Source organism: Peromyscus californicus, unplaced genomic scaffold (genome assembly GCF_007827085.1).
Source record: "Peromyscus californicus insignis strain IS unplaced genomic scaffold, ASM782708v3 Scaffold_4__1_contigs__length_199733344, whole genome shotgun sequence".
Lineage (NCBI taxonomy): Eukaryota > Metazoa > Chordata > Mammalia > Rodentia > Cricetidae > Peromyscus > Peromyscus californicus.
In genome coordinates, this window is record NW_026294562.1 from 25533783 (window position 1) to 25677961 (window position 144179).

Here is a 144179-nt window from a genome sequence, read left to right on the forward strand (position 1 = left end):
GCAAGTGCTCTACCACCGAGTGACAGGACTAAGCACATTAGCAGAGCACACTTGTGCAGACTGCTCTATGGTATGCTGGCACACCACTCTGGGGGCTCCCTGCCATCTGTGTTATGGGAATCACAACTGTGAGTGCCCAAGTGGAGAAGACATGTAATAGTAATAACTACTCCAGGCCACAACCCAGTAAGCCAAGAAACACAGGGTGTCTATGAGGACTTAGGAGACAGTGAAAGGCAGTACTCTAGGTCTACAAGTTCTGGTGACCAGGGGTCACTGCACGCTGTCACTGTAGTCTTCTAACTGGACAGGACAGGAGGTAAAGGCACAGTCAAGAGAACTAATTGTTAAGAGCTTTGGGAAATTTATTTGCATGTTTTCTTGCCTCAACCTGCAAACAATTGGATCACATCATACGTGGGCATGCACTCAGAAAACAGCAAGCAAACACTTCAATATCATCTTAAATGAAGCAGGAAGATAAAGCAGCTTAAATAGACTTCCAAGTGAGACTTCGGGATACCTGTACCATCACTCTCTTCTTATGGAACGCTGAGGACTGATTACATACAGATCATTAGCATATGGAAATATAAAATACACTACTTTTTTTTCTTTTAGAGAAAAAAATATGACTAGCTTGGAAACGTATCAAGAATGTTTTTATGACATAGAAAACAAAAATATATTCTCTTTATAATTAAGTTAAGCAGACTGATTTTCATGAATGAATTTTTAGGACGACCAACATCATATTAGATGGTATAAATGTCCAAACACATCTTACTTTTATCATAAAGCCTCTGAGTAAGTATGGCCACAACATTCAACATTTTACATTTATGCTGACACTATCAGACTCAAAACTACACTGTTTTCCTGTAATTATGATTACTGTAATCTCAATGAATTTCTCAAGGACCACTCAACACATTTATACTACTCCAGTAATTACCATGCTACCCAGAAAACAAGTCAACAGTTTATTAAGAATTAAGTGAGGGCATGGAATGTGATACAAGTAAGACACTCAGATGGGCAGAAGAGCACTACACACACAAAAATTAAATTTCACTTCAAAAAAAAAATCACAAGGCAAAAGAAAAAGCAATTCAATCATTATAAAGTAAGGTATTCCATGCAAAGCACTAGCCACACCCCAGACTCCCAGCTCCCAATAAACACTGCCATGCTAGCGCATTAACCTCAGTGGAAAACAACACAAGTAAGCCATGGCTTAGAGGAGGCGTCACAGCTCAGAACTAGACCACGATTTTACAGGAGAAACAATTCCAGATCCACGCATAGGGCAATAGAGGCCAAACGCTGAGAAGTGTGTAATTATAAACCCCGTTAATTCATTTCATTACCATTTAACTATAAAACTCAGAAGCTTACAGAACCTGAAAATTTTACAAAATTTGGCATATTCCTTTTATGTTCCAAGAAATGATTTTAGGATCACATTTATAATTAATAGAGGGCTGTATAAAAGCACTTCCAGGTCAGGATTTGACCTCTTAAATCTTGACCACAATTTACATCATAGGAACAACTCCAGAAATACATTTCTCTTAACTCATAGGACAATAAATTTGACTTTCGAGCAACTATATGTACAAGTTTCTCTAAAGGACCAGTTAATTAAGAGACAAATAAATGCAAAACCAAGATAAGGTATTACGGAGAGCGAGGAAGATGTCCTCATTTACAAAGACTTAGGTGGGTAAAGTCTCTCCTTGGTTTCTGAGTGTACTGCAGGAAGGTAGGCCTCTGTGTAGGACGATGAGCACAGGTTTACATCAGAGAACAGTCTGGAGTGGCCGGCCTTTCATGGAAAGCAGTTTCTTCCACAGCTGCCACACGGAACAGAAGCCTGTGACAGCGTACTTCCAACTGGGCAGAACGCCTTGACAGGAGCAGGACGCACTGGGCTTGCTCATTCTAGAGGCTACCCACAGACGGATACAGCCACATTTATGGTTCTGGGTTGTGTTTACTCATGAGAAATAGACTTAGCTATAAATATAACCACAAGATCAAGAAAAACTTAAAACAAAAAGTCCCCACTCCCACTTGCTACTCCTTTTTAGACTGAAGGTAATCAGAACTGAGAAGTTGTCCAGGCTTGCCTCTCCCAAGTCTGGAACTTCACTTCTACTCACATTCCATGATCAGAACACTAAGCATTCAGAAGCCAGGGAATGAGCCTCTTGAAAACTTGGGGGAGCTTGCTCTCATGCCCAGAACATCAGAGAGCTCTCTGAAGCAAGAACCAGAGTTTGAGGCCATCGAAGAAGCTTCCTTAGCCACCATCCCCACCACTTCACACCAGAGCTCTCTGGAATGTGTGCCTTGCAGATACAAAGGCATCACAAATTAAATTTCCAGAGAATTCATAAAATTCTTAAAGAGAAAATATTTCCTGTGAGAGAGAGAGATGCTTCCATCAGCAAATTAAACTTGCTATCAGGGTTTCCCCACTAGGTCTACACCAGCAACCGAGCAGCCTCTGGAATCAAACGTAGCAATCACTCAGGCGATGACAGATGAAACACAGATGAGCAACACATAGGAAAATACTCTGTAAACCGTGGCAGCTCTAGAACACTTTATAGTACAAAGCAATGTAAATAAATATCGGGCTAGTACAAAAGCTCTTATTTACATTTTACAAATGAAACTGTATTCAGTGTAAATGCTGTGTTTTAAAGAACACAGTACTGATTAGTAAAATGAGTTCTGTTGAGGGCATTACCATTTTTGTTAGAATCGATACACAACGTATAAAAGATTCAAGTTAACTGTTTATAATTTAGTACAGATAAACCCAGTTGAACCTGGAATGGCATCTGTTAAAGTGCTGAAAAACAGGAAATACTTAGAAACACTGTACATTATTAAAGCTTTATCAAGTCAGAATGTTAAGCTTCTTTCACATTTTTATCATTTTTTGCCACAGGCCTGTAGTCAGGATGAGTTTTTTTTCCAGCCAAGAAGTGAAACTGAGGAGGCCACCAGCTGCTTCAGGACGGTAGGTGTGGTGGCACTGGTCAGCCGTCAACCATACCTTCAGGCCTTACAATCTGGTAAGTTATTAAATATTCAGGATAAGCCTGGAAAAGAAAGATTCGTTCAAGTGTTGGTGTGTTTTATTTTATTGCATGTTAAGGTGTCCTTGTATAAGCATTCCAAACCTTGAGGAGTTCTGCAGAGCAGAACTACTGGGGATATTTCTCTAACTATTCCCACCGCGACCCTAATTCTTTCTTCTCATCGGCAGGCAGGTCTAGGGTGAGTATTAACTACATGTTTGTCTGTTAACCCTGACTTAGAATGCTGCTGCTCTAGAGCAGCTTTTCATTAGGTCTTTGTCATTGTTGGCAGGAAGGAATTAAACACCATTGCTGCATTTTACAGGGGAAAAAATAGGGAAAAAGATCCAGTAATGAGCGACAAATTCTAAATAGGTTAGATAGATTTATCAATGGTTCTTTTCTGATTTTGAAAACCTATGCCAAACATTTTATTTGTAAATTTCCAAGCCTGAAATTATTCCCCACCACCCAAATCCAGTTATGGCAACATGCCCTGTCCATGTAAGAGCCACATCCTGTTGAAGACAAACCAATAAAAGGGAGGTAGGTACCTGTTCTCCTCTGTAAATCACGTACTCAGCTAAGGCCAGGCCGTTGACACTGGGTCGGCCAGTGACTGAGTGATGGCCAGGGGGAGAGTGTGCCATTTTCATCGCACTGAACTGCAGGAAAGACTTTCCTAAGGTCACCCGGCAAAAGAGCAGCTGCCTAAAACATGAAAAGGAAATTTCACCCTGAAAACAAACTGAACACACAAACCCAGAACAGTGAAGTTTTATGTTAACAACTACTTCCAGACAATCAATAAGTATTGTGTTCCAACAACAGCTTAGGGGAAGTCAGAGAACATTGCTTATTACTAATAATCACAACCATAAAAGACAAGTCAAACTTAAGCATTCACTGTACAGAATTTCAAATTCTGTAGCCCCCCCCAAACACTACAGATTTGTGACCCAAAACAGAAATGGTGGTAATTCATACCCAGAAGGAACTTCCTAATTAAGACACAAGTCTAAACTTAGGGGGCAGTAAGAAAATACAAGCTGGGCCTAGTGAATACTAGCATTCAGGAGGCCGAGGCAGGAGGTTTGAGGCCAGCCTGTGCTACACAGTGAGTTCCAAGACAGCCTGGGATAGCGTGAGACTTGTCTCACCACACAAGCACGCACGCAAGTGTGTGCATGAGAGAGGGAGAGAAGGAGGGAAGGAGAGAGGGAGGGAAGGAATGAGAGAAGGAGGGAGGGAGAGGGTACGAGACAGAGACAGAGAGGAAGAGCAGGAGAGTGGGGTAAGGAGGAAGAGAGGGAGGCAGACAAGAAACAGACAGACAGAAACCAGGAAAGTGAGACTTCCTGTGTGTGGGTACGGGGGGAGAGGAGGCATTAATTCTTATTTTTTGGTTTTTTTCAAGACAGTAGCCTTGTCTGTCCTACGCACTCTGTAGAACAGGCTAGCCTTGAACTCACAGAGATCTGCCTGTCTCTGTCTCCCAGGGCAGGGACTAAATGTGGTGCCAAGACCGAAGTTCTGTTCTAGCATACTTCGGGATCACCTAGGAACTTGGTGGAAAACCCAGCACTATAGTCTCATCCCAGCCCTACGAAATACCAGCAATGCAAGAGGCGGGGCCTAGAAGTCTGCATGCTTGTTTGGTGTTTCTCGGGACTTTTATATTATATATGGGTATTTATCTCATGTATGTGTGTGAGCCTGCTCAAGGTGGCCAGAAGAGGGTGTCAGATCTCCAGGAATTGGGAGTTACAGATGTTGTGAGCTACCACGTGGGCAAAAGGAACTAAAACCTTGGTCTTCTGCAAGAGCAGGTGTTCTCTTTCCTACTGTGCCTTTTTCTTTAGACTCAGCAGTCTGCATTTGAACAAACCCTCCAGGCAATTCTGACATATCCCAAGGCTTGAAAAGTACTGCTGAGGCCTGAAAAATCCGGGCCCTAACTAGAATGAGTCTTAGTAACTAATGTTACCTGACCTCTCAACTGAAAAATGCGGGCCCTAACTGGAGTAAGTCTTAGTAACTAATGTTACCTGACCTCTCAACTGAAAAATGCGGGCCCTAACTGGAATGAGTCTTAGTAACTAATGTTACCTGACCTCTAAACTGGCCTACAAAGATTTAATAAATTAGGGCCAAGCTACCTGAATGATTAAAAGAACTGAGAACAGGCAATTAACTAAAAGGGAAGTACAGAGTAGTCATGTGATAATTACTTTCTAAGAGAATTAAAGCATTTTAATTACCTCTCTTACGGATGTAATGTTAGAAAGTGAGGATTAGGATATAATAATGAAAAAGAAATTACTACAGGGATTACCGTAAAACGATGGTAACTAGACAACTAGCTGCATTGTGTGTTTATGTGTGCGTATGGTGATAGGCACTAAACCCAAAACCTCATGCCTATCAGGCAAGAGGTAGCAATACCTTGTTATATTCCCAGACCCCAGTAACAGGATTTCTGGGATCTACAGGCCTGTAATATTCAAAGGCTTAAATAATTTCTCTTTGGTGCTCAATGTTACCTTCTATTCAGCAGTTGTGGATTTGTTTGTTTGTTTGTTTCCCCCTTCTTCTTTTACTCACACAGATTCACTTGCCTCTGTCTCCAGTTTTGGTATTAAAGGCATGTCCCACCATGTCTGGCTATTTTTTCCTGCTTGAGATAGGTTTAGCTGTTTGCCTAGGTAACCTTGAACTCCTACACTTCCCATCTCATCTGTCAACATAGCTGGGCAGTAGGTGTGCACTACCTTGCTGGTTCTCCTCAGTGTTCTTCATGAAGTACCAAGTATTCAAATGAGAAATTGAATTAAACAGGTTAAGTGCTTAGAATCATGCTGGCCCATTCAGATCCTTCAGTAAATATTAGCTATTATTTTAACTTATGAGGAGACAAAGTTTAATCTGGATCCCTCACGTTGTCAGATATGCCTTACCCTCCAAGTTTTTCAAATATGTAATCAGTTCTCATCTAATTATAAACAAAACAAGTAATAAGAAACAATCTCTCACCTGTGGCAAATGTAACAAGATCTGTCTTTGTGAATTGGACATCCAGTGCCACCTCCAATTCCATACACATACTGATTGCTTTTGGAAGAGTTTTCAGCAAAATAAATTCCAGCTCCAAACATGCCACCTATGTATGCATGCCTTTCATCAAAGCCCTTATGGATAATTGCGTTCACAAAAGGAGACCCTAAAATATAAACAAATGGGCAACAACAACTTAGAAACGAAACAAAAGCTTCTGGGAAGTTGACTTTCCTGAGGAACGAGGATTAAACCCAGGGCTTTGTGCATGCCTGTCAAGCACTGAGCCACACACCCAGCCCTGAATGTCAAACTCTTTGTTTTTGAGACAGTGTGTCTGTACACAGTCCTGGCTGTCTTGGAACTCACTATGCAGACCAGACTAGCCTTGAACTCAGAGATTCACCTGCTTTTGATTCTAAGTGCTAGGTTAAAGGTGCTTGTCACCACACCTGGCCCCCGAATGTTAATTCTTGAACATGAGCCACTACTGGAATACAGTGTCAGCTGGCTTGCCACTTTTTAAGTTTTGTTGTCTAAGACAAAGTTTCTCTGTGTAACAGCTCTGGTTGTCCTGGGACTCACTCTATAGACCAAGCTCGTCTTGAACTCACAGAGGTCCACCAACCTCTGCCTCCTGCGTACTGGGATTAAAGATGCGCTGCCACCCCCACCAACCTGGTGCCATTTTTAAATTTTTAAAAAACACTTTATTTTTAATTATGTGTATGTCTGTATGTGTATGTGCACATAAGTGCAGGTGTGTGCAGAGGTCAGAGGTGGTGTCTTCTCTGAAGCTGGAGTTACAGGTGGTGTGAGCCACTCAGTGAGTGGGTGCTGGGAACCTAACTCCATTCTTCTGCAACAGCAGTATGTGCTCTTTACTGCTAAGTCACCTCTCCAGACCCTGGCTTGCTAGTTTTAGAGTTAAGAATTCCTAACATTGATAATAATTCTAATAATTCCGATAGGTGGTGGTTCAGATGCCAAAGGACAGACTCATCAGAAAACAAAACAAACAAACAAACAAAGATTATTTGAATATCAATGTAAAACATCAGATTCCAGAGTCAAACGAGTGTCACAGTTCATTTCAAACAGCAAGGCTAATTGCAATCAGGTCTGCAACCATGACTGTTCTCTGTGCATTTTTACTAGCTAGTCAGAAGTCCCCAAGCAGCCTGTCAGCTCTTAGTCTGTTCCTTGTGCCTCTTCTGTTCTTCCACTTCTCTTTCATCACCTGCTTAGAAGATTCCACTGTTCCTCCTTCATTATAACACCGAGTTAATAAGTAAGGATTGTGCCTGTGCCATGAGATTATTGTGATGACTTTTTTATGACTTTAGAATGAGCATAACATCTAAATACTGTATAAGAATCTGTTCAGTTATAACTATTCTAATAGGGGATTGTCAAACTTAACACTTTTATCAATCTTCGCCTATGGGTAAGATGCCCAAAGGCTTTGATAAACAATGTGAAAATCTGTATTTAGCTCCGCTATAAACTTGAAAAGACAAACACCTGCCAACTCAGGAAATAAACACTGTATTTTAAACGTGACAAATAATGGTGCTTTCAGTTCCACAAGCATTGGCAGTAACCTTTACAGGCCCAAAGACAATGGATATTTTAGCACAGAAGGAAGTTAAATATGGTTCTGACATTAAACACAGGACAAGAGCGCCAGGTATGCTGGCACATCCTTTAATCCCAGTACTTCAGAGGTAGGGGCAAAGGCAGGTGGATTTCTCTGAGTTTTAGGCTAGCCTGGGCTGGTAGTGAGAACTTATCTCAAAACAAAACAAAACAAAAACAGATAGGATGCATTCATTCTGCAAAATGATTTTCATGTCTTTATCCAATCAACTAGATGGAGTGACCTAAACAACAAACCCCCGTAAAGAAAAAAAAGGAGTGAGTAGTCAGCATTCTTTTTTCTTTTTGAGAAAGGGCTTCTCTGTGTTAACAGTCCTGGCTGTGCTGGATTTGTAGACCAGGCTGGCCTTGAACTCTCTGAGATCCACATGCTTCTGACTCCCAAGTGCTAGGATTAAAGGTGTGCGCCACCACTGACAGGCCAGCATTCTTATTTCTGCTTTTTCCTATCACAGGAATTCACTAAAAATACATTCATTCATTCCTTCATTCATTCACTGTGTGCAGGTATCTGCCTGCACAAGTGTGCCGCTACACCCACTTCAGAACTTACTTCTCTCCATCAGATTTTGGGGACTGAAATCCAGTCATAAGGCTTATGTGACAAGGCTTTTACCTAATGAGCCATCTTGCTGGCCCTGAATGGGGTAATCTTAATTTATAAACATGTTCATTATAAGGTACATCATCACAAAAAAAACTGAAAATATGGACAAAAATGTAAAAGTCAGAGAAACACTATCTTTATTAAGAAGACATAAGTTGCTGGGCGGTGGTGACCCATTGACTTTAATCCCAGCCTGGTCTACAGAGTGAATTCTAGAACAGCCAAGGCTACACAGAGAAACCCTGACTCCAAAAAAAAAAAAAAAAAAAAAAAAAAAAAAAAAAAGAGACACCAACAACAAGGAGGACAATGATGGTGTGCGGTCTCACAGGGAGGACAGGGTGAGAACTTACCGTGAAACAACATCCTTTCATTTGCATGGTTGTGGTTTTCTTCAGAAACTTCTTTTCTCCGGTGTGTGTATCTTTCCCACAATTTCTTGTTACAAACCTTTTGAATCTTTAAAAACCAGGGAAATTAAATAATTCTTTTTATTTTACCAAAAACCACCACATAAATGAAAGAGAATTCCTAAAGTTGTCCTAAGACCTCCATATGTTTGTGGTTGTACACATGCAGAGTGTGTCTGTGTAAGCTTACACGCATGTAACAATTTTTTTTTTTCAAGGAGAAAAAGACTACACGTCACCAGGAAGGGGCCAAGAATACTTGAAAGCTGCACGAAATACTTCAATTTTAAAATTACTTAAAACAGGAAGTATTACTTAAATAAAAATCCTCACTAAGTCATTACTGAAATACCTCAGACATGCTAAATTTTGTAGAGAAGAAGAGCACAGTACCCTGCTCTTCTGACTTTATCAGACTCAAAATTCCATAAGCATGATTTGACACAGCCACCCACCCTCTTTCCTGTCACTCCTTCCCCTCCAGTTCCTATTGGACTATGTTTATGAGCACTAAGTGCTACAGCCCTGTGGTTCCTAAGAGTACACAGCAGAGCTGCAGTTTTAGTACTGGCTCAAAAACAAAAAAAATCAAAATACTGGTAACAGATGTAATCAAGGACCCTTATTTATGTATAAAATGGAACAAAAATAAAGCTATTTTAGCACACATACACACACACACACACACACACACACACACACACACACACGTAAATATTGTACTGAAATACCTTTAAAGAGGAGGAACTAGCATCAATCAGCTTCTCTCCTATTTCATGCTTCACAAACCTTTGTACTCCCCTTGCCTGAATGATCTGATTGTAGCAGATACAATCAAGCAAACTAAGTAAGCGTTAGTGTTGACTAACCTAAAGGATGCACCTACTTCAGGGCATACTAACACTGTTCAATCAGTTTATTTTTATTTATTCACTTTGTTTTCAAGAACAGAGTTTCTCTGTGTACTCCTGGCTGTCATGGAACTTGCTCTGTAGATCAGGCTGGCCTTAAACTCAGAGATCCACCTGACTCCCAAGTGCTGGCATTAAAAAGCGTACACCACCATGTCTAACCTAAAAATAAATGAATCGTAAAAAAAAATAAAAAAGCTGTGCACGGTGGCCCACACCTCTCATCTTAGCACCAGCACGAGGGAGGCGAGGGCAGGAGATTGGGATTCCAGACTAGCCTGGGTAGGAAGTGCGACCCTGTCTGAAAAGACAAAATGTGACAGAGCTTTGGAGAATTTTTAGTTTTGGAGGACAGTGTTCCCCTTCAATAGTCGCTGAAGGCATGTCAAAGAGCCCTGTGCTGGACAGATCATCACGTTCTTCTGGAAACTTTATTTTCACTCATTGTTACCTTGAGAATGTTGTATCTGTTGAAGATGCCTCCAGCATGACCTCCATCTCTGTGCTCTCGGACAGTACTCTGCATCTGACGGAAAAATCATTTAAAATATATATATTAGTTTTTGTCATTTCTGACTTGGGGAACATGGGTTTGATTCATCTGATTCCAATTTTTGAGAATTCAAGACAGGTTTTAGTATTTTTCTTGAAAGGACATAAGTTCTATAAACTCATGAGTACTATCTTTTTTTCTTCTTTTGAGACTGGGTTTCTCTGTGTAGCTTTGACTGTCCTGGACCTTGCTCTATAGACCAGACTGGCCTTGACTCAGAGATCCAGTTGCCTCTGCCTTTTGAGAGCTGGGATTACCATGAGTACTATCTTCTAGAGAGGACTATTAAGCACCCTGAAAACATATTCATTGGTGAAAAGTCACATAATGTAAACTAGGATAAAAGAGAATGCAAAATGTTAAACATAAAAGAAAAACAATGGTTTATTTGTGTTGATATCAGCCTAATAAAGCACAATATATATATTTTCTTGGGAGTATGAGCTTTAGAACTAAAATTCACTCAATTTTGTATCTGTGCTTAATTCAAACAGATGAGGCACGTGGACATCATGAGTGTAGAGGACTCTTCAGTTGGGTGTAATGGCACACACCTTTAATCCCAGCACTGGAGAGTCAGAGGTAGGTGGATCTCTGAGCTCGGAAGGCCAGCCTGATCTAGAGACTGAATTCCAGCACAGCCAGAGCTACATATTGAGACCTTGTCTCAAAAACAAACAAACAAAAACCCCACAAAGGAAGAGGGGTAACTCTTCCAAGATTTCAGTGGACTCAAGAATTCTTTGAAAAGAAAGCCATAATAAAAATTTCTCAGATAAATACTATCTGCATGTCAAGTACTGTCTGAGATTCTTCACTTTGTAATTGTCTTCATAAAGGGAGTGAACACTAGCATTATTTTCAAATGACAGAGACCTTCTTTCCAACAGAATTCTGGTTCCACATTAACTGAAGTAGTAATCCAAGTACCTAAAATTAAGGTTAATTAAGAAATTCAGGGCTGGAGAGATAGCTCAATGGTTAAGAGCAATAGCTGTTTTTCCAGAGGCCCTGAGTTCAATTCCCAGTAACCACATGGTGGCTCACAACCATCTGTAATGAGATCTGGTGCCCTCTTCTGGCCTGCATGCATACATGCAGACAGAACACTGTATACATAATAAATAAATAAATCTTAAAAAAGGGGGGGGGGGGCTGGAGAGATGGCTCAGAGGTTAAAAGCACTGACTATTCTTCCAGAGGTCCTGAGTTCAAGTCCCAGCAACCACATGGTGGCTCACAACCATCTGTAATGAGATCTGGTGCCCTCTTCTGGCCTGCAGGGATACATGCAGGCAGAACACTGTATGCATTAAGATCAATTTGGGTAACAGAAGACTCTGGCTTCAAAGTAAAATAAATAAATTAAAAAAAAAAAAAAAAAAAGGGGGGGGGGGCCTGGAGAAATTGCTCAGTGGTTAGGAGCACTGACTGTTCTTTCCAGAGGACCCAGGTTCAATTCTCAGTACCTACATGGCAGCTCAAAATTATCTTCAATTCTAGGGGACCCAACACCCTCACACAGACGTACATGCAGGCAAAACACCAATGCAACATAAAAATAAAAATAAATTTTAAAAAAAGGAGGGGGGAGAAATGCATTATAAACACTTCCAAATTTTCCAGGTGGTGAAAAGAGGTGGAAGGCACATCCGAACAGATCTGGAAACGTCAAGGAACCAGCGACCGAGTCAACAATGTGAGCGCTTAGATCCATACTACCCATCTTCTTAAGCGTGATGAACATACCTCTTCCTCCACAGACTGAAATTCTTTATCATCAGGAGACAGATCAATGAGAATTGTTCCACTACCAGAGTTGTTTAGAGTTAAATATGGATTAAGACCTACGAAATGAAACTCAGAAGTAAAACATTGCCAATAAAACAGCACCAACCCAAACCAATCACGATTGATCTGACACTATCAATTCCCCAAATCCTAACTTCACAATAATTTAGATTTATAGAAATGCAGACAGGTACACAGTTCACCCAACTTTCCCCAGGCTTATATAGTTCTTTATGTAAACATACTACAATTGTCAGAACTTACTACCTAACACAGGCTTCATTTGGACTGCACTAGTTTTTCCTACCAATGTCCTCTTTCTCTTAACAGGATCAAAACCATGATAGCTAGCACATTATATTCCGACTACTAGTGCGTGAGTGTGTGGGGTGCATGTGCCTATGTACACGAAGGACAGAAGCCAGTATCACATCTCTCAGAGCTGAGTTAGAGGCAACTGCTCAGCTTGTTATTGCTATGTGGGTTCTGAGATCTCAACTCTGGTTCTCATAATCGGGCAGCAAGTACTCTTAACCACTAAGCCATTTCTGTAGCTTTCTCTCTGCACACTAATTTTTTAAGACATTTTATTTTGTATGTTTGTCTGCATGTATGTATGTGCACCATATGAATGCCTTCAGAGGCCAGAAGAGGACCCCTGGAGCTGGAATTAGAGAGAGCTGCATGTGAGTCTTCTGCAAAATCAGTACACCACTCTTTCCTGCCGAGTCCTCTCTCCAGCCTCTCAAGTAACTACTGTTTAACCTGACAGATCATAGTGGTTTTAGGGGCTATTGATGAAAACCCCCTTTCCCTTTTCTTTTATTGCTAATGAGGTCATAAACATGCTTTCTTCTTCAAATTACTTCCTTTAGTAACTATTCAGTCTTTTATTCTAATAAAGTTATCCTTTCACGTTCTGTAACTATGAGTAAGAATTATGGAGACTCGAACAGCCTCAGGCAATTAAAAACCATCCTATAAGTTCATAAAATTTGCTACCTGACTACTAATAAAAATGAATAATAGATTCTTTACTTCTATAATTAATTTGTCATGCTTTCTATTTTTATTTAGAAAATGTGTATGTGTCTGAGTGTTTTTCCTTCATGTATGTCTGTGCATCATGTCATGCTTGGTGTCTGCAAAGGAAGAGAGTGTTTGGTCTCTTGAACTGGATGGAGTTACATATACAGACAGTTGTGAGCCTCTACGCAGTACTGGGAACTGCACACAGGTCCTCTGGAGGGGCAGCCAGTGCTGAGTCAGCTTTCTAGCCCCTTGTTAGGCTTTTAAAATGTTAGCAGTCAAGAAACACGTTTTATGTATTAACTGTAAAAACAAATTCTTCAATGGAGTTTCAAACAAAAACTTCTAATTTATTTGTCATATCTGCAATACAGTTTTATCTTTTAAAATCTACAAAATTGCCAAAACTCTGATGTTTTCTCTAGCAGAGGTGAATCTGTCACTGCTAGGGCTAGTGCACAGAGGAGCCTGTGGAGATTAAGAGCTTGAGATATGGTCTAAGAAACAAACACCAAGGAAGACTGCAGAGACTTAATGACTTTTGTAGGAAGTATGGGGCCCCCGTGGAGACTATTCTACAGAATACTATGATGGCTAGGCACAGTTGCACACCCTTGTAGTCCCAGCATGCAGGGAGGTAAGGTTAAGAGGATTACCTGAGTTTGGGCCCAGCCTAGTGAAATTCTGCCTCAGAAAACAAAACAAAACGACACAAAACAAAACCAAAATCCCCATGAAAGTCAATAATCAAACCTCCCCAAACCCAAAAAGCACCCTTCCTCCAAAAAGACTAGGAAAAAGCCTTGATTTAGTGATCTGTAACCCAGTACTGAAAGGTAAGAAAAGGCCGGCAGTCACCAAGAGCAGACTGTCAAAGGACCTGAATTTAGTTTTGCCAATCAGAGGTGAACAGACAACCCTGGCTTCAGGTGAATACCAACAGATGGCAGCTTGACCAAGAGCAGTGACTCTGAAACTAGACCGGAGCAGCCACCGTGTCTAAGACACGCTTCTCCGTCATGAACAAAGAACGCTCCACCCAACTACAGTGGACATGTCAGAGTGATGACAGGTTCTAAGGAGCACTGGGTCCTTCTCTTCTGTACCTGGAGACAGTAAACCTACTTCCTTTGAAGGTAGTGCGAACACCAGGATGGATCTACCTGGACTGTTTTCACTCCACTCGTTCCTGAAACTGGGTGTCCTGTTATAACTGCTGTCACACAGGACACCCCAGTGTCCTGTCACAGCTGCCACCACACAGGAAAGACACTGTTAGCTTAGGAGTCCTGCTGGCAGGTTTTCTTCTTTTTTTGTTTGTTTTTGTTTGAGACAGGGTCTTTCTATTTAGTCCTGAAACCTGTTATGTAGATTAGGCTGGCCTCAAATGCAGAGATCCTCCTGCCTCTCTCTCCTCTAAGTGCTGGGACTAAGGGCAAGAGGGAGTTGTGGGTTTTCCTTTCATTTTACATTTCAAAATTTTGTCATTATACTAGGCACAGCCCAGAATGACTTTATAATATTTTTTTTTGGTTTTTTGAGACAGGGTTTCTCTGTGTAGCTTTGCACCTTTCCTGGAACTCACTTGGTAGTCCAGGCTGGCCTCGAACTCACAGAGATCCGCCTGGCTCTGCCTCCCGAGTGCTGGGATTAAAGGCGTGCGCCACCACCGCCCGGCGACTTTATAATATTTTAAATACCGAGCCCTAGTTTAAAGGATTTCTAGGTGTCAATCACCTCAACTTAGTGGTCTTTGTTTTTCTTCTCAAGTGGATGCAGGTGCTGGAGAGATGGTCTGGTGGTCAAGAGCACTGGCCACTCTCTCCCAGGACTTGGTTTGCAGAACCCACAAGGCAGCGGTTAACAACTGTATATACTGTTGTTCCAGGGTGTCTGACACCCTCTTCTGGCCTCCTGCGGTACTGAATGCAGGTGGTGCTCACACATACACAGAAAATACAAATATCGAATCCCATCCTGGCCAGCACATATTTTCCCCCTCTGAAAAGCCTATTCATTTTTGTAAATAAAAATTTTTATTTAATCCTAGTTGTATAGCTTTTATTTTACAATGTTTTAAAAGTTTATTCTTTTGATTGGCAAGCCAAATGACAGGTTCCATTCTAGCCCCTTACCCTACTGCCTTCCGTCCCTCCCCTAACCGGTTTTTACTGTTCCCAAACAGTCTCCCTTTGTGTCCCCCCCCGCCCCCCCCGCCTGCTTTCTCTATTTTACCCTTTTTTGTTTGTTTTTCAAGACAGCATTTTTCTATGTAGCCCTGGCTGTCCTGGAACTCACTCTGTAGACCATGCTGGCCTCGAACTCAGAGATCCACCAGACTCTCCCCCAAGTGCTGGGATTAAAGGTGTGTACCACCTCCCTTTCTGTTTTTATAACACATATGATCCTATCCTCTCTTGTTCCACTCCCTCCACATCAATCCCTTTCTACTTCCATGTCATACATGTACAAATTTAAATGTGGTTCCACATGAGACAGAATAAAGGGTATTTATCCAAGTCTGGCTTCTTTAGGGAGAGTTAGTTTACTGAAAATGTCGTAATTTCGTCCACTGCAGCTGAATAGAACTGTGTATATCACACTGTTTATACATTCATCTGTTAACTGACATCTAAGCTGGTTCCATGTCCTAGCTCTTATGAATTGTGTAGTTATAAACATGGATATGCAACTATGTCTGTGGTATGCTGGTTTAGAGTCTTTTAAATATAAACAGGGGGAGGAGGGCTGGAGAGATGGCTCAGAGGTTAAGAGCACTGGCTGCTCTTCCAGAGGTCCTGAGTTCAATTCCCAGCAACCACATGGTGGCTCACAACCATCTATAATGAGATCTGGTGCCCTCTTCTGGCATACAGGCAAACTTGCAGAAAGAACAGTTTATATTATAAATAAAATAAATCTTAAAAACAAAAACAAAAACAAAACTACACACACACACACACACACACCCCCAGGGGTGGTAATACTGAATCATTACCACCATAGTGGCTGTACTACTTTATGTTCCTGTCAGTGGTGTGTGAGCATCAGGGTAAATCACCATTTCAGTTGAATGGTAAAGTAAAAAATGTGGTTCTGACTCTCAGAATAATTAATTCACATTTTTACCTAGCTCTGGTACACACAAATGCTAACATCTGTTAAGTGAATGCAATTTGCATTTTCCTTCAGCTAAAACATTATGAAAATTCTTTTTTAAAGATTTTTATTTTATGTGCACTGGAGTTTTGCCTGCATGTATAACTGTGTGAGGGTGTCAGATCCTCTGGAACTGGAGTTACAGACAGTTGTGAGCTGCCATATAGGTGCTGGGAATTGAACCCAGGTCCTCTAGAAGAGCAGTTAGTGCTCTTAACTGCTGAGCCATCTCTCCAGCCCACAAAACATTATGTATCTTACCAACTGTCTAATACCTGATCATTATCTAGCATCTTAACGTAAGAAAGAGACACCCATGATCCCGATCTTTTAAAATTATAACACTTTAGAGCTAGAGTAACTTCACTAATTATACCTTCCCATTTTCTAGGAGTTATCATAATCCTAAACCCTGTTAGTGTCCTCCCTACTAAAAAGAGTCTGTCACAGACTTCTAAAGTGTTATACTGAGGCTACGTTTATATAAACAGCTAAACTGTCAACCAGTTATCAAAATGAAATACCTTGTTGTCCAGAGATCAGTCTTTCAACCCCTTTAATTAGCTTGTGTCGATGTCCATAAGCATTGATTCCAATCTCTTTCAGCTCCTTGTGCCCCATCTCAACTAGCACATCCAAGGTGATCTTATAAAAGAGAATGAAATTATTCAGAATGCTTGCTCATTTGGTAGACACTCATGTATTTATATTCTCATAATACATTTATTTCACATTTTTTATTAAGATATGTTTTACGTATATGAATGTTTTTTTGGGCTGTATGTTTGTGCATGCATTTCCCTTGGCAGCCACAAGAGGGCACCCCCCCCCCCCACTAGAGTTAGTTGTTAGGAATCAAACCCCAGCCACCTGGACTGCTCCATTTCTTATTATTTTTAATAACTTCAATAAAAAAAAAAAAAAAAAAAAAAAAAAAACCACCAAACCAAACCAAACAAAAACCCAACAAACCATCTGTTAAACTCAGAAAGTTGGACTCCTAAGTGTCCTTTTACATTTCATCTTTCCACTCTACCCTCTCACCACTGCTCTGTATCTAAGCCTTCACACAGTGCCTTGCACGGTTCCTCCAGGATGTGGATTATGCTGAGTGGTACCTCTGCATCACTGTTCAAACTTTTACCTAAAATATATCATTCCTGCTTCATGAAACTGAAGTCATTAATCCTGTTTCATTTATATAACTTCTACAAAGCCACCCCTAATAAATCCAGTTAACAGTAATCTTTTCCTTCTTTAAACTTATTAAAATCTTTGCCAGACTGTAACTTTTCATGTCTCTGCTCCATCTCCATAACTAGACTGCAGGTCACTGCAGGTTCAAGTCTACAGTAATTATAATTTCTGAACAATAACAACAGCAATAACAACAAAATAAGTATATGCAGAGGCTAGAGAGACAGCTTGTCAATCTTTCAGAGGACTGGGGTTTGGTTCCCAGTACACACACGGTGGCTTTCAATCATCATCCATAACTCCAGTTCCAAGAGATCTGACATCCTCTTCTGACCGCCACGGGCACCCGGGCATGCATGTGGTGTACATACATACAAGCACGCAAAACACTCACATACGTTAAGTAAATCTTAAAAAGGACAGGTACATATATCCTGGTGGAATACTTTAAACTGGAGCTACTCAGAAAAGCTGAAATGTATGACTGGCACATTCAAATTCCATAGTACACGGCACACTCATCATGTAGGAGGCCCAGGGTTCAGTGCCCAGCACTAAATACAACAGACACCCTATAAAAACATTTCCCAATAGCTTATAAGGTTTAAGCAATTTCAAGCATTTTCCAGATTTTCTTGAGTTTCTATGAAACACTAAACCAATCAATACAATTCATTTACTCACCTGTTCTCGTTCAAATATATCCATTAAGTGCTCCAGCCCAAGATTCCTTATGAACTGAGTTATACTGAAATCTACTCCTGGATCTGGGAGGAGAAAGTCCAGAACAAAATTTCACATCACAACACTGTACAAAACACAAAAGCTCTGTTGTGCTACTATATATGTAAAGAATGTATCAAAGAAGCAAATACTAACAGCCACTTATGCTATACCAAAAACTAACAAGAAGTTTATAAACTTTTTTTTTGAGGCAACGCCCTATGAAGACCAGGCTGGCCTCAAACTCAGAGTGTCTGGGTGTGTGCCATCATGCTCAGCTTAAATAGTTAAGCAGTGAGCCTTCTCAAGTTTAAACATTTCCCACTTTACTTTCATTTTAAATTTTACTTTTAGTCTTATCTTTAAAAAAAAAAAAATCAGCCTTCTTTCAGGTTCCTTTACAACAAAATTTATGAAAAAAAGTTTTATGATGTTGTGTAGAGTAAGATGGATTTGACTGGTGAAAACTGACATCAAAAGAATGGGTCAGGGCTGGGGCGATGGCTTAGTGGGTAGAGGCACCTACTGTGCAAATCTGGCAACCTGAGTTCAATCCCCGGAACCCGCTTAAAGGGGGAAGGAAAGAACCTACTTTTCCAAGTTGTCCTCTGATCTCCACACACATACCATGGCATGAATTTGCACACATGCTTGCGCGCGCACACACACACACACACACACACACACACACACACACACACACACACACCAGTAAACAATAAACAAACAAACAAACAAAAGGTCAGCAGTACCATGCTCACTATCTTTTGACTTGAATGGAGTTTCTACAGGAATTCTATTTACATTCTGAATATAAGAAAATAAAATGTGAATACTCTCAGCCTATACTAATTTATTTGACAGAGTTGTATTAAGATTTAAAGGACAATTTCCTACCACTCTAAATGACAAACATGGAGGAGCTATAGTTATTTTTACAGGATTCCTCACCTTCTTTTCTTTCCAAACTGGCAGCACCTTCTGCTGTACTTGAACTAACTACTGAGGACAGTTCAGAGAAACTCCCAGGTAAGTTGTCAAGACTGCTGGCTGCAGAAAGGCTCGAGGGGCTGGATGGACCTGAAGACAGAGCATCTGTGGTGGCTGTGGGGCTTCTCACACCGTTGAGCACTTGAGGTTTATAGCACGAAGGTAGAGCAGAGGGGGGCATGGCTGCAGTCAAGAGAGCGCTGACGTCATCGGCCTAGGACACAGTTCAGGAGATGAAATCTGTCAGAAACAAGCTTTACAATTCTTCTATGCCTAATAAGATACAATAAAAACAGGACAAACCTAGCAAATTCATACTGGGTCTGTTATCATACGACACTGAGAAATACTAGAAAATTTTAAGAGTGAAATATACAGGCTGATACCCAGCTAGCTAAATTGTCACTAAATACAAAACATAATTCAGAACACCCTTTCCAGGTCACATTTAATTAAACAAACAAACAAAAACTGCTAAATGTTGCAAACTACAATGAACAAAATGCTAATTTTAACACATGACTGAAAGGCACTGAAATTAACTACAGAACTACTGATCGATAAAGAACTTTCAACCCTATTTGGGGCTATATCCACTTCACTAATGACATACAACTATTTACCACACTCCAACAATAAACTAAGTACTGGGCTGGAGAGATGGCCCAGTGGGAAGGTAGCTGCCAGTAAGCCTCATGACCCGAGTTTGATCCCTGGTACCCACATGGTGTAACAAGAGAACGGACTCCCACAAATTATCCTCTGACTTTTTTTTTTTTTTAAGATTTATTTATTTATTATGTATACAGTGTTCTGTCTACATGGATGCCTGCAGGCCAGAAGAGGGCACCAGATCTCATTACAGATGGCTGTGAGCCACCATGTGGTTGCTGGGAATTGAACTCAGGACCTCTGGAAGAACAACAAGTGCTCTTAATCGCTGAGCCATCTCTCCAGCCCCCCTTTGACTTCTTTCTACAGGTATACTAAAGCACATCTGAGCCTCTTCTCCCCAACAAACTGTGGCTGATATACTGTGTACCTTAATAAACTTATCTGAGAGATCAGAGAGACAGAACAAGCCACAGCCAATCTCACCTCGTCAACTCAGCTGATCTTGTTTCTTCAGACTGAAAGCCTCTGAGTCCTCACCTGAATGGATCTCAGCTGAACTGCTGCTAAAAAGCCTCTAGTTCCTGGTCCTCACACCTTATATACCTTTCTGTTTCCTGCCATCATTTCCTGGGATTAAAGGCATGTATACCTTTCTCTGCCCAGACATCACTTCCTTCCTAGTGCTGGGATTAAAGTTGTATGCCACCATACCTGGTTCTGTTCCCAGTGTGGCCTTGAACTCACAGAGATCCTGCCTCCGAGTGATAGGATTAAAGGCGTGTGTGCCACCACTGTCTGGCCTCTGTGTCTAATCTAGTGGCTGTTCTGCTCTCTGACCCCCAGATAAGTTTATTAGGGTATACAATATATAAACAGCAACAATTACAAAATAATATATAAAAAGATGCTAAGTAATCATCAACAGGGATGCTTTCTTGGTTGGTCATTTATATGTCCACACCCTTACCTTTCTTTCTCTCTTCAATTTGTGCATCTCTTGACCTCACAGTTTGTACATAGTATTTATCTATAAAAAAGACCATTTAGTCGGTACATTTTGGTACCTGAAACTATCTAAAGGCTTTAGATATTATTACTATGCTTAATTCCACTAACCAGCTATATTTTGTACCTTATAGATGATGCTTTTAAACTTTACAGGCTAGGCAACTAGCAAGACTGCAACTTTAAGTGGTAGAGCCATTTGACTCCAAAGCTTATGCATGCTCTCACTCTATGAAAAACCATCTTTAAAATTTTATTTTGTGGGTATGTGTATAATTTGTATGCATGTGTATGAGTGTATAAATCTGTGCACGTGGAAGTTAGAGGAGTCTGGGGTATTGGTTCTCACTTTTGACAATGTTTGAGATGGTCTGTCTCATCACCACTGTGGTGCCACGCTAGCTGGTCCTGGGGTTTCTAGCCAACTCCTCTCTCACATAGACTCCTACTATATATCCAGATCTTATGTAGGTTGGTGTGGGGATTCAAACTCAGGTGCTTCCATATGTGCAACAGGTGCTTTTCTCAGTCAGTTATCCATCTCCCCAGGCCTTATGCATTCTCTAGAGCCACTAATTATATCTGGTGAATCAATGTCTGGGAGGAATGAACTCTAAATGCTTACTTCTTAATCAGCTTGGAACCAAAGAGACATTTCCAAGAAGTCTTTGTGCAAATACGGTTTAGGTTAATTAGCCTGCTGGGAAACATCTCTTTAAATCTGAAGTCAGTCAAACTAAATCAGTTTCTGGGTCAATCGGTTGGAATAATCTTTCTCCATAGAAGACACTATCTTTCCCATTTCAAAATGTTTCTTACAGGGTGTGGCACAGGCCTGTAATCCCAGCACACTCAGGAGGCAGGCAAGAGATTGGTGCAAAGGGCTGGAGATGGCTCAGGAGCTTAAGAACACTTACTCAAAAAAATAAAAAGCAAAAAACAAAACAAAGCAAAAACAATTGCTTTTCTTCCAGAGGACTCAGATTCGATTTCCAGGCACTCACATCACGTGGTCTACAACCTCCTGTGACTCTCCTTCCAGAAGTTCTGACATTCTTTGGCCTCTGCTAGCACCAGCATACAAGTGGTACACATAAACACACACAGACACATACATATGCATAAAAATAAATCTTTAAAAAAAAAAAAACCCAAAACATCAAAAAACTCTAGGCCAGCCAGGACTGCATAATAGATCCTGAAGATCCGGGGCGGGGAAGGATGACCAAAACCTTCCTTCCTTCTACTTTACTGCTCTGGTCAGTGACCTCTGTGGCAAAGGCAAGGGAGTACTCCTATTCCAGTGACTGACACAGATTTGGGAGCTAAAAAGGAGGCTCCTACATGAGCAGCCATGGAAAGAAAAGGAAAAACCCAGTTTATTTTATAAACCTTAAAAAACAGTAAGCATTAATTTTGTTTATTTTGTGTGTAGTATGTGTATGGGTGCATGTGTGCCAAGGTGCACATGTGGAGGCCACAGGACAACTTGTGGGAGGGTCCTGGGATTTCACTCAGGCTGTTAGGTCTCAGAGCAGTGCCTTTTCCAGCTGAGCCATCCAGCCGGCTCCCACACAGACAGCTCTTCTAGGGTAAACAGTAACAGGAAGAAGAAGCAGTGAGGAAGGACAAGGAATCTCTGCTAGGAGCAGGCTTTGCAACTACACCTTGAAGTAATGACCTAACTGGGTAAGATGAAGTAATGACCTAACTGGGTAAGATCTTCAGTCTATAGTATCATGCACTGTAACAGCATTTACAGAGGACCTGGGCCTGTTCTGTTTCTCAACTACTGTTCTTTCCCCCATATCCAAAGTACTTAGTATAAAATAACTGACTAATAACACATCTACTTCACAACACCAAAGGATTCCTAAATTTAAATTTGAGCTAAAACCATATTCACTACGCAGACATCTTATGCATGCCATGTGAACTTTCTGAGTTTTCAAAGAGCCCATCACTTACTGAAACTAAATCTAAAGGTGTTTGTCCTTCTTGATTTTTAAGAGTAGGATCAGCTCCATGGGCCAACAATAAAGCACAAAGCTGTGTCCGTCCCTTTTGGGCTGCTTCATGTAACGGTGTGAAAGCCCATTTGTCCGTGGCATTGACACACGCATTGTACTTTATCAGTAAAGCTGCTACGTCTACATGCTGGAAAAGAAAATATTCCTGTTACAGTTGGAAATGTTTTATGGCACCTCACTTCTTAAGAAACTGGTTCTGAGCTGGACGTGGAAGTGCATGCTTTTGATCCCAGAGGCAGAGGCAGGAAGATCTCTGTGAGTTCGAGGCTGGCCTGGTCTGCACAGTGAATTCCAGGAAAGCCAGGGATATGTAGAGAGGCCATGTCTCAAAATGAAACAAAACCTGGCTCTGTACCTACCTTCTTATTTTCAAACTTATCCTGGAAATGAAAAGTAAAGCTACCTCTCAGCATTGTAACTTATGGGTAGCTGCTTAAGAATTACAGTTCAGAATCTGACATAGGAAAATAAACTAAATATAACTTCAACGATTTCTAACTAATTTGTGTATTATAACTGGTGAATATAAATTTACAAACTAGCAGCCTTCCTCAGTTATTCAAACTAGATCACTGACAATGGCCAACGATGACCAGAATCTTCAGGGTTGCTGGAAGTCTGTAACAATGTATCTGAATCTCTAAAGATTCCTATGAAACCTATGGACTTTCTGGACACACACACATAAATTAGTATTTCATCAAAACCAAGAGACAGGTGCCAAGGATACTACAACAAATGACAAATATATTGCCATGACATACAACATGCTTATAGCAGATTAAGAACTACAACTTATTTTGTTCTTTATGAAACAAGTCACATCAAATTCCATGTAAACTGTGATACTGACAGCCACTTTGAAAAAAAAAAAAAAAACCATAGATTTTTAAAGGTAACACAGAAGAACTTACCCCATATGATGCTGCATTATGTAAAGGAATGAGTCCTCCTTTGTCTTGGGCATTCACATCAGCTCCATGTTGCAACAAATACTCCGCAACTTCCAAATTATTGTAACCAGCTAATTCAGGAAAGAAGTAACATTACTTTCACTAACAAATGTAGAAACATCACGTATTACTATATAGCCATATATTTTTAAATAGATAGTACTAAATTTTATGTAAGTTTGAAATTATAGTATTTAATCTTGTGGAAAAAAAATCCTCCATTGGCCAAAATGTTAGAAGCTTTTGGTATTGTTAGTCATTGGTTTTGCAGACCCACCAAATTACAGAAAGATTCCTCTATCCATTGAAAACTTCTCTACCTCCAAAACTGCAGGATCTCCATTGCACAGGACAACAGGATATCCAAGAGGAGCCCCAGTGAAAGCCCATTATCGGTGTTGTGGCAGAAACCAGAGGCCTCAACCCAGACCAATGACTCAGGGTCATGAACACTTGTAAGTAAAGATGCATCGACTAAAGAGTAAACTGTGTGTCTCAATGGGCCACACTACAGCTTCCATGATCAGATTCTTTTTATTTTTTAATTTTTGTTTTGTTTTCTTTTTCCTTTTAAATTTGGTTTTGTTTGGGGAGGGAGGGGTTGCAAGGGCAGAGGGCAGACATGAGGGGACATGATGCTAAGTGGGATCGGGATGCACAATGTGAAATCCACAAAGAATCAATAAAAGCAATAAATAAATAAATAAATAATAAATAAATAAATAAATAAAGCAAGAAAGCAAGCACTTCTCTACCAAAGGCCCTGCCTTCATGGTTGTTACATACAGTGTTCTAATTCAGGTGTATGATCCCAAGGGCTAAAAATCACAGGCACCCAATCATCTAGCTGCAAAACAGGAAGCATCCTTTCTCAGGAGTTTATAGGGACAGGCTTCAGCCTAAGGAGAGCACTTAGGAGACAAATGGTAGAGACCTTAGCACTACTGAGACCGAAGAGGAAAGCTTCATGATACAACCTGTATCTTGTCAGCTAGCTGCCAGTTCTCTTATGGCAAAGTATCTCTAGACACATGATTATAGATTGCTCTCTGCCCTCCCCTGCATCCCCCAAGACATGGCTTTTCCGTGTAGTCCTGGCTGTACTGCAACTCTCTAGACCAGGTTGGCCTCCAACTCAGAGATCCACCTCCCTCTGCCTCCCAAGTGCTGGGATTAAAGGTGTGCATCACCAGGCCCAGTCACTTTCCAATTTAGAAAAAATGTGTACTATTATCTGTGCATGCTTGTGGTGTACACCAAAGGTCAGAGAACTTGTGGGAGTTGACTTTCTCCTTTCACTATGTAGGTCATGGATATTGAATGCAGTTTGTCAGGATTCTCACAGATCCCCAACCTGATTACTTGGGGCAAGGTCTCTCACTGAACTTGGAGCCCACTCACTCAGCTAGTCAGGTAGCCAGCAAGCTCCAGGGATGCTCTATCTTTGCCCCCCAATGCTGGGAATGTGAACAAGTTCTTATGCTTGCATGGCAAACATTTTATGACTTTCTTCACAGCCCAAGCGGTAATATTAACACTATTAGAAGTGGGTAGACACATTTTATGTATAAAATATAGTTGCAACTCCAGGCAGTGGTGGCACACACCTTTAATCCCAGCACTCAGGAGGCAGAGGCAGGTGGGTTCTCTGAGTTCCAGGCTAGCCTGGTCTACAGAGATAGTTCCAAGGACAGCCAAGCCTACACAGAGAAACCCTGTCTCAAGAAACAAAACAATGTATTTGCAACTTACAAAGTCAATGTGGATTTAAAATAGTAATGCTAAGGGGTGGAGAGATGGCTGCTTTACTGATCCTGAGTTCAATTCCCAGCAACCACAAGGTGGCTGGCTCACAGTCATCTATGGTGGGATCTGATGTCCTCTTCTGGCATGAAGTTGATAAAGCACTCATATACATAAAATAAATAAATCTTAAAAAAAAACAAAACAAAACAGTGTCAAATATTCAAGATAAGGGGCTGGAGAGATGGTTGAGCAGTTATGAGCACTTGTTTTTGCAGAGGATCTAGATTTGGTCCCCAGCATCCACAAGGCAGCTCACAACTATTTGTAACTCCAGTTCTAGGGGATCCAATGCCCTATTCTGACCTCCACAAGTATCCGGCACACATGTGGTACACAGACATCCATGAAGGCAAAACTCATGTTGTGGGATAATCATTTTGTACATTGTGAAGCTGTATCTCTACCAAAGCACCTTCTGATTGGTTTAATAAAGAGCTGAACAGCCAATAGCTAGGCAGGAAAGGATAGGCAAGACTTCCCGGCAGAGATTCACAAGCGAGAGGTGGCAGGTGTGTGTGTGTGTGTGTAATCGGACATACAGTATGGAGGAGAGGTAATGAGCCATGTAGCAGACTGTACATTACTATAAATGGGTTAAGTTATAAGAGCTAAGGCCAAGCTTTCATAATTAATTAATAAGTCTGTAGATCATTATTTGGGAGCTGGCAGTCCAAAGCAAGACCAGCCATACATCCATACACACATATATAAAATATACATATACCACAAAAAAGCTTATAAAAGTTGGGGCTGGTGAGATGGCTCAGTGGGAAGGCCCCTTCCTGCCAGGCCTGATAATCTAAGTTTGATCCCCAGAACCTACATAGTGGAAGGGAAGTCTTTGAAGACATTCATTTTTGCAGCTTACACTCAGCTATCACTAGAAAATGAAAACTTCAGTTTTCTATGAAGAAGGCAGAATTTATGAAGGTACGTTTTTCCTAACTCTCTTCAAACATTAACCAATGTAGTGATCTCACAGAAAGGATTCCAAAGTTCAGAGTGATCGGCAGAGCCTATTTCAACTGTTCTTACTGATTTTTTTTTTCTTTTTTTTTTTTCTTGGGACAGGGTAGCTCTGGCTGGCCTTGAACTCACACAGATCTGCCTGCCTCTGCTGGGATAAAAGCATGCACCACTACATCTGGCAACTGTTCTTCCTGAATGTAATTAGTGCCAAAGGAAGTGAAATGAAAGCTTTGGTAGATAATTAGACTTGTATCTTTCAAGTTTACTTAGAGGAAATACTTTACTCAAGAGTAAAAATGAGTTTTAGGGATGGTAAAAATGGCTCAGCAGGTAGATGCATCCACCGCCAAGCCTGAAAACCCGAGTTTGATCCCTGGAACCCACAAGATAGAAAGAATAACCTCGCTGGGTGGTGGTGGCGCACACCTTTAATCCCAGCACTTGGGAGGCAGAGCCGGGTGGATCTCTGTGAGTTCAAGGCCAACCTGGTCTACAAAGTGAGTTCCAGGAAAGGCGCAAAGCTAAACAGAGAAACCCTGTCTCAAAAAACCATAAAAACAAAAAAAGAAAGAAAGAAAAGAAAGAATAACCTCTAACACGCTGTTCTTTAACCTCAGACCCCCCCATACCATCCCCCACTAAAATAAATAAATAAATAAATAAATAAATAAATAAATAAATAAATAAATAAAAATAATCTTAGATGTCACCAGCCTAAATCTAGTTTCACTCATTTACCTGCCAAATGCAAAGGTGTAGAATGTCGACCTTGGGTATCACGGCAATTTACATTATCAGGTGAAGACAGTTTCTTCACTCTGGCTAAACAACCCTTCTTGGCAGCATCTAGCAAAGCTGCATCACCTCTAAGTAGATCTTGGATATCTGTGTCTCCATCTTTAACAAGATCCAGAGGAGTATTACCATCTCGGTTTTTCTTTGTAGGGTCTGCACCATGCTAGGCATAAGAAAAAAAAAAGGGGGTTGGGGGAAGAGGTGGGTCAGTGTGTGTTTTGTCATTGAGAAAATAACCAGAGCAAGGAAAATCATTTTATACTAAACCTAACCTCATTGTTATTAATGTTTAAATATAAGTATGTATCTAAGAATAGGTAAACTACATTAAATACAATTTAAAAATTATTATTTTAGACAGACTCTTATGCAGCACAGGCTAGTCTTCTGAAATTTATTCTGTAGTAGAAGCTGACCCTGATCTTCCTATCTCTGCCTCCTACATAATGAGAATACAGGTATGTACCACTGAGTCTGTCCATGTGGTGCTGGGAATAAATCCCAGACTTGTGCATGCTAGACAGGTACTCTACCAACTGAGATACATCTGTATCTCATGATAATTTTATGGGACCACTGCCAAAAATGTAGCCCATCATTGATTGAATTATTACACAATGCATGATTGCATTTTTCCGTTTTTTTAAAAACAAGATCTCAACCATGTAGCCTGGAAACTCACTCGGAGGACCAGGTTGGCCTTGAACTGATAAAAACTCACCTGCCTCTGAAGCCCAGGTGCTGGGTTTTAAGGAGTGCATCACCACACCTAGCTGCATTTTTCCTTTTTACAAACACTGTGTGAATGAATCTATGCTGTAATATTTTATAGCCCAGTATCTGTATCTATATTAGACCAGGACCATCAATTTTGTAGAATGTTAAACAAATTGGGCTTATAAACGACATAATCAAGTAAGTCAAGTAATTTGAGGTTGGATTACCAAACAGGAAAATCTGATCGCAATCAGAACTACCACATAGTAGGTGGCTATAGAAATAAAACCCCTATGCTGGGAAATATATATGTAGATTCAAAAATAAAAATGCTCATGACATTTTCCTTTGAAATCTAGCTCAGCATTAGGTACCTTCCTCTCCTACTTTCATTAGTTTAAATTTTATAGTAGTGGTATTTGAAAGATAATCGGAATATTTTAGGTAATTCACACTGTCCATAGCAATGACTTCAGCATACCTGGAGCAGAAGCTTGCATATTTCATATTTTCCTTTTGCTGCAGCTTCATGTAAAGGTGTGAACTTCCACAGGTCAGCTACGTTAACTACCGCTCCATGCTTGACAAGAAGTTCTGCAACTTCATAGTGTCCATAGGAGCATGCATTGTGCAAAGGCACAAGGCCTCTGAAAAGTTCAATGAGCAGTAATGGCAGAAAACATGGTTTAATCTCAGGAATTATACATAACCAATGAAAGACATTTCTTAAAATTGCCTAAGGGAGTATACTGGTAATACTCTGTAGAACTTAAACCTATGGAAAGCAGGAAAAGACTTTTTCAAATTTTTTTTTTTGGTTTTTTTCGAGACAGGGTTTCTCTGTGTAGCTTTGCGCCTTTCCTGGAACTCACTTGGTAGCCCAGGCTGGCCTCGAACTCACAGAGATCCGCCTGGCTCTGCCTCCCAAGTGCTGGGATTAAAGGCGTGTGCCACCACCGCCCGGCCTTTCAAAATATTTTAAATGCAGAGACTATGATAAACATTCACATATAGACTCAACATCTAGCACTGTGTATTTTTAACAAAAACAATTTCGAGAGTAACAAGAAAATTTTCAAATATCCTCAATGAACACTAAACACTTTAATACATTAATGTCAGTATCAAAATCGCAAAAATGAAATCTCTGGCAATTATAAAATGACAAGACATTATACAAGTTAATCTTAATGTAAACTTGAGTCATTTACATTTTTTTTTTTTTTTTTTTTTTTAAAGAAAGGGTCCTGCCGGGCGGTGGTGGCGCACGCCTTTAATCCCAGCACTCGGGAGGCAGAGGCAGGCGGATCTCTGTGAGTTCGAGGCCAGCCTGGGCTACCAAGTGAGTCCCAGGAAAGGCACAAAGCTACACAGAGAAACCCTGTCTCGAAAAACCAAAAAAAAAAAAAAAAAAAAAAAGAAAAAAAAAAAAGAAAGGGTCCCATACTGTATTTAGCCTGTATTAGTCTCAAACTTGTGGTGATCCTCCTGCCTCAACTTCCCCAGTGCCTGAGTCCAGGTATGCACCACCACGCTCAGCATAAAGCTTTAACTGAAGTTAATAAGTTATTGTACCAATGTTAGAAAACATAATTACACATTAAAAGACAGAAGTATTTTTATCATTTATCTTGAAAGTCTTTTGTAGTTTTCCAGGGTCATGTAAAGGTAAGGTAGAGCCATGGCAGTTGTTTCCTACCCTTTATCTTTAGCGTGCACATCAGCTCCATGCTGCAGCAGGTATTCCACCACAGACACTCTGTTGTATCCAGCTGCAAAATGGAGTGGCGTTGACTGACGACCTTCTATGTCTCTACAGTTTACACTCTGAACAGTACACAGTTTCTGGAGGATTGAACACAGCACACACACAATGCTACATAGTCTCATGTCGTTTTAACACAATTAATAGAAATTTCAAATGTCTGTCTCATTTTCTTATTTCATTAAATAAGTTATTTCAGAAACTATTCTTATTTCAGCTTGCCATTTACTGAGTATTCTTCTGGTCCTCTCATATATACTTTTATGTTCTACTTTTTTGAAAGGTAGTAAAACTTACTATTCATATATTGATAATGTAACATCAAAGTGATAATGTAATGTCAAAGAATATCACTGTAACTTCCATTTGGTGGTAAACACATGTAATATAGCACACTAGATCACAGCAGCACTGAGGAAAAATTCGGAGTCCCAAATCCATATCTACAGTCAGAATCTACATTTTAAGCCAGGCAAGGTAATATATGCCGGTAATCCCAGCATTGGAAGGTGAAGGCAGGAGGATTATGAGTTCCAAGCCAGTCTGGACTGCATGATAAGACTTTCCAACAAACAACAAATAAAAACCCCACAGCAGATCTACATTTTAGTAACACCTCTACTGTAAGTATATTAAAGTCTGAGAAGTGATGCTGCAGACCAGTGGTTCACAATTTTGACATACACTGGTCTTATCTCCAAATTTTCTAAGTCAGTGTCTAGGGTTGTAAATTTGCATTCCCACCAAGTTTCTAGGTGATCTAGCAGCCAAGGAACCATTTAAGATAATGACTCATTCTGCACTATATATAAATAAATAAAATGAACTAACAAAATGTTCTTGGCTATATACCATCCTTGTAGAACTAAGAAAATAATTGCTAAAATTATTTTCTTGTGTTCTTTGGTTCAGATGAGTAAGCCTAGCTCAATCAAAAGTAATACCCCAAATATTCTTGAGTACTATGCAGAGAATTTAGGGGAATAAAACAGACAACAGACAATGAATGCTTAGAGAGTCAAAAGAGTATTTTACTAAGTGTACCTTGAGAACAAGGATAAGTTCAGTAAGCCCCATCAGCGGTTTTATCCCAAAGAGAGCCACGAACTGGCAAAGCTTTTCTGAGCTTACAAAATATACTAGATTCAATGAGTGAGGTTCCAGTACCAAAGCTGTATTTTAGTGGGTCTGAAACATGATCTAGGAATGAGTGTTTCCACTGTGAACCAGCTGTTGCCACAAGTGGTAGTTACCACACATCATTTTAATACCTTTTCAATTTAATACTGCCCACTCTGCTATTGGGGACTGTTACAGTTAATAGAGTCAGGCTGGATGACTTAGAATAGCTTAGGAGACAACTCTTTCGCTCGGCACGCCTGCCAGGAACCATCTATTAATTAAGAAGACACACTGTAACTGTGGATGACACCATTTCATGGCCTGGTGTCCTGGATGAAATAAAAAGGAGAAAATGAGCTCAAAAATCTGTGTTCACTGATCTCTGCTTCCTGATTGCAGATGCAATGTGACCAGCTACCCCAAGCTCCTGCTGTCACGCTGGACTGTACTTTGTACTATAAGCCCAAATAAACCCTTTCTTTCTTAGGTTGTTTTTGTGAGGTATTATGGGTATCCAGAAAATGATGTAACCTGATAGATCAATAGTAAACAAATCTAAGTAAAAATGTAAATATTCACTGGGTAGTATGGAGAATGTTCCTATCCTAGTAATTCATACAGAGTTCACATGCCCTAAAATAGAAAAGCTGAGAGAGATACATTTCCAAATGATTTCAGAGTCAGAGGGCAATGAAGCTAGCCTAATGCTTATCACAGAGAGAAATGGGTGTCTTCCTTAACTCAATGGCATTACTTTGTTTTCTAAGTCCAATTTGTATTTTAAATTCATGTCTTTTCCCTCTAGGCTCCTTCTATTCAGATGAAAACAGAGTTTATACTTTTTAAAAAAACAAAAAACAAACAAAAAACCTAAACTAAAATCAAAACCACCGCCAACAACAACAACAAAAAAGAATTAGCACAAGCTGGTCTCAAACTGTGACCCCCTACCTTAGTCTCCCAAGTGCTGGGATCATAAGAGTATGCCACCACTTCTGGTAATGTTAAGTCTTATGCTTATTAAATACTTTCATGGTCTATAAGTAAATTAACATTTAAAATTCATCAGGCTCCTCATTTACATACACATACAAATACAAATAAAATTATCTAGTTTTAACTTGAATAAATATCTTGAATTTAATAAAACACAATCACTTGACTCATGAAAAACAAATCAGAAAGCCTCATTGCATGTGGTATCTCTAGTCACATTGGCACAGCATGTGCACTCTCATTCAGGGCTGGCAAGACGGCTCCGCTGGTACAGGTGCTGTGCAAGTCTGGAGACCTGAGTGTGATCACTGGAACCTCTGTAAAGGTGGAAGGAGAGAATACACACCACGCGCCCCCCCAAACACCTAGCCCACTTAAAAGATCAGGGAAGAAACTCTCAGAGCTCTAGGATGAGACCAATATTTGTAAGTCTTTTTTGTTGTTGTTGAGACAGGGTCTCACTGTGTAACCCTAACAGGTCTTTTGACCTTAAATTCAAAGCGATTCACCTTGCTCTGCCTCCCTAGTATTGGTAGTAAAGGCAAGTGCTACCATGTCTGGCTTGTGTATCTTAAAAAAACAAAAACCAACAACTATATAAATCTGTAGAAAATCTACTATGTAGAAATTCAACAAAATTATTTCAAACAGCTGCTTCTGCCACCAATTAGGTAATACAAAACCTGGTTTTGTTTTTTGACACAAGGTTTCTCTGTGTAGCCCTGGCTGTCCTAGAACTCAGAGGTCAGCCTTCCTTGAGTGGTGGGATTAAAGGCGTACACCACAACCACCTAGCTCTATAACATTTCTTATGTACACGAGTGCTGCCTCAACTTGGAGCAGCCTACTTCTGAAAAGTCTTTAGGGAGAGAAATAAAACAATAAAAAAATAAGAAGGCTTTTCTCCTGGCTAGTTTTGAAAACTGAAACAGTATTACTGCACTACTGAAGAATTATTTACTTCATGAAACAGATGAGTCAAATTCTGATTTGTATTACTTGAATTGTGAGCCTTGCTCTTTTAAAACATCAGGTTTTTGGGTTATTTACCCAGACACACATTTCTGTACATAACAGGGACACACAACACGGACAGCAGGACAGCCATGTGTGTATGGCGCAAGTCCAAACAGAGTCTGAGGGAAGGGACTCTGGGGGACTGCTGCCAGGATGGGACAGACAAGCAGTCTGGCACTCTGTAGGAGAAAAGAAATGCAGTCCAGCTGAGAAAGAGACTGAACGGCTCTGAGCAGTGCTAACACTATGCTCACACAGTCACAATTGGTCCACAGGCAGGAGGAGTCTGTACAGACACCTGCACCTGGTTCCTGTTGTTCTATGTGTCCTATATAAACAGTAATGGACAGCAACATGAAACTTTCTTCTTTTTCTTAGTATTGCTTTTAGACAGAGTCTTCCTAAGTAGCTCGGGCTGCCTTATAACCCTTAATCCTCCTCTCTGAGCCTCCCGAGTGTTGGGATTGTGCACTATCATACTTGGTCCATACTTACTTATCCTTAAAATAATTTTTTATTAAAAAAGATGATTTTATGTTTATGAATGTTTTGCCTGCATGTTTGTCTGTGCCCCACATGTGTGCCTGGTGCACATGGAGGTCAGAAGAGGGTGTTACATCCCTGGACCCAGTTATCCACGATTGTAAGCCACCATCTGGGTGCTGGGAACTGAATGCAGGACCGCTGCAAGAGCTGCAAGTGCTTCTAATTTCTGAACTGTTTCTCCAGCCCCTTATTCTCCTTTCACAGGGACAAGTGAGGCCTTTAAGACAACTACATTTTATGCTACAAGAAGAGTACCAAAACTTGTGAATGTGACATTTTCTAAAATACATGTGAAATACCCCCATTTCTCGGTGTTCCTTACTGCACAGGAATTGGTGGTTTTTTTGTCTTTTTAATAAGGCTGTTTGATGTAACAGTACAGATTTATTAAACAATGCCAAAATAAAAACCAAAGATTAACAAAAATTTAAGACGGTTTCTTACCTTTACAGTTTCTACATCACCAGCCTTTGCAGCTTCAAGCAACTGTCTGTCTGCCTCTGAGTGACCTGGTGAGATGCCCTCTAGAAGCGGGGAGAAGAGAGGTTAATTTCCATGTAGAAAATTAGACCAAGCTTCGAGGAAGTCAGTCCTACTTTACTAAGGGGAAAACACTCAGGCTATTAGAACTTTTGAAAATATGCACTGAACAGAATGTGTAAGCGTGCTAGCTATATGCTATTTAGGTGGTGTAAAGGAACATAACCAAAGTGAAAGCTTGCCTGCATTCTAACCAAGCCACGTGTGAGCACTGGTAAAGAGCAACCAGCAGAAATCTAAACACGGTTCTGACATTAACTAGTTATCTACTAGTTATCTGAACCTGGACAAATCATTAAAGTGATATTAAAGATCCAGAGCCTCAGGCTTTTTTTCCATTTTAAGGAGTATAGTTGGATTAGAAAGCAGCTAGACATTTCAAGTTTAAAATTGTGTCTTGAGCCAGCAGTGGTGGTACACACCTTTAATCCCAGCATTCAGGAGGCAGAGGCAGGCAGAACTCTGTGAGTTCAAGGCCAACCTGGTCTACAGAGTGAGTTTCAGGGCAGTCAGAACTGTTACAGAGAAACCCTGCCTCAAAAAAACAAAAACATAACAAAACAAAAACAATGAAAACTGTGACTAAAACTCAAAATTTCTGAGAAGAATATGTACAACAAAAGAAGTTCCAGGTAAAGGTTTCAGTTTAAAAATTAAACTTTAAAAGAACTAAAAGAAAACAGAGATAAATGTTTATGTCTTAGGATAAACATCTAGAACAGTGTATCAAAGGAAGAGCCAAATAAACTAATGTGGGAAGGTGCCAGGGTAAATCTCCCATAAACAAAATAATAAAGCCAGGGACAAGATGAAAAGAATCACATTGTAACATGCATTATTAGAAGACATATACATGCCTTACATACTCAAGATCTAAAAAAAGAAGAAAACAGTCCCAGTGCTTATGGAAAGGGAGGGGAGGGGAGTACAGGAGAGGGGAGAGATGAGGAGGAAAAAAAAAAAAAGGACAGGGTCTATGCAACCCTGTCTGTCCTGGAACTCAAAAGAGATGTGCCTACCTCTACATCCTGAATACTGGAATTAAAGGTGCACACCACCATGCCTGGCAAATCAGCTTTATTTACGCAAAGAAACCAGGCAGATTATGCTACTGAACAAAAGTCAAAATTATAATTTAATGACATTTAAGTATCAAATATAATGAGCTAAGAATTTTAAGTTAAGAAGGCCAACATTTCTCAAATTTTTTCCGTTTATTATCAACTCCTACACCTAACACCTGATATGTGAAAAACTTTAAAGGTTAATCTTTAAAAAAGAATGTCAGAGAAGCACCCAATACCTTGAAGCAGCTGCTGTACATTTTCATTTCCCATCTGCAAGGCGGTGAAACCCTGAAGGGATATGATGTTCGGATCACACCCATAGCTCAGGAGCAGGCGGCAGGTCTGCAGATGACCACAGTGTGCAGCTCTGTGCAATGATGTCTGTCCAAGACTGTCCAAAGCATTAACCTTCATAATGCAGAAAACACTGAAATTAGCATTGCAGCGCACCATCTAAAATCATCCAATTAGCACTTAATACTTACTACTAAAAGTTTCTAGCTTTTTTTTTTTTTTTAAAGAAACCAACTGTCCAGTGCCAAAGGAGGCATTTTTCCCATGCAATACTAGAGTACAAATTCACCAATCCATGAAAACTGGTATTAAGAATGTAGATCCAACTTTGGGTTAAACACGTGGGTTGCCAAATACAGTAAGTTCAACATTTAAGTTTTATTTAGCCTTAAAGCATTTATGAATTCACACTATTCAGAACTAGACAGTGACTGAAAAGATTGCATCCATTGAAATTTTATGGGTCTTTGAAATACATCATTTTTATGATTGGCTCCAAGACATACAACAGCCAAGGAGAACTCCAGAGGTGAGTTAGTATTCAAATACTCATTCCTATTTAATTCTTTCTACACCATGTATCATGTATAATATTATGTTAATAAACATACTGTATATCCACAATGGAACATTCACCAGCAATACAAAGGCACTGTGGACATGCTGATCAATCTCTAAAACATTATACTAATCTCTAAAACCTTACACTAAAGTGTACACATTTGTGATAGATAAATCTCAAAATGGTTGTTATCGTTTGGGGTAGAGACTGCCTGAGATGAAGAAGCACTGTTATAGACTGAATTCAGGGCCTTACACATTGAGACACTCTACCACTGAACTATCCATCACCCACTTCTGCCTTAGCCTGTGTTCTTTAATAGATTTTGGTTACACAGATATACTGTATATGCATGTGTGTATATATACACATACATACATACACACACATATATATAGAGATTTGTTAAAATTCAGCACATACATACTGAGGGTTTGCACATTTCACCCCATATAACTTTTGTACCTACAGAAAAACTATATATAAACATTCAACTTAGTTGCTGTGTATACACGGAATATTTAGCATGTGCACAGTAATCTGTAAACATGTCAAAAAATACATGCTGACGGATATGTAACATAATATAGCTGGTGACAGTATCCAGGTAGTGGGTACCGAATTATTTTTTGTAAAGTTCTTTCAATTTGGCTGTATCTTTGAAACTCTTCACAAGAAAATAAGCTGACCTGTAAGAGCACCTCATTTCCACTCTGCCTCCTTACCATGAGAATAATTCAATATATAACTAACCAATCCTATGTCCACCAGTGTCTTTTGAGACACTGGCTAATTAATAATTCATGTCATCAGAGAATATTTGAAGATGGACATAGCAAGATCTCAATGAGCATAAAACTAGAATGTGAGTGTCCATGACTACAGAACTGAAACCCTATTTAAAATGCTCAGGGCAATGTTTACTCACATACTAAACCATATTTTTTGAAAAACAATCCCTGAAAGCTTTGAGTAATATATATCAGGGTGACCAACTTTTGCTGGTTTGCCTGGGACTTCTTCAGTCTTCGCACTATGACACAGGTTTTTAGAAACTACCAAGTCCTGGACAAAAGCAAGTAAGTGGTCTCTAGTCACAACAGTTTCACTAAGTTTCACAACTCAGACTCAGTGTGCGCCTGGATACTCTTCAAGTAGTGTGCCGTAATGTAAGGAAAGAGCAATCCACAAGAAGGCACAGAGCAGAGACAAATGAGGATGCCAAGCAGTCAAGCAGAAACCAACTTTATTTTATTCAGTAATTTACAATAGGAAAAATCACGTTTATACATTATCAGAAACTACCCGAAATCAGAGATTAGGACATTAAAGGTAACAGAAAAAGAAACTGAAAAATTTAAGTAATTCCTTGAGAGGGGAGAAATCCAAGGAAGGAGAAGTAAGAAAACTGACCTGCAAACCTGTGAGGAGAAGGTCTCAGGGCCATTCAGGGCCTGTTCTTTTTCCCTTCACTCACTCATAGCAGCTCCATTTCTGTACCACATACTAGATTTTCACTAAAAATTTTCTTTGAAGAAGGTAAAAGTCTTTGGATTAAAAACTGTAAACTATCAACTGTCATTTCTGCTATGTACACCTTTTACCAAGCATTCTTTAAATTAAAATTTTGAAATTGTGTGTGTGTGTGTGTGTAAAAGCCTATGGAAGTCAGAGGACATCTTCTGGGACTCAGGTCTCACCTTCCACCACGCTGAGGCAGGGTCTTCTTATTGTTTCTGCCACTCTGCTAGCTGGCTGGTGAACTGGCCAACTTCCCTGTCTCTCCAATCTATCAGAACATTGAGATTACAGATGTGTGCCACCACACCTGGCTTTTCACATAGATTCCAGGAGATCCAATTCAGGTAGTTAGGCTTGAATGGCAAGCACTTTATACACTAAGCCATTTCTCTGGACTTATTATTAATCATATTTTAAAGTTATTGAGTAAGAAAATTATTTACAGCTTTGAAGGAAGTAGTTATTCAAGGGGTAAAATGCTTTGCATATAAATGTCAACTAAAGAACGTTAATTCATCAAAATGGTTATATATGTTGTTTTAACTCAAATTATTTACTTCTTCTATTCAAGTTCTTTGTCTTTTTACAGAAATCGTGGAAAGTACAAAGTCTGCACTGGTAAATAAGAGGAGTTATTTATATTAATAAAGGAATTTCAGATGCTGGTCAGAAAAGAAAACCAGAGTAGAACTGGTCTGCTAAGACAAGAGGTGTTCTGTGTACTGTTAAGAAAAACTCAAGTATAATGTTGATCAGTGAATTAAAAGGAATGGAGAAAAAAGGACATATAGGAATAACGTACATATGAATAGATACATAAATTTCCTAACAATAACAAAAAATAGATTTGGGAAGTTCTGCATGTTGAGGGTTGTGGTGTGTGCATGTGCACACGTGTGTATATGTGCATGATGGTCAAGAGTACAGCCTTGAGTGTGGTTCCTCACCCTCTATCTTGTTTGAGACAGACTGGGTACTGTACATGCCAGGCTAGCTGGCCTACAGGCATTTAGACACTCTTCCATCTCTGCCTCCCATTTAGCTGCAGGAGCACTATCTCCTGCTCCATGGATTCTAGGAATCTGAACTCAGGTCCTCACAATTTTGTGGCAAGTACTTTTTTTGTTTTTAATTTAGCAAAGCCAAGAATGTACTAGAAACCACTTGTTAACAGCTGACATGCACTCACAAGCTCTGTGTTTCCGCTGTAAGGAGGACAATGCCAGGCGGGAATGGGGCCTGCAGGGCGACCGGCCGCCACCAGGCTGGGCTGTGGTCTTGCTCCAGCTCCCCCCATGCTCCATTCCCTCCCAACCTAAGCTCATTCTTGCTCCTTCTGAACCACTTCCTCTCTGGGCCTGGCTCCCTGAAGATGGCTGAGTTGGGGTTGGCTACTCGGTTGAGGGGTATTGCGTGGCAAGTACTTTTACTCCCTACCCTAGGGCTAAGAGAAAAAACCCTTTATGATAGCACGACTAGTTTAAGGAGCTAGATCTCCACTTATCAGAGAGTGACTGACTGGATTACCAACGGTTACCAGAAAGGATGTACCTTTGCTTCATGCTTCACCACTACTTCCACAACGTCATTGTGAGCTTTTTCAGAAGCCACGTGCAGAGGAGTCAAGAATCTTAAAGAGAAAAGGCCAGCCACAATAAGTATATTTTCCATACAAAAAGATATTAATAACATCTACTGGTCAAGGGTACACTTACTCTTTAGTCTTTTCGTTGGTGTTTGCTCCTTTTCTTAGCAGCAGTTCACATATTTGCTTTCTTTTGGGATATGGAGATGCAGCAGCACAATGCTAAATAATTCAAATTGCAGCATTAATCAAGGACCATACAGAACCATTTTCACTTAAGAACACTTGTGTTTCCAATCATGGATAATAAATGCAATATAATTTCTTTGTTTTCTTTTTACCCAACTTTGCTCTTGAAAAACTTTCTATTGGAGAGAACGTGTAGTAATTACAGATTCTGACACAGCCAGAAAATCCCACAGGATCAAATACTTTGTGTTATTAAATATTCTGGTTAAACTTTGTTCTCAATTTTGAAAATACCACTACAGATAGGATGAATGTTCTATTTAAAAGGGTGGGATAGACTCAAAGGTTTAGCATTTCTTCTTGCAGTGCTAACAATAGATCCACAGCTTCAGAGATGGTACCCCAGCTCTCCCACGGGGCTGTGTATGTCCTCAGCCCAGAGTTTGGGCTATTACATGAACAGGCATACCCATCTGCTCTGTTCTCAATTCTGCTGGTTTAACAGCACTGCTGGGCTAGCTGCTAAGATGTGTTCTTCCTTAACTGGCCCACAGCAGAGTAAGGACATGAACTACCTGTTCGGCACAACCTGTACTGCTTGTGGCTGCAGCATTTCTGAGTATCAAGAAGGGAAAGAGAAAGGAGGTAGGGATTTGCCTTTTATAAACTTATTACCTATGGTTATGGCACAATCTTTACATTCTCAACATCTGGATAATGCTGTCTAACAGATACTCAATATCTGACTGAGAATTGACCAAATCAATGTGAATATTTGTCAAAACCCAAATCTGAAAGTTGTGAGCTAAAAATTTTGGTTAAAATTTTAAAGCAAAGTTGCTCTATACTTCTAAACATACAGCAATAATGAAATTTGTTGTTTTTTTTAAAAACGATTTATTTATTTCATGTATACGAATACTCTATCTGCATGTATGCCTTTAAGCCAAAAGAGGACATCAGATCCCATTATAGATGGTTGTGAGCCATGATGTGGTTGCTGAGAATTTAACTCACGACCTCTAGAAGAGCAGCCAGTGCTCTTAACTGCTGAGCAATCTCCCCAGCCCCTGTTCTCCTGTTATTAATCATACATTGTCAGTTCCTCACAATTATGTTCCTGATTCATTTTTTTGATATTGCTGCAGTCACCAAAATAATTCCTTTACCCTCAATAAAGTCAAATCTAACTGGTATACAGTTCTTTTGACACACTAAGAGTAATACCCTAGAACATTTATTCTGAATACAAAAAAAAAAAGATAGTTTATTTCCAAGAAGTTTTCATTACACCCACCACAAATCAGAGTCCTACTCTTCTGTCCATCCTAGGGAAAGGCCTGCAATCTCTAGAAACAGGAAGAAACTGCCCCTGCACAACTACCCATGAACACTTAAGTCCTAGCATGTTTTAAAGTTAAAGACATTACAGCAGGATACTTAGAGGAAAACACACACAGTAAAACATTCTTTCAACTGTGCTGTTTTGCTTTTATTACCTGAGATCACTATGATCTGCTACTACACAGAAAAGCCCCAGAAATAAACATGCTTCTGAGAAGTGTGATGAAATCCTGCCCTTTGCTCTTTGTGCTGAGTATACAGGCTGCATATGCTGCCTACGCGTTAGTAACTTTGCAGCTGTCTGTTATCATTGAATCAACTGGAGTGTAACAGTGTTTGTGTTCAAGAAGTGCTTATTTTACTTAACGGCTCTAAAGTGCAGGGGCAGTTTTGCTGGCAACTATGATATGCCAGAGAGAAGCTGTAAAGTGCTTTTTTTAACTGAAAAGCTTCAACTGATGAAGGACAGAAAAGATACTGTATACTGAAGTTTTACTAAGAGCTACTGGTATGGTCGTTAATTTTACTGTGTGTAAAGTATAAATTAAACTATCTCAGGTGTGGTTATGTAAGAAAAAAATGATATATGTAGGGTTCATCACTATCTGTGATTTTAAGCAGTGACTGGGGAGTTGGAAGATATTCTCCTTAGATAATGAGATTTTTCACACTAGAAAATTTTCCATGACTGTTAGTCTTTCTTTTGTTTTTAAATTTATTTATTTATTATATATACAGTACACCTATCCCTGCAGGCCAGAAGAGGGCACCAGATCTCATTACAGATGGTTGTGAGCCACCATGTGGTTGCTGGGAATTGAACTCAGGACCTTTGGAAGAGCAAGCAGTGCTCTTAACCTCTGAGCCATCTCTCCAGCCCGACTGTTAGTCTTTCTAAGCGTCTCCATACTAGTTTAATGCTGCTATGGTTTTAAATTTCTGCTTAGCATTTTTTATTAGTCTAGAGCTTTAGTTTCTTTTTAACTTGGATTTTAAAAAGTGAAATGTCGGGGGCTGGAAAGATGGCTCAGCAGTTAAGAGCACTGGCTGCCCATCCAGAGGAGTCGGGTTCCCAGCACCCACATGGCAACTCAACTGTCTATAACGCCAAGATCTGACATCCTCACACATACATGCAGGCAAGAACACCAATGCAAATAAAATAAATAAATTAAAAAAAAAGTTAAGCGTCAAGTTTCACAGTTTATATTAAGGCATAAGGAAGAAAACACATTATCTACCAGTCAACTTTACTCATTTCCTTCTACCTAAAGAACACTATGAAGCTTATATAACAGAGTTTCCTGTTTTCTTCTAGAATTTCTACTTTTTAAGGTAGTCACCTCTCTCACTCCATGCCCTGCTTCCACTTGCTTTTTAAGACAGAGTCTTGCTAGTGTGGCTCAGGTTAGCCTTAAACTTGTGGTCCCCCTACCTTAGCCTTCTGGATCCTGGGATTCCAGGTACACAGTATCATGCCCAGTTTGTAAATGGAAGTAACTCTAAGATACTAAATTCAAACTTGTGAAAACCACAAATGACCACTTGTTTTGTGGGTGGTCTATTTGTCTACGCTATGGAGATTTCCTTTATATATAGATGGGTAACTGGATTTAGTTCAGCATGGTAGCAAATGTCTAGTTCAACATTTGAGAGGCTGAGGTAGGACTACCACGAATATGAGGCCAATCTGGGCTATACAACAAGATACTAGACTCACAAAACCAAAACAACAACAAAAACATCAACCAGCCACCAACAAACAGATGAGTATTTTAAAAACAATGCCACCACTAAAATCAGACATTATGATTAGTTTTTGGTTATTTTATTTGAAAAGCTTAAGTCTGAAACATTACCAATGCTGTTTCGTGTGTTTGAGGATGTTTGAAATTCACCATTTCCAGAGAAAGATGTTTTTTGATTCTTGTAACATCGGCTTCCCGTGCAGCCTGCAGCAATGAGTGGCCTTTGAATTCATCTAAACAAAGAAGCATTTGCATTCACATGAAAATTGTCATAGTAATGAGGCTTGCCTTGCACAATACTAGTATTTTCAAAGTAATCTCCAAAATAGCCAGATTAAGGCTCTATAGATTAGACTAATAACAACAATTAATAGACACAATGGCATTCTAGTTCCCATTAGTCATGGCACAATTCATTCCCAAGTATATACACAAATTTAGGCCAAGGCAAATCCATGGTCTGTTGATATTCTCTAACTGGACTAGAGATATCTACACTATTACAATCTATTCCCACTGCAAAGTGTTCTGAGAACTTAAAAAGGGGCAACCATCACTCCTCCACTAGTATTACAGTATAAGATAGTCTTGCTCAGGTCTATCAGGTAACTGTGGATCAACATTAGCTCATCAATAACTCCTTAGGATGAACAGAATTAAAGCATTTCTTCAATGCTTCTCTTTTACTTATTAGATTTGTGAAACCACTCATTATCATTTTACTGTTCTGGAATAATTCAAGTTTAGTTCACGCTGTTCATTTATATATAGGAATACTATATCTGAATCAAGTGCTTATTTCTTACTCTATTTTCTTTAACTACACAGAAAACCACAGAATTTGGTCCAGGGAGTAAAGAATATTATATGTCACAATCCAGGGACTATATTTACAAGACAACTTTTTGTAAAATTAACTAACAAGTCCCAAAGATATGAGTAAAATTCAAAGGCTATAATTTTTTGTTGTTGTTTTTTTTTTTGAGACAGGGTTTCTCTGTTTAGTTTTGGTGCCTGTCCTGGATCTCACTCTGTAGACCAGGCTGGCCTCGAACTCACAGAGATCCACCTGGCTCTGCCTCCTGAGTGCTGGGATTAAAGGTGTGCACCACCACCGCCCGGCTCAAAGGCTATAATTTATAGTTCTTAAATTTAAAAACTAACCCAAATATATTTCTACTCAGTATTTAAATTATTAACTATGCAAACAGGAACAGACACCCATCCTTAAAGAAAATATTTTACTATTTAAACATTCCCCTCCAAAAAAAAAAAAGCTCACTCATTGAGGTCATGTATCTCAGCTAAGTATCATATGTTTTTTTTTCTTCCTTCAAGACAGGGTCTCACTATGTAGCCCTGGGTGGCTTGGACCTCACTACATGCACACCAGGCTGAACTAAAAAGATCCACCTACATCTGCTTCTTAAGTGCTGGGATTAAAGGTATGTGTCATCATATCCATCTTGAACATCATTTTTATACTCACATGACAATCTTTCCTTCAACTGTGGTGTGGGAGCCAAGTCTATAGCACTTTTATTATGACAGTTCAGCAAGGTTGGATCTGCCCCATAACTCAGGAGAAGAGAGCACACTTCAACCCTATTCTTAGAAGCTGCCTCGTGAAGAGGAGTAAATTGCCACAAGTCCATTGCATTTACACAGGCACCATGCTGGGGAAGAAAAGGCGTATAGTTAATGCACAATTCTTAAGAGAATTTAGATTAACCCTGTGTAGTTTAACAACACGCAAGTTGGAAAAAACGTCTTCTGCAAGAATCTCCCTTTCCTTTTGCAGGTATAATTAACATACAGGAAAACGGAACTCTTAATGAGTGTAGCTTAGTAAATTTTGACAGATATACATCTATTCCACCACACAAGAAACAAGATTCATACCTTTTTTTTTTTGGTTTTTTGAGACAGGGTTTCTCTGTATAATAATAGCTCTAGCTGTCCTGGAACTCCCTTCATAAACCAGGCTGACCTCGAGCACACAGAGATCCACCTGCCTCTGCCTCCCAACTGCTGGGATTAAAGGCGTGCTCCACTACCACCAACCACCAAGTGTTTGCTATGCTTCTTTCATTGACAACTTTGGCCCCCTTCTTTTAGTACCATATTTATGTGTTTCTGAATTTCATAAAAAACAAAGCACAGTAGATTGTCTGTGTTTAGCTTTTTCACATATTAATGTTCCTAAGACTCAGGCTGTATCACTAGTTTGGATTCTTTTTTTTTTTTTTTTTTAACTTTATTACATTGTGATTTGCTTAGCCTGTTACTAGACAACTGGACTGTTTCTAGGAGAGGGAATGAGAAGAGTAAGGCAGCAGGGAGCAGGAGAAACTGGAAATAAAAAGATTCCTAAATGTGGTTTGACTCTGACACTGTACTTCCATTATCACAGAATGAAGGTAGCCTTTCAAATAGCTAACATTACACAATATACTTAGGCAACTTCAAAACTCCAGATTTTTTTCTGGGGGGGGGGGGCAGGGCTATTTTTTTTTTTTTTTAATTTTGATTACGTGCATCAGTGCAAGGCCTCTGGAGGCCAGAAGAGGTAGTTAGATCTCCTGGAGCTGGAGTTAACAGGCTGTTAGAGGTGCACAGTGTGGGTGCTGGGATCCAAACTCTGGTCTTCTGCAAGACTGTGTATGCTCTTAACCCAACCACCTCTCTAGCCTCCAAACTCTAGAATTTTTAAAACATCACATCTCATGCACTATTTTTGTGAACTTAGGCCTTTTTGTTGAATCTTATTAAATTTGATCACACTGGCTTCAACCAAAGCTGTTCACATTTATCTTACAAGCTTCATGTCAACCTGCCAACTTTTATATATCCTGTAGTGGGTAGCCATTCCAGCTTTGGTCTGGAAGTTCCAACCCCTATTGAGGCTTCGGTAACTATCACACCTACAAGGCAGGGCCAAGGGAGGACCCTGAAGACCCGAGATCTGGATGCATCGCATCTCGTTTCCTGGACCCTGGACGCTAGAGAGACCGAGAAGAGTTCTCCAGAGAAAACTGTCGGACTGCACTGCGTCTTTCCCAGAACCCGCAACCTACCTATCCCTTCATTTGTAAGTTACGCCACTAAATAAACTTCCCTTTTAACTATGTAGAGTGGCCTTAATAATTTCACCAATAATATTCTTTCTAATTCCTGTTTTGTTTGGTTTTTGTTTTTCAAGACAAGGTTTCTCTGTGTAGCCCTGGCTGTCCTACAGAGATCCGCCAGCCTCTGCCTTCTGAGTACTGGATTAAAGGGATGAGCCACTACCATCCAGTCTTTCTAATTTTCTAATGGTCAAAACTTTATTGTAAATAATTCACAAATAAAAATATTACTCAGTTAAGACTAGCCAGACCCAAAGCCATACAGTCTCAATGAATGGGTATAGCTAGAACACTCTTATTCTGAAGCTATGGAGCTTTACACTGGACTCTTACTTTCACTCCCAATTATATTTTGATGCACTTAACTGTCCCCCTTCCACACACATAAAGAAAAATAAACAAGAGTTAAAACCAAAAAAACAATTAGCTTCATATTTTCTAATTCTATATCAAGACAACATTAAAACCTGAATCACAAAGTTACAGACGAACTTTCCGGCAGTCTGTTAGAGTCTCTGACATCCCCTCAAGGAAGAACAGCAGCAGTCGACTCTTGGCAGAGCTGCGTAGTTATGAATCTGACAGACTTTCCCCTCCTCAGATCAGGCTACTTGCTTTCTTGAACTTACGAGGATACGAAGATGAAAGTTGAGAAAATGCCTTGCTTCTTTTAAAAAACATTTATTTACTTATTTATTTGTGATACTTTGATACTGGGTCTCACTATGTATACCTGGCTGGCTTAGAACTCACTATGCAGACCAGGCTGGCCTCAAAATCATTGAAAATCTACCTGCCTCTGCCTCCAGAGTGCTGAGATTAAAAAAGACAAGTGCCAAACTTGTTATTCTTTAATTTTTTTTTTTACAAAGTACATTGTCAGTCTCAAAAAACAAACAAAAAACCCAAACCAAAACAGTAAATTTATTGTCAAATTAAATTAGTGTGTGCACACACATGCACGTGCCACAGTACACGTGCAGAGGTCAGAAGACAACTTGAAGGAGTTGGCTTCTCTTACCATGCGGACCCCAGGGGATTAAACTGAGGTTACCAGGCTAGGCAGCAGGGGCTTTATCCACTAAGACATCTTGCTTGTGCCAACCCTTGCTATTTTTATGTGTGCTGGTGCCATACTTTATTATTTAACTCAAGGATGTGACTTGGTACCCTCTGTTCCTAGGTACAGTGAGTGTCCTGTTCATAGATGCAGTCGCTGAATGAATGTCTTCTGTTAGCCAGACTCTTCAGTAAAGGTTGTCAACCTGGTGCTTGCCCAGGACCTCTGTATGTATTTTCAATCTTATTCTGGTAAGTCCCTGATCCCTCACTTCAGTAACACTTTAGTATGACCTCTTTAGTGCTACTTTATATTTGACATTGCATGGTATCTCAAAATTCTGAAGGCATTCAAAGGCTAGCTTATCAATAATCTGCATGTTATGATTATTCCTGCTTTCTACCAAGCACCCAGAATAAAGAATAAGCCAGAAACAACATGCATTTCAAATCATTTTACGTAATTAAAGAAAATAAGGCACAAAAGAACTAACCTTGACCAGAAGTTCAGTTACTTCATAATGACCGTAAGAACAGGCATTGTGTAATGGAACCAGATCACTACAATAAGATGAGGGAAAAAAAGCCTATTATTACAACATAGTCCCTAAGTCTACAATCTTCAAATTGTAATTCCTGAGTCTCTTTCAAATCCATATTCCTTCTCTCCCCACCACTACTATTGGTTATAGTTTGGGCTTACATAATGTTACAAACTTTATTTCTGAAACAACCGCTAAACCAATTTATTCTCTAAGCATTAGCCAGATTTTTATAAAGGTAAATCCCTTATAGGCATTCTTGTTTTAATATCATTGTTCATCCTTGCTTTGAAGAGATGGTTCTAATTTTTTATTATTTCCTTAGATGAGGTCTCACTATGCAGCTTTGGCTGGCCTGGAACTCACTCTGTAGACCAGGCTGGTCCTGAGCTCACAGACATCTACCTGCTTCTGAGTTCCCAGTGTTGGGATTAAAGTTGGGCATCTGGTTCTAAGTCAGCATGACACACACAAGGTTCTGAGCTTCTCTCTGGCCTTGTAATTCCTTGTGTGTCTGCACATGTACGGTTCCCAGGTATAGCTTTCATTCCTTCTGTTGCTCTGGCTCACATTTACATAGCTTTTTCAGATTTATTCTGAATACTAGCTAGGTCTTCTTTGAAACATCTTTTGAACTTCTCTAAGATAAATGCTATATAGTTCTTAGTAAACTGAGGCCAAATTCCTCTGTAATGTAATGGAAGAACTTCTGGCTTCTACCTTTAAGCTTCTCCCTCTCCTTGGATCAGCATTATGACTCAAACAAGCACTGCCAGAGCAGCTTCTGGTAATACCAATTTTTCTGCCACTCACTAAATACTGCTGCTTGAATTTCCATTCTCATAAAACCAAGAGCTCTAAAAGTTAGCATAATGTTTTCTGCCAAGTCATTTCCCTCCTACACGTCAGTATGTGTGCTGTGGGCCTAAAATGTTTCAGGATGTAATTTCCTCTACTCCTCTCTCTTGCTTGACATCCAGATCTTTGCTATCTCTGCTATTACACTGCAGTATGTCTCTGCCTTCCTTTTCATTTTCCCTCAATCACTGCTAGAGATCTTAGCTGTACAGAAGCTCCACAGTGCTCACTCTTAGCTACTGTTCTTCTTCTTCTAGTCTCCTCCTTCCCCAACTAATCCAACACGTATTATCCCATAATGCACCTCTCAAATTCCTTTGAGGGTAAAACAACAGTTCTTCCTTTCAGATCATAAAATGCTTAAGACTACAGAACAAAGTTGAATTTCTTATGCTAATAACATCAAAACTTCTAAAACTTGTTTGTTTTTTTAAACCAGTTTCTCCAATTCTGATATTTGGCCCATGTGCATCATCATCATCTGCTTTATCCAAGTGTGTGTGTGTGTGTGTGTGTGTGTGTGTGTGTGTGTGTGTGTGTGTGTGTTACTGGTGAACGAACCCAGGCCTTTGTGCATGTTAAAACAAAAGTCCTACCACTGAGCTACATTTACCTTCTTTCACCAGGGGTGGGGGTGGGGTGGTATGAATATCTGACTAAATTGCCCCAGGCAGGCCTCATCCCGGCCCCAAGGAGCTGGGTGGGATTATATGCCTGTGTCAAAGTTGGCTTGGTTACTACTTTTTAAATGTACTACCTACACTTTCCTATAGAATCATATTCCCTAAACTCTGCTTTCTATTTGTTTACTCATTTATTTTTGAGTCTAGATTCCAGATAGCCCAGAACTGTTTGCTATGTAGTTAAAGATGCTCTTGAACTCCTGAGTCTTCTGACGATACCTTTCCAAGTTATAGGATTATAGACATGTGGTATCACACCCTGCCCTGAAGATATGGGTGGAGCATACATCTTCTAAAAAATTTTCTAATAACTCCATCCACCAATCTCTACTTACCACTCAAATTTATGAGGCATCTTTCAGAAGCTATTGAAAGACCCTTTAGGCTTACACCCCCAAACCTCAGGAAGAGAGAAACTTCAAGCACCAGGAAATGAGAAACTGAAAATCTAGTTCCCAGGGCAACCTGACTCAGCCACTACTCAATCACCGCTGTAACAATATAACAATGTAAAAAGATTTCTGTTAAGAGATGTGCTCAACTGTGACTGGGATAGTTGCAGGTGTTCCAGGAAAGACCACCGTGACCTGTGTGTAAGCTCCACTCCCGCCCTGATACCCCCTTGAGGTTTACGTAACTGTACCCCCTCTGTGATCACTATGTGATCAGACCATGTTCTTGTGAAACCAAATTGTAATCTTATGGCTTTTGTGGGTTTTTCCTTTAAAAGCCCTCATGTGGCTGCAATAAGATGCGACTCTTGCTCTTTGGAGCAGAGTTTGCCCATCTGTACAGATGTTTCTTTAATAAAATCCTCGTGCTGTTGCATCAACTGGACTGGAGTCTGGGTTCTTGGGGCGCCCACCTGAGACCCTAAACTTTGGGGTCCAACACTATAAATTATAATGTATGAGTGGTAGGCTTAACGCTTTATAATCCCTATGGTGCTCAGAACAACCTGCATCTTATAAAAGCTCAATAAACACGAACGATTTGCTTAAACAGCACCAGGAAAGTGCTTTCGTTAAGGAGATAGTGTGTTATAAGGACTCTAACAAGACTTCACTTTTGTTCAAAGCTTACCCTTTGTCTTTAGCATGGACATCAGCTCCATGCTGCAGTAACAGTTGCACAATCTTTACTCTGTTGTATCCTGCTGCCAAATGCAATGGAGTTGACTGAAATAGTAACCAAATAAACTAATGAAATTCACATAATGGCTGCATAAAATGTCTGAAAACATAAAAACTCAAACATAAAACAAAATCTAACTATGACTTCATTGCTAATAAACAATCATTTTGGTTTTATAAAATGAACATATATAGAAAGCATAGCATAAAAGTTTAAAGTTCACTATTGCATACAGAGACAAATGTTCATTATCAGTGAGTTTTATTAAGCTTAAGAATCTCAATTTCTATTTAAAAAGAAAACACTAGAACTCTCTTTAAATGTTTTAATTTATGATAAATATATATTCCTATCACTAGATGACAAAAAAAGAATCTTAAAGCCAGTACCTTTCTGCCATCACTTGCATGGCAGTTGACGTTCAATGGTGTAAGCAAAGCCATCATTTTTTCCTCATTGCCACTCCTAGAAACACACCAAAAAATCTATCAGTAGCTTATACTATGTATTGAGACCATTAAAACAAAGTCTTCTCTTAAAGGATGCTTATGGCATTAAAAAACAACTTTTTTTAAAAAAAAGAAAAGGTCTGTTACATTCTGTAGCACAGACTGTCTGTCCTAGAACTTTCTATGTAGCTCGAGCTATCCTGAACTCAGAGTAGGCTTACTGACTCTGCCTCCCATGGATGGAGATTACAAGTGTGGGTCACCAACACATTTCGGGAGTGGGGATGAACAACCAGAGATTCACAGTGAAATCTGTTTTCTTTTTAAATATGTGTGTGTGTGTGTGTGTGTGTGTGTGTGTGTGTGTGTGTGTGTGTGTGCGTGCGCGTGTGTACACATACATGCTAATGTGCACTGCCCACAGAGGTGTGTGTGTGTGTGTGTGTGTGTGCGCGTGTGTGTGTGTACACATACATGCTAATGTGCGCTGCCCACAGAGGTCAGAGGCACCAGATGCTCCTGGAGCTGAAGTTAAGGGTCGTTTTAAGCCCTCTGATATGGGTACCAGGAACTAAACTTGGGTCCTTTGCAAGAGCATCAAGTGCTCCTAACTACTGAGTCACCTCTCCATCCCCTCACAGAGATCTACCTGCCTTTGCCTCTGGAATGCTGGGATTAAAAGTGTCCACCACTATATCTAGCAAAAACTTGCTTTTTAAAAATTTATTTTTAGCTGGGTGGTGGTGGCACACACCTTTGATCCCAGCACTCAGGAGGCAGAGGCAGGTGGATCTCTGAGTTCGAGGCCAGCTTGGTCTACAAAGAAGTTCCAGGACAGGCTCCAAAGCTACATAGAAAAACTCTGTCTGGAGCCCAAAGAGGTCAGGAATGGGCATAGGAACCTCTGGAACTAGAGTAACAGATGGTTGTGAGCTGTCTTGTGGGTGCTGGGAACCGAACCTGGGTCCTCTGCAAGAATATCAAGTGGTCCTAATCCCTGAGCCATCTTTCCATCCCCTCATTGTGAAGTTTTCATGGCACATATACATAATAGTAGTACACACCTGGCACTTTCCAAGAGTTCATCTTTCTTATAGTCACCTGTGAATTAGGGGGTAAGGGAAAAAAAGATCAGAAATTTTTAAAAACCCTCAGTGATAGTTTTATGCATAAAGATGCCCACTAAACATCAAAACTTCTAAAAATTGTTTGTTTTTTCAACCAGTTTCTCCAATTCTGATATTTGTCCCATGTGAATCATCATCATTTGCTTTATCTAAGTTTGTGTGTGTGTGTGTGTGTGTGTGTGTGTGTGTGTGTGTGTGTGTGTGTGTGTGATTAAACCCAGGCCTTTGTTCAATCAGTCTAGAAATAAACTCCTAAGAATTATAAAGTAGTTAATCAAAATAGTATCAATGCAGTTTCAACATGGAATGCCTTTGCTAGTACAATGAGAAAGAATGATTCAATGTTACAGAACGTATGACCACAACAACCATGAAAACAGTATGCACAGATAAAGCAAGGTCCAGAAAGAAGTACTGCCAAAGCTGACTACACAGAGTGGAGCCACCAGTAAACTTCCCTTTTCTCCTAAAACAAGTACACTATGCTTGCAGTGGAGATGGGGGCAGCCCGGCACAGCTGCCACCACTTCACTCAAAACCAATCGGGGAGTGCTACTCAACAGTACAATCGTAGAGAACTTGCTTGGTACACAGGAAGCTCTGAGTTCAATTCCCAGAACCAATGAAAAACCCAATTCAAACCAAACCAAACCAAACAAAACCTCCAACACCAGACAGACACACACACACCAAAATCCTTACATAGTAACATTATAAAGTTGATGAACTCTTCTATAGAATCACTAATTGAACATAATCACTAACATCTTTATGAGTCTAAATTTATACTAGGATTTTTGTTTAACATTACTTTATAATAAAATAAAAAGGATTAATTATATAATATTTTATGGGAACAGTTTTTATATTTACAAATGAATACAAACAAAACTATTTAAAAAATTAGTAAAATTTAAGTTAAGGTAAAGATTTGCAGTAAGAATATCTACACTGCAGCCTATACTGAATTTATATTGATTGATCAAGGCACAGAATAATAGTAAAGGAGGAAACAAACACAGAATTGAACAAACAGAATTAATAGTCACAATGACAACTCACATTTCCAGAAATCTCCAGGGACTAGTCTAAACTTTCTTAGCAATGCCAGAAGAAATATCAGAGTCTAAGCACAAAGGCTCACAGTATAGCCAAACCTCAGGATTCTGCCTTTTAGATCAGACATAATTCTAACAGTTACAGGCACACATACACATAAAATTAAATAAATATTTATAAAAAAGAATCCAACAAATAATGGCAGTTACTTAAACTAGACAGCATACTGGGTAAGGGCAGAAACACATACAGTAGATACAGCTCAAACCAAGCCCACTAGCTTAAACTAGAGCTGAACTCATGCCAACAGATGACAAGGAAATGAATTATAGTTAAGATAGCCATACCACGGTACTGAAATGTGTCCCAAATCTTGATTTGAAATAACTAGAAGAAAATTAGTGCTTTTTGAAAGGATTCCTTAAAAACAAAAACAAAACACACACACATATATATAAATACACACACACACACACACACACACACACACACACACACACACACACACAAAACAGTATAAAAAGGAGTACATTAACTGTCTGAAAAACGTGGGGATATTTTAAAAACATACTGACTACCTGAAGCAACACAAGTTTATCACATCCTGCCACCTATACAATGACAAACTTAAACATAAATTTGAAAGGAAAAATTTCTTTTCTATTTTAGACAAGAATCAAATTAAACTCTCCACAGACAGCAAAATAAGTGAACTACACTGTTTACAAATTCTACTTGAGGTCATTAACTGCATGAGACAGTGCGTCTACCTAGCCCAGTAAGTATTTGTACTCTTCTTGGAATAAGCAAAGTGTACGCAGACTTACCGGTCAGTACAGCTTTGGCGGATGGGTCTGCTAAATCCAACGCTGTCCTTCCATCTGTATTTCGAATGGTTGGCTCAGCTCCATGCTGTAAGAGTACTGCAAAAAATAGCAACACTACCTTTCAAAATGGTGAACATGGCAATCTGAATTAATAAATCAGTTTTTTAGTAGTTCTGGTACAGGGACCATGAGATGTCTCAGTGGGTAAAGACATTTGCTGTGCAAACCTCACAATCCAAGTTCAAATCCTAGAATCCATCTAAAGGTGGAAAAAGAGATACAAGTCCACAGGGTTGTTCTCTGACCTCCACACGTGGTCTTGGCAAAAATGTCCTCTACATCACATAGACACATACAATAATAAATTTAAAACAAAAGTCCCAGTACAGAATTCTCAAAATTATTTAAAGACTGTTTGTATACTAATAATATGGTAAATGTTTAAATTTAAGAAAATGTAACATATTCAATTATTTATTACACTAAGAGCACGCTAAGTTTTCTCATTCAATGTAAGTTTTTTTTCTTAGCTATTTTTATCACTGTTGACAGGTGATGAAGGATGATAAGTATGCAGGGGAAAAGGGAAAGCTGGCTTGAAAGCTTTTCTTGTTGCAAAGGAGCACTGTCTATGCTAGAAAGATTCCTCTATTATGAAATGCCTAAAGCTGTGTAGTCCAGGCAGAAAGCTATAGGATTTAAAACCTATGTGAATACAAGCATGCATTTGTGTGCACTTGCACACACAGAAGGAAAAAAATAAAAAGTTTTTTGAAGAATGGAGAGGTCAAGGCTGATCCGAACAGGGCCTATATAGTTACAAGACGACCCTCAAACCACAACCAGAGTTCTTCATAAGGCCCCTTTCTGTTTTCCTACATTTCTCCAGTACAAAGATGCCAGAAAGTTGAGCCTTCAGACCTGATTCTGGCTGACTGTTCCAGTTAGGTTTTTGTTACTGGGATAAAACCATGACCAATAGAAACTTGGGGAAGAAAGGGTTTATTTGGCTTACAGGTTACACTCTATCACCAAGGGAAGCTGAGGCAGGAACCTAAGGGCAGGAACTGCAACAGACACAATGAGAAACACTGCTTACTGTCTTGCTTAGCTACTTTTCTTACACAGCTCAGGCTCACCTGCCTAGGAAGGCACTGCCCACGATGGGCTGAGCCTGCCTACATCAATTAAGAAAATGCCAATGTAACGGAGGCAATCCTCAACTGGGGTTCAGTCTTGCCAGGTGACTCTACCTGGTGTCTAGGTGATAAAACCTAACCAGCATACTAACTTACACCATTATTCTCTAATACTCAATGTTCATTTCCACCATGGCTTTATTTGGTTCTTTTGTTTTGTTTTGATTTTCAGAGACAGGGTTTCACTATGTAGCCCTGGCTGTCCTGGAACTTGTTCTGTGGACCAGGCTGGCCTTGAACTAAGAGATCCACCTACTTCTGCCTCCTGAGTGCTGGAACTAAAAGCCACCATGCTCGGCTGCTTTTATTTGGTTTGTTGAGCATCTTATCTCTCAAGAGAACACAAGTTTCTAGAGAATGATTTTTTTTTCCTCAAGGAATTTTAAGATTTTAAGAAAAGACATTCAATAAAGAATGGTTAGACTGAAGCCTGGAGGGGAAAAAAAAAAGGTTAGATTAAATCATGAACAGATTTAAATGAATGTAAGTTCAGCCTAGTAGAAAGACAACATTAACAAATTAGATTCAAAATTAGATTTAGAATAGTTACATGTTCTAGAAAATTCTGAAAAAGAAATACAAGCTTACCAATGCAAACATCAATTTTTCCTTTAATAGCTGCTTCATGGAGAGGAGTATAATTCCAATTATCTCGAGCATTTGGGTCTGCACCATGTTGCAAAAGGAGATTGACGACTTCGGCGTGACCAAAAGAGCATGCATTATGAAGGGGAATAAGACCCCCATCATCACGTGCTTGCACATTTGCACCATTCTGAAGCAGATATTCAACCACATCTTTCCGTCCAAAACCTAGAAAGAAAGCCAATTGTCCACATTTAAATTTACCAAGGAAAACGATAAGCCATGCTAAAATGTTTTAGGATGAAAAAATAACAAGATCAACAATTCAAGAACTGTTGAAAAGATGACCCGAAATATATACAGCTAACCTTAATGGTTAATCTCAAGGTCTCTCCCTCTGCTAAGTAGCCCACACCACCTAAGTGGTTGAGAGCCTTAGCTGCTGCTGCTACTAAATTCAGAGATGATTGGGGTGGGGGTGGGGGGTGGCGCGGGGCAAAGGCTAAAACCCCAAATGATTCCAACTACATGATGGCATTTCCAATTGTAAATACCAAATTCTGCATATTTAGTGTGCACACATTTTCAGACACTCCATGTATGTAACCTAAGTATGTAAATGAGTACCTAATAAAGAAGTGGCAGACTTAAAGTCTTATAGAATCCCTTTCTGCTCCAGTGGGGGACCATGAGGAAACAACAAATTAAGACCAGCTTACAGCTTGTACTTGCCTACGTGATGACAGAGGTGAAATATACGTCTTTATTTTGCTATTTGCACAACACAAACAACTTCTTTCTAGGTAGGCGTCCTTCTTTATATAGGTGCCAGTCTGCTCAGGCATCCCCAAACCAAGTGAAGCAAAAAGGTCTGGTGTCTTAGCTAGCGTTTTTATTGCTGTAAAGAGATGCCACAATCATGGCAACTCTTTTTTTTTTTTTTAAGATTTATTTATTATGCATACAGAAGAGGGCGCCAGATCTCATTACAGATGGTTGTGAGCCACCATGTGGGTGCTGGGAATTGAACTCAGGACCTCTGGAAGAGCAGTCGGTGCTCTTAACCTCTGAGCCATCTCTCCAGGCCCCAATCATGGCAACTCTTATAAAGGAAAGCACATAATTGAGGTGGCAGCTTACAGTTTCAGAGATTTAGTCCATTATCAACATGGAGGGGAGCATGGAAGTGTGCAGGCAGACATGGTGCTGGCACATCTTCACTTGCAGGCAACAGGGAGTGACCTGAGACATTGGGTGGTTATCTTGAGCATATATGAGACCTCAAAGCTCCCCTTCACAGTGACACACTTCCTCCAACAAGACCATACCTACTTCAACAAAGCCACACCTCCTGGTAGTGCCACTCCCTGAGATTATGGGGACCAATTACATTCAAACTATCACATCTGGTAATGATTATTCTGGTTTACAGAATAATTTAGTACCAATGAAATATTATCTCCTATCATTCTTATACTATTAATACTCAATACCTTTAAAAATTAACTGTGAAATGAAAGGATTTGGGGCACACGTTAAAGCAGGTGATGGAGGGTAAATGTGTGTGCTGAGACAGAGAAAAACCTCAACTCCTCAGTCTTCTGAAGTTTCTCCATAATATTCTTAGAATCATTAAGTCTGAATGTAATCTGATGCAGATCAAAAGAATGGAATGGTCTTTCCAGGTGGATAGGAAACTGACTGCGAGTGAAGAAAACAGCGCTGAGGAAGTCAGCTGGGTTTTTGGGGGAGGTAGGGGGGGTTCAGTATCTTTTGGCGAGGAAGATGAGTAGCGTGTGTGTGTGTGTGTGTGTGTGTGTGTGTGTGTGTGTGTATACACATGAACTATGCATGGAGGTCAGGACACTGGCTGTCACTCCCTTCCCTAGTTCCCGGAAGCAAGGGCCTGTCCCTGACCCCAGAGCGAAGCTAGTGACCAGCCAGCCTCCTCTCCCCCCCCCCCCCCCCCCCCAGCACTGAGATGATCAGGCCAGCACAACTGAGCCTGCTTGGTTGTTTTTCTTTTTAAATGCTGAGTGCTGGCATCTAAACTTTGGTTCCTAAACGTGCACAGCAAGTGTTTCTACCACTGGGTATCTCCCTAGCCTGCCTATCCCTTTGGTTTTTACAGCCCATGCTACCTACCCATGAATTTGCTATGTAACCAAGTATGACCTTAAACTTTTGATCCTCCTGCTCCTCCCAAGTGCACCACCATGTCCTGTTGTGTGGTGCTGGGAATCAAACCCAGAGCTTTTGGATGCTAGGTAAACACTCTACCAACAGCTTTTTCTTTGTAGCTAGATTCTCTCTCTCAACAAGGACACAGCTTGAGGAAAACACACTGCAGTGCAAGAAGAAACCATGTATCTGTTTTTAGAGATAAAAGAACAAATCCTTTATGACAGCTAGGATACATAATACTTAAATAATCAGAGGGCAGTTTGGAAAGATCTACATGACTCACAAGGCAGTGTTTGGACTCTGTCCTACAGACTTGTATTTTCAGACAGCGGATTTCAATTAAATCCTTTTTATGATCCAATAAATTTATGCCATGGTTACTGTCAAATACCCAATGCTGGCACATAGCTGACACTCAGAGTTGCCTTTTTCTCTTTCACAAAGACTCAAAAGAAAATACTCTTGTGTCTTTGAGCCAGCGGAGAAAGTTTGAACAATACTAGTATAGCACATCAACAGCCCTAAGTTTTGTTTAGGAAGATCACTTTGGTGGTATGGAGATAAATGGAATGACTACAGAGACAGGAAACAGCTAAGTCAAGATCTGACATGGTTACTGTTCCAATTCCTGTGACATGTGCTGAGTGCACACGGTAAGGCAGGCTTAGTTGGTAAGCCAGGTTGCATTCACATACTGAGGTTTCCTTCTGTTCCTATTCCCAGCCTCTCACACATTCCTTTTTGATTACTGCTTTTTGCACACATTTCTACTCATATCCCTACCAATATTTTTGAAAGGTGCTATTTGCATATTCCTTTTTTAAATTAAAATCTAGTGATACCCTAGAAATTAATTTCTATTTGTAAACACTTTATTGGAATATCAAAATTTAACTAGTTCCATCTGATCTAGACAGCTGAGTGATTTCTCAATCTCTTTACTACTGCACATGACACTATAAATAACTAAAGAGAAAGAAAAGGAAACGACAGGCTCCAGTGGCTAACACAGCAGGCAGATTCTCAAATGAGATACAGAATAAAACAGGGTCTGTGAGTGTGCTGGCTAGCTTTTTGCCGACGTGACACAAGCTAGAATCATCGGAAAGGAGGAAACTTCAATTGAGAAACTGCCTCCCCAAGATCTGGCTGTAGGCACCTGTAGGACATTTTCTTCGTGATTGAGGAGGGCCCAGGCCATTGTATGTAGTGCCACACCCCTGAGCTGCAGTGCTATAACGAAGCAGCACAATTCTTCATGGCCTATGCCTCAGTCCTGCCTCCAGGTTCCTGCCTCGACTTCCTTCAGTGATGAACAGTGATGTGGAAGGGTAAACAAAATAAACCCTTTCCCTCCCAAGCTGCTTTTGGTCATGGTATTTTGTTTTGTTTAGACAGGATTGTTCTGTGTAGCTTTGGAGCCTGTCCTGGAACTCACTCTGTAGACCAGGCTGGCCTTGAACTCAGAGAGATCCTCCTGTCTCTGCCTCCTGAGTGCTGGGATTAAAGGCATGCGCCACCACTGCCCAGCAGTCATGGTGGGTTTTTTGTGTTTGTTTTTGGACAGGGTTTCTCTGTGTAACAAGTCATGGTGTTTTATCCCAGTAGAAGTGCTCATGGGACAAATGCCCAGTAAGTAGTAGGTTCGTTCTGTGGATCCTAAACTCCGGAAACTAGTCCAAGCTGGAGACAGTCATTTTGGAGTTCTGGCCATAAAGTCAGACATGAATATTAATGAAGCTAACTAGAGGACACTGATATTTTGTTATATGGTGGGAAGTGTACCTACAATCTTTCTCAAGATCTTGGCTCTCCCTGTGCTCCATCAACACACTCCTTTCTTGGTCTCATGGAAAGTCTTCTTCCTGAACTCCCATTCTCAGCTCTGCTCCCACATAACCCAAACTGTAGGGTCCTTTCTTTTCTCAAATTCAGCCAGCTGCTGCTTCTTTCTCACAGTTCCTTTGGACAAGGGCACTTACAATGGCCACATTCCCAAATCCAAAGGAGTCTGTCGGTATTTGACTAGACACGCCAGTAATATTCAACAGCTCACTAGTCTTTCCTGCTTGAAATCCTTTCTCCAAAGAGTTTAAGGAGTCATGATCCAGGTCTTATTCCTATCCCATTCATTCATTTAACAAATGATAAGAAAATATCAACTATGTGCCAGACACTTTTCTGGTGTATATGACAAATCAGTAAACAAACTAAATCTCTGCCTTAAAAAAAAATTTATGTGTTTTGTGTGTGTGTGTGTACACACAGGGGCCCTTGGAAATTGGAAGAGGGCTTTGGACCCCCTGAACTGTAGTTATAGATGGTTGTGAGTCACCTATAGGTGCTGGTAATGAACCCTGGCTGCTGTGTTAGGGGCTAAGTAGGGTAAATAGATGAGAGACTATGATGACTTGTATCATAACCCGAGAGTACTGCTCAGAATGATGGGTGGCACATTCTGGATACTCTGGGGTAGAAAGAGGCAGCACAACTTCCTGATGGGTTAGATGTGGGGTGAGAATAGGGTAAGGTGGTGAGAAAGAGCGAAAGTGGGTGGGACTGAGAGAGGAGTCATGCAGGACCCTGAGGTTTGGCCTGAGTAGCAGAGGGTCATCAACAGAGATGTGGGAAAGCTGGGTGACACCGACAAAGAGCTGAACTTCTGGGGGCTGGAAAGATGGCTCAGCAAGTTAGAGCACTGACTGCGACCGTCTCACAGAAAAACCCTGTCTCAAAAACCAAAACAAAAAACAGAGCACTTACTGATCTTTCCAGAGGACCTGGGTTCAATTCCCAGCACCCTCATGGTGGCTTACAATGAGGTAAGCCATTGCACATGCACAACTCCAGGGAACCTGACAGACACCCTGTGCAGGCAGGCACCAGGTGCATGTGTGCCATGTATTACACAGACACACAAGTAGCCGAAACACCCATACAAATGAAGATAAAATAATAACAAGGAGTTGTTCTTTTGGACAAATCATTATCTCCCAGGGGCTTGTCTCCTCTCCCCAATATCTAAATACTGGGATTCTGTACGACTCAAGTTTCCTATCCTATTTTTAGATGATTATATCTATCCCTATGGCCATAAATATCACCTAGATACACAGCCTTCAAGCTGGAATCTCCAGTCTAAACTTGTCACCTAGGTTCTAGAATGTTTCATCTTGATCCTTCAAAGGCATCTATCTCTAGCTCAACATGTCCTCAGCTTTTCCATACTTCCACCGACACTGCCCTATTCCAATCACCCCAACCTCGGACCTTCAACTGTTTCTTTTACAGAAGTGGCCTTCTCATTTCTACTTTCAACATTCTTTATGGCAGCACACATCAGAACAGAGCTGTTCTTTTATAGTTTTTCTTCTTTATCTATTTTCTAATACTATGATATAACAATCCAGCAAATATCAACAAACTGTTAGACCCTACATACTGTGAAGGACACTTAGTATGCTGGTTAGGTTTTTATCAACTTGACACAAGCTAGAGCTATGAGGGAATCAATTGAGAAAGAGCTTCCATCAGACTGGCCTCCAGAGTCTACAGGGCATTTTCTTGATTGGTGATTGATGTGGGAGGCCACCCCTGGGCAGGTGGTCCTGGGTTGTATAAAAAAGCTAGCTGAAGGAGCTGTGTAGAGCAAGCTCGTACACCATTCCTCCACAGCTTCTGTTTTAGTTCCTGCCCTCACGTCCCTTCTCGAGCAACTGTGATGGCGAAGTGTAAGCCAAATCAACTCTCTTCTCCCAAAGTTGCTTTTGGTCATGGTATTTTATCACAACAACAGGAAGCAAACTAGAATCCTGGGGAAATAATCAACAAAGAGGTGCATGACTCTTTCACGCCATACCTCAGTTCTGGGTCACGTGTCAATCGTCTCTGTCCTTGGGAGGTTAAGGCAGAAGGATTACAAATAAGAAGGTACCCTGTGCTTAGTGACTCTGCAAACAACAACCCCCCCACCATAAAACACAACCACCCACAAAAACAAAACAAACCAACAAAACAACAAATAACTCCATCATATGACATTACTTTTTAAAACAATTCACCTGCTTCCCATGGATACTCAGACTAACAGTCAAATACTCCACAGTGAATCATGAAGAATCTTGGATGAACACTGCCCTTTGGCACTGTTTCATGCCCTCTTCCCTCTCCTACCTGTGATCCAGCTTCCTTTGAGTTTGTCAAGTATGTTGGGGATTTAGTAAATGCTGTCGTCCACTCAGAAAGCTCTTCTTTTGAGTGAACAACCCTCATTTATTGTTGTCTATTTAAAAGTCACCACCCAAACAAGGCCACCTCTGACCATCCTCCATTGTGCCCACCTGCTATCACCTAACACTGGTTGGCTGTCTCCTTTCCTTTACTAAGATGAAAGTCCTGTAAGAGCAGGGATTGTGTCTTTGCTGTTCACAGCAGGGTTTTGGCACTTACTAAAATTTGTCAACTAATACATGGTTTACTAACCTAGTCTGTATCATCTATCTTTCTCTGTATACAGTGTCTCAGTAAGCATCTGGCTAGCTTCAAATTCAAGACCCTCCTACCTCAGTTTCCTAGGGCTGAGATTACCAACATGTATGTACCACCAAACCCAGCTCCTGGATGCTAATTCCACAAGAATTGAGAGCTGTGAATGTCTTAGTTCATCATTATTTTCCTGGAGTCCTTCAGAGGATGAGGTGTTTAATAGTTTGTTAATTTTGCTTAATTAATATACCAGGGTATGAGAAAGGAAGCTAAGAATGAAAACTAGAAATGGTGCTGAGAGCCAAGAAGGAAAGTTTGAAGGAGACAGTGTTTTTACTGCTTTTCTGTCTGACTCTGTTACCACTGCCTTAGCTTTAGGGATGGTGTCTTCTCCTACTGTCCCTCTCTCATCCATTCAGTACTCATCTGGAGGAAACGCTTTGAGAAAAGGCTTCTTAAATTGGAGAGTAAAAGAAAAGAATGAGAATGAGGAAAAATTAGTTAAATATTGTTCTTCACTGTAAAGTCATTTAATACACCCACTTTTAGAAGAAGGATCCCTATTTCTTCACTGGTAACAATCGTTGATAAAGATGGGGACATAAAGGCCAATTCTCACTAAAAGAAGAACTTAGTATAGCAAAAGCTAAAGGAGGATGTATAGTTGCTACTGTTACAGGAAATAGTGTCAACTGGGAAGATACCTGTTCCAAAGCGCTGGTGACCTAGTTGAAGGTCAAGTTGTAACTACCTGGCAAAATCCCACTGAGAAGAGGGCTGCTTGAAGCCAGAATTAAAGGGACACCGAGTACAGTTTTACCTGATGAGATATAGTTAGAATGAGTGGAGTGAGTGAGTAGATCTACATAGCTAACATTATTCCACAACACTGATGTCTTCTATGTCAATGATAGATTTCTATCAACATGATTCCCTAGCTATCACTGTGTCAAAAATCAGTTTGGAGACTGATAGTAGAGATTGGCACGCCCCCCCCCCCTTTTTTAAAAAGATTTATTTATTTACTATGTATACAGTATTCTATTTGCATATATGCCTGCAGACCAGAAGAGGGCACCAGATCTCATTAGGTGGTTGTGAGCCACCATGTGGATGCTGGGAATTGAACTCAGGACCTCTAGAAGAGCAGTCAGTGCTCTTAACCTCTGAGCCATCTCTTCAGCCCTGAGATCGGCATACTTTTAAAGACACGTGGGAAAACTATAATACATGTAAGTGGAATTTGCTATACTGCTCAAGATCAAGAGCCTGAAAATTTGAACATTTGAAGCCACATTCTAACACTAAAGAAGTGGTCCTCAACTTTCCTAATGCTGCAACCCTTTAATACAGTTCCTCATGTTGTGGTGACCCCCAACCATAAAATTATTTCCATTGCTACTTCATAACTGTACTTTTTCTACTGCTATGAATTGTAATGTAGATATCTGATATGCAACCCCTGTGAAAGGGTTGTCTGACCCCTAAATGCAACCCACAGGTTGAGAACCACTGCACTGGCCAGGCAGTGGTGGTGCATGCCTTTAATCCCAGCACTCGGGAGACAGAGCCAGGCAGATCTCTGGGTTTGAGGCTAGCCTGGTCTACAGAGCGAGATCCAGGACAGGAATCAAAACTACACAGAGAAACTCTTGTCTCAAAAACAAAAAACAAAAAACAAAAAAAAGAGAACCACTGCACTAAAGGTTATTATTTAGAGAGCCTCAGAGGTATTTTCAATAAACTTCCCACTGCTCGGAAAACATATCCATCTAAGATGCATCATAGCCAGGCATGGTACCCCATACCTCGAATCTCAGTATTTCAGAGGCAAAGGCAGAGGGATCAAGAGTTTAATAAGTCAACCAGGTTACATGTGATCTAGCCTCAAAAAATAAAATAAAATAGACAATAATAAAAAGATGTTTTCCAAATTCTCAAGGGGTAATCTCTGATGAAATTCTCATTCTTAGGTTCTCAAGAATGATACAAAGTACTTCTGATAAGTAGCAATTTCTTGTGGGGAGGGGAATGCCTTACAGCTACCTTCCAATCTGTTCTCACTGGCAAGGTAGAACAAGAGCAGACATCTTAAGAGTCAATGCCAACCTCCATCTTGAATTTCTTTAGAATAGGAATAAAAGGAAGAGGGCTTTGTCCACCTTGACTTGGAGCAGGTACACTATCCAGCCAGACTAGAAGCAATGTAGAAAAGACTATCCTAGGCTGTGAGACAATAAAACCCTGACAATCTGAATTAAGGGAGCAACCAGAAGAGTACTTCAAGGTAGAAGTTACTAAAGCCAGCTCTCCACTCTAGGTCCAGGAAGAGTCAAGGCAAATGCTGTAGCTAAGATCTCACATTACAGGATGTAGTAAATCAAAAGACTGAACTATTGAGCAGACTAATCAATATTGGAGTTTCTGTTGTAAGATTTAATTCCTGAATCAAAACCCCATCTTGAAAATAATAATGTACAATTGTAGTCCCAGGCAAAGAGTGTGGATACACTTAGTGCATCACTCATGATGATTATAATGTTAGAAATAATATTAAAGGGTCCAGAGAGATGGCTCAGTGGTTAAGAACATGTACTGTTCTTGCAGAAGACCCAAGTTCAATTCCCAGCACCCACATCAGGTAGCTTACCAACTTAGCTTGGAACTCCAACTCCAGGGAATGGCCCTAACCTCAGGTACATGCACATATACAGACATACATATATATATATATATACACATAAATAATAAAATATAAAAAAAGAAATGGCATTAAAGGTTTTTGAGATTTGTTTTTTCTGTTTAAGTCCTGGCTGTCTTTGAACTCACTCTGTAGGCCAGGCTGGCCTTGAACTCAGAGATTCGCCTGCCTCTGTCCTCTAATTGCTAGGATTAAAGGCATGCACCACCACACCTGGCTGGTTGAGATTTTTAATAATTTATTTATTTTTATTTTATGTGCACTGGTGTTTTGCCTGCATGTATGTCTGTGTGAGGGTGTCAGGTGCCCTGGAACTGGCAGTTGTGAGCTGCCATGTGAGTGTTGGGAATTGAACCAGGTCCTCTGGAAGAGCAGTTAGTGTTCATAACCACTGAGCTGTCTCTCCAGCTGGTTTTTGAGATTTTTAAGAGTATTGTTTTGACAAACAATAAAAACGACAGAAGTCATCATATTGTTTGTAGGTGACATGTCAAAAACTTGAACTGAGACAACTGCTATTCTACTTTTCTATACCAAAGAATGAATGGCCTGTCAGTCAAACTGCCTACTTTATGCAGAAATCCTGTATGCCTTTGAAAGATGCAAAGCAACCCCATGTTCTAATACTTCCAACTAGATCCATAGATGAACAGAAATGGCTACTTAACTCCTTGTAACCTTTCTCCTACTGTAGCTGAAGCTATACCCTACACCAGCCATATCCACTCACTCTTCCTAAAGACTCTTGCAAATATGTGAACATGGTCCAGTCTTCTTTTGTCTTTAGAAATCCAGTTTTCTATCTACTGCCTGTATGATAAATTCTAGATACTCTTACTCTACTTTCTTCCTATGGAAAAAAAAAAAATCCCCTCCTAAGCAGTTCATATTGGATGATTCTAACTGAATCTAACCAGCTCAAAATGGGTACCAGTAACATATTACAAATCAAAACAGTGTTACATTTCTTGGATAGAACTATAGAATGCACATTTATTTTCAACTTTTCATTCTTCAAGCACAGCATATGTATTGTCTTTCTATCCAACATCTATCTACAAGCCTGGATTTTTAAAATTAATTTATTTTTATTTTATTTGCATTGATATTTTGCCCGCATGTATGTCTATGTGAGGGTGTCAGATCCTGGAGTTACAGACAGTTGTTAGCTGCCATGTGGGTGCTGGGAATTGAACCGGGGTCCTCTGGAAGAGAAGTCAGTGCTCTTAACCACTGAGCCATCTCTCCAGCCCATACATGAATTTCTTAAACCTTAGTCATTTTACATTTTCCTCTACTGACTGACACTTTTCTGCACACTCCAAAAGTATTTCAGGGGGCTGGAATTTTTTTTTTTGAGCTGTGTGCAAGGAAAGACAAAAACATTTTTCATTTTCTGTAGCATTCACACCTCTCATTCCTACTGACAAAGCATGCCTTTCCTGCTCAATTAAACCTCTAAACTTTAATCGGCTATTTTAATTTTTTAAAAAATGAGGTTGCTTCTCCAACCCTATAAAATACAAACACAAGTAACTACTTGATCAGGCAATTACCAAGTACCACCACCTATAGACCACAGACCTAGCATCCAACAGTATGCTTACATAAACAAAAAATGTGGGTGGGCATACTTACTTAAAAATAAATAGGACTGAGTAGCTCAGCAGTAGCAAACGTGTCTAGTAGGGTCAAGGTACTGAGTTCCATACCCAGCCAAGGAAAACAGAATTAATCTAATAATTTGGATTTAAAAATTTACAAAACCAGTCGGTGGTGGTATCACATGCCTTTAATCCCAGAACTAGGGGGCAGAGGTAGACAGATCTCTGTGAGTTCAAGGCCAGCTTGGTCTACAAATGGAGTTCCAGGAGAGTCAGGGCTGTTACACAGAGAAACCTTGTTTCAAAAAAACCAACCAACCAATCAACCGAACAACAACAACAAAAAACAAAATTACAAAGCCATCTTTTAAAAACCTCCTTATTTTCTAGGGTTTAAATGCAGGACTTTCAAAGCTGTGATTGAATATCAATTCTTTAGTAATCACTTTTATTAGTCTGTGTGTATGGCATATACACGTGTGTGCGCAGGTGTGCCAGGTCAGGCATCTCCATCTATGGCTCTCCAATCTTACTTTCTCAGACAGGGTCTTGCATTGACCCTGGGGCTCACTGACTAAGGGCTGGCCAGGAAGCCCCAAGGATCCTCCTTCTTCCACCTCCTAGAGCTGGGATTATAGGCATGCATCAAAACAATGGGTTGTTTTTTTGTTTTGTTTTGTTTTGTTTTTCAAGACAGGGTTTCTCTGTGTAGCTTTGCGCCTTTCCTGGAACTCACTTGGTAGCCCAGGCTGGCCTCGAACTCTCAGAGATCCGCCTGCCTCTGCCTCCTGAGTGCTGGGATTAAAGGCGTGCACCACCATCGCCCGGCCTGGTTTTTTTTTTTTTTATGTGGGTGCTGGGGATCTGAACTCAAGTCCTCATATTTTCAAGGCAAGCACTTTATCCGCTGAGCCATCTCCCTAGTCTCCTTAGAAATTACTTTATGATTTGCTTTTTATATCTTAATTTCTTATTTTTACAACCTGAAACTGTCTATACAGGTGAACTGTGAGTGGTGAGTTGGTCCCCATGCTATTTAAATTTCCATTTCGGCCGGGCGGTGGTGGCGCACGCCTTTAGTCCCAGCACTCGGGAGGCAGAGCCAGGCGGATCTCTGTGAGTTCGAGGCCAGCCTGGGCTACCAAGTGAGTTCCAGGAAAAGGCGCAAAGCTACACAGAGAAACCCTGTCTCGAAAAACCAAAAAAAAAAAAAAAAAAAAAAAAAAAATTTCCATTTCAACCTGGACAAACAATATAAAATACACGTAAAAATATGCTTTGACATGTTGGGCCAAGGGCTGGGTATACTCTACCCCACTCGGTGGCAGAACACTTGTTTAGCATGGGCAAGGCCTTAGATTCCATCCTTGGGGTGGAGGAGGGGTATATTGGGGAAGAACTGAGGATGGGATGGTCTAGGAGCAACAAGGTCACACCATAAACCCACATCTCTAAATACTACTATTTTCAGACATGAACTCACTAATACATCAAATTCTTGATTCTTGAAAGGTGGCAACTAAGATCGTCCTTGGCTATTTTTATCAAGTGAACATAATCTAAGTAACATTACCCCTTTGGATTATGGAGCAGTTGGTTGTGACCGTTTGCCAAATAGGCTGGCTAAATGGTCAAGCAGGATAATTCCAATTCGCCGAAGAAAGGCAACACTCTACCAGAGATCTGGCTCCAGTGCTCTTCTTCCCAGTGCCAAAGGCGTTCCCAGTTCGCCCAACTGTGGTTTCCCCAAACTTTCACCTCTTAGAAAGTCTCCCAAAGGGGCACTCAATTAAGGAAACATGATTCATTTGAAAATGGGGGCAGGTCACAGCAAACAAACAGACCTACAATTGGTAAAACTGTAAAAGCAATGTCTGCGAACAAAGAAATCTTTTTCATGTTCTTCTGTTCATCATTCCTGCCCCAAAGGAACCAAACTCAAAATGTTTCTTTTTAAAAAGAACTGCTAAACAATCTTGATGTAGACTATAGCAAATGTTACCAAGCCATGAGGACCTTTTTCGATTACCCGAGGTTCACAAGGTTAAAAAGTTAATCTGTCCTTAACATGAGAAGCGTAAAAGGTTTAGTCAATAAGCTGACCCCATCCCTGGCTATTTTAAATAACTCGACAAACTTTAGCGCTCTGGTATCATAAAGAGAACCCAGTAGTTAAAACTAATTTCAAACTATCTAAAATAAATCTCAGGATGACTCAAAATGAATCTTAAAATCCTAGATCCAAGCTCAAGTGCTTGTCCTATCTTGTCTCTCACTTACTTTCCACCCCAACTTGTGCGTGTGTGTGGCACAGGCCACCCACACTCAGCCTAAGTAGAGCTCAGGTCTCCCAAACCTGCCTATTTCCGGTTTTAGTCTCTCCAGAAACCTAAACCAATTAACTCTAATGAGTCAATACCCAATAAAACAACTCCTAAATTACATTTTCACAGTTTACGAAGGCCGCTAGAACTTAAGATTGGTAAGAGTTACGGTGGAACTTGCAAAGAAGGGTGAATTGTTGAGATCATTACTCTTTCAAATCACAAGGTCTACTAAGCCTTTCTTGTGTGCCGAAGCCCTTCAGGGTAGCAAGACCGGAAGTCGGTGCAGGTATTGTTGATACAGTAAAACAAAACAAAGCATCCCTCCACCCCCAACAAACCACACAAACAAACAACAACAACAAAAAAAACCCATACCATAAAAACAACTTCCCGAGAGCACGCTCACCCCACCCCTAAGCACGAGCCCCGAGTGGGGAGAGCGAGCTGGCCACGGTGAGAGCCCCGGGGAAAGGTCGGAGACAGGGCAGTGCTGCGTGGCTTGCGGCCTGCAAGCCCGAGCCTGCAGGTGGGGGCGTGCGGGAGGCGCCGCGGGGCCGGCGTTTACCTGCGGCGAAGTGGAGCGGGGTGGACTTCCTGCCCGCCGTGTCGCGGCTGTTCACCTTCTCGGGCGTCACCAGCCTCTTCACTCGCTCCACGTCCCCGTTGCGGCAAGCCTCGAACAGCTCGCGGGCAGCCGGCTCCACGGCCTCGGCCACCGCGCTCGCGCAGGCCGCGCCCCCGCCGGCGCAGCGGCGGCCAGACATGATCCTGGCCGCCGCCGCCGCCAGCAGCAGCGCCAGCAAAGGCAGCAGGAGCCCCGGCCCCGCGAGCAGGAGGGCGAGGCCCCCGGCAGGAGACGCGCTCAGGGCCCGGGCCGCTCGGCTCCCCGCTGTCACCAGAGCTGGCGCAGTCCCATGGCCGCGCCGCCGCGCGCCCCCTGCTCGACTCCGTGACCCCCGGCTGCCCCACCGCGGCGGAGGCAGCGCGAACCCGCCCGCCGCCGAGCCCTGGAGCGACGCGGCGGCGGAAGCAGCCGAGACCACTCCTGCCAGCTCGCTCGGGGCCGGGGAGCGCGCGTGACGTCAGCACGCGCGTGCGCAATGGCTGCGCTCCGGCCGGGCCGGCCTGGGAGAGCGGGGCCGCGCGGAGGGGTTTGTGGGAAATGTGCCGCGAGGGCCTTTGGTTGCGGGAAGGGAAGGGGCTTCGACCCACCGCCATCTTTACCGAGCCTCTGCTGAAAACGGGAGGGCTTGCTGCTTTTTCTTTTTCTGAAAGCATAGACCTCCCAAGACGAGTTTCATTGCTCGTGTACTGGAAATGAACCTTGGCAAGTTTTGTTCCGGGCATGCATTTTCTTTTGGAAGTTTTAGTGTGGAAAATTTCTGTATTTTTGTTTGCATACCTTCCCCTGGGAGATTCCTGCTCCCTCCTCCCTCCCTCGCCCGTTTTCTTTACAGTGTTTCTTCACTTAACCTTCCACATCTGCTTTTGTTTTTCTTAATAAGCCTCTTCTCAGAGATGGACCCGTTGCTCTTATTGAGAAGTTTGGATGAACGGCCCTAAATCAAGAAAGCGATGAAAGTTAATTCTAAAGCAACACTTGCGCGTGGGGGTGGCTCTGATTAGCTACATTTCCCATGGTAAATTATTAGCTCAGTGCTGACTAGAGAATCTATATATAAATCAGTATTGTTACCGGATGTGGCCGAGGTCCCGGTACACTGAGCATGCACATCAAGAAAGTTTTCTGAAGTTCTTTTTTTCTCCCCGTGATCAAAGAATACAAGCACACTATTTTTGTGTTTAAGGTAGTAGTAACGTCTTTGGGTATGATCTTGTTTCAGGAACCCGAAAGAAAGGTATATATAGATTTTGCTTTCATAAAAGTGCTGGCCTTTGTCATGCTGACAAGCATTTCCCCCTGTGAATTGACTTAACCTGTTTTTCAGGAAATCCAGTTTTTGTTTGGGAGTGTTGACTCACTGCTGTGGGAGAAAAGCAGGGTACACTTTTTTGAGCATTTTAGTAAATGGGATCATTGTTATATATGTTTATCCTATAATGTTTTTAGGCTATTTAGTGTAAATTTAAATTGATGTATATTAATAAAATGAACATTCATGAACATACCTAAGGATTAGAACACTACTAATATGATTGTGTCTCATTTTTCTTCATCTACTTGACAAATATATTCCCAATTATCATTAGTTTTTAAAAATAATTTCTGCTTACGTATTTCCTTCCAATATGTGTATCTTAAGCAACATTATGCTGGCACAGCAAACACTTTACCTACTGATCCATCTCCCACCCACCCCTAACATTAAAAAAAAAATTGTATATGATTTCTAGAGAAATGCAGTTGAAAATCATTTTAGGATGGTTACTCTAAAGCAAACAAACAGAAAATAACAAATGTTGGAGAGATAGGACAAATTAGAATCATCTTTCTTTCTTTTTTAAAAATTTATTTATTATGTGTACAGTGTTCTGCTTGCATGTATGCCTGCAGGCCAGAAGAGGGCACCAGGTCTCAGTACAGAGGGTTATGAGCCACCATGTGGTTGCTGGGAATTGAACTCAGAACCTCTGGAAGAGCAGCCAGTGCTCTTAACCTCTGGGTCATCTCTCCAGCCCCTAGAATCATTTTTCACACTTGGTAAGATCATATATAAATTGTGTACTCATAGAAAACAATTTGGGAGCTCCTCACAAAATTTAACATGTTGGAACTGGAGAAATGGCTCAGTGGTTAAGAGCACTGCTCTTCCTAGGACTTGGGTTCAATTCCCAGCAACCCACATGGGTAGGAATATATGCACACAGAACATTGTATACATAATAAATAAATAAATCTTAAAAAAAAAAAAAAAGAAAGAAAGAAAAGACTCTTAGCACTAACAGATACTTAGCCTGAACTGGTCATCTGGGACCAGACTGGTGCCTAGCCCAAATATCATCAGAGAAGCTTCAACTAGCAACTGACGGAAACAGATGTAGACCCATAGCCAAACATTAAGAGGAGTTTGGGGAATCCTGCAGAAGAGGGGAGAAAGGATTGTAGGAGCCGGAGGGGTCAAGGACACCACAAGAAAACTCACAGAATCAACTAACCTGGGCTCATAGGGGCTCACAGAGACTGAACTGACAACCAGGAAACCTGCATGGGACTGACCTAGGCACTCAGCATATATGTTACAGTTGTGGAGCTTGGTCCTTTTGTGGGACTCCTAGCAGTGGGAGCAGGGGCTGTCTCTGACTCTTTTACTGGCTTTTGGGACCCTACTTCTCATACTGGGTCACATTGCCCAGGCTTAATACATGGGAGGTGCTTAGTCTTACTGCAACTTGATATGCCATGTTTTGTTTTGTCTCATATGCCCTTTCCTAAACAGAAACAGAGGGGGAGTGGGTTGGGGGGTGGGAGCAGAGGGGGTTTGACTGGGAGGAGAGGAGGGAGAGGAAACTATGGCCTGGATGTAAAATAAATAAATAGACAGACAGACAGATACTTGTAGCTAGAGTTTTCCTGCCTGGCCCACAGTCAGGGCAAATCTCTCTCACCTGCCAGACCCACAGCCACTCAGACACGACCAAGTAAATACAGAGACTTATATTGGTTACAAACTGTATGGCCATGGCAGGCTTCTTGCTAACTGTTCTTACAGCTTAAATTAATCCATTTCTATAAATCTATACCTTGCCATGTAGCTCGTGGCTTACCGGCATCTTCATATGCTGTTTCTCATCGTGGTGGCTGGCAGTGTCTCTCTGACTCAGCCTTCCACTTCCCAGTTTTATTCTCCTCCTTGTCCCGCCTATACTTCCTGCCTAGCCACTGGCCAATCAGTGTTTTATTTATTGACCAATCAGCAACACATTTGCCATACAGAACATCCCACAGCACTTCCCCCCCCTTTTTTTTTTCCCAAAAAGGAAGGTTTTAACCTTAACAAAGTAAAATTACATATAATTTGGGAATTTGGGTGTAGCTTCTCTTACTACTTCCTGCTGGAGGGGGGCGCTGTATCTTATGGGGACACAAAGAAAATTTTAGGATTATGGAATAGTCCATGAGGGTGTATCATCTGAGCCAGTTGCCTTCAAACCATTCTGGATGTTGGATCATCTGGGCCATGGTGTCATCGGAGACCTTTCAGGGGGTCTTGGCTGGTCAAACCTGATGTATCTTAATCTGGAACAAATCCATAGCCTTTGGCTTTCTGTGGGAACAAAAGCAGAGACTCTTTTCCAAATCAACATATCCTTACATCCAAATTTTGAAGTCAAGGTATCTTTAAAATATACATATTGGTTTAACTCAACATCTTTTACAATCAAATGTTTTTCTGCAGTTAAAAATCCCAAAGACAACACAATCCAGATTCTCTGTGTAATATTCATCTTCACGTGGCTTATTTTTTATATTAACTTTACTGTCTCTTTAAAGACTTTATTTTTTAAAACTATGTATTTGTTTCTATAACTGTATATATCACCTTTTTTGTCTCTTTCAAGCCTACGTGTATTTTACACACATTGTAAACTATTACATCTGAATCTGTCTTATTATGAATCTATTGCTTTAAACTGCAGCAGCTGTGGCTGCTGGCTCCGCCCACCTCAGCTTCCCAACATGGCGGTGGTGCGTTTTCCACCAGCTCTGGGAGCTACTGTGGGTCTATGCTTTTATCCAAGCAGCGTGTAGCCCAAAAACCTCTTTTTTTGTTTTGTACTAGCAAAGGCTAAATCCGCCATGCAGCTTAATGTGCCACTTGCAGAGGCCTCATTTCTGCCATACGGGCGGCACACACTAGGAACCCATCAGTAGCTCAAACCGGCAGCTGCCGCTCATTTGAGAGAGACAATTAGGAAGCTGTTTTTAGCTCCGTTTTAGAATCTTTTTACTCAGGTTTTAGGTGGAAACTCTTGCCACCACGTTGGACACCATTTGTAGATGTAACCAACCTTCTTATTAAATAAGAAACACAGAACCAATGCAAAGAAGAAAGCCAAGAGGTCAGAGCTAAGAGCTAAAACCTTACCCTTCCTCCTGCAGTGGTCCTACATCTCCGAACCAGAGCTACCCCTGTGTTAAAGTCTTTATCTAGAGTTCCTGTCCTGCCTTCTCATTGGTTGTAAACCCAACCACATGACCGCCTCCTCATGGCCTGTCTGTATAGGCCTCCAGGTTTTCCATGATTGGTATTGAGATTAAAGGCATGTGTATCCAATAATGGCTGTATCCCTGAACACACAGAGACTTACCCAGCTCTGCCTACCAAGTGCTGGGATTACAAGAGTACGCCACCACTGCCCTGCTTTCCTATGGCTTGCTAATAGCTCTGACCCCTGGGCAACTTTATTTATTAACATACAAATAACATTTTAATACAAATAAAATATCACCATATTTTATCACATTTATTTAAAAAATTAGACATTAAAGCTACAGTCTGAGCCGGGTGGTGGTGGTACACACCTTTAATCCCAGCATTCAGGAGGAACAGCCAGGTGGATCTCTGTGAGTTCAAGGCCAGCCTGGTCTACAGAGCAAGATCCAGGACGGGCACCAAAACTACATGAAGAAACCCTGTCTCAAAAAACCGAGAGAGAGAGAGAGAGAGAGAGAGAGAGAGAGAGAGAGAGAGAGAGAGAAGCAAAGTAATATAAAAAAGAACAAGCCACATAGAGATGGGAAATACACAGGGAGTCTGAATCCTGTATGTTATTGTGCTGATTTTGAATTTTTTGATTGTTGAAAAGCAAAAGACAGCTGCTAAAAGACATGGGATTGTGAACTGGACTACTAAATGGAACCTATCTAGATACTTTAGGGATGCCTTAACTTTAAAAAGAAGTAAAAAATATATTTGTCAAATGGAAATCAGAAATTCTTTTGAGTTTTGTTCCCACAAGAGATGAGAGGCTGTGGATTCCTTCAGGAATAATATGGATCAGGTTTGAACAAGGGAGACCTCCTGAATCTTAACAGATGATATGTATCAACAAATGTTACTTACTTCTGGTCTTCCCAGTACTTGGTCATTATCTCAAAATTTTCTCAGTGACCCCTGGTGATGCCTTTGCCCACAAACAGCAAGAAGCAGTATGGAGAAAACTACACCCACATTTTCAAGAGTTGGGGGCTGGGGGTGGGTTATAATTTAGGGGAATATAAAAATATAGGATAAAAAGACAACTATTAATCTTAGATATTTTACATTGTCATGGATTTTGATATATAGTGATACAAATTTAAAATTAACTTGTTATACCGTATATATGTTTCTATACTTATTTAAATGATTTTTATATATCGATACAAATTTACAGTTATTTTTGTTACAACATATTGTATGTATGTTTCTTCTCTTGTTTAAGGTATTGTACCTATGTAGTTCATTTAAAATATAAGGTAAAGTTCTAATTTTTGAAAGCTATTAATATAAACTATTTAGGATAATCAAGAACCATAGTTTAATAGTTAGTCATCTGTAATAATCAAATTTATAGATATGTTAGGTATGTTTTCAGGATCATATAGAGATATATTTTAGATAGATGGTCTTCAAATACTTCAAAGACCTATAGAATGTGGCATTTAAAATGTTTTGTTAACATAAGGTTTTTCATGACAATGAGACACATCTGCTCCTGTCAGCACCAATTCACTTCAGAGATGGTGAGCATTGAAGAAATTCCTTATGGAGTTTGCTTTCAATATGGCAAGGCTAGCCATTTGGGTAAGAAACTGCTTTTTCCTTGACTGCTTGACTGTATGCTATATAAACTGGACATGCAGGACCCACAGGAAAATGACTGCTGGACTTTGCCAAGACAAGGTAGAAGAGTCCTTCAGAAAATCCTGCTTCACAGATAAGTCTATCAGATATGCTAGGTCTGTAGGCTGAAGATGGATGCTCTAATAATGCAGAGGAACCTTAGGTGACTGTCCAGACAGCCAGCTGTTTCTGTCATTTCTTACAGTTTTTGGAAGTCACTTGCTTGTACTTCCTGCTAACTCAGTTAATATTATTTCCTTCACAGGTCTCTAATGGAGTTGAAGACTAGATAGTTATAGTTTTCCTTGGTAACAAATTCAGAAAAGAAACTCACTAAAGAGATGTAAAGTATATAAGTTTGAGAGATATCAAAAGATAGTTTTCGGCTGGTAATATAAATTAGGATAGAAAATGAATTAGCTACAACACTTTGGACTTGCCAAAGTAGGATAAATAATGGAGTATTTTCTCTGAATTTGTCAATTGTTAATGGACTAGACATTGTTAATGTAATTATTGTTTGTATATATTGTGTATAGTTATTTATTGTATATAGTTTCTCTTTTATCAGTTATAACCTTCATTTATTTTAGACAAAAAAGGGGAAATGTGGTGATATTTTGTTTGTGACCTAACAAATAAAGCTTGCCTGAAAAACAGAGTGTGGAACTGAGCCACTAGTTAGCCATAGAGGCCAGGCAGTGGTGGCACACACCTTTAATCCCAGCACTTAGGAGGCAGAAGCAGACTGGTATCTGTGAGTTCAAGGCCACCTTGGGCTACACAAGATTGATCCAGTCTAAAAGAGAAACAAAGCCAGGCAGTGGTGGCACATACCTTTGATCCCAGCACTAGGAAGGTGGAGACAGGAAGTGATATGGCTGGGTGGAGAGAGGAACATAAGGCGGGTGGAGGCAGGAGCCTGGCCCCTTTCAGGCTGAGGATTCCTAGAGGTAAGAAGTTTTTCTAGTGGCTGACTACTCTGTTTCTCTAATCTTTCAGCTTTCACCCTGATATCTGACTCTGGGTTTTTTATTATTAAGGCCAATCAGGATTCGTGCTAAAGGGGCTGTCTGAACGATGCTTTCCAACCTGTTGAGCTGCCTGCACATCGTATAGTGAGCTTCAGGTTTCCTGCTTTCATGAGGTGTCACCCATGCTGGGGTGGGCTTTTGGTACAACTCTCTCCAAGCTGTTTCTGCTCCTGTAAGTGACCTCTCACCCATACTCGTAGCTGGCTCCCCAAGTTTGATTTTGGTAGTATCCTTATTTTGGTCTGTGTGTTCACATCTCGCCAGGAATGGTGTCACACCACGGTAACTCCATTGTTAGAGTGTTTGCCGAGCATGCATGGAGCCCTGTGTTCAACGTCTAGGACTAAATAAGCAGAGTGTGACTGTACCTGCCCCCAAATCTCAGCACTTAGGAGGTAGAGAAAAGATGTTCAGAAGTTCAAGGTTTCTGGAAACTCCACCACAAGTTGTGTGCCAGCCTGGGATATATGATATGGCATCTAAAAACAACAAAGAAATAACTTTATCTCTTAAAAGCCCTTTCCCTAAATACAGTCACATTCTAAAGCACTAGAGATTAGAGCTTCAACATAGATAAGGAAGGAACATGATTTAATTCATAACATGAGGTATATAAAGTGGTCAAATTGACAGAATAATTGTTAGGCATTAGGGAAGGGATGAAATGGGAGTATTTAATAGAATTTCAGTTTTATAAGATGAAAAAGTTATGGAGATCAACAGATTGCATAACAACACTGTTACATTATGTACTTGACAATGGTGGAGATGGGACGGTCAGTACAGTTGAATACATCAGTCCATTTATGATGCAGTCACTCCAGTGTGAGGCTCTGAGTTTGATCCCTAGGGGTGGAAGGAAGGAAGGGAGAGAGGGAGAGGGAGAGAATATACTGGAGATTTATCACTTTGTAAATATTTATTCCTCACACTAGGAAGTCTAGGAAGTTAAAGTGTTGGCAGACATGGAGTCTATCCCATGAGGTCTGTTCCCTGTTTCTGTCATGTCCTCTAGGGGGAATAATAGCAAACTGAAGTGTGCTCATAAGACAGAAGGGTTGGAAAGGTGAGAGAATGTTCTCTCCAAACTCAAGCTATCTGGGTGGTTTGAATGTAAAATGTCTCTCCATAGGCTGATGTGTTTGATCACTTGGTCTGGAGCAGGTGGTACTGCCTGAGAAAGTCTCATGTACCTTCGTAGGGATGGATGTGTCTTACTAGAGGAAGTGGGTCACTGGAAGTGGGTCTTAAGGTTTTATAACCTGGCCCCATGTCCTGATCTCTCTGCTGCCTGATTGTGGATACAATGTGACCAGCTGCTTCCTGCTCCTGCTGCTGTGCCCTCTTTGATGGACTGTGTCCCCTTGAATTAAACCAGAACTGGCCCTTCCTCTCTTAAGCTTCTTGTCAAGTGTTTTGCAACCAGAAAAGTAACTAGTGAATGCAGACATTCATAACTAGGAGAGGGGGTCTCTACTGTGATAAACCTGACAATGCGGTTGCTAGGCCTTTTGAACTGGTTGGCTGAAGAAATTTGGGAGAATTTGGAACTTTGGGTAAGAAAAGCCCTACGAGTCTGTGAGCAGAGCTTGATGGGTCATTCTGCTCCTGTAAGTGACCCCTTCAATTTGTGAGAATTCCAATTGATTTGAAAGGACAGAGCCTGAACTGAGAATGCAGCTATAATGGTTCCCTGCTCAAAAACAGCTGAGGAAAGCAACCTTGAAGATTCAGCCAATGATGTATACAGAAACCATTACAGCAGTGGTCCAAGGGGCCTAGGCTCTGCCCCAAGTCAGAAAGAGAACTGTGACACTGGTGTTTTTCAGGCATGAATGACACATGATTGAGAGGGCAATCGAGACTTCCTCCAAGGTTCCTGAGAGTGTCTGTGGCCATGAGAGGCAGTGTCAGAATCCCTAAAAGGAGGCCATGAGACCCACTTGGATAAAATTGGAAGGGACAAGTTGAGGCTGCAACAGAGAGGCCAGGATGACACAGATGCCTGAATCATGGGTCACCTGTCGGGGAAAGTTGTAGGCACAGAATGACCCGTTCCTGAGAGAGAGGCTGCAGATGGCAGAGCTGGAGGGGAAAAGTTACCCAGCCCTTTAGAACTCAGGCGATTCTATCACAAATCCAAGATGTGGGATGTAGAGCTACAGAAGTTGGTGTTTGCCCTGCTGAGTTTTGTTCTTGTTTGTCCCTAACTTTTCCTTGTTATGTCTCATTTCTTCATTTTAGAACAGGGATGTGTAGGCAGAAGTTTCTCTCCTGCCTGCCTATTCCCAAATACCCAGCAGCTGCTTCCCAAATAATTGACTCAGAGGCTTAATATTACTTATAAATGCTTGGCTGGTAACTCAGGCTTATTATCAACTAGCTCTTACACTTAAATTAACCCATAATTCTTATCTATGTTTAGCCACGTGGCTTGGTACCTTTTCTCAATAGGACATTCTCATCTTGTTTCCTCTGCATCTGGCTGGCAACTCCCTGACTCTGCCCTTCCCCTTCCCAGCATTCTCAGTTTGGTTTTCCTGCCTAACTTCCTGCCCAGCTACTGGCCTGTCAGCCTTTTGTTACCAATGAGAGCAACACATATTCACAGCATACAGACGGACATCCCACATGTTTACTCTTATGGCATTGTGTATTGGAACTTTGTAATATAATTTGTGTTATAGGGGCTCACGGGTAAGAAATTGCACTGAGTCTCAGAAGAGATTGGGCTTAGAAATTTTGAATAGTGTTCAGACAGTTAAAGTTCCCTGTAGGGTTTTTTTCTTTTTTTTTTAGTTAGGAATGGATGCGTTTTGAACCATGAAATAGCCATAAGGCTATATAGGTACCAGGGACAGAATGTTACTTGAATGTGAAATGTCCCCCATAGGCTTATGGATCTGAACATTTAGTCTCCTGCTAGTGGATGGTGTTGGTGGTGGAAAGTTGTGGAACCTTTAGGAGTTGCACTCTCACGAAAGGAGGTGGGTCACTGAGGGTGGCCTTGAGGTTATATAGTGGCCCTACATTCTGGTCTTTCTTTGCTTTCTAACTGTGGATACAGTGTGACCAGCTGCCTCTGGTCACAGCTACCATGCCTTCCCCACCTCAATGGATCATATTCCCCCAAATTGTAATTATTTTCACTTTATGTGTATGGGTGTTTTGATTGCATGTATGTTTGTGCACCATGTGCATGCAGTGCCCATGAAGACCAGAAGAGGGAGTTGGAGCCCCAGGAACTGGAATTACAGACCACTATGTGGGTGCTGGAAATCAAACCCAGGTCCTTTGGAAGAACAGCCAGTGCCCTTAACTGCTGAGCCAGTACCCCAGAGCTATGTGTTTTTCTTTTGGGTAGATAAGTGTATAAAAATATAATTGATAGTGTAGTTAAAAGTTTTCCCATGTCCCACCTGGTCTGCAGCTGCTCAGATTCAAGCTCACACAGAGACTTATATTATTTATGAACTGTATGGCCATTAGCTCAGGCTTATTACTGACTGGCTCTTACACTTAAATTAATTTTTATTTAATTTTATTTTTCCTCTCTGTCCTTCTGGCTCTATACATTTGAGCCATCTTGTGCTCTGTTTCACTTGAGATATGGTTCTAATCCTTAACAACTGAACATTAAACATAATTCTTATCTATGTTTAGCCATGTGGCTTGGTACCTTTTCTCAGTTCTGCCTTGTCATCTTGCTTCCTTTGTGTCTGGCTGGTGACTCCTGACTCAGCCTTCCTCTTCCCACAATTCTCCTCATCTGCTTGCCCCACCTATACTTCCTGCCTGGCTACTGGCCAATCAGTATTTTATTTATCAATCAATCAGAGCAACACATATTCACAGCATACAGAACATCCCACAGCACCTCCTCTTTTCTGTCTAATCAAAATGGAAGGTTTTAACTTTAACATAGCAAAATTACATATAACAAAACGGTTATCAAGCAAGAATTACAGTTATAATATCTAGTCTATATGTATTTAGCAAAATTAAAGAAAATATTCTATCTTATATTTGTGAGTCTAAAGTTTCATATCTAATTTATCTTTTATCATAACCAAGGAAAATTATAATTATAACTATCTAGTCTTCAACTACATCAAAGATCCCAGAAGGATATAGTATTACCTAAGAAAATAGGAAATGCATTGTAAGCAACTTACAAAATTCTGGAAATGACAGAGACAGCTGCCTGCCTGGACAGTCATCCAAAGTTCCTCTGCAACATTGGGGCATCCATCTTCAGCCTATAGGACTAGAGTCTCTCAGTCACTTTGCCTCTGCTATTGAGAAACTCCCTGAGGGGTCTCATGCAGGCCTCCACAGCAAATTCAGTTCAGACCTTTTTTGCCATCATAGAAGAAACCCCTTCTCAGAGCAATTAAATAACCAAATGCCTATTGGAATAAACCAGGCTGCTCGAGGTGATAGAATAGCTGTATCAGAGAGAACAGGAAATTCAGGAGAAACCATAAGATGAATTTTTTTTTGGCAAACTTCTATAAATGAACAAAGACCAAAATTAAAAATATGAATAAATGATGTTCTCTTGGAAGGGTTGGTAGACACAGGTGTGGATGTTATAATAATTGCACCAGAATTTTGGCATCCAAATGGCCTCTTCAGAGGTAAATGTTCAGCTGTTAGGGATTGGAACCATATCTCAAGTGAAACAGTGCAAGATGGCTCAAAAGTATAGAGCCAGAAGGACAGAGAGGAAAATTAAAGCCATATGTGGCTAATATAGCTATGAATTTATGGGGCTGTGCTCTCTTATGACAGTGGAATACCCAGATTAACATTCTTCCAACCTCAGAAACAAATTATAAACTAACACATGTTTCTGACAGAAATATTAGGAGGTATTATTCTAAAAAGTAGTCACTAGTCATCCAGATTGTACAAGAACAGGGCACAAAAATTGCCGATCTTCCAAAGACACCAACAGCTCTACCTTTAAAATGGTTAACAGACAGGCCTGTATGGGTTCAGCAATGGCCTTTAACAACAGAGAAACTGCAGGCTTTACAGAGATGGTACAAGACCAGTTAAATGCTCAGCAGATTAAAGAATCAACCAGCCCTTGGAATTCTCCTGTACTTGTTATTAAAAAGAAATCTTGTAAATGGAGAATGGTAACAGTCCTAAGAGCAATTAACAAAGTAATTCAGCCAATGGGCTCTCTACAATCTGGAATTCCTTTGCCTACTTTTTTAAATTTTATTTTATAATTTAATTTAATTTTACATATCAGCCACGGATTCCCCTGTCCTCCCCCCCTCCTGTCCCCCCCAACTTCCCCCCACCCCACCCCTCATTCCTATCTCCTCCAGAGGAAAGACTCCTCTGGGGATTCAGTTCAACCTGGTAGGTTCAGTCCAGGCAGGTCCAGTCCCTTCCTCCCAGGCTGAGCGAAGTGTCCCTGCATAAGCCCCAGGTTCCAAACAGCCAGCTCATGCACTAAGGACAGGTCCTGGTCCCACTGTCCTTTGCCTACTTTATTACCTAAAGGATTATCAATTTAAAAGACTGTTTCTTCTCAATACCCTTACAAGAAAAAGACAGAGAAAGATTTGCTGTGGTGGTATTTTACTTGTACTGAAATGTGATTTTAATTGTATGTTAATAAATAAAGTTGTCTGGGGGTCAGAGCTATAAGAGTCATAGCAAGTGCATGGCGTCGGTGGCGCACGCCTTTAAGGACCTGGAGGGCGGTACATTCAGGCAGTGACGAGGCAGTCACATGTTTGGGTTTACAACCAATGAGAAGGTAGAACAGGAAGACTTTAAAGACAGACACACAGGAAGTAGGTCCTTTTCGGAGAGCTCTCTTGGCTGGAGAGGATCCCTGAATCAGGAAGGGTGAGGCTCTTAGCTCTGACCTCTTGGCTGTCTTCTCTGAATTGGCTCTGTGTTTCTTATTTTATAAGACCTTTGGTTACATCTACATTTGGCACCCAACGTGACAAGAATCCATTAAAACTGCTTAACTTGGCTTGGCGGCAGGTCCGGTCTCCCGCCAGGGCGGCCGGCAGGTCTGGTCGGCCGGCCGGCAGGTCTGGTCTCCCGCCAAGGCGGCCGGCAGGTCCCGTTTTCCGCCAGGGCAGCCAGCTCCCTAGCCTGGGCCCAGGTCGGCTTGGCCTCAGGCCGGACTAACTTTGAGCTACTTGCTTAAAGCCGGTGCTACAGACAATTCAGGCCTGCCCTGCCGAACAGGGCCCCTGCCTGTAAAGCCAACACACGTGGTTGGAGCTTAAGGTAGCTAGAGCCAAGGCTTGACTAGGCTCAAGCGGGAACACGTGGCTGGATTCAAGTTCTTAGGCAGAACTTATGGCTACGGTTCTTGCGTGTTCTCTCTCTCTCTCTCTCTCTCTCTCTCTCTCTCTCTCTCTCTCTCTCTCTGGATTCACACCTCGGACACTAGGAGGCTGTTTTGAAATTCCCTTGGATTGGTACTGTTCTACGAGGACTTGGTAAGTCACTTAACATATCGAATATTTTAAAGGAAACTATTTAAAAGAGAAATTTTTTCCACATTTAAAAAAAATGGGTTTTCTGTGTTCATTGGAAGAAAATTGGGCTTTGTTTGCAATTTTAGACAGTCTGACAATGGAACAGCTATATGAGAAGATTAATGTTGACCGAATTATGCTTTTTATTACTATGCTTATTCTTATTTTACAATTTAAAAAGATAGTCAATTTAAGTGCCAGGATGACAGCTTTAGAAAAACTTGATAAACCTATAAAAACTCAAGAAGAAACTAACAGTGAAGTTGCTTCAAGATTGGATCATAGGGTTACAGAAAGAAAGCCTGTGTTCACACAGTCACCCTTAGTTTGTCCAGTAACCATACAGCAGTTGCCTGATCAAATGACTACACAAAATATTTGGGCTCCAATTGAAATGTTAGATTTACGAAGGTTTAAGGAGGCAATAGTATCTTATGGCATGCATTCCCCATATGTAAAGCAAATGTTAAACTCTTGGTCAACATATAATAGGATTGTACCACAGGATTGGCGGGAGCTGGCACAAGCTGTTCTTGAACCCAGTCAAAGGCTTCAGTGGCTAACTTGGTTCAAGGATGAAGCTAAAAACATAGAAAAACAGTGGAGGGATAAAGGAATACAAGTCTGCCAGGATCAGCTTATTGGAGAAGGTCAATATGCTTCAGCACAAGCACAATGTTTATATGATGTCCAAACCCTAATTTTATGTCGAACAGCAGCCTTGAATGCATGGGACAGAGTTGAGGAACCAGGAAAAAAAACTGAGTCATTTACAAAGGTTGTACAAGGCCCAAAAGAATCTTTCACAGATTTTTTACAAAGACTGGCTTCAGCAGTAAAGAGAATGGTCCCGGATTCAGAAGCTAGTAAGATAATAATTGAAACTTTGGCCTTTGAGAATGCGAATGCAGCATGCAAAACAATAATCAGGCCATTAAAGGCAAGATCTGCACCTTTGGAAGATTGGATTAGAGACACGGTTAATGTTGAAGCTCATGAGCATGATGATACGTGGGTAGGAGAAGCAATTTCAAGAGGTTTGAGGAATGTTAGATGTTTTGGATGTGGAAAGCAAGGACATTTGAAAAGGGACTGTAAACAGGTCATTCCTAGAAACAATGTTTCTTCAAGGAACAATGGCAACAGACTGCCCCTTCCTTCTGGAGTATGCAGAAGGTGTGGTAAGGGAAAACACTGGACCAACGAATGTAGATCAACAAGGGACAGACAGGGTAATCCTTTGCCTCAGTCTTCGGGAAACTCCCAGAGGGGCCTCATGCAGGCCCCAATAGCAAATCCAGTTCAAACCTTTCCTGCAGTTGTAGAGGAAACCCCTACTCAGAACAATTAAATAACCAAATGCCTATTGGAATAAGTCATGCTGGTCAGGATGATGAAACAGAGAGAATAGAAAATTCAGGAGAAAACATAAAGAAAATTTTTTGGCAAACTTCTATTAATGAACAAAGACCAAAATTATCGATAAAAATAAATGGTGTTTTGTTGTCTGGTCTGGTAGACACAGGTGCGGACGTTACCATAATTGCACCAGAATTTTGGCATCCAACTTGGCCTCTTCAGGAGGTAAACATTCAACTGCTAGGAATTGGGACATTATCTCAGGTGAAACAGAGTGCAAGATGGCTCGAATGTATAGGTCCAGAAGGACAGAGAGCAAAATTAAAACCATATGTGGCTAACATAGCTATGAACCTGTGGGGTCGAGACTTGTTACAACAATGGAATACTCAGATTAACATCCCACCAATCTCAGAAACAAATCATAAACTAGCACATGTTTCTGAGAGAAATATTAGAAGGCAATATTCTGAATGGTCACCAGGCATCCATATTATACAAGAACAGGGCACAACAACTGATGATCTTCCAAAGACATCAACAGCTCTACCTTTAAAATGGTTAACAGACAAGCCTGTATGGGTCCAGCAATGGCCTTTAACAACAGAGAAACTCCAGGCTTTAGAAGAGCTGGTAGAAGAACAGTTAAATGCTCAGCATATTGAAGAATCAACCAGCCCTTGGAATTCTCCTGTATTTGTTATTAAGAAGAAATCTGGTAAATGGAGAATGGTAACAGACCTTAGAGCAATTAACAAAGTAATTCAGCCAATGGGCTCTCTACAATCTGGAATTCCTTTGCCTACTCTGTTACCAAAAGGATGGCCTCTCATAGTTATTGATTTAAAAGACTGTTTCTTTTCAATACCCTTACAAGAAAAAGACAGAGAAAGATTTGCTTTCACAGTGCCTACTTACAATAATTCTCAACCGGTTAAAAGATTTCAATGGAGAGTCCTCCCACAGGGAATGTTGAATAGCCCAACTCTGTGCCAATATTTTGTACAACAGCCATTGGAAGTGATACGTAAAAAATTTCCTAAATCTATAATTTATCATTATATGGATGATATTTTACTAGCTGACTCAAATGCAGATACTTTAGAAAGAATGTTTGAAGAAGTAAAGAAAATTTTGCCTTGCTGGGGATTACAAATTGCTCCTGAAAAGATACAAAGAGGAGATTCTATTAATTACTTAGGATATAAAATAGAGCTACAAAAAATTAGACCCCAAAAGGTGCAAATTAGGAGAGATCGACTACAGACTCTTAATGACTTTCAAAGATTATTTGGAGATATTTCTCATCTAAGAGCTATTGTTGGGGTAAAAAATGATGAACTGCATAATTTGTTCAAAACCTTAGAAGGTGACAAGGACTTAAATAGTCCAAGAGAATTATCACCTGAAGCTGAGAAAGAATTGGCCTTGGTAGAAAAGAAAGTACATGAAGGACACGTGGATCGTATTGATCCAAAGCTGGATTGCATTTTGGTTATTTTACCTTCTAGACATTCTCCTACAGGAATATTAATGCAGAGGGAAGATATTATATTAGAATGGATATTTTTACCAAATAAGCCAAATAAAAAATTAAAAACTTATGTGGAAAAAATCTCTGACTTGATTTGGAAAGGAAAATTGAGACTTCGTCAATTAGCAGGAATAGACCCAGCAGAAATTGTCGTACCTTTAACTAAGGAGGATATTGAAAAATTATGGACAGAAAGTGAACCTTGGCAAAGAGCTTGCAGTAATTTTTTGGGAGAAATTAACAGCAAATATCCCAAAAGCGATAGAATTGATCTTATAAAGAGAGCTGATTGGATCTTGCCTCGAATTGTATGGGAAAAACCCATATCTGGAGTTTGTACATTTTATACAGATGCCAACAAACAAGGAAAGGCAGGTTACAAATCAGAAAATTTAAGTAAAGTGGTTCAAAGTCCTTATAATTCAGTTCAAAAATCAGAATTGTATGCTATTCTGTTGGTATTAATGGATTTTTCAGAACCTCTCAACATAGTAACCGACTCTCAGTATGCTGAAAGAGTAGTATTACATATTGAAACTGCAGAATTTATCCCTGATGCTTCAGAATTAACTTCACTATTTATTCAATTACAAGATACAATCAGGAAAAGGAGTCATCCTTTATATATAACTCACATTCGATCCCATACTGGTCTGCCAGGCCCTCTAGCACAAGGCAATGATGAGATTGATAAATTATTGATTGGAAATGTGCTGGAGGCCTCAGAATTTCATAAAAAACATCATGTCAATAGTAAAGGTTTAAAAAAGGATTTTTCCATAACCTGGCAACAAGCCAAAGAAATAGTAAAGAAATGTCCTACTTGTTCCTTCTACAATCAAACGCCATTACCAGCTGGATGTAACCCAAAAGGTACTCAAAGGAATGAAATCTGGCAGATGGACGTGTTTCACTTTGCAGAATTTGGAAAACTGAAATATGTACACCACACTATCGATACTTATTCAGGATTTCAGTGGGCAACTGCTTTGAGTTCTGAAAAAGCTGATTCTGTAATCACTCATTTGCTCGAAGTTATGGCCATCATGGGTATACCTGCACAAATCAAAACTGATAATGCTCCATCTTATGTCTCTGTTAAAATGAAACAGTTTTTTGCTTATTACAATATAAAGCATATTACAGGCATACCACATAATCCTACAGGTCAAGCAATTGTGGAAAGATCAAACAGAACTCTAAAGGATATGCTAAATAAACAGAAAGGGGTAACAAAAACCCCCAGAAACAGACTGCATAATGCTCTATTAACTTTGAATTTTCTTAATGCCAATGAGAAAGGAACAACAGCTGCAGAGAGACATTGGATAATAGAAAAAACTACAGAATTAAATCAGCCTATATACTTTAAGGATGTGCTGACCTCAGAATGGAAACCAGGGTATGTGTTACATTGGGGACGAGGCTTTGCTTTTGTTTCTACAGGAGAAGATAAACTGTGGGTACCATCAAAATTGATAAAGGTTCGATTTGAACAAGAGAAACCTCTTAATTAGAGGAGGTGATAGTTCTTCAACAAGCATGAACATCCAATTTAAACTAACTTATACCAGTAACACATGTCTTTTCATTTAATCAGATAATAACTTGCCAAAAGGGAACATCCCCAAAATTAGTCTTGGGGAAAGGTTTTTGTTTTTGTCTTTTAGGAGAATGAAGGTTAAGGAATCTGAAGAACACTGGACAAATGAGACAACTGAGAAAAGGGACAAATCATCTATCCCAGGAAACAGAGTGAAACGGCGTATGGGTATATATTATCTAAAAAATTTTATGTCTTCCTAAATGTTTGTTTCTGCTTTTCTCTAAAAATTTAACACTACTGGTCTTCTAATAGTCCCAGTTCAATTAAAATTTAAAGCTGACTTTGGAGTTGGAGAATGGCTCTCTCCTTCTTTAAACTCAAGCATGTTGTTAAAAGGAAAATGCAAACCCCCTGTATCATGCCAGAATAAAAGAGCCATATTCTGCTATGGGACAGGAGAAAAGCCAAATTAACTAAGGGACTATTCTATTACTAATCTCAACTCTTTGATTCTATTCTGATTCTTTAAAACTTTTCTTAAAGTATAAATTTTATATCAAAATTTACAAGATTAATATATATAGATATATAGATATATATACATTTTAACCTTTGTTAAGATATGAATGGTCATATAGAGTATTAATTAATTCTAGAAAAAAGGCTTCAATTAGCTGCATATATATGTCTTTGTGTTCGAGTCTCTTATCAGTTTTCTGCAGGAAATCACGGCCAGGCCTAACATCAACTGAAGTCTCCAGGAAGAAGTTGGGGCCCCACAACAACAACAATTCCACGTGGACAAACATCATCTACAGATCAGCTTTGAACTACAAGGTGCTCATAGCAATTTTGAGATGACTAGCTGAGATGATCCAGTCTCAAAGACTACTTGAATAAAGATTTGAGATAAACCCTGAACTTTGGCATTATACACAGAATGGATAATGAAGGATATGGTTACCTTTCCTAGGATTTGACAATTAACCTAAAATTTTTCTTTCAGGATAAAGATAACTTCGCCCATACCCAGCAGGAAGCAATTTTAAGAATACGACGCCCACATTCCCAAAGAGGTGGTGTGGGGCGGGTGGTTTTTTGGTCTTTTTAATGGGTTTTGGGTCTGGGATAACTTTCATTGTTTAGGGGAGTTGGTTACAAGTTGTTGTCAAGGGTTAGGAAAAAGGCTAAGCAAAAGAGATTAGATTTAAGCTTCTTGTTTAAAAAAAAAGAGAAAGAAAGAAGAAGAAAAAGACAATTACTAGTTTTAAATACTTTACATTGGATTGGATTGTTTTATATTGTATACAAATTATATATATTGAAATTGATATTGTTAGAAAATGCTATATATATATTTCTAATTGTACATATACCGTTCATTTAACAATGCAATTTTCTGATCCTTGAATGTTATTATTACCAACTATTAGGATATAAAGAAATGAAAGTTAGTAGTTAGACATTACAATAGAACTTGTAGTCATATTAGATATGTTTTAAAAATTGAGCAGATATATTTTAGACAGGTCATCTTCAAACCCTTCAGAGATCTACAGAATATGGCATTTAAAATGTTTTAATAATTTAGAAAATTTTTCTTTTTTGTTATGATTATGAGACATGTCGGCTCCTGGCAGTACCAATCTACTTCAGGGAAAATATGGGCATTGAAGAAACTGTGTATGGAGTTAACTTTCATTGTGGCAAAAGTTAGCCACTGGACAACAAAGTATCCTTGAATAAACTGCTGACAAAATGGACAGACAGGACATGAAACAAAGGACTACTGATTCTTGCCAAAACAAGTGTGGTTATGGCTTTATCAAAAGGCATCTTCTGAGGCCAGGACAATATGGCACCATCCCTGAAGTGGCCTTCGCAATTTGGAAAAGGTACAGTGCCCTTTTCTTCGAAGGCAGCTAAACAGGCAGTGGGCCGATGGCTTCTGATGTGCAATGGAACAGCAGCTGAAACAGTTATTCTTGAAGAGTAACTAAGCTCACGCCTCGCAATAGTAAACTGGCATTTGACAGAGGGATGTGGAGAAGAACGGGATGCTAAGATGAAGCCATATATACACAGCCAAGAAGAATGGACAGCTGAATTAAAAAATCAACAACAATTTCCAGAATTTAAAATCCTGAATCATGACATGACTCTAGTGGAATTCAGGTGTTTCTGGTACATGGACTGCTCTCACCCAATGTGAGGTTGAACTGTTGACCTTGTGTACATCCTACTTCACAAATGAGTCTGTCAGATATGCTAAGCCTATAGGCTGAAGATGATGCCCCAACACTGTGGAGAAACCTCAGGTGACTGTCCAGGCAGCTGGCTGTTTCTGTCAACTCACAAATTTTTTGGAAGTTGCTTGCATGCACTTTCTGTTTTTATTTTTGTTAGCTAGTATTATTTCCTTCTTGGGTCTCTGAGGGAGTTGAAGATTAGGTATCTATAGTTGAAGGTTAGTTAGTTATAGTTGAAGATTAGTTAGGATAGAAAGTGAATTAGATACATTTTGGACTTAACAAAATAGGATAGATAATGACATTATTTTCTCTGAATTTGTCAAATACAAATGGACTAGACATTGTTTAGACATTTATTACTTGTATATATTGTATATAGTCATTGTACTTTTGTATATAGTTTTTCTTTTGTTAGTTATAACCTTTTTCTTTTTTTTTCCTTTTTATTAAAATAGAAAAGGGGAAATGTGGTATTTTACTTGTACTGAAATGTGATTTTAATTGTATGTTAATAAATAAAGTTGTCTGGGGGTCAGAGCTATTAGAGTCATAGCAAGTGCATGGCGTCGGTGGCGCACGCCTTTAAGGACCTGGAGGGCGGGTACCTTCAGGCAGTGACGAGGCAGTCACATGTTTGGGTTTACAACCAATGAGAAGGTAGAACAGGAAGACTTTAAAGACAGACACACAGGAAGTAGGTCCTTTTCGGAGAGCTCTCTTGGCTGGAGAGGATCCCTGAATCAGGAAGGGTGAGGCTCTTAGCTCTGACCTCTTGGCTGTCTTCTCTGAATTGGCTCTGTGTTTCTTATTTTATAAGACCTTTGGTTACATCTACAATTTGCCTTCACAGTGCCTACTTATAATAATTCTCAGCCAGTTAGGAGATATCAATGGAGGGTTCTCCCACAGGGAATGTTAAATAGCCCAATCTGTGTCAATATTTTGTATGACAGCCATTGGAAGTAATACATAAACAGTTTCCTAAATCTAATTTATCATTACAAGGACAATATTTTACTAGCTGATTCAAATGCAGATATTTTAGAAAGAATGTTTGAAAAAGTAAAGAAAATTTTGCCTTGTTGGGGATTACAAAGTGCTCCTGAAAAGATACAAGGAGGAGATTCTATTAAGGATATATATTCTATTTAGGATATAAAATAGGTCTACAAAAAATTTGACCCCAAAAGGTGCAAATTAGGAGAGATCAATTACAAACTCTTAATGACTTTCAAAGATTATTTGGAGACATTTCCCATCTACAGACTATTGTTGGGGTAAAAAATGATGAACTAAGTAATTTGTTCAAAACCTTAGATGGTGACAAGGTTTTAAATAGTCCAAGAGAATTATCACCTGAAGCTGAGAGAGAATTGGTCTTGGTGGAAAAGAAAGTACAGGAAGGACATGTGGATTTTGTGGATCCAAAGCTTGATTGCATTTTGGTTATTTTACCCTCTAAGCATTCTCCATTTCAATGCAGAGGGAAGACATTATATTGGAATGGATATTTCTACCAAATAAACAGAGTAAAAAATTAAAAACTTTTGTGGAAAAGATCTCTGACTTGATTTTAAAAGGAAAATTGAAACTTTATCAATTAGCAGGAATAGACCCAGCAGAAATTGTAGTACCTTTAACTAAGGAGGACATTGAAAAATTATGGGCAGAAAGTGAACCTTGGCAAAGAGCTTGCAGTAATTTTTTGGGAGAGATTAACAGCAAATATCCCAAAAGTGATAGAATTCAACTTATAAAGAGAGCTGATTGGATTCTGCCTTGCATTGTTTGGGAGAGTCTAAGTTTTTAAAACATTTGAAATCCCTTTTCTGTAGGTCTTTGAAGTGTTTGAAGATTACCTACCTAATTGAATTATATCTATGTATACCTAGAAAACTTACCATGATTATAAGTTTGATTATCATAGATGACTAATAATCTGCATTTCTTAATTATACATTATAATTTCAAATGAGCTGCACAAACATTAAACCTTAAACAAGAGTAGAAATATATATATATATATATATATATATATATAGTATAACAAAATTAACTTTAAATTTGTATCAATAAACTATAATCTATAGCAATGTGAAATATTTATCCTATATTTCTATATAATGATAGTGAAAGTGTAAAGCTGTAAGTGAAGCTCCATGACTTTATAGAAATGTTTCTTTGAATGGCTACCTTAATCTAGCTCTATAATTTTTTTGTGAGTTCATTACAATAAAGTTTATATTTACATGATATACAACCTTCAAAAATTACAACAAATATGTATGATATATATATATATCCTTTAAAAGTTTTATCTTATGTGCATGTATGAATATCTATATATATGACATATATATCCTTTAAAAATTTTATCTTATATATATATATGTGTGTACTTTGAGAACACATGTGCACCATGTGTGTGCAGGTGCCCAAGAGATCAGAAGAGGTCATTGGATCTCCTGGAATTGGAGATGCAGGTAGTTGTGAGTCACCATGTGGCTGCCGGGAACTGAGCCCTAGTCTTCTGCAAGATCAGCAGACATTTTTAACCACTGAGCCATCTCTCCAGCCCTCCAGTAAACATTCTTAACTGCTGGGCCATCTCTTCAAGCTCCAAGAATAAGTGCTTTTTGACTTGACAACATAACAATTACTCCAAGACAGTTTTAAAATATTATCTGCCTTTCATTGATCTTCTGGGTCTAACTTCATACTTTAGTTCCTATTTTTAATTTTTTTTAAGTTGGATCTTAAGTGTGCTAAAGTATCCTTACAGCTTAAGGGAGAGAGGGTCTATTCTGGCTCACAGTTCAAGGTGCAGTCAGTCCATCACGGCAGAGGAGTCTGGCAGCGGAGCTTGAAGCAGCTGCTCCCACTGCACCAACAGTCAAGAGGCAGAGATCAAGGAATGCACGCTGCCTGCAGCTCAGCTCCCGTCGTCCCTTCACATAGTCAAGGACCCCAACAGTTAACTTTCCCCACAGTTAAGATGGGCTGTCCCACATCAATGAACGGTCATCAAGATAACCCCCATCCCCAGCTATCCTCAGGGGTCCACCTTCAAGGTGGCAAAGGATTTTGTCAAATTGACGCTAGCCGTCATAGGACACACACACAGAACACAAAGCAGTGGTGTCTTCATACATGTGTGTGTGTGGTTACACATGGTTCTCATTTGTTTCCTCCTCCACTCCCTTCCCTCTTTCTCCCTCCCTGTCCAGCTGCCTGCCTGCCTTCTCCCAGTCAGTCACCCACTTTGACTTAACACTTTCCATTACCCTCACTTTTTCTCATCTCCCTTAAGATCTCTTCTTCGCCTCTTATCCCCTTTCTAGTTTTGTGACATACAAACATACATAACACACATAAATTTAGGTTCCATATATGACAGAAAATGTGATATTTTTCTGAGTCTGTCTTATTTTACTTAATATGATCCCCAGTTGCATTTTTTTAAATGACATGCTTTCAATTTTTCTCTCAGCTGCTTAAGATTCTATTGTGGATGTATAATCACATTGCTTTGCCCACATTTTAGATACTGTGAATAGTGCAACTGTAAACATGAATGTGCATGTATCTTGTGGTATATCGACTTAGAGTCCTTTAGGAGTCTCTCCAAGAGCGGGATAGCTGGATGCTTCACATTTCTTTCTTTTTAATTTTCTTTTAAGACTTATTTTCAATTTTATTTAATATTGCATGTGGGTGCCTACAGATGTCAGATCCCCTGAAGCTGGAGTTATAGTCAGTTGGGGAGCCTCCTGACATTGATGCAAGATCAGCAAGCACTCTTTAACTGCTGAGCTATTTCTCCAGCCCTTTCAGCTCCCATTTCACATTTCCTTAAGAAAAATTTCAGGGGACTGGAGAGATGGTTTGGTGGTTAAGAGCACTTGTTGACCTAGGTTTGGTTCCCAGCACCACATGATGGTTTACGAGGTGATTCATATCTTCTTCTGAACTTTGTGCACACCAGACACGCACATGGACACATATACATACATGCAGGAAAAACACTCATGCACATAAAATAAATAAATCTAAAACAGAAAAAAAGGAAAGAAAGAGAATGATTCCAGGGACTGGAGTGAGCACTTCATATTCTTGCTGAGGACCCAGGTTCAGTTCTCAGCACCTGTGTCAGGCGGCTTATCACTGCTGAGGGATGTCTTTCTGTACACTGTGAATAGGTGTTGCTCTGATTGCTTAGTAAATAGAGCTGCATTGGCCTATGGCAGGGCAGGATAAGGTTAGGCGGTACATTGAAACTGAGGACAGGAGGAAGAAGGGTGGAGATGAGGAGACCCCAGCCTGCCACCGAAGGAACAACAAGATGCCAGCAGACCAGTACCCCCATGGCCACATGGCAACATATAGATTAATAGGAATGGGTTGAGTTAAGTTATAAGAGCCAGCTAGCAAGAAGCTTGACCCATAGGCCATATAATTTGCAATTAATATTAAGCCTCTGAGTGATTATTTTATAAGCTGGTGTGGAACCACAGGGAGCAGGCGGGACTGGAGAAACTTATGGTTACATGTAACTGCCTGTAAGTACAGCTCCAGGGGTCTGACATGCTCTTCTGACCTCCAAAGGCAACCACATGTACATGAAGCATGTAAACTCATGTAGGCACATGTGTATACACATAAATAATAAAATAATACCTTTAAAAGTAATTTCAACCTCATATGAAAATTCTCTTTTCTATTTTGAGAGCACATTTCTTTTTGTTTTTGTTTTTATACCCTGACAATAGTCTCCCCTAGCTCCTTTCCTCTAGTTCCCCTTCCCCATCCATGCCTCCTCCTCTATTTCTCTTCAGAAATGGGCAGGTCTCCTATGGATATCAACCAGCCATGGTATATTAAGTTGCAGTGAGACTAGGCACCTCCTCTCCTATTAAGGTTGGACAAGGCAACCTGGTAGGAGAAAAGGGTACCAAAAGCAGACCACAGAGTCAGAGACAGTCCCTGCTCCCGTTGTTAGGAGTCCCACAAGAAGACCAAGCTATACAACTGTCACATATATGCAAAGGGCCTGCATCAGTCCCATGCAGGGCTCCTGGTTATTGGCTCGGTCCCTTTGAGCTCCTATGTGCCCAGATTAGTTGATTCTGTGGGTTTCCTTGTGATGTTCTTAATGCCCTGGCTCCTATAATCCTTCCTCTCCCTCTTCCACAGGGTTCCTCAAGCTGTGGATGTGGTGGTATTGTATTTCCTGAAATATTGTGCACCCTAATAAACTTATCTGGGGTCAGAGACAGAACAGCCACAATATTAAACAGAGGATAGGCAGTGGTAGCACACGCCTTTAATCCCAGCACTTGGGAGGCAGAGCTAGGCAGAAATCCATGTGTTCAAGGATACAGCCAAGCATGGTGACTCACGCCTTTAATCCCAGAAAGCGAGCCTTTAATCCCAGGGAGTGATGGTAGAAGGCAGAAAGATATATAAGGCGTGAGGACCAGGAGCAAGAAGCATTTGCTGGTTAAGCATTTGCTGGTTAAGCTTTCAGGCTTCTAGCAGCACAGTTCAGCTGAGAGCCATTCGGATATGAGGACACAGAGGCTTCCAGTCTGAGGAAACAAGATCAGCTGAGAAGTTGGCCAGGTGAGGTTATCTGTGGCTTGTTTTGCTTCTCTGATCTTCAGGCATTCACCCCAATACCTGGCTCAGGTTTGATTTTATTAATAAGAACTTTAAGATTCATGCTACATGTGGATTTCCATCAGTTGCTAGGTGAAGCCTCTCTGATGATAACTGGGCTAGGCACCAATCTATGAGTATAGCAGAATATCATTAGGAATCATTTCATTGACTTTTTTGTTTGCTTTTTTGCCAGTCATGTTTGGTTTTATCCCAGGTCTCTGGGCTGTCCCACCTCTGGGTCTTGCCTCTCCATGAAGTGTCAGGGGTGGGCTCCCTCTCATGGTATGGGTCTTAAGCTGGACCAGTCATTGGTTGGCCACTCCCACAATTTCTGTGCCACCTTTACCCCAGCACATCTTGTAGGCAGGACAAATTGTAGGCTGAAGGTTTTGTGGTTGGGTTGGTGTCCCAATCCCTCCACTGGAAATCTTGTCTGGTTACAGGAGATGGCAGGCTCAGGTTCCTTATCTCCCATTGCTCAGAGTCTTAGCTAGGGTCACCCTCAAAGATACCTGGCAGTTTCCATTGCGCTAGATTTCTAGCTCTTCCCAGAGATGCCCCACCCACTCATCTCTCCTAGTACTTTTGAGAGCCATTTTTTTTTTAACACATTGCCCTTTCCTCCTAATGTGAAGGCATAAAAAGAAAATTACAGATTGATACTTTGTATGAGAACATCTATGAAATAACTGAACATGTGCCTACCTCTGTAAAATGTAAGGTTGAAGTTTTCAAATTACCAGAAACCAGCACAGCTCTGACACTTCTTGGTGAAGACAGCCACCTAGTGGAAATAATGGTTCTGCCAGTGTTTGAGGATCATCAAATAAAATCAATCGGGGCCCTCAGCCCAACCGCGAACTGCAATGTTGATTTAAGGCATTTGAAGAGACTGGCTGGGCCGGGTATGGTGGCATGTACCTTTACCCAGCACTTGAGAAGCAGAGGAAGGAGGATCTCTGTGAGTTCATGGCCAGCCTGGCCTACATAGTCAGTACTAGGCTAGACAATGCTACATGCCTTGTCTCCACAAAACAAACCAATAAAAGGAAGGGTTTGGAGATGTGGCTCGGTAGAAAAGTGGCTGCCTGGCAGGTGCAAGGCCCTTGGCTCAGTCTTAAGGACTGACTACATAATAAACCCCAAACCCAAAAGTAGTAAACAAAACAAAACAGCCAACAAACAAACCCCCAACCTAAAACAGCAAAACCAAATCCACATTCAGATACTGTTTATGTCCAGCTCTGACAGCGGAGAGAGTGGAGGGCAGGTGGGGGAGGGGGAGGTCTTCCTACCCTGGTTCAGGGAGTAGAGCGCCGTCAGATCAGAGAAGAGCAAACTCAGACTCATTGCTTTGGGTCTGCATTGACTGCTCTCTGAAGTGGCAGGAAGAGGCAGGCTTTGTAGGATGGAGTATTAGTTACTTTTCTTATTTCTGATGATGGCAGAATATTAGACAGAGGCCATTTGAGGGAGGGAGAGTTAGTTTGGGGCCTGGTCCAGGGAATAACAACAGTCCATCACAGCAGGGAAGGCGGTGGCGCTGAGGTCGCTGGGTCTGTGATGACGTGTTCTTAGGAACATCTGCCTAGCATGTGCAATGCCCTGGGTTCAATCTCAACCACTATAAATGATGTTGATGACAAGAATTGGATGTCTGGCTTCTGCTTCTTGAGTGCTTTGTGGTGATATTTTGTTTGTGATCTAACAAATAAAACTCACCTGAAGATCAGAGTGTGGAACTAAGCCACTAGTTAGTCATAGAGGCCAGGCAGTGGTGTTAATCCCAACACTCGGGAGGCAGAAGCTGACGGATCTCTGTGAGTTCAAGGTCACCTTGGGCTACACAAGATTGACACAATCTAAAAGAGAAACAGGGCCAGGCATTGGTGACACCTTTGATCCCAGCACTAGGAAGGTGGAGACAGGAAGTGATATGGCTGGGCAGAGAGAGGAATATAAGACGGGAGGAGACAGGAGCTGAGAGCCCTTTTGGTTGAGGACTTCGTACAGGTAAGAACTAGTGGCTGGCTACTCTGCTTCTCTGGTCTTTCAGCTTTCACCCTGATATCTGACTCTGGGTTTTTATTAATAAGACCAATTAGGATTCATGCTACAGCACTTCTCCATGCTTTGTACCCCACCTGACTGCTGTTGACCACCTTTGCCAGGCCACATATCATCTGCAAGCCATTCCTATGGCCATTTTAATGGAAGGCTCAGAGTTCCAGGCTAAGTTGCTGGCCCCTGAGCTCTTGGTGGATGGAGGCTGTCCTACTTAGGTTTCTATTGCTGTGATATAACACTATTACCAAAAGCAACTTGGGGAAGAAACCATTTATTTGACTTAAATGTCCCAACCACAGTCTATCACTGAGGGAAGTTGTTTTAGTTAGGGTTTCTATTGCTGCAACAGAGCATCATGACCAAAAAAGTAAGCTGGGGAGGAAAGGGTTTATTTGGCTTACACTTTCATATTGCTTTCATAATTGAAGAAAGTCAGGACAGGAACTCAAACAGGGCAGGAACTTGGAGGCAGGAGGTGACACAGTGGCCACGGAGGGGTGCTGCTTACTGGCTTGCTCCTCATGACTTGTTCAGTCTGCTTTCTTATAGAACCCAGGACCAGCAGCCCAAGGATGGAACCACCCACAATGAGTTGGGCCCTCTCCCATCAATCACTAATTAAGAAAATGCCTACAGTTGGATCTCATGGATGCATTTTCTCATAGAGGTTCTCCCCTGTTAGATAACTCAAGTTTGTATGTCAAGCTGACATAAGACCAGCCAACATAGAAGCCAAGGCAAAGGGGAACTCAAGCAGGAATTTGGAGGCAGGAACTCAAGCAGAGCCACGAGGAATGTTGCTACTTGCTGGCTTGTTCCTAGCTTGCTCAGCCCACAACCAAGACCACTTGCCCAGGGGTGACATCACCCCAGTAGGCTGGGCCCTCTCACATCAATCGTTAATGAAGAAAATGTATTACAGACTTGCCTGCAGGCAATTTAATTGAAGCATTTTCTCAGTTTAGGTTTACCTTCCCAGGTAACTCTAGCCTGTGTCAAGCTGACAAGAAACTAACTAGAATAAGAGTTTCCCAAGGGATGCCTCAAGGTAGGCCCAGCCAGAGCAGTACCTGCATGCCCTTAAAGCCCAGGCTCCAGTTAGGCCCAGTATTCCAGAGTCATGGAGAAACAGTCCAACACAGGTGTTAGTTCTCACTGTGTGTCAGCCCAGTGCCCTTCCACCCTGGAGCTGCTGCTCTCCAGGTAGCCCTCATTCCCATCAGCTGGGCCTGTGAGCAAGGCCAGCTCAGGCGGACTAATTCTGAGTGCTGAGGCTGCTGCCCACAAGGGAAAGGCTGTACCACAGCACAGCTTAGAGGACCAATCTGTGCGGATCTGCTCACCTAGATGTAATTTGTTTAATGTAGAGATTTCTTAGGTAGCATCACACTCATTTCCTTTACTTTTAGAAACAAACAGGTATGAGAGAGGAAGAGAGAGAGAGAGAGAGAGAGAGAGAGAGAGAGAGAGAGAGAGAGAGAGAGAGAGAGAGAGAGAAGAGGAAGAGGGAGGGAGGGAGAGAGGGAGAGAGGGAGAGAGAGAGAATGAATGAGTATGGTGACATGTGCTTGTAATTTCAATACTAGAGAGCTTAATTCAGGGAGATTTGAGGTCAGCCTCAGCTACATAGGAATACTCCATCCTCTCAAAAAACAAAACAAAACAAAAAACCAAATCAAAACATAGTAGAAAATAAATGGCATCAATTTTTGAAGACAGCAAGAAAACACTGTGAATGAGACTCCAAATATAGGGGTTTTGGTAATAACTGTCTGAAAGCAATTCAATTGTTTCCCCCACCCCCAAACAGATTAGACAACCCAGGTGATACTTGGAAAGCCCAAGCACGACTTTTACTTTTAAATGGAAAATCGAGAATGATTTTCAAAGTTCACAACAATCCTTTAAAAAGCATTCCTAAGAATGGAAATGCATATAGATGTGCATGTGTAGCTATATATGGTTGGAATGCTTAGGCTTTTCTTCTATATTTATTGATGCGCATTCTATATACCTTAAAATGGTGCTGGGGATGTGGCTCAGTGATACAGCACTTGTCTGGTTTGTACAAGGCTTTGATTCAACCCCTAGCAACACACATACACAACACACGCATACACAATTTACATACAGTAGCATACATGAATCTTGGGGCCTGGAGAGAAGGCTCAGTGGTCAAGGGGACTGCTGTTCTTGCAGAGGACTGGACTAATGCTTCCACACTGACACTGGGTGGTTTACAACTACCTGTATTTAGTTCCAGGGGATCTGACATCCTTCACGTGGCCTTCATGGTTGCTATATGCATCTGGTGTACATACAGACAAGCAGGCACATACGTGTTGTGGTAGTTTGAAGGAAAACGGCCCCCGAAGGGAGTGGCACTATTAGGAAGTGTGTCATTGTTGGAGGAAGCATATCACTGTGGTAGTGGGCTTTGAGGTCTCATATATGCTCAAGCCATGCCCCGTGAGACAGATCGCTTCTTGTTGCCTGTCCAAGATGTAGAAGGCTCAGCTACCTCTCCAGCACCACATCTGCTTGCACACTGCCATGTCCCACTATGATGATAATGGACTGAACCTCTGAACTGTGAGCCACCCAGTTAAATGTTTTCCTTGATAAGAGTTGCCATGGTCATGGTGTCTCATCACAGCAACAGAAACCCTAATTAAGGCACATCTACACAAGAATAAAAATAGGAGAGGTCCAGATTGCAGCCATGTCTGTTGATCTGAGTTTGATCCCCAGAACCCAGGGGGAGGAAAGAGCACACCTCCTTCTCAGTTAACCTTTGTAGAAGGTAATCACAGGCTAGTCTAACTACTCATATTAGTACACAGCATGTGCTTTTGGCTCTTGCTGATTTTGTCTGTGAGGTTCATTAATGTTATTTTGAGCATCTGCATTTTATGCTTTTTAAAAAAATTGCTGAGTGGCATTCCATCATACATAATTACAGGGTGGGCTTTATTTTATTTATTATTTATTTATGTTCTCTTGATGGAAATGTAGTTGTTTTCAACTTTTTTTCTATTATGTATGAGATTGCTTTAATTATTTTGTGTGCAAGTCTTTGTTTGGATGCATATTTTCATTTCTTTCTGGGCCATAGAGTTCACATGATTGATGTCATTAGGGCTTGACAGTTTTTCAAAGTGGTTGTACCAGCTTATCTTCCTTGTCAGCAGTGTATGACTTCAGTGGTTCTGCATCCTCTCCAAAACTTACATTTTTTTTTTTTTACCATTCCTGTGAGTACATAACATATATTTAGGTTCACAAAATGTATTTCTTTTTAATGCTGCATTTGTATGATTGTTGATGCATTGGTTCTTAGATTGTGTCCTGTTTATACAGTAGTCTCATTGTTCTTGGAACTTAATATGACTTAAGATACACACACATATCCTTTAGTTGTAACTAGAATATTCACCTTAAAGAATAAATGCAACTCCCCTCCCTGTGTGTGTGTGTGTGTGTCTGTATGTGCATACTTGTTTGTGTATGTGTGTGTCTGTATGTGTATACCTGTTTGTGTATGTGTGTGTCTGTATGTGTATACCTGTTTGTATATATGTGTGTGTGTCTGTATGTGTCTACTTGTTTGTGTATGTGTGTGTGTGTGTCTGTATGTATCTACTTGTTTATATATATGTGTGTGTGTCTGTATGTGTATACCTGTTTGTGTATGTGTGTGTGTGTGTCTGTATGTGTCTACTTGTTTGTATATATGTGTGTGTGTGTGTGTGTCTGTATGTGTATACCTGTTTGTGTATATGTGTGTGTGTCTGTATGTGTATACCTGTTTGAATATGTATGTCCATATGTGTATACCTGTTTGTATATGTGTGTGTGTGTGTGTCTGTATGTGTATACTTGTTTGTGTATATGTGTGTGTGTATGTCTGTATGTATCACCTGTTTGTGTATATGTGTGCATGTGGAAACCAGAGATTGACATTGGTTGTCTTCCTCAATCACTCTCCACCTTTAAAAAATTGATTAATTTTTTTATTTCCTGGGATGGGGAGCATGTGCCATGGGGTGCATGTGGAGGCCGGAGGATAGATTTGGAAGTCAGTTCTCTTTTGACCATGTGAGTCCCAGGGACTGAACCACTCGGTGTGGATCTTCACAAGGGCAGTATGTTCTCTTCACTGCTGAGCGGCCTCCCCTGTCTCTAGTTTTAAGCAGAAAGGGAAACCTTTCAGGTTATGTGACAGATCAGCTGCCACTGTGGTGGTATTTTACTTGTACTGAAATGTGATTTTAATTGTATGTTAATAAATAAAGTTGCCTGGGGGTCAGAGCTATTAGAGCCATAGCAAGTGCGTGGCGGCGGTGGCTCACGCCTTTAAGGACCTGGAGGGCGGTACATACAGGCAGTGACGAGGCAGTCACATGTTTGGGTTTACAACCAATGAGAAGGCAGAACAGCTAGACTATATAAAGACATACACACAGGAAGTAGGTCCCTTTCGGAGAGCTCTCTTGACTGAAGAGGATCGCTGAAGCAGGAAGGGTGAGGCTCTTAGCTCTGACCTCTTGGCTTTCTTCTCTGAATTGGCTCTGTGTTTCTTATTTAATAAAACGGTTGGTTACATCTACATGCCACTTTTACTACCAGGGTACTCTTGAGCAGGGAGAAATGAGAACTATTTAGATAGAAAGAGATACTTAGATGACTAGAGGAAAGACAGAAAACACAGGACAGCCTCGGGAGGGCCTGGGTCTCAACCCACCAGCCCTGAACTTTATTCCAAAGGACTTTTTATCACAATGCCAAGGGGAGGTTCAAAGGACCTCCCCCTTGCTCAATACAACCAAGTGTAGACCCTTCCAAACACCTGGTACTCATGCCCATGGTCCAATCATCCTCATATGCAGACCTGTTGGGTAAAGCCACCAGGAAACCCAGATGGGCTCCAACAAGGTTACAAACCTCTCCCCAAACCCTAGTACATATTTTTAAAAATTATCGTTCTAGCCAGGTGTGGTGGCCCATACCTTTAATCTCAGCACCTGGGAGGCATAGAGAGAGAGATCTCTGTGAGTTCAAAGCCAGTCTGGTTTACACAGTGAGTTCCAGGACAGCCAGAGCTATGTGGAGAGAACTTGCTTAAAAAAACAAAACAAAACAAAAACAAAAACAAACAAACAAACAAAAAACCAAAACAATTGCTTTTTATAAGTGGCTCAAGGTGACAAATGTTCCTGTTGACTAGTTACGTCTAATTCCTGTTGCATTAATTTAGATCCTGAAGAAAATCAAAACGTATAGATTGTGATCTTTTAGCTCCTTTCTCTAACTCTTCTGATTTCATATCTAGAATCTCTAGGTCTGTTCATGGCAGGCAGAATCAGCTGACTCAGATCAAGGGATATGTGCTTACACCTTTCCTTATAGCTGGTTGTTCATGTGGAAGTTCACACAAGAATATCCATTTTAGCATTATTTATGGTGGTCAGTGTTTGGATGGTGTCTCGAGTGTCCTTCTTTTGGAAAGTGGCTAGGTAAAATGTGGAGATTGGTTACCATGGGAACAGGACAAGAACTAGAAGCAGCTAAGTAGATTTATACATGGGCTATAAATGAGCATACAAGCATAGTGTGGGCTGAGAAAAATCTTCATGCAAAAATAATATATTTTGCAAGAACGCATCCAAGCAAGTATTCCTTATACTCAGTGGCACAGTTGCCTGTAGGAGGATGAAAGGGGGAGGAAGGAGGAAGAAAGGGTGAATAAATAAAACATGAGTGAATAAATAAAATATGGGTGAGGCTTTGCACAGACGAATGATGATGATGGGACCTGAGATGAGGAATATGAGTAACCCAACCCTGTGGGTGGACCTGGAGCACCCGACCCTCCACCCCTAAAGGGCTCACAGAAGCAAGCTCCTGCCCTCTTTCATCATTATTTGCTTGGCGTTTATATCTAATCTCTTTAGATAAAGATGTTTCAAACAAGTTTGGGAATACTTGACTTACAAAATCTCACTTGTGACTTTGCCTTGATAAGGAGCTGTGAAAGACTATTTATAGCTGGCTTTGGGAGATGGAGCCAGGAGGATCAGGAGTTCAAAATTGTCTTCATTATATACTGAGTTTGAGGCTAGCCCGGGCCACGTGATACCCTGTCTCTAAAAACAAAACAAAATAGAATATGAAGTTCAATGAGATTCTGATACAGTCCATAAAACAATATATTTCACAAGACCATATATCAGTAAAAACATATTCAACCCAACGCAGTTGAGGTGTGGGAGGGATATTCACAAGCATCCCTGCTGATGTGTGTAACTGCAAGAACAAATGTAGATCCAACATGCCATCAATGAATGTGAAAGACTCAGTAGATTTTAGGCAGCAAATGAAATATTTCATGCACATTAGGGAAAGGTTAAAAAAAATGTCTTGGGTGTGCCTGACACTGATTGACTCAGTCTTCACACTAGACGTCCAAGGCTTAAATGCTCCAGCCTTTTGTGCAAGTGTTAGTAACTTAGCATTTCACTGGGTCCTCTGCAAACCCAGATCATGAAAGTAAGGTAACCTGGAACTGACACTTCTTTTTTGTAATTCTCCCAGGATGTGGTGCTTTTCCCCGGCCTTGAAAATCATGTCTGTTACTCTTTAACTGTGTTAAAAGCAGAAAAACTAGTGGTCTGGTCAGTCCGTATCATGCTGCAATCAAACTCAGCTCTTTCTCTTCAGCTAGTTACTCATTAAGTGGAACATATGATGATAGTTGACACTGGGATTGATTGAAACTGAAGCCGGGACTCTGGATTGCCTAGAACTCTTGTCATTGGTTCTGGTACAAGAGTTTACAGTAGTTCATTTTCATTATCTTACTAAAACATGATATTGACAGAATGCGATAGCTTCCTAAAGTAGCTTCCCTAAGGGAAAAAATTAAATTTCTCCTTAAAAATCAGTTTACAATGAACATGAAACACATCTGTATTTAGATTTGTAAGAAATAAATTACGACAGGCAGTGGTGGAGCACACCTTTAATCCCAGCACTTGGGAGGCAGAGCCAGGTGGATCTCTGTGAGTCTGAGGCCAGCCTGGTCTACAGAGTGAGATCAAAAAAAAAAAAAAAAAAAGAAAGAAAGAAAGAAATTATCCAATGAATCACATTTTACTTATATTATTTTTTATACATTTAAGTTAAATTTCAATTTTAGACTATCCACAATTTAGATTAGGTTTTTTGTTTGTTTTTTGAAACAGGGATTTTCTGTGTAGCCCAGGCTGGCCTAGAACTCACAGAGATCCACATGTCTCTGCCTCCTGAGTGCTGGGATTAAAGGTGTATACTACCACCACCTGTCTAGATTAGTTTTTAAAAGTCTCTTATTTAGATAGAGAGCAGAAAAATGAAAATGTGAAAGGCAGTGGTTGTGGGTGACAAAAAATTCTTTTAATTAAGCAGAAGGAAAAGAAAATAGACAAGGGAGAAAAGTAAAAATAGGATTACTTGCTATTGGGCAGAAACAGAAGGGGGTGTGAATTTGTTTCAGTGAGGTGTCTCGGTATGTATGGGTGCAAACTGAGAAGCAATCAGCAGCTTGGCTTTTTGTGTTGGTTACTGCTTCTCCAAGGCTACAAGCCCATCTTAGGAAAGGTTATGTTCATCTTCTCTGCCAAGAAAATCAGCTAATGACCACAAAAAAGGGGGAAAACAGTCACTGTCCATGGGCAAGAGAAGCATGCCCTTCCCTTAGGTTGTGAACTAGGGAGCCCAAGTTCCTTTCACTCTCCTTAGGCATATTGCAGGCTGCATGCTGACTTCTCATAGTTCACCAGCACTGAATGAGGAAGGACTGTCTTGGCTCCCAAGTTTTGCCCCTGAGACAGGGAGCCAACTGTTAGGAGCTGCAGAGAGAGAAAAGTGTATGCAATTCAGTTTTGGCACATAAAAATTGCTCTCTTCTGATTGGCAAACTGTATTCTGATTTAAGTCACACAGTTTTGATTTGGCAAAGGGATGGTAAGGGTGCTGGGTGTAGGGGAAAGGATAGACTGGGTGAGGGTGATTGATGTCTGACTGGTGTGGGCTGTCCTTCTGTATGATGTGAATATGTATTGCTCTCATTGGTTAATAAAAAGCTGACAGGCCAGTAGCTCGGCAGAAAGTTAGGCAGGAAAGCCAAACTGAGAAGGCTGGGAAGGGGAAGGGCAGAGTCAGGGAGTTGCCAGCCAGATGCAGAGGAAGCAAGATGAGAATGTCCTATTGAGAAAAGGTACCAAGCCACGTGGCTAAACATAGATAAGAATTATGAGTTAATTTAAGTGCAAGAGCTAGTTAATAATAAGCCTGAGTTACCAGCTGAGCATTGATAAGTAATATTAAGTCTCTGAATCAATTATTTGGGAAGCAGCTGTTGGATATTTTGGAACGTGTAGGTGGGAGTTTTAGTTTATTGATACAAATTTAAAGTTAATTTTGTTATACTGTATGTATATTTCTACTCTTGTTTAGGGTATTATGTTTATGCAGCTCATCTAAAAATGAAATACATAATTAAGAAATACAGATTAATAGTCATCTGTAATAACAAACTTATAGTCATGTTAAGTATGTTTTCACAGTCATACAGAGATATAGTTCAGATAGATAGGCAATCTTCAAACACTTCAAAGACCTACAGAATATGACATTTAAAATGTTTTAAGAACTTAGACTTTTCTTGACAGTGAGACATATCTACTTCTGGTAGCACCAATTACTTCAAAGAGGATGATGGGCATTGAAGAAACTGCATGTGGAATTTGTTTTCTTTATGGCAAAAGCTAGCCATGTGGGTAAGGAAGGTGCCCTTTGCCTCGACTGCTGACAGTATGCTGTACAAATTGGACAGGCAGGACACAAAAGAAAGCAGCTGCAGAACTTTGCCAAGACAGGGTGGAATAGTCCTTCAAAAATCCCACTTCACAGATAAGTCTGTCAGACATGCTAGGCCCGTCGGCCAAAGATGGATGCCCCAATGTTGCAGAGGAACTTTGGGTGACTGTCCAGGCAGTTTGAGGTCCCTGTCTTAGGTAACATTTCACCCTTCTGAGGTCTTTGATGGAGTTGAAGACTAGATAGTTATAATTATAGTTTTCCTTGGTTATAATAGAAAGTAAATTAGATACAAAACTTTAGACTCACCAAGGTAAGATAGATAATTATTTTCTCTAATTTTGCCAAATGCAAATGGATTAGATAGTGTTGCTGTAATTCTTACTTGGTAACTGTTTTGTTATATGTAATTTTACTATGTTAAAGTTAAAACCTTCCTTTTTGATTAGACAGAAAAGGGGGTATTAAGCCTCCGAGTAAATTATTTGGGAGCAGCTGATGGGTATGTGGGAACAGGCGGGTGGGAGAGAAACTTCTGCCTACATCTGACCAAATGTGTTCTCGTGTTGACCTTCTTTGTTAGGGAAGACTTTACAAATAACAGTGGCTCAACATTGGTGGACTCCCCAGAGCTTTGCTAAGAAGGATCTGGCCCTTCATTGATTGATTTTTGTTTGTGATGTCATACCTTATAAAAGGTTTCTTTTGGGGAGGGGGTGGAAACTGGACCTAACTTGGGCTCAAGGGATAGAACAGGATTTAGATAGGAGGAAAGAAAACATCCATTTTATAAGAAATGTGATGGGGCAGTGGTAGTGCATGCCTTTAATCCCAGTACTTGAGAGGCAAAGGCAGGTGGATTTCTGTGAGTTCCAGGACAGGCAGGTCTACAGAGTGAGTTCCAGGCCATGCAGTGCTGTTACACAGAAAAACCTTGTCTTGAAAAAAAAAAGGGAGAAAAGAAAACATCTATAGTCCGAGAGGAAGGACAGGATGACTGCAAAGCTTATGTTATTTCTAGGACTTGTCTTTTTATGAGAATGGACCATTTTATTAAGTGATCCCTTTCTTCTCATTTACAGTATCTATCTATCTATCTATCTATCTATCTATCTGGATTCATTCAATAATTTCTGTGACTCTAGAGAACGCTGACTAATACAGACCCTGATGTAGATGTGTTTGACATGCTTGACTTGTGACAAAGGCCAGCAATGATGAAGGGTAGATGAGAGATGAGTGGTAGACGCCAATGTGAATGAGGCCAGATCATGTGACAGCTTTCTAAATTGTTAAGGAGTTTGCATTTAATCACACTAAAAACCACTGGTGGGGCTGGAGAGACGGCTCTGTGGTTGAGCACTCTCTGCTCTTGCAGAGGACAAGGGCTAGGTTCCCAGCAGCTCACAATTGTCTGTAACTCCAATTCCAGGGGATCCAATGCCCTCTTCTGACCTCCTTGGGCACCAGCCATGCATGTGGTGCACATATAGACAGACAGACAAAACACTCTCTCACACACACACACAAAAATAAAATCTTAGAAATCAAACCCTTCCACCCCTCCACCTGCCAAAAAGACATCTGTGGCTTACCCCTGCAAACCCAGCACTCAAGACACCGAGGCAGGAAGACTGTGGGTTAGAAGCTAGCCTGGGCTAATAGAGTTCCAGGCCAACCTGGGTCATATACCAAGACCCAGTCTCAAAATGAAACCAAAGCAAACAGCATTGGAAGATTTCAGAAAAAGAGTAATGTGGCAAGTTTCCCATTTTCTTTGGTTCCCCCCCCCTCCCCCAGGCAGGGTTTCTCTGTGTAGTTTTGGTGCCCGTCCTGGATCTCGCTCTATAGACCAGGCTGACTTTGAACTCACAGAGATCCGCCTGGTTCTGCCTCCCGAGTGCTGGGATTAAAGGCGTGTGCCACCACTGCCCAGCTGAAGTTTCCCATTTTCAAAAGGATTATTCCAGCAACTCCTTGAAAACCAGGCCACCGGAGGGCAAAGGTGAAGCAAGCAGGAGACGATTGCAGTGACTTAGGCATACGTAACTCTGGCTGAGGCCAAGCTAGAAGAGGCGAGAAATAATTGGGTTTGGAATATATTAAGAGGTTGGAGCAAGCAGCATTTGCTAATGGATCAAATGTGGCATTGTGGGAGGAAGAAAGGAGTCAAGAATAACTCCAAGTTTTTGAAAGACATAAACAATTAGGAAACCAGAAATGTCATTAATTAAAATGAACACTAGGAGCAGTCTGGGGGAGAAAATCAAGTGTTTGGTTCTGTATTTTTAAATTTTTGAGATGCATCTTAGAAATATGATAATGTCTCTGGGTAGTGGCGGCACACACCTTTAATCCCAGCATTCAGGAGGCAGAGGCAGATGGATCTCTGTGAGTGCGAGGCCAGCCTGGGCTACAGATCGAGTTCCAGGACAACCAGGGTTACACAGAGAAACCCTGTCTTGAAAAACCAGAAAAAAAATATGATAATGTCCACAATGTTCTTTAAATTACATTTGTTCTCTCTCTCTCTCTGTCTCTCTCTGTCTCTCTCTGTCTCTCTCTGTCTCTCTCTCTCTCTCTCTCTCTCTCTCTCTCTCTCTCTCTCTCTCTCTCTCTCTCTTTCTCTGAGCATGTGTGTGCCATGGTACACATGGAGGTCAGAGAACAACTTGTCTCTCCTACTATGGGGACTTTAGGGATCTAGTTCAAGTCATCAAACTTGGTGCCACGCGCCTTCACAGACTGAGACATGTCTCTGGCCCCACACTTTTCTTTCTAGCTCTCCATTTTCACCAACGGTGTTTCATACACTTATGTCTCTTTTCAGTTCTAATAGCCTGGACAAGCCAAATATGGGGAAGTGAGAAGGTTCAAGAAGTATCCAAGAAATGAAATAAGGAAAACTGGAAGAGACAGGAGAGGTGGGAAGGCAAAGACTAGAAGCGGTCAGTTGTGGGCTGCAGGTGGGGATGAAAAGAACTCACATCTCACATCTCCAGCAGTTCTGTGATGCCAGGGCACTGCTTCTGGCTTTGAACAGTATTTTCGCATCCCTGCTGCAGATAGAGTGTCATTGTAGAAATATTTCTGCTGTAAGAGTAGTGGCTTGCTTAGAGAAGGTTTGGTTTTCTTATGTGATAGAAAGATCTGGGAGTAAGCAGTCCAGGTTAAGGCGTTATCTCTCAGTCCAGAAGACCGATATCCACCCATCCTCCTTATTGGCTTGTTGCTCATAGCTGCAAGATGACTGCTGCTGATCCAGACATGACATCCACAGTGCAGCCCGAAAGAGCTTGTTCAATCACCTGCTGTGTCCGCAAACACCTTCCAAGTTTGCTCATCCAGCCCAGACCGCCCATTTAGCTACTCCTAGCTGCAGGAGAGATGGGGTTAGACCATTCAGCTTCTTGGCTTCTATCGAAAGCATGACAGGAAAGAAGGTTATCTGGTTGTGAAACAGCGGTGCTTGCCCCATTGGTGACGGAGCTCTGCCAGCACATGTGAGTCTTCCCCAGAGGATGGACTTTGTTCTCAGTCTATTTGAACAGTGCCCACGAAGGCCCTCTCTGCATTTCTTCCTCTTGGTGATTGAAACGCATTGCCAACTTTGTGGTTGCTGAGTATGCATTGCTTAATCAATTAACTTCTGTACACTCTTGGAGCTGCCCTTCTGAGAAAGCCAGTTGGCTATGTGGGAAGCCGGGGCGGTCTTCAAACCATCTCTACTCCTGGTGGGAGAAGGACTTGACGTAGTAATGTCTTCAGCAGCAAAGTGTGGCCATAAAACCAGTAAACGGTCATTTTAGAATTTCCAACTGTGTTTGCCACGGGGAGAAGTGTAGACTTGTAGGCTGCTGTGGCTTGCTAAGGGAAGAACGTATACGGACTCCTTGAAATGGGAGGAATTTGATACTTCTGAAAATTTTAAAGAATAACAGGTTGCTGGAGGGAGATGGGAAGTCAATGGAAGAGAGAGAGTGAAGCTGAAAAGGGGCAAAAAGCTGGATCCTGTGCAATAGTGGTAAAGAGTCTGGGTTTCTATCCTAATTTTATATTGCTTCTGTGGCTCAGGCTGGTCTTGAATGTGCAGCAATATTCCTGCATCCTGGATTTATCTTTATTTTAATAGGACGGCACTCAACAGTGTTGATCAGGTTTACCTTTCAAGACTTTCTTTCCTCTGGCGACTGCGAGATGGATGGGGATGAGTGAGGAATAGAAGGGAGATCAATGAGAGGACTGTTAGCTGGAGTTGAGAAGGGGAAACAGAGCCGCCTTGGGTGGCCCCCGAAACCTCAGAGGAAAGAATATAATGGGTTTGGAGGCAGAATTGGAAAACACTGGTGCTCAGTCAGATCTGCGAGGCAGGAAGTGGGGGCCATCAATGTTTGTTTCCGGGTTTCTGGTTTGAGTTACTCATCTGAGGGCGATGTCATTTACTGAGCTTTGTAAGACGGCAGCAGGTTTGGATGGGTGAGGGTAAATGAAAAGTTTTTTCTTCAATGGTTTATGGCTTTTGTCCTGTGGTAACATACTTAAGGAATCTTTAAAAAAAAATCATCAAAGTGCTGGAGAGATGGTCCCTGCAGTTTAGAACACTGACTGCTCTTTCAGAGGTCCTGGGTTCAATTCTTACACCCACCTGACAGCTCACAAGCTTCTCTAACTTCAGATCCAGGGGTTCTGATGCTCTCTTCTGGCCTCTATGGGTACTGCATGCACATAGTGACAGCCATACCTGCTGGCAAGATACCCACAAAATAAAAATAAGCCAATCCTAAACATTTATCAAAGTTCTATATAGCACATTCTGATCTCAAACTCACCATGTAGCCTAAGTTGTCCTCAGATGTAGTGATCTGTCTCCCTCAGCCTCTCTAGGGTTACAGCTGTGTACCACCATATCTGGCTTTTCAACTTTTTATGCTCTTGTTCTTATATTGTTTTATCTTGGGTGAGTTAACTTTGCTAAAATCCCACTATGAAGATTAAACAAAATAAGAAAGTGCCATACAGTTTCTGGAACATGATGGTAGATCCTTGCTAAGTTTCAGATCTGCCATTATCATCTAAATTTAAGCCTATTTGCTTATACCGCCTTCACAGGCCTGTGTGTCTGTCCAAAGAAGGGATTCTGCCTTCTCTATTTTTGTATTTTGATTATTCCTCCAACACAGTACACCTCTGGATTCAAGGAGCAAACATATCTTATCACATGAATCTCCTGCTTCTCTAACTGCCCTGGTGACGATCTAACTTCTAAATAAGCGAGAGGTGATGCTGGCCTAAACCACTTGCAGCATACTTAAAAGCCCTGTAGTTTTTCTAGAACTAATTTTCTAGAAATTAGCTTTGGGGCCACCAAAACAGCTGAAAATGTTTATTTTCCCATTTTGAACATATAATTTATAGTCAGTGTGCAATTAAGTACTTGAAAAGCTGTAACGTGGCTTATTTAATTATTGGCAAGGACAGATGTGGAACATCAGCACAATAGGTCAAGAAGATGGCTTCTTAATTAAAGGCACCATTTTGAAATAAACTATACATTGCATTTTCTCCTCCAGAGGAAGCTGATGCCACTGACTATTAGTTTGACCCTTAAAATGCAGTCTGGGATAAGCTACCTCTACTTTTCTCTCTGGGTTCAAAAACAATGATGGCATTACTAACAGAATAGCTGTTGGCGTTTACTGTGTGTATGCTGTGCCAGACACTGAGTCAGCATTTTGTGTTTATGGGATTTGTTATCATAACAACCCAGCAAGGCATACATAGTCTCTGCTTAACCGATGAAGAAACTTAACTTAATGGACCTATTCGCTTCTCTTTGGCTGCTGTCAACAAATTACAACCAAACATGAAGTGGCTTAAAATGACAATATATTTCCCCACAGAGGTAGAGATCGGAAGTCCAGAGTCAGGGTGTCTGGAGAGCTAATTCTTTTTGGAGGCACCTCTTCAAGCATGGGGCTATTGCATTCTTTAGCTTGTGGCGGAATCACTCCAATCTCTATCTTCATCTTTATCTGGAGTGTAGAGCAAAAGTCTCAACTGTGGCAGTGCCCACGGGCTAGGCTTGGCCACCATCCCAACATGCCAATTACAGAGAGGAGCAATGAGGCCTTGCTTCGCATGGGTGAGGGCCTAGGTTCAGTCCTCAGTATGGGGGCGGTTATGAAAAGGAAGAACAGATAAGGGAGTCCAGTGACCCCAAGTCTGTCGGGGTTAATGGCATGAGCTTCAGGTTTAAGTAGAGAAAGAGTTGAGGCATAAGGTAAGGGGTATGCATAACTAAGCAGTCCTGGTTGATCATTGTGTCAGCTCAGGCTCTGCAGAGTGGCCAGGCGAAGTCCTAGAGCTGCGGTAGTTTGGAGGGATCAATCTGCTTCCTACAAGATCATCACTTCTGTGCCAGGCCACAACCTTGTCAGTATGGATAATTACTCTCATCTGGGGATGGAACCTGGTCTGCCCTGTGAAGTTCAGCTGTTTATGACTTGTTTCTGTGCCTTGAGAGGGCTGAGACAGGCTGTGCAGACACCCCTTGTGTGATTAACATACCTATGCAGAGGTCTGACTCCCAAGTGAAGGAGAAAGTCATGAAATGAAGCAGATGCCAGGCTTTCACCTGATTTCGGTTCCCTTGTGAGGGTCAATGCTCCTTGGCAAAGCAATGTCTAGGTGCCTACTCTACACACCTTCATTTTTCCTCCTCTGTGTTTGTGTAGTCCACTCACCCTCTGTTTTAAGGACATTGGTGATGACATTTAGACCCCACCTAGAAAATAAGGATCATTTCCTCACTTCAAGATCTTTTCTTAAAGCTGGGCGGTTGTGGCACATGACTTTAATCCCAGCAATTGGAAGGCAGAGGCAGGTGGGTCTCTGAGTTTGAGGCCAGCCTGGTCTACAGAGCAAGTTCTGCACAGCCAAAGCTACACAGGGAAATAAAAAACGATCCTTCTTCCTTAATAACCTTCAAAAGTGGTACTGTACAAGGGAGTCGTCCCTGGGTCCAGGGCCTCAGACATGGACACACCTGCGGAGCCATTGCTAATTCACCTCAGCAATATTAGGCAACTTGACCAAGATGTGTAGCTGTTCATGGCATTAATAAGAACAGATCCCTGATGTCTTGATTCACAGTTTGTCCTCAAAGTTGACATTTGCAAGCCAGCTCTCCTGTCAGGAAGTGGTGGCAGTGAGACAGATGGAAGAATAGGCATGTGGGACTCACCAAGCAGGAGGGAAGGCTACATTGTTTAATTCTTCATCAAACTGATACCCCAGCTCAAGACTGGGTTGCTGATTAGAGGCAACTGTAGTCCAAGCAGAGGACAAGGTCCTCTCGGGAGGTTTCGGTGGTCTTAACTAACGTGCTTTTAAGAGTCAGGTGGCAGTAGTTCAGTGGGGATGTTCTATGTGGGCAGCATTTAGCGTTTAGGGGTGCTGAATGTCACCGTCACCACAGAAGCACCTTGTGACTGTGGTGGCTATAATGGTCTCACAGCATAGGGCATTTTTCTTTCTGTTCCCACATTTTGTTTTCTATAGAGAACAGTTGGCCCCAGGGCTAGATGGCTTAATGGGACTGAAGAGAGATTCTGTGAGGGACAAAGACATTACTGGTTTCTCCTCATGCTTAGTTAGGATTATGATTTCAGAAAGATTCCCACCCCTTTTCATTCAAGAAGGCCAAATGTGTCTTGTGGTCTGGTTATAGTCTTGGTCTGTTAGGCAGCAGTGACAGCCTAAAATCATACAGATTTAGAACCCTTTTAACATTTCAAGTAATTTGTCACAACTTCCGCAAGATGTAGTTTAAAAATCCACATTGTGAAGGAAGTGAAAATATGTCAAATTATAATAAGCATCAGGTAATAGAATTTATTCAAAGGGAAATAATTTGAAAAGTCACAGCTGTCAGCTTTAGATAATGTTAACTTAAATGTGTGTTTAAAAAAATCCTAAAAAGGGGGCACATATGCTATATATATTAGTATCCTTAAAAAATCCACATCCCCTTTCTTGACAGAAATAGAAAGGTCACAATGAAGTGAAAGTCACTGTATATTTTTGGCTGGGAAAAGCAGGAAATAAAAATTTCATCCTACCATTGCCAAGAACTAACCACATTTGGATCAACCATCTTCTCTTGGGAAATTTGAATGTTCAATCTGAGGAGCTTGTCAGGTAATTTGATATACAATTTTTATCATCTGGAAGCTGATATCAAAGAGCACACATATAGCAAAAAATGAACTTGAAGGAAATATATAAACTTTTTTTAAAGACAGTCTCACAACCTGACCCAGACTGGCTTTGAACTCTTTATGTAGCTGATCACATTGGCTTCAAATTCTCCATCCTCCTGAGTGCTGAGATTATATACATGCTTGACAACACTTGGCAATTTATAAGTGTTTAATGTTTAAACATATATATGATACATATTATTTTGAATATTTCATTACAAAGGCTTTAAAAAACTATACACAAAAGCTAAAAGAATTGATTAAAGTCTCTTAAAAAATTCCAACTCTGCTTAAAAAATACTAAAAGAATTATATAATGAATATTATATACTGACTATTTATCTCAGATGTTGGCAAACTAAAGTACAGTACAAACTACAGCCAAATCTAATTGCTGAGTCTATTTTGTAAATAACTTTTTATTGAAACACACCCATGTCATAGTGTATCTTGTAAGCATTGCAGCTCAGATGGAAAGGTATCCTGGCAGTCAGGAGCTAAGGAAGACCACAAAGTCACTGTAAACATAGCAGCTTACAGCCCTGCTTCAGGGAAAGAGTTCCTAATGCAAGTGTTATCTGCTCTGGCAGGAGAGGGTTTCTCCAGCAAAAGTGTTACAGCTCTGCTCCACTCTGCTCTAGAGAAGTGTTACAGCTTTGCTTAGGTCCCCTGGAGTGCAATAACTCTATTCCAGTAGGAGAAAGTTTCCCCAGAGAAAATGTTACAGCTCTGCTTAGGGTGTCCGGCAGCCCCCGCTCCACCCAGATGTAACAACTCTGTTCTGCTAGGGGAAAGCTTCCTCAGCAAAAATGTTGTTTTGTTTCATTCTGGCTCCCATGAAGGTTGTTACAGGTGGGTTCTGCTCAGGCAAAAATGTCACACAGTACAACAAACCTCACTCGAGATTGATTGGTAAAGAAGAATCCAGGAGGGTGGCTGGCTCTAGGGTGAGAAGCAGCAGCAAACTGAACAGGTACAGAGCTTATATAGGATTTCTTGGGGGCGGGAGGGTGGAGCTTTCCAGGGTAGTTTGGGATTGGTGGATTTTTGTGGTCTGATTCTGGGGCAAGCTTAGGGATTGGTGGGATTCTGTGCTCAGGGATTGGTGGGATTCTGCAGCCTGACTCTGGGGCTAGCTCAGGGATTGGTGGAATTTCAAGCCTTGGTCCTGGGTTCAAGCCACCCTGACCCTTTTCACTCTACATTATCTGCTCCTTTGGGCGTGACAGAGAGGCTGTGGTGACCTGCAGAAGACCCTAAGTCATAGTCATGACAATGAAATAAGCAGAATGATACACCACTAGCTAGGTTTGTGGTAACAATAGTAATGAGGCTGTTAGCATGGTTGGCAGGATGCTAGAATATATAGGAGGTAAAGTGCTAACTGGAATTTGGACTTCTGCGTGGTGTATTACCCAGAAGTTGCCCAGAACACTTCTCAATGGTACAGCTATCTGTGAGTGGCCCGTGCTCCTCTAAGTTCCCCCAATAAATTCACCTGTCTAGCTATTCTTGTGATATAATGGCCAATCTGAGTAGTTCAAACAGAAAATGCAAAGCATAAAGTTCATACTGTATAAATCTTCATTATACATCCAACCATCTTCAGTCCACTATACCCTTGTGAGTGGAGTTCAGCTTCATATTTATCCACATAATTCCTAAGTGCTCATACCAAGAGATAACATTAAAACAAGTAACCACTCAGCTAATGCTAAACTCTGCAGTGGCTCTTCTGTGACATAGGGCATATGATGTTCCCATAGTCACCCTGGTATCCATACTCACCATAAAAAGTACAATCCAGTAAGGGGATGGGGTGGGCAGTACTTCTTGAGGGAGAGTTCGCAGACCAGATGAGGAATCATTAATCCACAAATTTGAGATCAGCAAGCTGAAAGATTCTGAAGTATGTTTACCATGATAAGGCTGATAAAAGGGGAGCCCTGTGGCCACTCAAGCTGAACATAAAAGCAGCCATCATGGCCTGGAGCCCAGGTGGGTGTACCCTCCTCTGCACTCTAGCCTTACCCACCTGGCTTGAGTTACTTATTCAGTTTGAGTGGGGATTCACTCAAGCAGAACTGAAGGTGAAGGAGAGGCTGGTTTTGGTGCTGTTAAATGTCTCTAGACTCCTTCACAAGGAATCACCTGTCTTTGTAAAAGAGATTGAAGGAGGGCACCCTGACTACAATGTAAGTTCTTTGAAAAGGCCATCTTTGTCTAACAGGGAGCAATACTGTCTAACCCACAATCCTTCAGTGTTTTAGACTCAACACTTGAAATTTTCAGGCAAATCCCAACACTTGTGATGTCATTCCCCAATGGAGTTTGACTGACTGCCTTTGGAAGATTCTTTTTTGTGGTATCACTATGAGAAACCTTATCCTCAGGGGTTGGGAGTATCCTCCTGGGTAGACTTGGTTCCTTTTGTCCAATGGCATCAGTTCCTTGAACCTGGTGAGCCTCACACTTTTCCAGGCAGAATTCAAGGGACTCTGAAGGAGTACACAAAATAACCCACTTGGAAAACTTCAGGCATAGCTAACTACAAGAACTAACTCAGCACGAAACCACAAAATAACAACCCAAGGAAAGAAGTGAATTTTTCAAAGACATTTGTCAGTCATCAAAGCATTCTTCACCTGGTAACACATGTGATATGTTCATGGAGTCTGTCAACTGTGTCCACCATGGTCGAGATTCTAGAAATTGACTGGTGAATAAGACAAAGCTCCAGCTTTCATGAAGATTATACTGTAATTGGCCGGGCAGAAAAGAAGTAATGTGAATAAGAAAAGAATGTAAGTATTAACAGTGTGACGTGGTATGGGTGGAGATGGAGAAAAGAAGATTGGGAAGTCACTGTTTTAAGTAGGCGGCCTAGGGAAGTCCCAGTAGAGGTGACGTTTGGGAAAGATCTGTAGGGATGAAGGAATGAGCCAGTGAGTGTCTGAGCAAAGCACATTCCAGGTAGAGAATGCCAGAGACAAGATCTGAGTACAGAAATCCCTGGTGGCTTAAAGAACACCAGAGAATGCAGAAGAATTCTCCCCTCCCCTCCTGCACCCCACTGCCCAAAGGCAGCAGTCTCAGTTCCTCAGTCATCCCTGTTTCCAGTTCTGGTGGTTTCTTCAAGTCTCTAATAGGCTCACGCAGCTCCATCTTGATTGATTTACTTCCCATGGAACCTGACAATGTCTTGTGTCAGATGAGGATTTAGCTCGCAACATTGTGCCTCCTCGCCTTATTCCTCTTAGTGTTTGTTACATGTGCGTTTTAGGCCAGGCAGTGGTGGCACACGCCTTTAATCCCAGCACTCGGGAGGCAGAGCCAGGTGGATCTCTGTGAGTTCGAGGCCAGCCTGGTCTACAGAGTGAGATCCAGGACAGGTACCAAAACTACACAGGGAAACCCTGTCTCGAAAGCAAAACAAAACAAAACAAACAAGCAACAAAAACATGTGCCTTTTAGTCACAGCATCAGCTAGCAGAGTACATTTACCACGGTGAGACTTTTGTTTCTCGTTCTATCAGTTTTGTGAAGAAAGAGTTGCTGGAATGGGGAAGTGCAGGCAGATCATGGGGCTGGGCAAAGGTCCGAAGTCTGGATGCGGCACCAAGTCCAGAGGTTTTGAAAGGTGCGCAGAGTTTAAAGCGGATTTTTCTGGATCAGCCTCCGTGGGCAGAGATGATGAAATGCCCATTCCGCTGCCCAAAGTGTAAACACAGATTAAGATGCTGATGCATGTGGGTCCGGCCTGGTGTGGTGGAACTGCTCTTGGGAAGACTAGAGTTTAAAGACAATAAACCAGTTAGAGGGACCGAGGTACCAGGTTCTTTTCCATGGGCAGAGAAAGAATGACCTCTTTCTCAGGCACCATTCTAGCTCATTGCTGGGATACTGTGCCATGCATTTTCTTGTGTGCTGTGAGACCCTGCACCTATTTCCTCCATTCCAGATATCAGGGGAACTGCCACAGACCTGTTTCCCAAGCTTCTTTGGCATCACCTGGCTTCTAGTCACATTTCACCCCTGGGGTGTCTGGGAAGGAGGCTGACATTTTGTCTCTCATTTCTCTGCTATAGGTGGTGTCTTGCGATTCCAGTCCTCTGCTGATGCCCTGGCTTCTGGCTTTTATTAAGGTGGTTGTAGCTAGCAGCTTGTCTCTGTGTTGACTCCCCAGATTCTCTTAGTATCCAGTGTGTTCGGCCTCCCAACTTTTCCAACACTTTAAGACCGGTTCCCTACACGAACTTGTAGGCCTTTGGCCATTGGACAGAGACTACATTTTCTCTAGTGAACACTGGTGAATGCATGCTTTGCTACTGAAGAATTTTTCCTTTTAAGGAAATAAACCCATTGGTTCCTAACGAGTGGATGAAAATAGTGCTGGATTTCAGACAGATTCTACATCTTTGTGTTTTTAATCCTAAAACCTGGTTTTGCTCCCTTCAGTGTCAAAAGGCCTCCTTATGCATCTAGAATGTTCCCACAAATCTGATCGTGAGAATTCTTCAAGGACGGCTGTCTCCTTGAGTACACAGCCATCACCTCTGCTTGCCACTCAGGTCCTTCCTTGTCTGGCCCAGGCTCTTCTGTAAGCTCATCTCCTAGTGCTGTCCCATCCCAACCCTCCCTCCCACCCTGCTGAACTTCTCACAGTCTGTCAGCTTCTCACACTGTGTATTCATGTGCACCACGTTTTGAGCATAGCGTGTCTTCCCCATTTCCCCCTCTGGGTTGGTCCCTCTCAGTTTATTCTATTTTATGTGCATGGGTGTTTTGGCTGCTTGTATGTCTTTGTACAATGTGTATGCCTGGTGCCTCTGGAGGCCAAGAGAGGCCATAGGACCCCTTGGAACTGGAGCAACAGACAGCTGTGAACCACCATGAGGATGCTGGAAACTAAACCAAGGTCCTCTGGAAGAGTAGCCAGTACTCTTAACTGCTGAGCTGTCTCTCCAACCCTTCTGCTCAGTTTTAAAGGCTGGCCCAGCCACTTTTCTCTTAGCAGGCTTTCCTACCCCATCCTTCTCACACACTCAGTCTCTTTTGGGTTAAGTGCTTCTGGGTCTGTTTAGCTCTGTCGTAATAGATGAGATCACACTCATCTATTACAGACAACGGGAGACTGTATTTTGTGTACACACAAAGTACCCTTTGAAAACAACAGTAAGAAGCAGGCACCTCTGAATTGGAAGGGCTGGGATTTTTTATAAGAAATTTGACCCCCAAATCAGGCTGTAAACATTTAAAATTTTATTTATTTTCATTTCACGTGCATTGGTGTTTTGCCTGAATGTGTGTCTGTGTGATGGTGTTGGATTCTCTGGAACTAGAGTTACATACAGTTGTGGGCCATCATGTGTGTGTGCAGTGAATTGAACTCGGGTCCTCTGGAAGTGTAGCCAGTGCTCTTACCCTCTGAGCCATCTCTCTAGACCCTCAAATAAAAAAAAAAATTTTTTTTTTGAGGCATGGTTTCACTATGTTGCCCTGGCTGGTTTAGGACTTGCTGTGTAGACCAGGCTGGCCTTGAACCCACAGAGTGCTGTGATTAAAGGCCAAACCTGCCCAAATGGTTTTAACTGTTTAACATTACATCTATCTATCTGTCTATCTATCTGTCTATCTATCTATCTATCTATCTATCTATCTATCTATCTATCTATCTATCTGTCTGTCTGTCTGTCTGTCTATCTGTCTGTCTATCTATCTATCTATCTATCTATCTATCTGTCTGTCTATCTGTCTATCTATCTATCTATCTGTCTGTCTATCTATCTGTCTATCTATCTATCTATCTATCTATCTGTCTGTCTGTCTGTCTGTCTGTCTATCTATCTATCTATCTGTCTACCTACCTATCATCTGTTTATTTTGTGTGGATGTGTGGGTGTACATGGGCCACACTGTGTTTGTGGAGATCAGAGGACAACTTAAGAGAGTTGGTCCCAGGGATTGGACTCCATCAGGCTTGATGGCAAGCAATTTTATATGCTAACCCATGTCATTGGCCCTAACATTGGGTCTTAAAGGTTATCTTAGTGGGGTTTAGTGGCAAGCAAATGTAGTCCTAGCTCCTCAGGGAAGCTAAGGTGGGGGATGGCTTGAGTCCAGGAGTTTGAAGCCAGCTCTGGGAACCTAGTGTTGCATTAACAGCAGCAGGGACAAAGAGTGTAGAGTGCATGAGTCACAGGGCAATGTAAGACAGTGAGTCAGAAAACGACCAGACTGAGGACAAGAAGTTGTTTTCCCTCTTTAATAATTTGTCAAGCATGGAATGCTATCATGGGCATGGCTGAGTGCTTGGCAGCAACTTGGAGTTAGGTTGAGCAGTTACTAGTCTGTGTGGTAGCAGCAGGGCAGAAATGATTCACCACTGAGGATCAAGGAACTTGGGGAAGAAGGTCAACCACGCAGGTGTGAGTCACGTAGACTGCGGGGGATGTGGTTTTTACTCTGAATTCAAGAGGAAGAGGTAGCTTTTGCCATGAGGTAGCTAGTAGGAGATGGAGTGCCTAGTTTTGGATAGTGGTTGATGGGCCTAGTGTAACTCAGGAGCCAGAGTTCAATTCCCTTATTTATGACACTGCAATTGATGTATTGCATTAGTTAAACTGGAGCTCTGTTTCCTGTAACACAGGGATGCTAGAATCTGCCTGCCTACCGCTCAAGAACGTATCAAGTGAGAAAAACATCTGTGGAAGAGCTATGGAAACTAATGAAGTGTAGGGACAGGAAAGCGTCGACGAGGAGGGTCCACCCTGCAGGAAGGGGCAAGCGCTGGGACCGTGGCCTTCTTGGGCCTGTAGTGGCAGATGGGGAAGGTTTGCTCTTGAATAGAGGGAGGATGTAGGCAGATTTGGGCCAAGATATCCTCCAAATGGTCTAATGAGGCTGGAAGCAGTCCTGGGGAATGAAGTGGTTTATGGGAAAGGAGACACCAGAGAGGGGATGCTCCTGTGTGAAAAGACAATTGAGGCAAATGAGTTCAGGGAAGACATGTTATTTAAGCCAACAATGGCAAAGCAGAATGAAGTAGTAAGTAAAGTTCAAGGATGTAGATACTCATGGACTATAAAACTGAAATGGATTGGTTATTTTTGTGTACATATTTGTGTGAGCAGGTCCATGTGTCCATGTATGTGTATGCAGACAATACTATTTTTTTTGAGACAGTGTTTCTCACTGTCTTGGAACACATCATGAAGCCTAGGCTGCCTGGCTGGCCAGGGAGCCCCAGGGATCCTGTCTTTGCCTGTCTGGTGGGAGGGTTACAAGAATACATCCACCTAGCTTTTTTCACACAGGTTCTGGGGATTGAACTAGGGTCCTTGTATTTCCAAAGCAAGTGATTTACCAACTTTGCTATCGCTCCAGCCCTGAAGTAAATTATTGAGCAGCTTTGAGGACATTTGGAGCAAACCACCACCACAGAGTCACCATTGTGAAGAGTTCCTGAACTCTTCCGAAACAAGCTTGTGTTACTCACTACTCAGGAGAATGGGGCTAGAGAGTGCCGAAGTCTGGTTCCTGTTCAGATTCTCTTCCTAAGGGACCTAAGTGGGGAAGCAGGAGAAACCTTTCTTTTCTTCATAGACAGGGCTCTTATGTAATGTCCATTCAGCGTATCTGGAGTCTCTACTGTGGTGTTTATAATCCCTGCTGTGGGAAGCTGGGTGAGGACAGATGAATTGGTTTTATTGATAGCTGGACCCCAGCATCTGGCATAGTTTCTGGGAGACACTGGGACTGTGTTAATTGAGAGTTGAATGCTGTTTGCCTAGGGGTAGCTGATGGGGGGGGGGTCTTCTTGCCCGATAGTTCTCACATAGAGGGAGAAAGTGAGTATTCTGGTGGTCTTTCCTGTGAGAACACTACTTTCATCATGGGGTACCTATCTTCATGACATCCTCTAACCCCAATGACTTCCCAAAGGCTTCATCTCCAAATATTACTTTGGAATTAAAGCTTCAACATAAATATGGGGTTCAAGCCATAGCAACATAGACCATGAAGTTGGTGGCCTGCTTCCTTGGAATTCTTTTCTAGTCATTTTATGTCTCAAGGGTAGCCAAATATCCCCTTTGGGAAGCCCTGTGAACCGAGCACCAAGCCCAGGTTTGGAGGTCTTGTCTTCTTTCTGGCCCTGGGGAGCAAATGGGTTGGGGCCAGCTGGGCATTATCCTTAGTATCTGTGGTCCCAGGGGAATCTGAGTATCGAGGAAGGGAGAACCAATAGATCCCAAATTAGTTTGATTTCTTTGCCTGAAGAAAAGAGCTGCTTGATGAACAGACGACTCACTTGAGGCAGTGGAGGCGTCTAGAATGGACACTTGTCCTGGGTCAAGCTGCCCTTGTAGCTCAGCTACTACAAGAATCCTTCTGAGAGCTCAAAATCACTGTAGGCCTTTAGTCTACCACTATCCTGAGGGCAGAAGATTTTAGCATCCTTATCCACAGACCCAGGAGGTTGGACCCTCATTCCCCTTCTGCAGGGACCCCCACATAGGTGAAAGCTGTGAAGGACACTCAGCCGATGTGTCTTTCACATTGAGTGCAGCTGGTGTTAGGCTAGCCGAAACAAATTGCGCCCGGGTAGAGTCTAGCTCATGGCATAAGACGTGGTTCAAACAAAGCTATCCCCTTTTCGTTCTGGGAGCACTTGACAGACCCTCCTGAGATGCGCTGGCTTGGGTCCCGCTGTTTCCGGTGGGAAACCAAGTTGGCAGCTGTCTATTTCCTTACCGGCTCTCCCTCAACTGCGGAGCTTTCTGGCCCTAAGCAGCCCAAGTAGACATGGCTTGGGTCCCAGGTTGCTCACCTGAATTCATTTCTGAGGTATTAGGAAACTTCACGGCCTGAGGCTTCAATAAGTTCCCCCTCTGAGGTTCTGAATGGGAGGAGACCCTTGCAGAGAACACCCACAGCAGCCCATCAGTGCCTTTGACCTCTGCGTGTGCCCACACGGTGATGTCAGTGGAATAACCGCCTAACCTCCAGAATTAGAACGAAAACAGTGACACAAAGGTGAACATTTAGCACACATTTCCTTCTGTTATGCAGCAGGTCTTCTTATACTTAACATTCTAAGGTAGGCAGTAATATGTTCCCTTTTAAAGGAGAGAAAACTGAGGCACAGAGTGATTGACTGTGCAGGGGAATCTAGGTATCTCGTGGTCTTCACTACTGTTCCGCACATACTGGTAGAGTTGCACTCTGACTCTGCTCTCGTAGTTTCCTCTCTCTTAGGTTGATTGTCTTGGGCTGTCTTGTAGATAATCGCGTTCGCAGGAACTCTAAAAAGTCTGCATTAGAGCAGGACTAGGCTGAGCTCTCGGTGGATAGCTTTTCTCTCTGGGTACTGTAGAGGGTACTATGATGACTGTCAGGCTGTGAGCCGGGCTGTGGCTGTAGAGAACCCTAGAGCTTTACTGCGGACTAGCTCAAGCCTGGCAAACCCTCTTCATCTCATCACACCTGTGACATCTGAGATGGCAAAGGAGCCTGTTCACAGCCTGTATGTGAACATTAGTCCAGACTCAAGTCTGCCTCCACTTCCAGAATACCAGGATTTGAGGGCTGTTTCATGTGGTGGTGGGGGTCAAGCCCAGGCCCTCTTGCATGTTAGGGACATACTCTCTTAACTGAAATGCATCCCCAGTCCTGGGTGTGAACATTTTAAATGGTCTTATGTCTCACCTGGTTTCTTATCAAAAACAATCCTATCTTCCTGCCAGTGACATGGGAGTATTTCTCTTATTAAGTACTTTACTAGGACACAATGTGTGTGGATCTCTGCAGACACCAGGAACAGCAGAATAATGATCCATGTGAGGCAAGAAAGAAATCCGGTTCAACAGGACTCAGTAGCCAGTGTTGGTTCAAACTTCTGGAGTCTGATCCTGGGGAAGTTTATTTAAAGACATATTTAAGTACTGTACAACTTTGGAAAAAAGTTTCCTGGTGACAATTACCCCAATAAAGCTTAAGGTATGACTACATCAAAACTCTTTGATTTGACTGTGGTGGTATTATGTTCCCCAAAATATTATGCACCCTAATAAACTTACCTGGGGTCAGAGACAGAACAGCCACTAGATATAAAGGCTAGAAAATGGTGGCACTCACACCTTTAATCCTAGCATTCCAGAGGTAGAAATCCCTCTGAATCTCTGTGAGTTCAAGGCCACATTGGAAACAGCCAGGCATGGTGACACATGCCTTTAATCCCAAGAAGTGAGCCTTTAATCCCAGGGAGTGATGGCAAAAACAGAAAGGTGTGAAAAAAAAATATAAGGCATGAAGACCAGAAACTAGAAGTATTTGGCTGGTTAAGCCTTTAGGCTTTGGAGCAGCACAGTTCAGTTGAGTGCCATTCAGATAAGGACACAGAGGCTTCCAGTCTGAGGAATCATGATCAGCTGAGGAATTGGAGAGGCGAGGAAGCTGTGGCTTGTTCTGTTTCTCTGATCTTCCAGAGTTCACCCCAATACCTGGTTCCAGGGTTTTTTTTTGTTTTTTTGTTTTTTTGTTTTTTTTTTTTTTTATTCAGGTTTGTTTTTATTAATAAGACCTGTTAAGATTTCTGCTACATTTGACCTCTTTTATAAGAATGGGTTTTGTCTGTGGGCTGGAGAGATGGCTCAGTGATTAAGAGCACTGATTGTTCTTCCAGAGGACCCGGGTTCAATTCCCAGCACCCACATGGCAGTTTACAACTGTCTGTAACTCTAATTCCAGGAGATCTGATACCTTCACACCAATGCACATAAAATAAAGGTTAAATAATAATAAAAAATGGTTTTGCCAGGCAGTGGTGGCGCATGCCTTTAATCCCAGCACTTGGGAGGCAGAGGCAGGAGGATCTCCCTGAGTTCAAGGCCAGCCTGGTCTACAGAGTGAGTTCCAAGATAGCCAGGGATACACAGAAACCCTTTCTTGAAAAATAAAAATAAAAACAAAATAACAACAAAAGAATGGGTTCTATAGTTTCAGGAACTAGAGGAGGATTTGGACATGTGACATCTCCCCTAAGGTTGGGTTCCACTGACTGAGGAACAGTGCTCAAGATAAAGGCCTAGGGAGAAAGGGTCTGGGATAAACATAGTAGTCTGGGGGTTTGGGTGTGGCCTGGCCCTACAGACAGCACAGATCACATACTGTAAATTACACCTACTCGTAGTTTTCTGGGCAGAAACAGGTATACATCTCTTCCATTGAAGAGACAACCCTGCACGTTTAACATTCCTCATTTTTTCTAGTGCTTTTCTGGTGCCCTCTACAACAATGATACGATTTCACTGTTAGCAAGTATGATTTTGATTCACATCTCATTATTAGTGGAGTCAAACATTTCTTACACTTGTTAATAACTTGTCTCTTCCAGCATTGACTTTGATATTTACATTATTTGCCCTTTTCTAGTTTTTATATATTAAGAATATTGTTGCAAATATCTTTCCAGTTTGTTACTTAGCTCTTTTAATGATGTCATTTTGAAGTATAGAAATAAAAATGATACATCTTCTTTAAGTTGTTTCTATTGTTTTATTTATATAAATCACCTTCCATCTAGCAACATAATAAAATTTATCCATTTTAAGTTGTTTTCAGTACTATTCATAAACACATACAGTTTATCTGTGCTTGAACTAAGGTTCTAAGTCAGTTTTTACCCAAATAGGTTTTTGACTCTCATGTATTTATTAACTATTTTTTATTTTTAATTTAAATTATGTGTATCTGTGTGTGCCATGTGTGGGTGCGTGCACTTGTGAGTGCAGATGCCTGTAGAGTCCAGAAGAGTATCAGATGACCTGGTACTGGAATTGTATATGTTTCTGAACCACCCACTGTGGGTGCTGGGAACCAAGCTCAGGTCCTCTGGGACAGCAGCAAATGCTTTTAACTGTTGATTCAACTTTCCAGCCCCCTGTCATGTATTTAATTAAAATTTTCTTCCTACTTGTTTGTGATGATTTCCTTTGTATGTGATAAATCAGATACTGGTGTATATAACATATATAATGACAAAGTTTTGTCTGTTTAGTTGAGCTGTAGTAATTTTTTTTTTTTTTTTATGGAATGCTTCACGAATTTGCGTGTCATCCTTGCGCAGGGGCCATGCTAATCTTCTCTGTATCGTTCCAATTTTAGTATATGTGCTGCCGAAGCGAGCACTAAGTTTTTTTTTTTTTTTTTTTTTGGTTTTTCGAGACAGGGTTTCTCTGTGTAGCTTTGCGCCTTTCCTGGTACTCGCTTTGGAGACCAGGCTGGCCTCGAACTCACAGAGATTCGCCTGCCTCTGCCTCCCGAGTGCTGGGATTAAAGGCGTGCGCCGCCGCCGCCGCCGCCGCCGCCGCCGCCGCCGCCGCCGCCGCCGCCGCCGCCGCCACCACCACCACCACCACCCGGCGGTAATTCTTATAGGTGGACCATGTTGACATGATTATCAGCTTCATAGTATGTTCACATGGCTAGTAAGGCAAGACCTTCTATAAATACTTGTATCTTAAAATTGAAATAATAATTAAAACAATATATTTATTTTTATGTGTGTGAGTGTTTTGTTTGCATGTTTGTCTGTGTACCACATGTGTGCCTGGTGCCCACAGAGTCCAGAAGAGGGTATCAAATACCCTGAAACTAGATTTACAGACAGTAGGGAGTCATCTTCTGGGTTCCGGGAACCAAACTCGGGTCCTTTAGATGAGCAGCCAGTTCTCTTAACTGCTGAGTCATCTCTTGAGCCCACCTTAAAAGTTTTGAAGCTTATTTTGCCTGTGTATTCTTCTATGTCTGCCTTAAATATATTTGTCCAGAATAAAACAAGTCTTGACTGCAAATAGGGGAGGAACTGACCTCTTTATAGTAACCAGAAACAGTGTACATTTTCAAAAATTAACTGTTTTATGCGTCAGTTAATGGTTTTTTTCTTTATAAATTTGTGCATTAGTTAACGAAGCAATGATATGGCTTTCTGAATTTCCAAATGGTGTTGGAGACAAACGTTTCATTGACTATAATGAACTACTTGGAGAATGCAGTCCTGGATTGTATCTCATGTTCTTCTTTAAGCACTTAACTTTTCTAGAATTTCCTAACTGACCCATACCTTACTCTGTTTATGACTCCCAAGATCACCATTCTGCTGTTCATTTCATCAATTTATGTTTGTCTTAGACCCCAGTTTCTGGAATGTTCCTGGTTCTCCCAATTCCAGGGCAGAATACTCTCCTGACTGTGTTTGCAGCTCTAAAGTTTGGTTATATATTCATGAACTATCTTGGGTAATATTATTTCAGGCTTACCAGGCATTGAAACCATCCGCGTGCATTTTGTTATGTGGACACTCAGTCACTGTGCTTTCAGCTCGGGGGCATACATGAACAGAGTCACCCAAAAACAAGATGGAAGTTGTGGCAATAACCTTTTGGAGTAGATGGTTTGGTGAGTGCCTGCATTTCCAGTTTCTTCCAGTAGGAGGTGCTGATGCCTTCTATTTGTGGCCTTAGTGTATCACTTGGCTCAGGTTAGAATTAATATTCCTGCCATAAATCTGAGACGAAACAGTAGACCCTCTAATGTATATAAAACAAAACAAATGAAACAAAGTAACAACAACAACAAAAACCCAACTTGTGGTCCTGATTTAGTTCATTGACTGTTTTACTATCTACTCTGTTAACCTTGACATCCAAAAGAGCTAATAGTTACCTGTTATTACAGCATGTGTTAAATTCTAAATGCATCATAGATGACTCACAATTAAGAAAATTTACTCATTTAACCAACCAAATTATCTATTATGATAAATAAAGATGCAGAGGAGATGGGTCTTACTTATAGATAACTTACTGTTGATACAGGAGACAGGGAGTTTTGTAAGTACCCGTAAGATTGGTGATGTGTGAGCCACTTTGCATCACTATAACAAACGACCTGAGACAGATGCCTTAAGGGAGGAGAGATTGGTTTGGGCTCCTGATTTTGGAGGTTTTTGTTTCTTTGTTTATTTATTTTTTTTCAAGACAGGGTTTCTCTGTGTAGCCCTGGCTGTCCTGGAACTAGCTCTGTAGACCAGGCTGGCCTCGAACTCACAGAGTTCTGCCTCTTGAGTGCTGGGATTAAAGGTGTGCACCACCACCACCTGGTGGAGGAGGATCTTGTCTATGGAAGGTTTACTCCACTATGATGGGACTGTGTGAGGCAGAGCTCCGCGGTGATGGAAAGGCCTGGTGCAGCATAGTTGCCTATCCCCAGGAAGCAGAGAAAGAGGAAAAGTCTTGAGACAAGATACCTCTGGAAGTGACACTCCCAGTGACCTACTTCCTCCAAATTGGCTCCACCTAAAAGAGCCAAGTGACGTCAACACACCAAAGATTCAATCATCTTTCCATAGTACCTCCAACTGTGGGCCAATCCTTCAACACAGGAGCCTTTTTGGGGGGTCATGTCTCATACCCAAACCATCACAGCAGCAGCAGAAAAGTCCTGTAAGGGACCCCAGTGAGTTCAGATTGCTCCCAAACAGGGTGATGCAGCAGTTTCACAGAAGAGGCAACAGATGTGTTAAGACTTCAGGGATGAGGATTGGGAAAGCAGCAGGAACAAAGCATGGTGTGAGCTGACTGGAGTGAAGGAAAGTGGACATAAGCTTGGGAAGATGGCAAGTGGTGGGCTGATGGCCAAAGCTCTAAGTAAAAGTGTCAGGCTTTGTTTTAGTTTTCGCTTTAAACATCTGACACTGCATAGATGTATTTGCTTTGTCCAAAAGTTCTTAGAAGGTCGGAACAGGAGGTCATGTCTGGATTGTGCTTGAGTTGTTTCAAGGAGAACCAGCTCTCCACTTCTATGTCCAGGAACCACTATGAACCGCAAATATCAGATACATCATCTTAGCCACATGCAAACAAAAGCAAAGAGCAGTTAAAGTCTTCCTCCAAACCCAGAAAATGAACGAAAAGAATGGCAGTGGAGAAACGACAAGCTTAGCAGTCTGTGATTTGTCCTTTAGATTGGGATAGCCCAATTGTGTGCGACTTGAATGGATGAGGACAGAGACCAGAGCCATTCATGAACTGTGGTCTTCCTAATTAAATAGTATATTGAAAAAAGTGTGGTTAACGTCAGTTCATTATAGTGGCTTTGCATACATAGTTTATGTGATCACTCCATTCTGGAGAGTTACATGACATATTTTTAAGCTTTCTGTTTTCAATTTAATCTTAAATTCTCTGGAATTGGTAGTAAGAATGAGCAAAAATAATAAAAAATTCCGAGGATGGACATAATGGAAGTGGAGAAACTAAGCTGGCCTTGGTGCAGAGGCTGTTCATCTAATTGCTGAGTCAAATGATTAATCAGGTCAACTGAGAAATGCTAGAAACATGAAGAATGCCAGGAAGAAACGTTGGGGAATATTATTTTAAGGTGTGTTACTTTTGTTTATGCTGCATTTGTTTAACTCTATGAAGCTATGTTACTGTGCCTGTGTAAAACAACCAATGGTCTAATAAAGAACTGACCAGCCAGTGGCGAGGCAGGAGAAAGGATAGGCAGGGCTGGCAGGCAGAGAGAAGATATAGAAGGAGAAATCTGGGAGAAGAAGGAATGAGAGAGAAAGAAGGGGGACTTCAGGGGCCAGCAACCCAGCTACATAGCCAGACATGGAGTAAGAAGGAAAGAAAAGGTATACAGGAATAAAGATAGAAGCCTTGAGGTCAAAGATAGATGGAATAATTTAAGTTAAGAAAAGCTGGCTAGCAACAAGCCAAGCTAAGGTTGGGCATTTATAATTAAGAATAAGCCTCCGTGTGTGATTTATTTGGGAGCTGAGTGGCAGCCCCCCCTACAAAAAGAGCAAAAACAAACAACAAAAAGAAATGAAAGATTTTGGCATTTCTGTGATTATTGTAATTACTCAGGTCATCTTAGAACACAGATAATGAGATAATCATCCATTATTTTATCAAACAAAAATGATGAATAGGGCATTTATACTTTGTCATTTATTATCTTGTTTCTTCTTGGGAACTATAAAAGGGAGTTAATCTTTTATAGTTCTGTCACTTGCTCTCTCTTTTTTCCCCTGTGATTAGATGAAAAATCATAGAATATAACATTAGATCATTTGGTGCATTTACTCATTTATTCAGCTTGAATGCATGATTATTGTGTACTGACATAATCCAGATGGTAGGTATGAAATGCAGGTTCACGTGGCTGAAAAGAGCTGGAGTGCACATATCCACCAGTAAAGGTAAATGAGAAGATAAATCAATATATAAGTCACCAATCATGTTATGTCATGAAGAATGGGTTGCTTCATCTGAAGCATAGGCAGATTCCTTCCGGGAGAGATCAGAAAAGGAATGGAGGTTTAGGAAGTCATGGTTGTAGAACTGGCAGCTATGGCAATATCATGTGTTGTCTGCCTTAGCATAGACTCTGCCTTTTGTTCTTTGGCAGTCTGTAAGGATATAGGATGATTTCCAAGAGCAGGTAGGAGGAGAAGTTTACTGGCTGGAGGTGTGCCATGTGCTAGGGTCTCAGAAAAACAGAGAAGGGATACAATAACCTCACCCTGGAGAAGATCTGTAGCGTGATGTCATCCTTAGCAATAGACCATGAGTTTTATAGTGTGATGTCATCCTTAGCAATAGACCATGTGTATAGTGTATGGAAGGGGGGATGGGCCTGGTGGTTTTGTCTGCTTCCTCCATAGAAGGTCTGTGAGACCCCCTCTGATCTCTTGGTTTAGACTGGGCTTCTTGTCACCCTTTGTATTAGGCAAAGGTAAATGAAGTTCAAGAAAAGTATTATTGTAAATGGAAGGATTGGACTATTGAGAAATTTCACAGCCCTGTACAGTTTTGTAAAGGAAGAATGAAATGGTGTCCTCTAACAACGGGAGCTTCTACTAATGCACACAGCGATTTTGTAAAAGACGGTTTTAAAAACAGTGGCTGAATCGAGCTCTTCTTAGTTTCCAGCCTCAAGCACACAATAGATGAAAGTCCAAAGTTTGTAGGAAACGGTTACAGTGCTCTTTGCTTTAGATTGTACCCCTAACATTCCATAAAAACATATTCTTATTTTTAAAAGACACAAGCACTATATTAAATACTACAACAGAAATGTTCTTGACCAGCTGTGGAGTTAGGTGAGATCTTTGTTTTTCTGTCCTTTCTCTGTTCTTGTGGACACTTTCAGCCAGGTCTGATTACAACTAATAAACCACCAGATGAACTAGAATTACCTTTAAACTAAACACAGCTCTTTTTGTTAGGCAATCTATTATTTAGGTGACTTTTTAGGTGCTTGAAAAACTGTAGACATGGCTGAAGTTCAAGTGAGATTCCAAACATTAGTTGCTTCTTAAACATAATGCAAATGAACATGTATCAAATTTTGAAACATCTTTCAGGATAACCAGTAGCAATTATTTTTCCAAGGAAGGCAACAGAAATCTGCTTCTGAGCAAGAGGTCAGACAAAATAGGGTTTCTGGTCTCTAGATATGTCTGGCCTTTTCTAGAAAAAAATGAATTGCCCATTTTGTGGAAGTGGAGCTAGAGTCTGGAATTAGTAAAAATTAGACTTACACAGTGTCTGGGATTTCAACATGTCATCTGATCAGAATAAAAGTGTAGATGGAAGTTTCTCTGGTCCCACCCGGCCCCGTGGTCCCACAGCTACTTCTAAAATTGTCACTCAGAGGCTTATATTAATTACAAACTGTATGGCCTTTGGCTTCAGCTCCCGTCTAGCTAACTCATCTTAAATTAACCCATTCCTATTAATCCATGTTGCCACATGGCTGTGGTGTTACCAGTCTGCTGGCATCTTGTTGCTCCTTCGGAGGTGGCATGTGTCTCTTCCAACTCCACCCTTCTCCCTGTATCTCTGCTTGGATTTCCCACCTGGCTGTAAGCTTTCTTTCTATAGGCCAAAACAGCTTTATTTATTATCCAATGGGAGCCACACATATTCATAGCATACAGAAAGACATCCCACAGCACTTCCCCTTTTCTGTCTAATTAAAAAGGGAGGTTTTAACTTTAACATAGCAAAATTATATATAACAAAACAGTTATCAAGCAAGAATTACAGTTACAATATCTAGTCTTTGTATTTGGCAAAATTAAAATACTCTATCATCTATCCTATTTTTGTGAGTCTAAAGTTTTATATCTAATTTACCTTTTATCACAACTAAGGAAAACTATAATTATAACTATCTAGTCTTCAACTCCATCAAAGACCCCAGAAGGATATAATATTACCTGAGTAAACAGCAAGTGCCTTGCAAGCAGCTTCCAAAAATCTAGAAATGACAGAGACATATGGCTGCCTGGACAGTCACCCAAAGTTCCTCTGTAACATTGGGCATCCATCTTCAGCCTACAGGCCTAGAGTATCTGGCAGGCTTTTCAGTGGAGTAGGAAATTTTAAGGACTGTTCCACCCATTTTGGCAAAGTTCATCAGTTGCTTCTCCCTGTATCCTGTAGAATGTCTGGCAGTTTCTTCTGTGAAGCAGGAAACTGAAGGACCATCTTGCCTTGCAAAGTTCAGTGGTCATCTTCCTATGGGTCCTACATGTCCAGTTTATATAACATATGGTCAAGCAGTCCAGGTAAGAGCAGTTTCTTGCCCAAATGGCTAACTTTTGCCATAAAGAAAGCAAACTCCATATGGAGTTTCTTTGATGCCCATCATCTTCTCTGAAGTAGATTGGTGCTGCCAGGAGCAGACATGTCTCAAAGTCCATAAAAGTCTAAGTTCTTAAAACATTTTAAATGCCATATTCTGTAGGTCTTTGAAGTGTTTGAAGATTACCTACCTAACTGAAATATATCTATGTATACCTAGAAAACTTAACTAACATGACTATAAGTTTGATTATCATACATGACTAATTATTAATCTGTATTTTAAATTATATTTTATAATTTTAAATGAATTACATAAACATAGTACCTTAAACAAGAGTAGAAATATACATACAGTATGACAAAATAAACTTTAAATTTATATCAATAAACTAAAATCTATAGCAATGTAAAATATTTCAAACAAGTTGTTGCTTTTTAAAAATAGATTCAATAATCTAACTTTTTATCCTATCATATCTATATCACACATTTCTATATCATAAAAGTGTTTGAGTGGGGCACCCAAGATGTGAAACACTACATTTGGTCAGTTGGGTTATTCCTGATTTCTTGATGTCCTGATTGGCTCCCTATTATGTTATATCTTCACATGCTCTGTCATGTGACTTTGCCACATGTGACTTTGCCAACATTGTAACAGACAGTGTATTCTTGCTCCATTGATGCTGGCTTTGGCCACATGACTTGTCTTGGCTGGTAGCATGTGAGCTGGTATTGCAGAGACAGAAGATCAAAAAGGAAAACAGAATTTCTATACTTTAACAAACAGGTTATGATTTAGTGTATACAAACATTTGGAGCACAGCTCCTAATGATCCATGGTACCCCGACTAAGGGACTAGTCTCGAGAAAGACAACCTGCAGTGTCAAACCTACTGCTTAAAGAGACAGTGAGATGGCTTGCCTACCTACGAAGATACGAACCCTTGAGCAAATGACCCGTGAGATAAGATCAAGTATTCTGTCTTAATGGTCCTGCTCCCTCTCAGCCATGTTATCCCTCTCTGGACACTTGCCTTTTGCAATGATTCCAATAAATTCTCCCTTTGTCATTTCATGCCCTTGTTACCATCTACCTGTCTCTGCCACACCTTTATTCAGGGACATAAGAATCTAGAAACCCCAGTGGTTCCCTTCTTACTGCAATATCTGCTTATAATATTTATACCTAATAGTCAAAAGGATATTAAGCCAGATTAAGGGGTAGATGATAAATGATGCTTAAAGGCAATGAAAATACACCAAGGTAGCATTGGCTCTGGACCCATTCCAACTCAGTATTCCAACTTAGTATTCCAGCTCAGCATTCCAACTCAGTATTCCAACTCTCCACAGTCAGAAGGTTCTAGTTAGTCAGCCGGTCTGAGTGTCTGTAGAATCTTAAAAAAATTTTATTATTATTTTTATTTTATGTGCATAGATGTTTTGCCTGAATGCATGTCTGTGCACCACTTGCCAAGGCCAGAAGAGGGTGTTGGATCCCACAGAATTAGAGTTACAGATGGTTGTGAGCTGCTGTGTAAATTCTGGGAACTGAACCTAGGTCCTCTGCTTTTGGTCACCAAGTCATGTCTAGTCCTGTCTGTAGACTCTTTGACACAGATGTATTAGTTACTTTGCTCATCACTCTGACAGGATGCTTGGCCAAAGCGACTCAAGGATGAGAGGGTTGATTTTACCTCACAGTTTAAGGAAACAGTCCCCGGTGGAGGGGAAGGCATGCTGGCAGGAGCAGGAGTGACATCATGTCCTTAGGCAGGAAGTAGAGAGAAGTTTAATTCACTTCCTCCTTTTTGTTCAGTCTGGGACCTCATCCCATGGAACGGTGACAGTCACATTCGGGGTGGGTCTCAACCCTTAGTTAAGCCTCTCCAGAAATGCCCTCAAAGGACATACTCAGAGGCAGGTTTCCTTGATTTCCAAACCCAATCAAGTTGACAACAAAGATTAGCCATCGTGGTACGCATAGCTTTTTATGGGAGTTTCAGTTCACAGGGTGGGGTAGCTAACTAGAAATTAGCAACTGCAGGGCATTGAGGATGGGCACCTCCCTCACGATCAGCTTCAGCCCCTACCTCTTGTGTTTCCGTTAACACATTATTTTAAGGAAGGGAAAAATATCACTGCTGCCCTCCTTAGATTCGAAATGCTCTGTGAAAGGAGGGAGAAAGTATCACAATTGTGCCTCCTTAAGATTTAAATACTGTATGACATGGAGGAGATCAGAGATAACAGGGCTTTGTTGAGGCCTGTTAAGGGACAGCCATTTCCTCCTGAGAAGTAAACATATTCTGTAACCCCAGCTGGCCTGGAATTTACTATGTAGAACAGGCTTGCCTTGAACTCAGAGATCCTCGTGCCTCTGCATACTGGGATTAAAGGTATGTGTCACCACTGCCCTGCTTTCTCCTCCTCCTCCTCCTCCTCCTCCTCCTCCTCCTCCTCCTCCTCCTCCTCTTCCTTCTTCTTCTTTTTTTTGGTTTTTCGAGACAGGGTTTCTCTGTGTAGTTTTGGTGCCTTTCCTGGAACTCACTCTGTAGACCAGGCTGGCCTCGAACTCACAGAAATCCTGTCTCCTGAGTGCTGCAATTAAAGGTGTGTGCTACCACCTCCCTGTTCTTTTATTCTTCTTAATCTGCTGTTTCAAGGTTTTTAGTCAAAAGAATGGCATCTGGGTTATATCTCTGTCCCTGGGTGAGACATGACAAACTGCAAGAAAGTTATACACCATGATGTAGTGGGAGCATTCCCGGTAAGGAACAAAGGCATACCGTTGTCCCCTTTCCATTTACAAATGGTCCTGTGAATCACCCGGATGGGAAAGGGACCCTCAGGGCTCTTCCAGAGACACGAGCAAATAATTTAAAACCTACATAAACACGGAGGCCAGCACAGTGGTCTTTCTGGCTGTTGGCCATCCTCATGCCTGAGAATGTTTTCTGTTTCTCTGAAATGAAACTTACCTGTCTGGTACACTGTGTGTCTAGTCTGAATTCATTTGATGGAGATGACCAGGAGCAGAGGGGAGGCCAGAGGGAGATTCCAGTAACAACACTTGAATTCATGTACTCACCATGTACCTTTGAGCATCAAGAAGAATCCAAGATCATAGCTGGATGGACAAAGATAGTCTACTAACATAATAGATATCTACAGAGAATGCACAAGGGCCACACAACATGCTCAGAGGGATTCATAGAAAGTGACACAGATAGATGCATTTGCATCAGGTCTTCAAGGATACATAGGATTTCATTAGGAAAGAAGGCGAGAAGGGTGTTCTTGGGAAAAGGAACAGTGCAGGTCAGGGTCGTGGAGTGTTAATGACATGGGAGCGGATTAGTGAGACTAGAGAATGGGGGAGTAGCAGGACATAAGACCAAAAAGTGTGACCCTTCTTTGGGAGGGAAGTGTGGAAGTCCTTAAGGAGTCCAGACTAAGGAGTATGGGCTTCATCTGTAGTTTTAGTTTGTGAACTTTTTAAGTAGAACTTGGATTTTTAAGCAGTGTGTCATGTAGTCAAAGCCATGCTTTAGAAATGTTATTAAGTATGCTTCCGGGATTTGGAAATGGTTAGAAATGCAAATTCTTGGCCCAGCCCTACGCAGCCCTAAACTCTCAGGTGGGCACAGTGATATGTGCTTTAAGAAGTGCTCCAGGTGATGCTGATACCTGCTAACCCATGAGAGTCACTACCTAGGACAGTCTCTTCAAGCTGTCAGAGTGTAAACTGAGGGGGGCTCATACTGGAGAAAGTTTCTGAAGAAAGGAGGCTTTCCCTTGGTGACAGTAAAAGGGGAGGGATTTTGATTGTTTACTGGCCAGAGTGTTGGTGGATTAGACATTCATTCATTCATTCACTCATTCATTCATTCACTCATTCATTCATTCACTCATTCATTCTTTACTCCTTTGTTCCTTTACTCTGTCCTGAATTGGCAATAATATGAGCAGACATTGTAAGAGAAGAAATCTGGAAAAGATGATGTTTAGCTGAGAGGAGACTCACATCTAGCCTGTTTTCATTAGAATAAGATTCCAAATACTTCCTAGACTCATTATCCTTGGATTAAAAAAAATTATTTAATGAGTGTTTTGCCTGTGTGTATGTTTGAACACCAAGAATGGGCTTGTGTGTGTGTGTGTGTGTGTGTGTGTGTGTGTGTGTGTGTGTGTGTGTGTGTGTAGTGCTTGCAGAGACTAGAAGAGGGAATCAGATCCCTTAGACCTGGAATTACAGATGGCTGTGAGCCACTATGTGGGTGCTGGGAACTGAACTTGGGTCCCTGCAAGAGCAACTAAGTGTTCTTAACTGTTGAGCCATCTCTCCAATCCCCACCCCTTTTTAAAAAGAATAATCCACAAATATTTGAACAGTTTTAAGATCTTCATTGTTGAGTGAGCCTGTCAACACCCTATCATGGGATGGAGAGGGATTCATGGTGTGGGAGCATGGCCACTCTAATGGAAACAGGCATGGTCCCTAACCCCTCCAGGAGGTGGGATGTTTTTTGTTAACAGTCCATAAAAGGATGCTAACCCAACAGATGTAATTCAAAGAGTCAGATCATGAGGGAGTCAAAGTTGGAGACAAAAATACTCTGAAAAGTTCCTATGAGGGGTGGTGTGTGTGTGTGTGTGTGTGTGTGTGTGTGTGTGTGTGTGTGTGTGTACATGTGCACGTGTGTGTTCATTTGTCCTGTGGCTGCTGTGGATGTTAGTTTATGAAGATAAACACGGATTAGAATTAATTGTTCACAGTAGTTTTACTTTGACATTTCTACAATGTGCATTCTCTACTTTGATCATATTCACCTCTCAATTACTCTCTCCTGTCTCCCCTACCACTCCCTTTCCTTTTTGTCTCTTCCTCTTCCCTAAATAGTTTGCCTTCTACTTTCATGACTTAAAAACAAAACAAAACAAAACCCCTAAAAACCAAAACAAAATTAAACTGTATTCTCCATGTGAAAGAGTACGTGCCATTCTGTCTTTCTGAGTCTGCTTCTTTTGCTTAGCGTGGTGATCTCCAGTTCCATTCATTTTCCTGTGGATCACACGAGTTCATTATTCTTTATAGCTGAACAATTCTCCACAGTGTGTACATACTATGTTCTTTATCTGTCTGTCTGCTGATGGACACTTCAGGTGACTCCGTGGCTGACTAATGAGAACATAGCTACAGCACATGTGGGTGTTAGTTACTTCTGTTGGATGCTGCCTTTAATGCTCTTGGATATATCTCCAGGAGTGATATAGCTGGATCGTATAGTAATTGCAGGTTTAGTCTTTTGAAGAACTTCCACACTGGTTTTCCATAGTGGCTAGACTAATTTACATTCCCATGGCAGGTATGTTTTGAGTAAAAAATTCTGTCCGTGGATCTAACACTAGTGGTACACAGTGTTCCCTTCTGGTGTACTTGGGATCTTATTTCTAATAGATTTTCCAATTTGATTTCCAGCTCTTAAGAGCCGTCTTTTCATTTTGTAAGTCGATTAGTGCTGACATTGGGCAACAGCTCTCAGTGCCTTGGAGGGTGCCTGGTACTGCCCTGTGCCACATCTGCATTGGCAGGCCTTGATATCATCAGTCATTAGGAAGCTCACTGGCTCTTTGACTTGAGAAATCTGAGATGAGGATCAGACATGGTCAACGAGGAGCATTTCCACAGCCCAGAGTGGACTCATTCACATTGTTCTAAAATCCTCATCCAGAGATATCATCTTCCCTGGAAGAGCAGCCCTGGTGAAGAAGATAGGCATGTGCTAGTTTCTACCAAGGCTTTTTAGAGACTCTGAGAAAGTCAATGAAAAGTATTAATCCTGCTTTATCTTGTAAAATAACAATGGGATTGGGTTATTATTAATTTTACAAAAACAATTACTTCAAACTATGTAGCTGAGTCTGGGCCCAGTCTGAGTTCAAACCCTGGTCCAGACTTAGTCAGATGTGTGGTCTTGGATGGGCTACATATTCTTCTGTTCTTTAGCTTCTAATCAATAAGACGGGCACCATGGCACTTCCTCATCAGGCTTTGTGAAGATTACATATATCACAGGAAAGTACTTTTATTAGAGTATCGTGCACCCTGTAAGAGTCACAGCACCCTCACCACTTTACTCTTTTAATGGGCTCCAAGTGCCGCCCTCTGGTAATAATGTGGAGGTAATTTAAGTTTTTATCTCGAGTGTCATTTGTCTTACTTGTGTCATGGTATCTGGGGAGCTATATACAAGGTTTCTTCTGCAGATAATTAAAAAACTCTGAATTAAAGGACCCGTCGACTCATGTCCAGGCCAGACGGTGCCTTGGCAGTCTTTGTGAGACAGACTGCCTCCTCTGAAAACCTTCTGTCCACTGGAGAGGTCCTTCCTAGGACCCAGTGTCCAACACTCAGCTTCAGGACTAGGTCCGTGCCTGAACTTCCATGTTGATGATTCAGTGACTGAGTGCAAGAGCTGCAGACACACACAGCATGCTATAGTCAACGAACCCTTTGGCTGACCACAAGCATTAGCTTTTTCTTTCCCTTTAAATCTCAGGTTCTGTTTTCCTGTGTGGCTGTGTTTCCAGTTGGCATGGCACACGTTCCACATTGCTAATAGTCTCCCTCTCCCTGGCACAATGCAATGAGCCCATGTGCCAGTACTTGCTGTACCCATGGAGGATTGTGCTAATCTCGGTCCCTAAATATAGTTGTGACTGTCACCACCCAACCTGTGGGTGGTATGCACTTGCCACCTGCATACCTTACCAACTTCACGTGTCATCTAATATCTTCCTCCTGCTGCCCCAGCAAGAGCTTGATATATAGGAAGAGTGGCATAAAAATGCCATGGGAGCTGGGCAGATGGTAGCCAGGGTACAGGCAGACAGGATGTTCTGTTCTAAGGTCACAGTGAGCTTTGTGGTGACCTTGGCTGCTACCCTTGGTCAGAATTCAGATTTGGTGCCAATGCCTTGATATTAGAGACCCATTCTGTATCCTGCCCAATCTCAGCCACGTTCTAGGACCACCAATTGTCTCTTGCCTAGCGGTGGTGTGGTGGCACACACAACATGCCGGCGGGGGGCTGCTTGCGGTCATTCTGTGCTTTGGGCTTGATTCTGTGCTGTGTAGTATGATTGCAAAATCTCTGCCTCTCTTTACTTAGCAGCAGCAGAAGTAGCACCTTTTGTGGCTTAGAGGCATGATGTGTGCAAATGAGAGGAAGAGGCTTATTTTGAGCAAAACCTTTCAAATCATTATGACGACGATGAAGAGACGTTTCACAAGGCTTTCTGAGTCACCAGTGTGCATCACTGAGTGCTAGGAAGCACACTTTTTATACTTGGTGGGGTCAGGCACAAGATGTCTGTTGGTTACTTCTAGGGCAATTATTTTCCTAGTTTCTCTTCCTTCAAGAAGACAATACCCATGCCAGTGGCTTATTTGAGCACTCTGTGTATCTAATTTGTGTGTGTGTGTGTGTGTGTGTGTGTGTGTGTGTGTGTGTGTGTGTGTGTTTGTATGCATGAGTGAGCACACATGAAACTATTGGAGGCCAAAGGATAGCTTGTAGGAGTCAATTCTTTAATTCTACCTGGTGGGTCCTGGCAATCTCACTCAGGTTAATGGCAGGTGCTTTTATTTACCGGCTGAGCCTTCTTGCTATCTTTAAAATTTTTTGTGTATGGGTGTTTTACCAGTTTGTATATCTGTGCACTACTCACATGCCTGATGCCAATGGAGGCCAGAAGAGGGTGTCAGATCGCTTGGAACTGGAATTCTAGGTGGTTGTCAGCTACCATGTGGGTGCAGGGAATTGAACCTGTGTCCTCTAGAAGAGCAGCTAGTGCTCTTAACCACCGAGCCATCTCTTCAGTCCCTTAAATTATCTATCTTTTATCTAGTTTTTCCAATCCATACATAATTATAAAAAAATTTGAAAACATGATTTCCAAACAATAATTTTTAAACAACACCTCTTCCCACCGCCCACCCCCCCACCGCCGCCCCCATAGGAAATCTTATGCTAGACACTGGTTAGCAAATCTGGAACGACATCACCTCACTTCATGACATGGCTTTTGCTTAGTGAACAGCCTATTCTACTCCTCCATTTTAAGACTGTCCCCAGTGTTTCTGTGAGTGTTTCCAAACAGTGAGACGTAGACTAGGAAGCCAAGCAATCTGCCTTTGAGGAATGACATGCTTGAATATCCATTTAAAACGCTGCAAAATTCATGACAAGGAAATTCATTTGTTACTATGAGTCTGTGCATTCTTAGTCTTTAACCCAGGATCCTCATCCAGTGCAATGGACCCCAGAATATGGCCTGAAGACCTAGCATCAGCTGGAGCTTGCACAAATCAGACTCTTTAGATCTAGGCACATGGGACTACGCTAGCTGTTTTAACATTCTCTGGACCATTCTGCTGTAAGTGAAAATTTGAGAACTATGAGTTTAGACTATGATTTCCTGACCAAATAGATCTTCACTCCCATGAGGTGTTAGTACTTATTTTTCTTTTTAATTAAAAAAGATCATCTTGTTTAATGCTATATACCATAAAAGGGAAACTGCAAAAACTGTTACCTAATATAAAAATGTATTATAGAGAAATGATAGGATAAAAAGGTAGATTATTGAATCTACTCTGAACAAAAAAGAGATTTAGAAATGATAGGATAAAAGGGTAGATATTGAATCTACTCTGAAAAGAAAAAAGGGAGAATATGGATATGATAGAATTAAAAGGTACATTATTGAATCTACTTTTGGAAAACAGCTACTTGTTCTAAATATTTTATGTTGGATTGGATTTTTGTATATTGTATACAAATTGTGTACATTGATACAAATTTGAGATTAATTTTGTTAGAACATACTATACATATGTTTCTAATCTTGTTCAAGGTATTATAACTCTACAGTTCTTTTAACAATGCAATGCGAAATTTCTAGTCTTTGAAAGTTATTATTACCAACTAATTAGGATATAAAGAAATGCAAAACAGCAGTTAGTCATTACAATCTAACTTGTAGTCAGGTTAGGTATATTTTCAAGGTCAAATAGATATATGTTTTAGATAAATAAATCATCTTCAAACAGTTCAGAGATCTACAGAATATGGCATTTAAGATGTTTTAATAACATAGATTCTTTTTTTTTTTTATGAGACATGTCTGCTCCTGGCATCACCAATTTACTTCAGAGAAGATAATGGGCATCAAAGAAACTCCATATGGAGTTTACTTTCATTGTGGCAAAAGTTAGCCACTGGGCAAGAAAGTGCCCTTACCTTGACTGACAGTATGCTGTCCAAATGGACAAACAGGACACAAAAGAATGGACTGCCAAACTTTGCCAAGACAATGTAGGAAGGCCCTTCAGAAAATCCTGCTTCACAGATGAGTCTGGCAGATATGCTAGGCCTGTAGGCTGAAGATGATGCCCCAATGTTGCAGAGGAACCTTGGGTAAATGTCCATGCAGCCAGCTGTTTCTGTCATTTCTCACATCTTGTACTTCCTCCTACTTAGGTAATATTATTTCCTTCTTGGGTCTCTGAGGGAGTTGAAGACTAGATAGTTAGAGTTACAGTTTTCCTTGCTAACAAATTCAGAAAAGAAACTCACTGAAGAGGTGTAAAGTGTATAAGTTTGAAAGACATCAAAAGATAGTATTTGGTTGGTAATACAACTTAGGATAGAAAGTGAATTAGGTACAATATTTTGGACTCACCAAAATAGGTTAGATAATGGAGTATTTTTCTGAATTTGTCAAATGTTTATGGACTGGACATTGTTAATGTAATTCTTGACTGTATATATTGTATATACTTATTGTACTTATTGTATATAGTTTTTATTTTATTAGTTATAACCTTTTATTATTTTAGGCAAAAAATGGGGAAATGTGGTGATATATTGTGTACCCTAATAAAATTTGCCTGAAGATCATAGAATAGAACAAGCCACTAGATTAAACATAGAGGCCAGGCCGTTGTGGCATACACCTTTAATCCTAGCACTGGGAAGCACACATGCCTTTAATCCTAGGAAGTGATGGCTGGGCAGAGAAAGATATATAAGGTGTGAGGAGACAGGAACTAAAGGCTTTTTGGTAGAAGCATCCCTTTCAGCTAGAGGCTTTTTTGGCTGAAGCCTTTTCAGCTGAGGAAGCTCATTTGGCTAGAGGCCTATTGGCTGAGGCATTTTCAGGCTGAGGAGTTGGTGAGGTAAGAGGTGGTGGCTGTGGTTTGCCCCTTTGCCTCTCTGATCTTTCAGCATTTATTCCAATATATGGCTCGGGATTTTTCTTTCTTTTTTTTTTTTTATAAGACCATTTAAGATTCATGTTCCAGTTACCTCTAGGTTGAGTGTAATGCCACATTTCTTACTAGTTTAAAAAAAGATTTATGTGTATGTGCCTGAGTGTATGTATGTGTGCCACATGAGTACAGGTGCCCATGGAGGCAGAAGTCGGTGTCAGATCCCCTTGAACTGGAATTACAGGAGGTTGTGAGTCGCCTAAAGTGGATGCTGAACTGAGGTCCTCTGCAAGAGCAGCAAGCGTCCTTTCCTCTGTACCATATCTCCAGTCTCTTGATGGCTTTTAAGTAACATTTAGTAAGAAAAGGAGGGTTTTGAAAAAAATATTAAAATATAAGAGGTTGGAGTTTGTTCTTGGCATATTATTATTACTTTTAGTATTATTGACAGGATCTCATGTATCTGAGACTGGTTTGTATACCAGGCTTTTTCTTTTGGGCCACTAATCAGCTCCCAAGTCATGACATGGAGACATTATCAGTTATGAATGTTCGGCCTAGCTTAGGCACGTTTCTGGCTAGCTCTTTTAAATTAACCTGTTTCTCTTTATCTACGTTTTGCCTCAGGGCTTTTTACTTTTCTTTCCTTCTGTGTATCTTACTTTCACTGCTTCCCGTGTCTGTCTGTCTGGCAGCTGCCTGGCTTCTTGCCCTGGGCATGTCCCTCTCTTTCTCTCTCATTCTCTTCTCCTTCTCTTGAGTCTAGATTTCTCCTCCTATTCTCTCTGCCCACCGGTCCTGCCTATCCTTTCTCTGCCTCGCTGTTGACCATTCAGCTTTTTATTAGACCAATCAGGTGCCTTAGGCAGGCAAGGTGAAGCAGCAACACCTCTTTTTATAACTAAACAAATGCAGCAGAAACAAATGTAACACACCTTTGCACAGTTAAAGTACTATTCCACAGCATAAACAAATGTAACACATCTTTACGTAGTAAAATATTCCACAACAGGCCGAGAACTCACTATGTTC

General features: G+C 41.1%; 1 protein-coding gene and 1 non-coding gene across 4 annotated transcripts; both read right to left on the reverse strand.

Annotated features, from left to right (window-relative positions):
- Positions 1-969: 969 nt before the first annotated feature.
- Positions 970-69359, reverse strand: Tnks2 (tankyrase 2). 3 transcript variants are annotated; one of them, XM_052761634.1, is made up of 27 exons: positions 68881-69359; positions 55018-55242; positions 53231-53326; positions 51282-51318; positions 50158-50233; positions 49718-49812; positions 47046-47112; positions 43854-44040; positions 42476-42597; positions 39214-39305; positions 39050-39128; positions 35358-35529; positions 33959-34038; positions 29768-29913; positions 28550-28715; positions 27295-27514; positions 23743-23852; positions 22767-22955; positions 19140-19392; positions 18150-18232; positions 16793-16913; positions 12039-12136; positions 10188-10262; positions 8769-8874; positions 6129-6315; positions 3650-3806; positions 970-3116 (listed from the first exon to the last, which is right to left on the reverse strand). In XM_052761634.1, the coding sequence occupies exons 1-27, from the start codon at positions 69077-69079 to the stop codon at positions 3054-3056; spliced, it is 3501 nt and encodes a 1166-aa protein (XP_052617594.1). In that variant the 5' UTR covers positions 69080-69359; the 3' UTR covers positions 970-3053. The 3 variants fall into 3 exon arrangements, with proteins under 3 accessions (XP_052617594.1, XP_052617596.1, XP_052617595.1); XM_052761636.1 differs by lacking the exon at positions 22767-22955; XM_052761635.1 differs by lacking the exons at positions 39050-39128; positions 39214-39305.
- Positions 69360-126282: 56923 nt separating this feature from the next.
- Positions 126283-126389, reverse strand: LOC128095717 (U6 spliceosomal RNA). Its single transcript, XR_008213329.1, has one exon. It is a non-coding gene; the product is annotated as a U6 spliceosomal RNA (small nuclear RNA).
- Between the last annotated feature and the right edge of the window lie 17790 nt (positions 126390-144179).

Excerpts from the sequence above, each read along its gene's own strand:
- Tnks2 (XM_052761634.1), bottom strand. The coding sequence starts at position 69,079 with ATGTCTGGCCGCCGCTGCGCCGGCGGGGGCGCGGCCTGCGCGAGCGCG. Across the intron at positions 39,129-39,213 it reads ACCAACGAAAAGACTAAAGA|ATTCTTGACTCCTCTGCACG; the intron begins GTAAGTGTACCC and ends TTTCTCTTTAAG. Across the intron at positions 27,515-28,549 it reads TATGCAAGCTTCTGCTCCAG|CATGGTGCAGACCCTACAAA; the intron begins GTATGCTGAAGT and ends TCTTATGCCTAG.